General features: G+C 44.9%; 2 protein-coding genes across 2 annotated transcripts in view; both read right to left on the bottom strand.

Annotated features, from left to right (window-relative positions):
• Window positions 1–4464, bottom strand: part of LOC137537949 (uncharacterized) — a 76338-nt gene extending 71874 nt beyond the window's left edge. The window contains exon 1 of the mRNA XM_068259876.1: window positions 4335–4464. Coding sequence (XP_068115977.1) covers window positions 4335–4389 — 55 coding nt within the window. The 5' untranslated portion in view covers window positions 4390–4464. The remainder of the gene's footprint in view (window positions 1–4334) is intronic.
• Window positions 4465–34570: 30106 nt separating this feature from the next.
• LOC137538350 (uncharacterized) lies at window positions 34571–142020 on the bottom strand. The gene is made up of 12 exons (XM_068260458.1): window positions 141882–142020; window positions 113864–114214; window positions 112400–112726; window positions 103812–103919; window positions 98153–98608; window positions 93566–93931; window positions 79441–79752; window positions 72283–72588; window positions 59511–59810; window positions 54570–54887; window positions 47404–47445; window positions 34571–36198 (listed from the first exon to the last, which is right to left on the bottom strand). The coding sequence occupies exons 1-12, from the start codon at window positions 141967–141969 to the stop codon at window positions 35894–35896; spliced, it is 3279 nt and encodes a 1092-aa protein (XP_068116559.1). The 5' UTR covers window positions 141970–142020; the 3' UTR covers window positions 34571–35893.
• Window positions 142021–144179: the final 2159 nt, after the last annotated feature.

Here is a 144179-nt window from a genome sequence, read left to right as displayed (position 1 = left end):
CCTGAAACTTCTCATTTTTATGCGCAGGCGCAATAGTTGCTTTACGTGATGTAACGTTCGTTCTAACGATCAGATCGTTACACACCTTTTAAAACTAACTTTACTTAGGTCGTTCTTTCATCAATTAAAAGTTCGTTCGTCGTTCTCAACGAACGATCGTTGTCGCATGTGTGTACGTAGCATAAGTCTACAGGTCAACTCACTGCTCATACAATTCTATCGGCCTATTAACATCTCAGCATTGTGATGGATCACGTTATTCTAACTCACTGCTTTCAATTAACATCTATGTCCAATCACCATTGCGGTTCTCACACGTTATGTAACACACAGAGGGCCATACCCAAAAACATTTTCTTCTGAGTTTTCTCCAAGTAGATATTTTCAAACCTTGTCAATAAAATCCTTTTGCAATGCCCACCAAGCAAGAAATTACACTAAGGCTTTGTTCACATCTAAAACGTCAGCAATTTTTTTTTGGCAGCGCTTTTTCCCCCTCCCGGCGCTCTACGATTTTGTACAAAGCGCTTTTGCAGAGCGACTCCGTTTTTTTACTTCCTGACATTAGTCAGGAAGTAAACTCTTTCACTCTTTCTCTTTCTTGAACAAGCCAAAAAAACACAAAACGCCCTAGGTGTGAACAACAAGCCCTTAGGGAAGGTATAGGAAAAGCGCAAAACGCTCACAAATCTCTTTATCCGGCGATTGCATTTGTGCTTTTATGAATAAATACATTGTAGATATTCATTTCCAGGTGAAAGCGTTCACTTGCTAACTAATGTCAGGAAGTACAAAAACGGAATCGCTCTGCAAAAGCGCTTACAAAATCGCTTTGTACAAAATCGTAGTTCGCAGTAGAGCGCCAGGAGGGGGAAAAACGCACAAAAAATGAAAATCGCTGGCATCAGCAATTTCGTTCACATTTACATGTAAACAAAGCCAGAATGAATTTGATAAGACCTTTTTACCTACTTTTTAAATTGCTAACAATATCAGTGCTAATTGGACACTACACAAATTTGTATAACAAGTATTGTACCAAGTCAATGGCTGGATTATCTGTGTTCATTCATATAAAATAAATATTAGGACTAAAGATGTCGCCACTTGTGATAAATTTAAGTATGGGCAATTTACAATGGGAAAACACTGACTTAGGCTGCTTACACACTAAGACGTTACAGGCGCACGTTAGTGCGCCAGTAACGCTCCCCCAACGCACAGCAATGTAACACAAGTGGGCTGTTCACACAGCCCACGTTGCGTTACATGTAACGCTGCACGTTCTGCCGAAAGTGCAGCATGCTATGGCGTTAGAGCGGCTATAGCCGCGTTAGACTGTTTGCACATGCGCAGTGGGGGGTGAGAGGAGGCGGGGAGATGCTGCTACAGTAGCCGCGCACATGGCTACTTAATATTCACTGCACTGGCGGCCGCTGATTGGCCGGCGGGACCACGTGATGCGGAGTGTCTCGCTCCGCATCACGTGGTCCCGCCGGCCAATCAGCGACACTCTGGGAGACCTTATACGGATAGAGCCGCCTAACGCGGCTCACTCTACCGTCCTCTCCCGCACCACCATGCGTTGCATTAGGTGCACATTATGCGACCTTAACGTAGCACCTAACGCAACGTCTTGGTGTGCAAGTAGCCTAAAGATGGGTACACACATCAGATAGAAGTCTTTGGAAAATGAAAGATCACAGACCAATTTTACCCCCTTCCATGTAGTATGAGAGCCATACTCCACACAGTCTATTGTGTGCAGCATCTTGCAAAGAATTTTATCTGATGGGGAGTCCAGCTCAATAGAATAGACTGTGTAGTAGAGTATGGCTCTCATACTACGTGGAAGGTGGTAAAATTGGTCTAAGATCATTCATTAATTTAATTAATCTTTCAAGTGTGTACACACCATAAATCAGTTGCTGTCAGTTATAACTGAAGAGACTACTGATGTGCAGCCATTTGGTTCAGTTCTGTTCATATTATATGCTCATTCACAGATTATATTATATGCTCATTCACATTATGCGAGTTGCAGTGAGTTTTGACTCACTGCACATAGTGCGCATTTTACAAGGGAACATGAAAGTCCACAGACTTTCATTTTATCATTCACACTACAACAGTGAGTTGCTGTGCAGTGCATTTCAACTTGATGGGAATTAACCTCCTGGGCGGGATGCCTGACACTGTGTCGGGCAAGAAAAATAAGCTAAAAACGATATGCCCAACACAGTGTCGGGCATGCCGCTCAGGTTTTCTATTGAATATCTTGCCCCTGGAATAGGTTAGCAAGGTATAGGGGATCCCTGTAAATGTAGCTAGCTAAAGGTGATGTAGTATGGCTGCCCACCCACCCCCTGAACATCCCCTCCCTGCAGCGATCCCTGGCACCATTACTCACCAAGCATCTCTCCATCAATCGCATCTGCTCCAATCACAGCATCCCTGCAGCACACAGCCGTGGCCTTCTCTGTGCAGAGCATCTGACGTCATGACACCGTCTCCCGATGCTCCGCACAGAGAATACAGGTCTGTGTGTGGCGAGGATGCCGTGATCTGAGCTATTGCGATTTCTGGGAAAATTCTTGGTGAGTAATGGCGCTGGAAATCGCTGCAGGGAGGAGGGGGTTCAGAGGTTGGGGGTCCAACTATACTACATCACCTATAGCTAGCTACCTATACTGGGAGCACTTATTCCTTGCTAACCTATACTGGTGCACCTATACTTAGCTACCTATACTATATGGGGAGGGGTTCAGGGGGTGGAGAGGGGGCAACTATACCTAGCTACCTATACCTTGCTAACCTATACTCGCTACCTTTACTGGAGCACCTACACCTGACTACCTTTACTGGGGCACCTATACTTAGCTTCCTATACTGGAGCACCACCTAAACCTGGCTACCTATACTGGGGCACCTATACCTGGATACCTTTATTGAGGGAACACAACGTAATCAAGCCTGCGGCCTAGAAACACATACACTTATACTCGAGTCAGCTTATACTCACCATTTGTGTGGTGACCCCTCACCGTGTACCTCCGATAGTGACATGTTCCCTGACCATCAGTGCTGATGACGCCAGCATTGCGCCGCGTCATTAACATCGGGCGGCAAAATAATTTATTTAGTTTTTAGTATTGAATTCAATACAGTAACCTTTTGAGGGATTCAAAAGATGGATGGGCACCACACGGTGGGTAATGTATAAATGCACACACATTATATATACAAGATGGCAGACGCAACCGGGATTTCATGTTTAAATCGATCGAGAATCGGTCTGCGGTGTATGGGCATCCGACAGATCTCTCACTAATCAGATTCAATCAGAGAGAGAGATTTGTCTCTTGGTCTAAGCCCATCATTGCTAGATGTATGGCTACCTTTACATTCACATTAGTGCAGGTTGAGCAGCTGCAGCTTGAAAGTATAAAGGATCAGAGATTATCAGGAGTAATTTTGAAATTTAATTTTGATTTGATTTTGTGCTTCAAGCTTTTATTATACTCAAAATGTATACTAGACCCTTGCTTGACATATTTTGCGAAGATACAGGAAAAAAGGTTATGAAAATTAATTGATTACTATTTGCACAGAAATCCAGCAGAAACTGAATATCAGGGAGGTTAAAGGACAACTGAAACGGGAGGGATATGGAGGCTGCCATATTTATTTCCTTTTATGCAATGCCAGTTGCCTGGCAGCACTGCTGATATATTTGGCTGCAGTAGTGTCTGCATAACACCAGAAACAGGCATGTCGGTAACTTGTCAGATATGACAATGTCAGAAACACCTGATCTGCTGCATGCTTGTTCAGGGTTTATGGCTAAAAGTATTAGAGGCAGAGGATCAGCATCAGGATCAGCAGGGCTGCCAGGCAACTGGTATTGCTTGAAAGATAATAAATATGGCATCATTACAGTTGTCCTTTAAAACTCATAGAAATGCACAACTCACAAACACATTCATACTTTTTTTATTCATTCACTGAAAGCTTTTTCACAATGCACTGCTATGGAACAACTGATCAGTTAAAACACATCAGCGTACAGTGTGAAAAGGCCTATAAGCGCTCGGAGAATAAGACAGCCTCTGAACTTCATCCTGGACCTTTTTTTCTTTTTCATTAACCATTAGAAGGTGTCATTTTTGTTGTGGTTGTTGTTTTACTTGCATATTTCTTTCAACTAATATGGGACACAAAGTAATTTTCTCTTTCCACGTTCAGATTATGAAAAACAAGCTGAAGTAGAAGCAACAGGTCACACTGTTCTGTATGTTACTTTATACACTAATAATGACAGGAAGGACACTTACCAATTCCAGAGAGTGTTATGAGCAGCAGGCAGAGGATACTGGGGGGCCTCGCCATGGTGGAGTTGGGAGCCCCCGCCCTACACAGACATTTCTGCAGAGTCCTTGTTGAGGAGTAGAATTGTACTTTCACATTTGTTACTTTGACAGAAGTCCACAGTGTAACACTTCCTGGTAGCAGGGAGGGGAGGAGTGTTCACTGGCTGTACATAGCAGTGTATGATACACAACAAGGGCTACAGGCAGTGCTTTAAAAATACTGTGTATAGTGTACATATAATGAAACCCTGTTCCACATACCTGTGTTGCACCATGATATAGCTTCTTACACCAGGAATGCAATGCCTCACAATAACTCACCTTACATTAACTCTTCACTCGCACTGAAAATAGTGCACCGGCTGTGTTACATGTTAAATGCAGCAATGTTATTATTACTTATTATTATTATTATGTATATAGTGGCGAAACCTTCCGCAGAGCTTCCCAGAGTATATTGCCTTGTCACTTAGGCCTCTTTCACAATAGGACATTGCTTTTTGATGCAACGTTAAAGTTGCAATGCAAATTACAACGCAATGCCCCAACAGTCCAACGCAGCTAATAATGTGTATAACGCACAGCATGCAGCACTTTCACTTCACGTGCAGCGTTAGTCACCAACACAACGTGTGCACTGTGAATGGGGCATTGATGTTTCATTGCAGTGAGTTATTCTGCGTTAAATTTTGTTTTAACGTGCGGTCAAATCGCCCAAAAACACGAAAAGCAAACACGTCGCTTGCACCATTTTCAGGCAATTTCCCGGCGATCGCGTTTCACTGCTATAGAAGTGCTAAACGCGATCACGGAAAAATCGCCACAGTGTTCAGGGATTTTTCTGCGTGAAATCGCGGGAAAATCACTCCCGCAAAACGCCGGCAAAAAACGCTGGCGTTTTGCGCTTTTAAGTGTGAATGGGCCCCAAGATGGTATTTGATTGGTCCATTTTCAAGCTGCATATATTTGAATACAAAATGTGCATAGTCCTGCATCTACATGAAATTATTTGCATCTTATTGACCATCCCTACTGGAGAGCACTGCAGCCATTGCTGGCAACAAAACGACAATAGGGATTTACTTTTTTTGGCAGCCGTAGTTTTACTCTTCTGTAGTTCATCTACCTCAGTATGGCACAGCTGACCTTTAACACATACACTATACATAAAACAGAGGAGGAGGCTTGCAATACTTGTACACAGCAATGATTGTAAGGCCTCATTTTTATGGACTGTTGATAGGCAGTGAAATGCCTCTCAAACTCTCACAACTTCTCACTGCTGCCTGGTAACTGCTCAGTGCTGCCGGTTAACTCCTTGCTGAGCACACAGCTCAACAGTCCGTGGAAAGGAGGCCTAATGCTACACATGGGTATTAGTGGAGTTACTACATGCCAGTATTTCAAAGTCACTGGCATGGATAGTACTGGATGAGGAAGAAGCCGTACTGCCCCTCACAAATGTGTTTCCAAAGCCAGCTTCATTTAGGGTTAAAGCGGACCTGAACTCAGAACTTCCTCTCTGCTCTAAAACATACGCAACAGCATAATAACCTCTAAAGTAAAACTATTCTGTGTTACAGCTGGTACAAATCATAAAATAAATCTGCAGTTTCTACTTCCTGCTTTCATGGAAGCACACATATTGTTAAAGTGTACCCAAGGAGGGGCAGATGGGATACAGAGGACTGCTCCCTGCTGCATGAGATGCCTCTGTCCCCACGCGCCACTTTCTGCCCCCTAATAGCCCCCAAGTGCCTGAAAATGCAGCATGTCAACAATCTCCAGGGGGAGGGAGGAGGGTTATTCCATGCTAAACGCCCACTGGGGGCGTTCCTGAAGCCCTTCCCCAGCTTCCATTGGGCAGCACTGCCTCTCCACCGCCAATCTCCTGCCTTCCAGCTTCCAGCATCATGACCCTAGGGGTTGCAGAATCGCAACCAAGCCAAGCCATTGCTGGCCACAGGAGCGGCGGGGATTGCAGCTATCTGAAATTAGCTTAACTGACATGGCAGTCAGCTTACACAGGGGAGAGATGAAATTACAACTTGAGATTAGACACAGATAAGGGGGAATAAAACAGGCTAAACTCTCTAAATACTGTACATACAGGGTGCATTTCTCTATGTTTTCCCTCAGTCCTGTGCAAGAGTTCAGGTCAACTTTAAGTTGATGGTGATGCATCTCCTGACTTATATATGCCTTAATGTGGCATTTGTACATGCATATATTTACTTTGGCTCAGGGATGGTTTTCAGGGGGAGGCTTATTAACCATTGCTAACAAATTCAGCTTATAATCAATATAACATCTCATGCTGTCTTTCTGAATATATTGCCATTATCACTTTTCTTGCGAGTAACCTGAGCTCTGATGAAGCAGACTTTGACCTGAGCAGTGTTGAGGTATTTATGATTGCCAAAGGCTGATTTGCTGTAGTGACACCTTGCACACCAAAAAGGGTTTTGCAGGTCTTTTTCGTTTTTTAAAAACGCCTCCATTGACTTACATTAAAATCACAGCAATTTTGCGAAAACAAAAACAAACGACTCACAAAATGCTTTTTGGTGTGTCAGGGCCTTACTTATAGTGTATTGCAAATCTGCACTGTGTATTCCAGCCAGAATTATACAGCTGGAATACACAGTTTAATTATTCACATTTTTATTTTGGAAATGGTTATTATATTTACTATTTATGGGTCTCTTTAACTAGCATGTGTGTACACACACACACAATTTTGATTGGCTTAGTTATGATTGCCCAGATTGCATATAATCTAAAAGCTTAACTACACAATCTGTTTATCATATTCAAAATCTGTTGGCCCTCATCCTACGTGGAGGTGGTAAAATTGGCCAATCAAAATTGGATGTGTACAAAGTTTTAGCCTGCTACACACATCAGATTTTTATTGTCCGATTTTCACCACTACCATGTAGTAAGAGAGCTTGCCTACACAAACTTTTCATAGAATTCATAATCTGTTGGCCCTCATACTACAACGAGGTGGCAAAATTGGCCAGTGACAACCAACAAAGTTCTTAGCAAGCTTAACTTAATAACCTAACTAGTCTGTACCTATCATCCCCTGTGGGTATGCTGCAATAGTCAAAAAGTGTTGCACAGACACATATATATACAATTAAAACAATAACTATGCGCTGCCTCACAGTCCTCTATTGAGTAGAAAGATCCTGAGCCACACAGTCAGCAGGTTAAATCCACTCTGATCTTCACATCCAATAGTCCTCATATATAGGGGACAAAAAGACAAAGAAAGATTTTCATCGCATAGGCTGTTAATCCACTGAGATCAAACTTCCACCAAAAAATGTCCCGTGAGAAGAATCTTATCGGCTGTCACCACTTTTCCGTGCTCCACCACCCACAGGAACCGCTCTCACCTTAATTAATCGCTGGCTGCCCAGACCCACAGACAGCTAATACAGCATGTATCTCCAATCGACCAACTCGTCCTCCCCTTCTCCAATTAAACTCACAGGTGATTCTCCCAAAAAGACAATTAATAAAACATCATTGTGCAGGCTGCAAAATGGCTTTGTGGGTGGTAACCTCTTGCCTGTATATACAATCCACCGTGCCTAATTGTTAGGGGCCACCTCTCACGCACTGTGTGCCCCACACCTCCAGGGACCGTGCTCACCTTATACTCAGGCTGCCCCAATCACAGACAGCTTCCCAGCATGTGTATGCACGATCTCCCTTTAATCCTGGGGTTATCCTCTCCACAGCTTAAAGACAGCCCATGCAGCCCACTGCAACTAAGAACGCTGATATGGCATAAAATCTTGTATTAAAAATCCTTAAAAATGGTAGCGCTACTCACAAACATCAGAGGAAAGTAAGCATATCAAGATTCAAACGAAGAGGACGTCTCCTCCATGCACTGCTCCTTCCTGCCCGTCAAGCCACGCCCTACGCGTTTCGTCTAACGACTCATCAGGGGCTATGGGTCAGGATTGGCTAGCAGTGCTAAAATATCCACCCCTCATACATATTCATTCTCCAATACCAGTCCACCCCTCAGGTTTCCCCATTACACAGAATAACATTATCTAATGTATGCTGCACGAACCCTGCACGCCTCTGCGTCATTGCCCCCTTTTTGCCTAAACATTTATTTGTATAATTAGCATACCGCTCGCTCCGAATAGTAAGTTCCTCAGATCCCGCGAGATTCTCCCCAGCATGGAACGCATTAGCATCAATATGCGCCTTCTCCACGGCGCATTCCGCGTTCCAAGCCAGCATGCGCCTCCCACATTGCCTGGTCACTCCTACAGGCCAATGTCGGCGCCACACTGCTGATCCCGCGAGAGCTCAGAACTCCCCTGAGCTCAAACGGGACATCATCGGAACCTTGCATAAGCAGTAACCCTGGTAACTAATAGTAAACCAACCAAGGTCCGTGCGTGATTCCTGCACCATTCACAAACCATCTCTAAAGTAAACGTTTATTGTTACACCCTCACAGGTCACATTCCTAATCACATCTCCGACCCCCTTCTACCCATAACTTCAAACCCAATGCACCTTAACATACTACAATACTCTATCTTACACAATTAGTGAACATAGTGACCTAAAATCACCCAAATACACCCATGTACATAGGAGATTATAATACACTCATAATGATATTATGACATACCCTCTACCTCCCTCCAATTCTATTCAGCAAATACAGTGCTTACATACATGTTCCATATACACACACATCACTACTAAGGTGTGAATATAAACCCTTACCTCCGTCCATTAACATTATCACCATATCCCCCCAAATAAAAGTATGTGCCATGCAAAAGTGGTGACAATCCCCCTAACCACTAAATCTTTGTTAGGGTCAGTATACACTAACTGACATAAATTGCACCAAAACCCCTGATGCCCCTAAAAAAGTGCCAAATTATCTAATCACACTCTGCCAAGTAACCACATAACTACATATAAACTACAATATGTGAACTCAAAAAAGAATAACCCCCCCCCAAAAAAAAAAAACCTCCCCAAGATACAACCTAACAATATGTACACACTAGTAACCCATCTAGTCATCAGAAGTGAAGCAATTTATGTCCACCTCTATATTTAAACCCATAGGATGCAAGGTTTCCATTTTATAGATCCACTCTGTCTCTAGTTTGGAGATCTCCCTTGTTTTGTGACATCCACGCCATTTCATTGACAACTTCTGTAGTGCCGTGAACCTCAATAATGTGGGATCTCGGTTATGTGATAAACCAAAATGTTTGGACAGGCTGTGCCCCTCCAACCCCTTCTCTATATTTCTCACATGTTCCGACATCCTTTCCCTTAATTTTCTAGTGGTCCGCCCTATATATTGGATCCCACATGGGCACCACGCCAAATACACCACATATGTTGAATTACAAGTTATATACTCCCGGATTCTATAATCTTTACCAGTTTCAAATGACGTCACCATATTTGTCCTCCCTGATTTGGTTTTGCAACAGGCATTGCATGTGCCACATGGGAAAAATCCTACCTGCCCCAAAAGATCCCTAGTATTACTCCTGGGACCATCAACATAAGTAGGGACGACCAAGCTCTGCAGATTCTGGGCTTTTTTATATATAAACTGTGGCCTAGGTGGCAAATGATGTGCCAATATATGATCTCCCAGTAGTACATTCCAGTGTCGCTTGACAATTTTCTCCACCTGCTTGTATTGTGCATTATAATCCAGCACAAACGAGAAACCAAACTGTTTCTCTTCTCCTATCCTCTCTACTCTATCTCTCAGTATCTGTACTCTATCCATCTGTTGTACTCTTTCTAATTCTCCCACCAAAGCTTCTCTCCTATACCCTTTCTCCTCAAATCTTGTTACCAGTAACTTACTTTGTTCCAAAAAATCGCTTTCTCTCGTGCAGTTCCTTTTCATCCGAACAAACTGCCCCCTAGGTATATTCCGTAGCCACGCCTCATGGTGGCAACTATCTACTGGTATATAACCATTGCGGTCAGTTTTCTTGAAGTGTGTCTTAGTGCCAATACCCACCCCATCTCTATATAAAGTAAGATCTAGATAATCAATAGTTAGTGCATCCCATTTGACGTCCAGCTTTATCCCCAATATGTTATCATTTAAGTTATCCACATACTGTACCAATTGGTCTGCTGGCCCCTCCTATATCCACAACAAATCATCTATATAATGCCACCAATGTTGGATGGGTGCACTCTCTCCTAATTCCAACACCCCCTTCTCCCACTTACCCATGAAGATATTAGCATAACTGGGGGCAAATTTTGCCCCCATAGCACAACCCACCTTCTGTCTGTAATATTGGCCCCCATACCAAAAATAATTGTGATTTAACCACTTCCCAACTGAGGGGTTTTACCCCCTGACCACCAGAGCAATTTTCACCTTTCAGCGCTCCTTCCATTCATTCGTCTATAATTTTATCATTACTTATCGCAATGAAATGAACTATATCTTGTTTTTTTGCCACCAATTAGGCTTTCTTTAGGTGGGACATTATGCCAAGAATAATTTTATTCTAAATGTGTTTTAATGGGAAAATAGGAAAAAATGTGGGAAAAAAATTATTATTTTTCAGTTTTCGGCCTTAGTTTTTAAATAATGCATGCTACTGTAATTAAAACCCATTAAATGTATATGCCTATTTATCCCGGTTATAAAACCATTTAAATTATGTCCCTATCACAATGTTTGCCGCCAATATTTTAGTTGGAAATAAAGGTGCATTTTTTTCAGTTTTGCGTCCGTCCCTAATTACAAGCCCATAGTTTATAAAGTAACAGTGTTATACCCTCTTGACATAAATATTTAAAAAGTTCAGTCCCTAAGGTAACTATTTACGTATTTTTTTTAAATTGTAAATTTTTTTTTTTTTTTTAATTACAAAAAAAAAAAAATTGGGGAGTGTGGGAGGTAAGGAGTTTATTTTTTGTGTAAAACAAGTTTATTTGTGTGTAAAAAATGGTTAGGGTGTAGTTTTACTATTTGGCCACAAGATGGCAACATTACCAATTTGTTTCATGCGACCTGCAAGCGTCCTTCCGGACGCTTGCAGGAAGTAGAAAGAGGCTGGGACTTTGTTATTTTTTCACAATGATCGCGCTGCTCAGCCGAGCGGCAGCAGATCATTGCGGGGCTTAGATCAACGAACGGGAATGAATTTTCCCGTTCGTTGATCTATGGGCGAGCGGGCGGCGGCGTGTTTACTAGCGGCGGGCGGCGTGTTTACGAGCGGGAGCGTGGACAGCGGCGGGAGTGCGCAAAGTCCGGATTTCTCCGTCCCTGAGGGTGAAAGGATGGAAAAAGGGGCGGAGAAATCCGTACGCGCGGGGGTAAAGTGGTTAAGATTTGAAATTCAACAAACTGTGCCAAGGCACTTAATAACTAAAGTGAGGACTGGAACCCACTAGAGTGTTTTTATGAGCGTTTAGGGAACACTTTAAATCGCTCAGCTAATGTAGATGGATGTGACAAATTCCACAGCAGCGATTGCAATTAGCAAAATCGCAATCACAGGACATGCAGCATTTTGGGAGCGTTTGCGCTTCAATGTAAAGTATTGAGGCGCTGGCAAATCGCTTATGAATCACTATACAGAGCGATTTGTGTGTGATTTTAAATTAATGCAAACTGTAAATACAATTCTAATTTAAAACTACCAATCAGAGTTGAAATTGCTAATCGAAAAACCGCAATCATAATCGCTGGCAAAAAGTTTACACTTTTTAAAATAACTTCCAAATTGCTAATTCAAAACGCCAGGAATCGCGATAGCGCTTTGTGATTTGTTGTGGGTTCCAGGCCTGAGAGGTATATGGAGGCTGCTATATTTATTTCCGTTTAAACAATACCAGTTTCCTGGCAGCCCTGCTAATCTATTTGGCTGCAGTAGTGTCTGAATAACACCAGAAACAAGCATGCAACAAGTGAGGCTAGATGTATGGATAAACAGTTATTGTTTAAGAAGAAGGATAAATTGATAGATAATGAATTGAGATTACCTTAGGGTAATCATCCCAGAGTAAAAGTATCCAGGCAATCTTGTGGAAGCACTGGCATTTCCTGATGAGCAATGCCACTCTTAAAGGGTTTATTTCTAGTACTGCAAAGTGTATACGCGCTCTATCGATCCATAAAAGACTAATTAGTTACAAGTCATTTTAAGCAACAGGAGCATTAATGTTGTACATACAAAAGCACACACAAATGTGGAGATTGCAGTCAATGCCAATACATACAGCAAGAATCTTAAAGAACAACTGAAGTTATAAGCTTATGGAGGCTGCCATATTTCTTTTCTTTTAAACTATACCAGTTTCCTGCCAGCCTTGCTTATCTATTTGGTTGCAGTAGGGTCTGAATCACACCAAAAACAAGCATGCAGCTAATCTTGTCAGATCTGACAATAATGTCAGAAACATCTGATCTGCTGCATGCTTGTTCAGGGTCTATGGCTAAAAGTATTAGAAGCAGAGGATCAGCCGGACAGCCAGGCAACTGGTATTGCTTGAAATGAAAGAAATATGGCAGCCTCCACATACATCTCACTACAGTTGTCCTTTAAATTTCTATCCATAGTAGGGGGCAGAAGAATCCACTGTAAATACTTTGCAAAGTGCAATACTAAAGCTGTTGTTTATTATTCTTATGTGAATGTGGTGCCTTTTAACCTCCCTGGCGTTCTGGACGAGCTAGGCTCGTCCAGAGATGCCAGAGGTCGCCGCTCAGGCCCCGCTGGGCCGATCTGAATAATCGCCCGCCGCCGATCCGCCGCAATGCAGCCTCCCCCTCCCAGACCCCGTGCGCTGCCTGGCCAATCAGTGCCAGGCAGCGCTGAGGGGTGGATCGGGACTCCCTGTGACGTCATGACAATCGTCACCATGGCGACGGGGGAAGCCCTCCTGGAAATCCCGTTCAGAATGGGATTTCTGGACCGGTGATCGCGCTGGCGGAGATCGGAGGGGTGGGAGGGACGCCGCAGGGAGGGGGCAATCATGTAGCTAGAATCAGAACGCCAGGCAGGTTAAGTCGGGATGACGGGTAGTATTGATCACACCCATGGTTATCAATCCGGGAATTTGAAATCAGCAGTCACACGTCATTTATTTTTGACACAGCAAACATTACAGTGGCTTCTGCTTCTATGTGTTGGATAGAATACACCAGCATATTAGAGGGGGGAATATTGAGAAAAAGTTGGCATAAGCTGAAACAAGATGGATTGTTCTGCATGCTGTGCACATCCCTGGTCTCAATGACCATGTATCATATGCAGCATTTTTAAATGACTGAATTGGTTGGCTAAATCTATAGACATAAATAGATATTACCTATAATGTTTGGGGTTCACCTCCTTGTGGTTATATGTAGCATATAATAATATACATGTTTATATTTTCTGTGTGGAATCATCAGTTGATGAATGTGTGTAAATGGAGATTTGCATTGCACATGTATGCAATATACAGCAGCACACTTTGTAAACATTTATCTGTTCACTTATGGTTTCCTTTCCTATTTCACAATTTGTGACGTTGCATCTTAGGGCTGGAGCACACCAAAAACCGCTAGTGAATCCGCTAACGCTAGTGATTTTTGAAGCTGTTTTTCAGAGCGATTCTAGGCATGTTTAGAGAGGTTTTCTAAACACGCCTAGCATTTTTTGGAGCATTTTTGTGTAGCAGATTTTAAATGTTGTTACAGTAAAGCTGTAACTGAACAACTTTTGTAACAAAAACACTTGGAAAACCGCTCTGATCTAGTGTTTTTCAGAGCAGTTTGTTGGTTGGGTCTTTCTCTTCTTTGTGTATTATGGATATATGAGCTTCTAGTAGATTTTATAGTAGTAAATTGCAATCAATTTTTATGACATTTCAAAAATATGACCAATGTACCACACACGCATGTTCAATTTTGTCCCCAATCATGATAAAAATGATTGGAAAATCTGAGAAAATTGCTAGGGTGTGTATAGTAATAAATTGACAAACACACACCATACAATCTATAGAAAGATTGACGAAAAATATCTGGCATTCCAGTTCAATACAAATCAGAAAAAACGGGAAATCCGATCGGATTTTTCAGTCGAATGAAAAAAATATTGTCAGAACTGGAAGGGATTATTGTCAGAAGTTAATGGTGAGCTTCTGAGAGGAACTGATGGCAAGGTAACCATTAAATGTTCATTTGAAGTTACCTCATGTGTTTATTTTAAATATTATTACTCAGTACAGGTTCTCTTTAAGCTATAGCTGTAAGGTAGCTGAACCCCTGATGGCCAATTACTTACCCCCCACGTTGCATCTGTTGAACTCTGTGCGCAAGAGCTGAACCCCTGGTTTGACTCTTTTCTGACCCTCTGACTTGCACTGTGTCTAAGTATTTATATGTCAGTAGATTTTCTTGATATGTATTGTGCACTTATGATTTAGGCATTGTGAGCTTGTACTTAATATTTATATTTTTATTTTTGCACTGGGACAGCACTTTAGCACTGGGGCTGTTGGTTGTGGGCTGTGACTCATATCCTAGATTTCTGGGCGTGCGTTCCAGCCTTTGGCGGCAGCTACATTGTCATTGTTTGTGAATCAATTGTACATGCACAATATGTAATTCCTGTCGGGGTCATTTACTTTTATCAATTTTGTATGCACTTTATGTTATGTATTGATGGATTTTTGAGCTGCACTTTGCACTTTATATTATATGTGAACCAATTTTTGGTAATACTGTTTGCACTAAGGACATTTTTTTGGGCAGTTGATTGTCTATAAGGGCCTGTTTCCAATTAAGATATTGAATCATTACATCATGTATTACTGGGTGTTTCATCTATCAGTGATCTTGATGGGGGATTTTTATCATTTTTAATATGTTTGTGTTTTTTGGTGTTTAATAAAATTTAGTTATCTTTATGGTACAATGGATTTGTATCTGAGTTTTATTGTTGTCCTCGGTTACCCACATTGAGGGCTCTGGATCTTTATGCTGGTTGTATTTTGTACAGTCCTGCAGTGGGGAAGCTGTATTTATGATAGTGCTTTACTCTTATGTTAAAACTGGTGCCGATGACAGACTTTCCCCTCTATATACAGTTAACTTCATGAACCATTGAACTATGTGGTGTTCAGGTACACTGTATGCAAACTCTATGCGCCAACCCTTCCAAACCTTTGGTGCCGCAGAAAGATTTCAGACACCACCAGCAGCAGCATCGCTATCCTTAGTCAGAACATTTCTGATCTCTGGGGCACCTGCAGACACAACACCTGGCATTTAAGCAGATCATCCACTCATCTGAGTGACACACTGCCCTCCCTCAACTGATTTGTCTCCAGGTGTTCGGTGTGTGAGTCCTCGCTGGATAGATGCGACACCAAGCTGGCTCCAGCCAAGTGCCAATGTCTTTGCCTGGCTGTGCTGTACTCCGCAGGCATGCACAGCAGCCTTTGTTCTACTTCCCTGTGGGTGTATCTAGCAGACTATGGTCTCCCTGGGGTGCAGTCATGCCACTCTGGCCCCCAGCAGGTGTCTTCTGCTATTTCCACTGGTGCTCAAATCATCTAGTTTGCGCTGCTATAGTCACAATTTACATTGCGGTCTATGACAGCGCCCAAGTTTCCAGGTGTGCTATGCACTCAAATCAATAGGTCCATATAGTAATTTTTACCATCAAATTCACTTGACATAAAAATAAAAGACAGTAAAAACAAATCAGCCAAGACCTATGAGAAAAACAATTATGGACTTTCACGAATGTGGTTAATTCCTGGAAACAATTTTTAAATACTGGAAAGTGCCATGTTCATCTGTGCGAATAATAGTATGGAAGTAAAAACACTATGGTAGGGATTACCTACCTATGGGTATGTGTAGCCACTCTGACTCCCCCATAATCCAACAGGAATTACTATAGGACTATATAAAAATGGCCGCTGGGATACTGAAAAATCTCTTCAAATGCAAACCCCTGGTGAGGAGGAGCCAAGGGGAAGGGAGACAGACCATTAGACAGACATGATGAGTGAAGGAAGAGTGTGTGTGTGTGTTGAAATTTCTGTCGATTTCTGGAGGGCAAAAAGAATAGGTTTGTATGTCCAGCCTGTGAAGATATTTCAAAGGTGGGGGGGAGGGTTGGCATTATAACAGTAGCCACCACTGACAAGCAGCAGCCATGGATTAGCACCCATCACCCATGGGCCATCAGTCTGCCAGCAGTAACAGCAGACAGATTCCATACTGGATTCAAAATATAGATCAATCAGTGGTGGATGATGTTGAAATCTATTAAAAGTTTATCGATGCATAGTGTGTTGGAGAAATAGATAGATCTCTGATCAGATGTTAATCTGTGATGAATCTACCTATTGGGCACATCAGATGCCCATCTCTTCGGGCCTATTTCCACTGGGAGCCGTGGCCATTTCTGATTTGGCCACGACTCCTGTTCTGCTGTGTGGCTGCAGCCCTACTCGCTAGCCGTGCCATGCATGGCTAAGTGATTTGGCTGCATGCTGCAGAATGCTACAGATAGGCAGTGTTTCCCTGTGCAGCTTGCAGATGGGGAAACACTGAATCTGCAGCTGGTGGAAACGGGTCTTAGTGTATTGGCACCTCAACTCTCATTGATAGCTAATTACAAGCTATAAAACACTTGCCTGGCAGAGACAATTTTAAGAGTGATGGAATAGATAAAAAACATCAATAGTTTAAGATGGGGTTGTAACACCTAAAACGGTTATCATTCAGAGACAACAAAAACTTTAACCACTTCACCACTGAGGGGTTTTACCCCTTGAGCACCAGAGCAATTTTCACCTTTCAGCGCTCCTTCCACTCATTCGTCTATAACTTTATGATTACTTATGGCAGGCATGGGCAAACTCGTTTAAGGCAATGAAATGAACTTAATCTTGTTTATTTTGCCACCAATTAGGCTTTCTTTAGGTGGGACATTATGCCAAGAATTATTTTATTCTAAGTGTGTTTTAATGGGAAAATAGGAAAAAATTGGGGAAAAAAATCATTACTTTTCAGTTTTCGGCCATTATAGTTTTTAAATAATGCATGCTACTGTAATTAAATTCCATGACATATATTTGCCCATTTGTCCTGGTTATTACACCGTTTAAATTATGTCCCTATTACAATGTTTGGCTCCAATATTTTATTTGGAAATAAAGGTGCATTTTTTCAGTTTTGCGTCCATCCTAATTACAAGCCCATAGTTTATAAAGTAACAGTGTTATACCCTCTTGACATAAATATTTAAAGAGTTCAGTCCCTAAGGGAACTATTTATGTATTTTTTATTGTAATTTTTTTTCTTTTCATTACAAAAAAAAATAAAAAATGGGGAGTATGGGAGATAATGAGTTAATTTATAATATAAAACTATGTATTTATATATGAAAAATGTTTTTGGATGTAGTTTTACTATTTGGCCACAAGATGGCCACAGTAATTTTTTTGACTGCGTCCTGTAAGCGTAGGAAGTTCACTTACAGGAAGTGTAATGAGGCTGGGAAACTTTTTTTTTCACAATGATCGCGCAGCTTCTCACGGAAGCATGCCGATCATTGCTGCGGGGAGTTAGATCAACGAAAGGAAACAGTTTTCCTGTTCACTGATCTCCAGGTGAGCGTCCGGCGGCATGCACGAGCACGGGCACAAGCGAGCGGGAGCGCGGTCAGCGGCGGGGGTGCGTATATCTACGCCCCTGGTGGGGAAATGATGTTAAAAGGGGCGTAGATATACGCTACTTTGGTGGTGAAGTGCTTAATCACATTTTTTTTTCTTTTTTCTTTTTTATGCTAAGTACACGCAATGCAATTTCCTGTCAGATCGAACTGATAATTTCCAACATATCTGATCTGCTCCTGATCAATAACTGGATTGATTTTGTACAGCCATCTGAAAATTGATCCCTTTATCGATCGGAGCAATCAGAAATTATCGGTTCAATTCGTCGATTTGTACCTTGCATTAAACACAAATAAGGCCTGGGGCTCACTTGAGTGCTTTTGGCAATGTTTTTGGCTCGCTGACAATCGCCGGCAATTCCAAAAAGCCCTTTCCCAATGAAAATTTATTGAGGTGAACACACCAGAGGGATTGCGATTAAGCCAAATAACAATGGCGGGCCCCGCAGAATTTTTAGAGTGATTACGCTCCAATCGAAAAGGTAGGAGCACTGCGAAATGGCTTTTAAAATGCTTTTCAAAAGTAATTTTGCAGTGACTTTGTAGGCGATTGTGTTTTTTTAAAAAATAAAATTGGATATACTTACCGGGGTCTCTCGATGTCCAGCTTCAGGCTTGTAGCCCCGCCCCCTAGCACAAGAGATCACAGGTGCTTCTCTGATTGGAGATAGAGAAGCACTTATGACCTCTTGTGTTAGGGGGTGGGGCTATGTACCAGAAGCAAGCAGTAATGAGGTCCAGTAAGTATTTAAAACTTTATTCCCACCTCAGGTATTAAAAATCCCCCTGCAAATCACAAGCGCTGTACAGCGCTTCCAAACGGCCGCTAATTACACAGCAAATGTCACTGAGAATCACTGCACAAAGCACTCGTGCGGTTGCAAAGGGAATCCCAGGTCTAAGATTGTGGGATTCCATAGAAAAGGCTACAGATAACCTTTAATCTCATTAGTAAAAGCATCTCAGTGAGAAAACACCAAAGAAAAGTTAAAGTGCATCTATGAGGAAAAATAACAAACATGAAAAGATACCTGCCTCAGGAGTGGTAAGGCTCCCCCACCCTCCTTGACCTCATCATTCCAGTCCTTGCACCCTCACATAATGGACTTGTTGAATTCTCACAGCCACACTCCCATCTGTGTACAAACACGGCTGCACTGCTTACTTTATAATGACCATCGTTATCTTAGAAGGAAAAAAAAGGTGATGATTGAAAGCCAAAGAACACTGTTCCAGCATTGCCACATGTCCCAGCATTCTCCCACTCTTGTCCTTGTTCTGTGTATGAAGAGACACCTGCTGGGCATCTAGGGAATAGACGCACAAATAGTGCAGACTGCACTTGAAATTTCAAAAACACGGAAAACACTTGATGCATGGCATATAAAATCACTCCACTCCTCAATCCTACCCAGGGTTTCAGCTTCTACCATCCTCAGGGGTCTAAGTGTGGTACTACAGCAACAAAAAATATACAAGGGTCATCCAGTTTCAATTAATCAATTATTAATTTTATTCATAAAAGCACAAGCACATTACACAGTGTTGGACAATAAATAAAGGGAACATTACACAATACAAAGTGAGGTAGCTGATGATGAGCGTTGGGAGGAGTGGGTGAGCCCGGCAACCAAGTTCATGATGGTTTGCAGAGGTCAGAGTCTGGTCTCTGTAATGCAGCAGAGAGATGCCAAGCATATAAACGAGGAGTTCGGAGGTGTTGTGGTATAGGTACATGCAATTTTTGGTGATGTTCCAGACATAGAAGTGGCATGAACTGGAGATGTTCTGCATGTGGGGGGGTAAAAGAGAAGGCGGAGTCAAGTGTGACACCCAGGCAGTGGGCTTGTGAGATCTTCATGTTATTGATGGTAAAGGAAAGATCAGAGAGAGGACTGGAGGAGCAGGGTGAAAAGATAATTAGTTTAGTCTTTTCCAGATTACATTTCAAGAATCTGTCAGACACCCAGGTGAAGATAGCAAATGAGCAAGTGCAGATTTTATGCAGACGGGGGAAGGGGAGTTATCAGGTAAGTGAAGGTAGATTAGGGTGGCATTTGCGTATAGGTGGTAGTTGACAACAAATATATTATATGTACAGTACATACATACATACATACAGGGGCGTAGCATTAGTCCTTGCAAGGGATGCAGGCGCAAGGGGACCCAAGCCTGGTAGGGGGTATGGCCAGGGCCATTTTTAGCAGCAGGAGGGGAGGGGGGGGGGGCACAGCACAGAAAAGGTGGCATTGGGTACACAGGTGCAGGGAAGGGGGCACAACTCCTCTCCTCCCTCACCTCGGGCCCCCCTTTAGCACTCACGGCATTCAAAGTTTCGCAGTGGGGCCCAGTGATATATATATATATATATATATATATATATATATATATATATATATATATATATACACACACACACACACACACACACACACATATACCACAATATACATGCATTCGTAAGATCAGGAGCACACAGTGCACCACATATCCCAGAATGACCACCCTATCTGCGCAGATATATACAAAGGCAAATATTCAGGAGCACTATTACACAATATGTGTATGATGGTAAATACACAGGAGCACCGATCACACACTCTTGTAAATCAACACGTTTTCTCTTTCAAATCCATTGTGCAGGCATCAGTATTTCCTTGAAATGATCTCCTGTGTCTTGTTTAGCCAAGATAGTGATCTGCATGACCAGATTGTTATATAATGATCTAGTGAAGTCCCGATGTCAGAAGGAGCCTTATGTGTGCTGAACAATGGTCAAGTGACAGTTAGAAAAAAAAGTGTTATCTGTATGTGAGCTAAGGAACTGCACAGTTCCTAGTAAGAGTAGAGACCTCTGCTGGTGGACAGCAGAAGTCCACACAAAGGTTTACCAGTGCTGCCACCAGCAGAATACCAAAGGCACGGGTCATGACAACCATGAGCAAAGAATCATTCTGGATGAAATATAAATACATACACAATATAAATACATACACAAACATATAAGAAATAGTACAAAACACAATTTCCACTAAAGTGAACCAGAGACGAAGCACCCTCATGTATTTTACCATATACATCAGTGAGAACATTAGAGTAAACACCTGCCCTGCTTTCATCCTTCACTGCTCTGCCTGCTTCTTATCAGCCCTGATAAAATCCCTGACTGAGCATTCAGCCTGGCTTTGCTCAGGAATCATTATAGCTGAGTGTCTTCTCTGATGTATTTTCAAGCCCATACCTGCCCCCTTCTGGCTCTGTTTTCCTGTTCTGTATACTTGCAGCATCACAGAGAGCTGTTATGGGATGGGAGGAGCTGCTAATGCGAGGGTATGTTGAAAAACTTTTATATTTGTTAGTTATAAGAGGTTTTTAGAAATGGTGATTTCATTTTGCACACAGCCAACTAAATAATATGCTTTTCTGATGAACTGTGTTTTGCGTGGCGTTTTAGTAAAAAAAAACACACAAAAAAGGCACACCAGAGCGGCGAAAATATCAGGTATAGTATTTATTTGGTAAAATCTATCGGGGGATATGTTTATTATGTGTCAAAGCGTTCATCTCTGGTTTCCTTTAAAGGAGAACTGCAGCAAGAGGTATATGGAGGCTGCCATATTTATTTCCTTTTAAGCAAAACCAGTTGCCTGGCTGTCTTGCTGATCCTCTGCCTCTAATACTTTTAGCCATAGACCCTGAACAAGCATGCAGCAGATCAGGTGTTTCTGACATTTTTGTCAGATCTGACAAGATTAGCTGCATGCTTGTTTCTGGTGTGATTCACACTGCTGCAGGCAAATAGCTCAGCAGGGCTGCCAGGTAACTGGTATTGCTTAAAGGGAAATCAATATGGCAGCCTCCATATACCTCTCACTACAGTTCTCCTTTAACGAATCAGAGAGAACTCCAATGTGGTATCATATTTCCAGGTTCTGCGCATGAAGAGACACCTATGATATGAAAGTCCCCTGCCCTTATGCAATTGACTTTTCTCCTAGGTGATATTTTCACACCTTGCCATAAAAAAATACTAATAATAATTTTGATAGTGGGGGGCGGAGCGTAACATGGCCGCGTGAAGAAGCTTACCTTCAGAGCTCCCGACCACATGGCACTATTACTGGCGATACAACCCTGAAACCCCGCACATAAAACACCCTAAATGGTATGGCAGGCAGAGGTGGACGCAAAGCAACAAAAAAAACAGAAGCAACGAGCCTCAGAACCAACCTACGGGACTTCTTCTCTCCCCGGACAACAAGAAGCAATTCCTCCAAGATGGCCGCCCCGGCTTCTTCAGACAGCTCTTCCAGCACCGCAGAGGCACCCTCTACCCTAGATGACCTGTGGGCTTTCTTGAGGGGGATGCCCACCAAAATAGACATGCATCACCAGACGGAGCATATCTTGAGCTCCACGAAGACGGAGATTGCCGCTGTGAGAGCCGACATTGCGTCAGCCGCACAACGTATATCCACCCTGGAAACCGAGGTGCAGACCCTACAAACGGAGGTGAAGCAGCTGAAGGAAAAGGGCGATAAACAACAAACCCTCAACTCCTTTATGAGATCTCAGATTGAGGACCTCCAGAACAGAAATCGCCGGAATAACATCCGTGTTAGGGGACTGCCAGAAGCCACGAGGTCTGAGGACCTCCAACCTACACTCCGGGGTATTTTCAATGGCCTACTCCACAGGGCAGCGGAACACCCACTGAAGTTTGACCGTGCACATCGGGCTCTCCGCCCGCTGCCCAAGGGATCTGAACCACCGAGGGATGTCATATGTAGGGTGCATGATTTCGACATCAAAGAGGCGGTCATGACGGCAGCGCGTGAAACTGGCACTATTGATTTTGACGGGGCATCCATTTCCCTTTATCAAGACTTAGCACCATCTACCCTTGCCCAGAGGCGGGCTCTTAAGCCACTTATTTCAGCACTCCTGCAGCTGGGGGCGACCTATCGCTGGGGATTCCCCTTCTACCTACAGGCTCGAAGAGGAAACAGCTCTTACACTTTGAGGCACCCAAAGGATCTCCCTGAGTTCTTCAAAGCCTTAGACATGCAGGAGGTTAGAGTTTCAGAGTGGGACCCTGACTCTTTGGACCTTGCCAAACCTCAGCGCACGAGGCGCCAAAGAAACACACAGGAGCAGTCCTCTCAAGATGACTCACAGGAGCCAGAGACCTCCGAGTCTACTTAACTATATTGCGGTTCTAAACGCTCTCAACGGACACACGGGTACATTATTCTTTTTTTCTTCCTCCCCCCGTTTTTTCTTGATGACTCCCTCTTTCCAGGTACAGCTTTTTCTATAGTTCTCAGGGGGGAGGGGGGGGGGGTTTCCCTTTTTTCTTTCCCTCAGTGGGAGGGGTTCCCCCTTGATGCGCTCGTGCTTGCTGGATGGTATGTCATAGGAACTCATGCCCATCTTACCTATACGAGGTTAATATATAGCGACTAGATGCCCTTAGTATGCGTTCCACACTATGCAATGTATATAGATATTTGTAATAAGCTTGCTATTGCTGGTATAAATCCGACGAGTATAGGGGTATTGATTTTATGCATGCCATGTTGTGATGTGCTGTCTAGCTTGTGTGAGTGCTGCGGGGGGGCTCCTTTGCACTATGATTGACCTTGGTACATTATCACAGTGCATGTAATAACACCACATTTACTTAGGTCACCGAGGATAAAAAAGTGAAGAGAAAGGGGGTTTAGCGCGGGAGGGGATAGAGCCCTGAGTAATGTCGTATCTCGCTGTGTCAACAACAGAGTTAAAATAGTCTTGCCTAATAATTGCTACCGCAACAGAGGGGAAGACTATTTAAAAAACGGGCGGGGAAGAGGCTACGGCTTTCGTTTATAGAGCTTGCTCTCAAGATAGTGCTCAATAAGATATTGTACCGTATACCCAGGATATAGCTACAATTGTTATTAGTTCACCTTTATGTTTAGTGGAATAAGATGGCTTCACCTGAGAGCAGCCTCAGCAGGGGGGGGGGGGGGGTTGTCTGTTCATATTACATGTTCCTAAACTTGCCATGTGGCGGGAGGGGTGAGCTATTCACACACGTGGAGTGTTGGGCTTTGTCTCTCTCCTCAATCTGGACAGGTCAGTGTTAACTCTACCGCCCGGCCGGACGGAGAGCCCTATCCAGAATTGGGTGACATGGTGGAGGAGTATTTCTCTTCTCCTACCATGTAAATGGGAACTTAGATTCCTGTTTTTGTTCTTATGTTCCTGTCTTTGTCTTACTCTATCTTTCTATTTCCCTGTTCGGTTTGTGCTTATGGAGTTCGCCCAGTGGCCGATAATCTTTAGATTAAATAAGCTTGAGAATGGCATCACTTAAAGTACAGACGTTTAACGCCAGGGGTCTAAATATTCCCGAGAAAAGATCTGCACTCTTGACAGAGCTACAACGCTCCAAAATACAAGTAGCATTCATCCAAGAGACCCACTTTAAGGGGAAAGACCACCCGAAACTAGCAAATAAACATTATCCCTTGACTTTTTACAGCTCATCTTCAATCGCAAAAACGAAGGGGGTAGCGATCCTATTTTCCAAACACGTAGGCATCTCTCAGATTCAGTCCCTCGTAGACCCTGAGGGGAGATTTGCACTAGTCAAAGGCATCATTAATGACCGCTCATTCACATTTGGGACATTCTATGCTCCAAACACTAGCCAACAATCCTTTCTCAATAAGTTCCTAGAGGAACTAGATGAGTTTGCGGAAGGCAGTCTGATTCTTGGGGGTGATCTGAATGTTGCACTAGATCCGGCGCTGGACACCTCGTCCGGTAGAACCGCAGTACCATACAGGGTGATTCGCAAATGTGCGATGGCCCTTCAATCTCGTCAGCTGGTAGACATTTGGCGTATAGCACATCCCTCCGATAAGGAAAATACCTTTTTTTCGCACCCCCACAAAACGTATACACGCATTGACTATATCTTTGTCTCACATAACCTACTCCCAGCGGTTTCTGACGCTCGCATGATGGAGGGCACCATCTCTGATCACTCCCCGGTATCGGCCTCCTTTGTTATACTAGAAAAGAGAGTAGGACCCACCTGTTGGCGTCTCAATGTATCCTTATTAAACAATAGAGAGGTTTCAGCAAAGGTAGATAGGGCACTTGAACGCTATTTTGCGACAAATGTAACTGAAGATGTCTCCCCCATGACTATATGGGCAGCACACAAATGTGTGATCCGCGGAGTATTTATTCAGGAGGGAAGTAGGCTGAAAAAAGAGCGGAATGAGGCTATAGAGAAATCTCTCCAGGAGATCAGACGGTTAGAGCTTCTCCATAGGAGCTCCCTCTCTGATGTAGACCTGAGGGCTCTAACTACTGAAAGGGAAAAAATCAAATCCCTCTTATTCTTCAAAGCTCGCTATGCAGCCACACGATGCAAACAACACTATTATGAGTATGGAAATAAGTGTGGTCGTTTACTCGCTAGGGCCCTTCGGTCACAACAGACAGGAAACTATGTCCCATTCATTAATGACTCCGCATCTAGGAAACACCACAGGACTTCTTCAATAGCCAAGACATTTAGGGCATTCTATGATACACTTTATAATCTCCCCCGGGAATCCTCGGATGAGACTAGATCAATGCTAATGGATAGAATTAGAAGATACCTGGAGACCTCAGGGATGCCTAGACTCTCGGAAGCTGATATAGAGGATTTAGAAGCCCCACTTACTCTCTCAGAACTTAAAATGGCCTTGGCTCAAATGCAGACGGGAAAGGCTCCGGGACCGGACGGCTTCCCCAGGGATTACTATGCACAATATTTTGACCCTCTATACCCCCATCTCCTTAATGCCCTTAACTCAATCACGGAGAATGAATACCAGGCATCCTTTCCAGCGGACATGACAATGTCTCACATTACGGTAATTCATAAACAGGGCAAAGACCCAGCAGTATGCCCTAACTATCGCCCTATATCCCTGCTAAACCTGGACCTAAAAATATACGCTAAAATTATCGCGAATAGGCTTTCTCCCCATATGAACCAGCTAGTGCACTATGACCAAACCGGGTTCATCCCGACGCGCGAGGCACGCGACAACACCATACGCACACTGGGACGGGATGGGTTCATTGGGCACGGTCGAAGGCCTCACCTATGATGCTATTATCTACTGATGCGGAGAAGGCCTTCGATCGTGTCCATTGGGAATTCTTGAAAGGCACCCTGACACATATCGGACTAGCTCAAAAAGCGCTGACACGTATTATGGCCCTATATAGATCCCCCTGCGCTAGGGTTAAAGTTAATGGAGAGCTATCTGACCCCTTTAACATAGCCAATGGCACGCGCCAGGGATGTCCCCTGTCCCCATTTATATTTGCTCTGACAATTGAGCCACTATTACGCACTATTCGGGCTAATCCCGATATTAAGGGGCTCCAGGTAGACACAACAGAGCACAAAATAGCCGCATACGCGGACGATTTACTTTTTTATATCACCTCCCCTCACATCTCCTTGCCCAACCTACTACGAGAGTTCTCGACTTTTGGCCGTCTGTCAAATTTCAAAATCAACTATGATAAGTGCGAGGCCCTTAACATCAACTTAGACCTGACCACAAAATCTGTACTGGAATCTAACTTCCCATTTAAATGGTCACCCCGAGCTCTATCATACCTAGGTACCAAAATCCCCAGTAATTTAGCAGAGACTTTTCAATTAAACTATACCCCTCTCTTAGTTAAGGTAAAGCAAGATCTACAAAGGTGGGATCTTACTAAGTTTTCCTGGTTTGGCAGGATAAACATAATAAAAATGAATCTTCTCCCTCGCTTCTTATATATTTTTCAGACCCTTCCGATCTTAGTGCCCTCGTCCTTTTTCATAGAGACCCGCAAATGTTTCAATAAATTCATATGGAAAAGTAAACCCCCTAGGATTCGCTACGCGATCTCCACTCAACCCAAGGCAGAAGGGGGCTTGGCCATCCCTGATCTCCAGCTATATCATGCTGCAGCAGCTCTTATCCGCATAATTGACTGGAACAGGCACGCACAACACAAGCAGTGGGTTAACATGGAAAAGGTTATGACTTCACCCCACCTGACACATCTTCCATGGACATGCAATAAAAAGTCAGACACTCGAAGCATTGACCACCCACTGGTAGTAAGTTCTTTACTGACACTATGTAAGTTCCGTAAACGACCGGATATCAGCCCCTGGCCCTCCCCTTTGACTCCTTTGCTAGATAATCCAAGATTCCCCCTTGGGCTGCATGCCTCCGCATACAAACAATGGCGTGGAACCCATACGGTTAGAGCTCATCATTTAATACATAACAAGGAATGGCGAGGTGTCAACTCACTGAGATCTATTCTCCAACTACCCAAAGCAGATGAATGGTCTTTTTTACAATTTAAGCACTTTCTGCTCAGTTTGGGCAGTAGAGCCGACTTTGATCGAGCTCCTTCACCATTTGAGACCATTTGCTCTGCGGAGGGTGTTGCCACACAGAGTATCTCCCAGGTCTACTTTATGCTAGTGGCAGATACCGAAGCCACTAATGCTATCCGCCTACGGTGGGAAACCACAGTCGGTAAACCCTTCACTAATACCCAATGGCAGAAAATTGTAATCCTAAGCCATAAATCCTCTTTATCTGCACGGATCCAGGAGTCTGGATATAAATTCCTGATACAATGGTATCACACACCAGCTAGGCTCTTTAAAATGTTTCCTGGCTCTAGTGATGTATGCTGGAGATGTAGAACCCACAGTGGTACATTCCTCCATGTGTTCTGGGAGTGTCCCCAACTCTCTGAATATTGGAACTCTATTCGAGCGCATATATCTGATATTACAGGTGTAGCCTCTTCAGATGATCCGACATACTATTTGCTCCATAATACACCACGACGCCTTGGAAAATATAAAAAATCTCTGTCCAAACATCTTATCAATGCTGCCAGAATATTGATAGCACGGCATTGGAAAACGACGCAGTCTCCCTCAGTGAAGGAATGGATACAGGAGATTAAGAGTATTAAACAAATGGAGAATATCACATCGACAATACACAAACGAGACGAACAATTTAGCAGGACGTGGGCCCTCTGGTCTGAATTTGAGGAGACGGATGACTATAAGAGGTTGATGGGATGAGCTGTAGAGTATATAGAGACGATACCCCTGGTGTTGGGCGTCTGGATGGGTGAACCAAGGGGGCCCCCCCCGTCGCCTCACCCTTCGCGGGGGGGGGGGGGGGGAGGGGGGAGGCCTCTGATTTAACATCTCAATAGGCGGCCACTGGGCCCTCTCGAACTAGCACATTTAGCAATAGCTTTACTTCTGACCGAACCTTCTTTTCCTTTTCCTTTCTTGTCCTCTTTTTTCTTTTACCTATGAATGTTTCTGTCTATCTGTTTGTCCTGTGCTTACCTAAGATTGCCAACACCCTGGAGGATGCAAGGCAACTAGGATACACAGCCGGATACGTAATAAGGTCTAATACTCATATGGTGGGGGTCTCGGGTGTATGATCCCTATGGGCCCCGAGCCCTCCTACCATATCACAATTGCTACCCCTCGGCTCACTGAGGGGGGAAGGCTGGAGTACACGTGGGGGCAGCCACGTGAACAATATGTTAAATAAATGTCTTAAGAACCATCTTCCTGAGGAATGTATTGCCATTCATTACACCCTTATACCCTGATGTGATTATTAACCACCGCTGGTGACACTGGTCGTCACCAGCTGCATAATTTTTCTTGGTTCTCTCTCACTGTTTAAAATGGGATAAGGAAGGCTTTGTAAGACACTTGTCTTCTTTCTGTTTCTGTTTGTTTTATTTGTAATGTGAAAAACTTCTAAAATAAAGAATCTTTAAAAAAAAAAAATTTTGATAGTACTTTCTCACCAACTTTTGGGTACTTAGGACCGTAGGCTTACACCCCCCTAGTAACCAGGCTATTTTTTTTTTTTTTTACCAATTAGGCCACTGCAGCTTTAAGGCCTCGCTGCAGGGCCGTACAACTCAGCACAGAAGTGATTCCCCCCCCCCCCCCTTCTGCCCACCAACAGAGCTTTCTGTAGGTGGGCTCTGATCCCTCCTGGGATGTTTGTGTATTTATTTACAATTATTTATTTTAAATAAATGTACCCCTTTTTTCTTTTATTTCTCTCCGTCCGCCAGCCAGTTTCAGCAATCGGCTCTTATAGATATCAGCCTAAGACAGCTGATTGCTCTCTGTGACTCCAGATCGCAGCGCTGTACAGTGTTATTAGACAGCGATTTCGCCGTCTAACAGTCTCCTAGCGGCCGCTAGGAGACTGATGTCGGAGCTGAGCTTCATCATTCAAGCGGAGATGCATTTGCATCGGCACACGCGATCTCCAGCAAAACCCCACCCGAGGACTTTACGCCAATTGGCATTAGGCAGTTCTGGGGCTACCGCCGCATTCACGCCCATTGGCGTGACGCAATTGTTAAGTAGTTAAAGAGAAGATGACAATTATCTCCTAAGAGAAAATTAAGGAGAAAAAGTTAATAGCATATGGGCCTCAGTCTTTAAAGGAGTTATCAGCTAAAATATGAAAAATGAGCTTTACTCATTACTGGCCCTCTCCATGTTTGCTTCATATTTAGCTTTTAAAAATAAGCAATATATCAACTTAGAGGATGAAATCAAATTTAAGGCCACAAAAATAAAATGTTTACATTTTACAGAACATTTTAACAGATGTATAATACATACCGTATATACTCGTGTATAAGCCGAATTTTTTGGACCAAAAAAGTGGTCCAAAAGTGTGTGTGTGTGTGGGGGGGGGGGTCGGCTTATACACGAGGCACCATTCCAATGTCCCCTCCTTAGTATCGCCCTCTACACAATAGTGAATTCATTGTACATGTAGAAGGATCAGACCTTGGCAGAAAATCGGCACCAAATGCTGGAATGGCAGAGACTTTGGGGGGTCCTTGGCCTCACTCACTGTGCCTCCGGTAAAGACTTCAGCTATACAATAGGAAAGACAACAGACCGGGCACCAGCTGAGTTACTATGCCAATTTATTTCATCCCATCCAATGACAGACCCAGGGTCTCTGAGGAAGCAAGCATTGTAAGCTTGCGAAACGGCTGTTAGGCCTGCTGCCTGACTTTTTCTCTGTATCTGTCATTGGATGGGATGAAATAAATTGGCATAGTAACTCAGCTGGTGCCCGGCCTGTTGTCTTTCCTATTGTACAATAATGAATTCATAGGGCACATATATAGCCATGAGGGTTTTCCCTGCCCCCCTCCAGAGCGGAGTAGTACTTTAATTACAGCTGTGTCCCCCGAGTGCCTCCCCTGCATATGCATGGTGGTTTAGCCGCACGGACAGTGTTGGCTGTGTCTCCCCCTTCCCCCGCCAGAGCGGAGCGGCATATAAATATCAGCAGTGGGCTGATTTGATTGCCGCTCTCGCTGTGTGCAGATATAAGCAGTGGTGCGGGCTTCCTCCACTCACTTCCTAAGTCCGTCCGTGCTGCGGGAATTCCTCTATAGCTGTTCTGATGCCGGCTCATCTCTATGGCGCCATCTAGTGACGCTTCTGTCAGAGATGAGCCGGCAACAGAACAGCTATAGAGGAATCCCCGCAGCACGGACGGACTTAGGAAGTAAGTGGAGGAAGCCCGCACCGCTGCTTATATCTCTGCACACAGCGAGAGCGGCAATCAAATCAGCACAGAGCTGATATTTACATGCCACTCCGCTCTGGCGGGGGTGGAGGGAGAGAGAGCCGACACATGTCCGTGCGGCTAAACCACCATGCATATGCAGGGGAGGCACTCGGGGGACACAGCTGTAATTATAGTACTACTCCGCTCTGGAGGGGGGCAGAGGAAACCCTCATGGCTATATATGTGCTGTATAAATTCATTATTGTGTAGAGGGGGATACTCTGGTTAGCACGCACGTTTTATTTACATACCGCTCTGCTTTGGAGTGGGGACGGGACAGCTGTGGCTGCATAAGTGCCCTATACAGTCATCATTGTGTAGAGGGAGATACTCTGGCTAAAATGCACGTTTTATTTACATACTGCTCTGCCCTGGAGAGGGGATGGGGACACAGTCATGGCCACATATCCTCCTAAACCACGCCACATTTGCTGGATTGGGTTCTTGTTGTGTAGTGTATGGCAAATGGAACAATGGTCTTAGACCTCTGCATTGCCTCCCCCGGCTTATACACGAGTCAGTCATTTTTCCCAAGTTTTTCACGTAAAAGTTGGGGGCACGACTTATACACGGGTCAGCTTATGCACGAGTATATACGGTAATTACAAATATACAGAACGCTTTCTCTACTCCAGTTTGTCCTGTGTACTTTGATTACTTATTTTAGTTCTTACTTCATTCAGGAACATCCAAATTTGACTGTGTAATTCAGACTTGTACCAACATTTTTCTGTGTTTAAGGCTCCCTGCACAGTGCATGCAATTCCAATTTTTAATCGTTTTTTACATCCGATTCCGATTTTTAACCGTTACTGCATGCTGCGGTTTTTCCTCTGTTTTTCTGTTGATTGCATTCAGGGAAAATCGGAATAGCAAAAAGGAATCGGAATCTCAAAATGGATTTGCAGAGTGTAGGGAGCCTAAGCCAATGAACCTCTGTATAAAATATCAAGCAATCAAAATCACTGCCGATTTCCTCGCAAAGTGGTTTGAAAAGTATTGCGTTCAAAACACTTTATTTCAGAGAAAAAGAGAATGTCCGCACTCTCTGACGGGTGGCATCCAAACGCTTTTATTGAGCAACCCAAGACAGAAGTAAAAGGCTGACATGTTTCAGACAACAATGTCCTTACTCTGTCAAAATACTTAATTTCACATAATTGTCAATTTGCACCATTGAACTGAAAATGTCATTTAGTTTTGTAAGTATGTTTTTCACAGTCGAGCTTTCCCTGTAAATAAGACACTGGCTACTAGAACAAGAAGGGTGGGCAACGGTCTTAATTCCTCTCCAGAAATTGGACCCTGCATTGCCTTGCACTATCAGCACAAATGTCAATGCCCTTTTTCCAGTCCAGGACATAAGTAGAGAAGAAACTGTCAACTTTTTCAAAGATATCAGCTCCTGCAGCTGTGGCTTGCAGATCAACACAGATCAAAATGTCATCTAACATTTCTCCGTTGTAAATGTAGTGAAGAAAAACTAATAGCACTGCTAAGCCAATGACATCATTGCTCTCATCCAACTGCAAGGCTAAATAATATAAATATTATTGATTCATAAAGCAACCAACATATTTAGTGACACTGTAAATTTCTGGATACTTTAACCACTTGCCGACCAGGGGTGATTTGCTTGATCTGTGCTGCGTGGGCTCTCCAGCCCGCAGCACAGATCAGTATTATGCCAGGGCGATCAGACTTCCCCCCTTTTTTCCCCACTAGGGGGATGTCCTGCCGGGGGGGTCTGATCGCCGCCGGCCATCTGCGTTTTGTGGGGGGGGGGCGCTCCTCAAAGCCCCCCTCCGCAGCCATTTCCGCCCTCTGCCTCCTTACCTCCCTCCCTCTCTCCGTAATGCGCAGGGCGGAGTTCCGTCCTGCGCATTGAAGGATAGGCTTCCGCCTATCAGATGCCGGCGATCCCCGGCCAATCAGAGGCCGGGGATCGCCGATCTGCCCTACGGCGCTGCTGCGCAGCAGCGCCGTATGATGTAAACAGCGGGGATTTCTTCCCCGCGTGTTTACATTTTGCCGGCGAGCTGCGATCGGCGGCTCTCCGGCTGTTCACGGAGACACCCTCCGTGAACTGAAATGGAAAGGCCGCTCGATCGAGCGGCCGTTTCCATGGTAACCTGCAGACGACCAGTTTACGCCGATCGGCGTTAGCTGGTCGTCAAGAGGTTAAGCCAGGCAATGAGCTTATTTACAATGTCATCCGCACAAAGTGTGATTCTTTTTTGATGGTGTTCTTGGGACTTTTTTTAATTTTTGTTGCTTCTTTTGAGCCAAATATGGTTTCACATACAGTATATCCACAGTATGAGGTTTTATTATGTTATGACTTTGAGGGAAGTCTCTATTAATGTTTTGCTTCCATATAGAAACATGCATCTCATTGCTGTTGTCTTTTTTTATGCAACGTTCCTCTACACCCTCCAAAAAAGAAAGGTCTGTCTGTTATCTTTGGATGATTTTTTTCATACTGTCCTTTCAGCATGCTGGTTTCATAGAGTTCTTACTAAAATCTCGCACCCACTTTCCAATCGATTTTTTGAGCGATGAGTGATCCATTCAGTAATCTTGCAACATTGGTACAGGGGTGCGGTTGTGTGAACAACATTGGTGAACAATATTGGTGACGTGCAGCGATCCCCGACAATTCTGCGCAAAGCACCACGATCACTTGACTTCTATTTTGAGCCCGTCTTGTGCACCCGCCCGCAGGAGGATGGATCAGGGAATGTCGCTGGGATCAATCTTCCTGGATTGTCAGGTGAGTATTGAGCTTTAGTTTTTGTTCACATAGTAAGCATACTGGAATTTGATTAACTCACCACCACAATAATACAACCCATATTTCAAATATTGATCATGATTTTTTTTTTTTTTTACCAACTTCTGCAGAAGACTGAGATGTGGAGGACATTGCTGACAGATTAGCTTCACAGTATGACTTGGCCTCATTTTGCTGACAGTTTTGCTCTGACATCTCTCACTTGTTTCGGAGGAATCACTTTTCGATTTCTGTCCCCTTATTACAAATGTATCCACAATATCCAAAATAATGAGGATAACAAAATCTCACAGTACAAAATCCATAGGATTTATATAGTGCGTTTAACCTTTGCTAACTGTCGATGTTAAACAAGATTGACCATTTTTCTGTCACGCCTATGTCAACTGTTTTGCCTAATACGGTTTCAATATGAAACTGATATGAAAATGCATATGCATTTTACTCATCTCTTTATACTGTTTTAAAGTGTTTAAACAGAAAATAACCTCTTAAAGAGACTCTGAAGTCTCATAAAAATCATGTTTTTGTATTAAAATTCTCTTTAACATGATTGCCCTAACTAAAACGCCACATCTCTGCGGCTGAACTCTAACTTAATCCCCCCTAACTCCCCCCCGCAAAATCTACGACTTTCTTGGTCGTGGATTTTGCTACCCCGGGAGGCAGAGCTTTCAGCCGCAGCTCTGCCTCCATGCGCATCTATCAGCGCGTATCTCCGCCTCTTCCCCGCCTCTCTCAGTGAAAGAAGACTGAGAGGGGTGGGCGGAGGCGGAGATCCGCATTGATAGGCGTGTGTAGAGGCAGAGCTGCAGCTGAAAGCTCTGCCTCTCACGGAAGCGCTTCCCGCAATGTGCCCCGGGGAGTTTGGGGGGATTTAGTTAGAGTACAGCTGCGGGGATGCGGCGTTTTAGTTAGGGCTATCATGTTAAAGAGATTTTTAGTATAAAACAGGATTTTTATGAGGCTTCAGAGTCTCTTTAATGATTTAGATCTATGGGTCTCAGCAAGAAAAAAAAATGAAAAACCACTTAGCATATGCACCACTAACACTCCTCCTTTTCCTTAAATGGTTACATAAGTCTAAATAAAAATCAGTTTAAACTTATCTGGGGCTTCTTTCAGCCCCCTGGAGTCATCCTGTGCCCATGACGTCTGTCCGAGTCCCTCCAGCAAGCAGCAATGAGCCCCACAAAGCTGTTCAGTTTCAGCCGTGCACACCCTGATCGCGGTTCTGCTGCCGGGAGCACCCCTGCGCAGAACACTCCCGGTCGAGGGGGGCACAATGAGTAAGCGTGTGGTTGGCAAGCTTTGCAGGGGTCACCAATTCTTGCCAGAGGGACTCGGATGCACGTCATGGTCACAGGATGACTCCAGGGAACAGCAAAAAAACCCCAGGTAAATTAAAATGATTTTTATTTAGACTTTTGATTTCCTTTTTAACTATACACTGCATTATTTAAACATTAAACGTAAGTGCTCCTTCTCACACAGCCAGCAAGGGTCTGCAAATGGCGCTGGATGGAAGAGCCTCTACACTCCGCTCTTGCCTTCCGGTGGCCTGCCCCTCTGTTATTGCCCACAGCCCACAGGAAAATGGTGGTCGGAGCCCTGCATTGGAGACACGGGCCAGATTTATCAAGAGTATCTGAGACAAAATATTGGTAGGTTTTCAGAAATCCATGCAGAACTGTCTCAGACATCTTAAGAAATCATTAGATAGTGCAGATTCCTTCTGTACTGATAGCAGCAGTCTCTGAGGAGGAATTCAGCAGGTGGGAGGAGCACCACACAAATCATGTATAGCCTGCACTCTGCAATCATGTCTAGCCTGCAGTTCTACATCTGTAGAACTGCTATCAAGCACTTCTTAATCTGCGCCAGTTTAGGGATGGATTTGCATTTTTCTTAACTGTAGTGCAGCTCTAGAAATTCATGCTAAATTGCCACTATTACCTAGGATTAGGATTTAAGAAGGTTCTTATTATCATGCAGAACTGTTCTCCCTGCTAGTTAGAACAGATTAAGAAGAAAAAACTGTCAGTAATGCAATGATAAATCTCCCCCACAGACTCTAGTGCTTGGCTTCAGAAGCCATTTTTCCATAGCCCTACAGCGCCTCACATAGTCTGCCTTCAAAGCCTATAAATTGTGGCTTAACTGCTGTGGACACAACTTCTTCGCCCCTTCCACCATTTTGTCTGCGGCCCCTGGGGGACTAACTCCAGGTTGAGAACCACTGCTCAACTCAGGTCACATCTCCACCAATCGAAGGTTATAATTTTCCTCTTTAGTCTGATAGTTATAAATCACTTCTAATCTGACTGTACAGTCTGTGTCAGACTCCTCTGCTGTGAAGGTGATGGTTGATGTACAGCCAGAGCCATCCTGCTGATTGTCTATTTCTGCATCAATAGGGAAGATTCCTTTATACCAGGAGAACTCCGCATGTTCTGTTTCACATCCATCAATATGGCCGACAAGTGTGATCTCATCGCCCACACGGGGGCGCTTTGTCAGGCACTCTATTTTACTTATTGCAAATTTAATTTCCGGTGCTGTGGGATTAAGAGTGAGAAAGACAATGTCATTATTTATTACAAAGAATATCCGATATCTGATATCATATGATCATGCTTGTGGAAAAAAAAAACATAGCTGAACTGGGAGGTAGACATGCTAGGAAGGCTTGTACAGTCTATCAGGATAGGAGTAGATGACAGGTGAGATAAAAAAAATTCTGCATACTCCACTTGCAACTCTTGGGGGAAAGAGTCGAAGGCTGCACGGCAATGAATTTGGGCAATACAGTAAAGGACACAATAGATGGTAATATGGCAGTGGGCACTATAATGGGAGCAATGTAGCATATGCCACTGTAATAGGGGACGACCAACAATCAGTATATTGCAAGGCAATAAGTGGCATTATAACTAAGGGCACTATAATAGGGATAAATAGAATGAAAGGCAATTTGAACTAGGGCAATGTAAAGGGAAGGCATAAAGTATGGGCAATATAATGGAGGACACTTATTAGGGTTCTGTAAACACCTCAGCAAACTGTCACTCCCTAAAGGTACATACACAAGTCTGATTTTTCCAAACATCACAGTACTAGCGATCAATGTCCGCTGGCAGCAACCATCCTCAGATACTTGTGTCTTCAGACATGTATACACCTTTAAATAGAAAACATCACAGAAGACATATCATAGTGCAGGATGTATATACTTTGCTATTCCACCCATGTGCTCCCACAACCGCACACTAATCATCGGGCAGTGTAAGCAATCACTTCCACCAGGGACTAGGGGTCACACCCCCCTTAAATTCCCCGCTCACCAGATAGTCTCTTTATAGCTTGTATATCACTCAACGTTGCTCTTTCTGTTGGCCCACCTCATAAGACAGAAAGGCTAACCATGTGTAAAACCATTTATTAAAAGACCCTTGTCTAAAATATATATGCGTACATCAAACACATCTTGATAATAAGCTCATCAATAATCACCGTGCCTCCAGAAGCGTTCCGGCCTCGGCTGCCTGTAAGCTCCTTCCTCCTTCAGCGCGTCTCTCTAAGCTCCGCAGTACCAGTTTCGTCATCAGGAGCTAGGGAGCATACGCTGAAACTTGTATTATATAGCTAGAAAAAAAATGTTAAGTCCAGCAGCCCCTCCCATTCCGCCCACCCATTGGTCCAATTTCCTTCCCATCTATCTCTATAGTCCAGCCCGGAAGACTTCCTATGGTTTACAATTATATATTACAATACAGTTACAGAACATTTAATTTCACCAAATATGAGGACAATTCTATAAGGAATTGTACCTAGTCTCTCAGCGCAAATGCAAGTCCGCTGCGACTGGTGGAAGTGCGCACCCACCGAGCAGTGTTCTAGACCGTGCAGGCGCCAAATCCTATCGGCATCTTACCATGCAGTTTCTACTAGCCCCGGCATGTTTGTTTATTCTATGCGCCAATAACGGCGCACCCCATTGTTAAAAACGTAAGTTATCCCGCCCCCCTTCAACGCAAATATACTGACAGATCTTATGAAAAAATTACACCCACTGTTAGATGGGCCTCTTATACTAATGGGCGATTTTAATGCAATCCTTGACTCAACACTAGACAGACTTAAAGGGGGGGGTAGAACCTCGCCTGCCTTTCTCGGGTGGAAAGAGGCATACGCCCTGCATGACATATGGAGATGGAAGTTCCCCAATACAAAGATGTTCTCTTGCTTCTCTGACACTCATCGGACAATGTCTAGAATAGATCTATGCTTTGGCTCAGTGAACTTATTACCCCTAGTAGAATCTGTTGAATACCTATCCCACGGAATCTCTGATCATGCCCCACTGGTATGCCAACTGCAATTTCGGGGAGGTAACGCGTCAGCTTTGTGGCGCATGAGTCCATGCTGGCTGGAGGATGAAACGGTCCTCGGGCAATGTCAGAAAGAAATGTCAGAATATTGGTCCATTAATGAGGGTGCTGTGGGGCGACACACATGCTGGGACGCCGGGGAAGCAGTTGCAAGGGGCTCATTTAGAGCAGCTATTTCCGTTATTAGGCAAAACGAGATAGCCTCACAAAAAGACCTTGAGAAAGATGCTACTGAGGCGCAAGCCCAACTACTTTTAACTCCTTCGGACGAACAGTATGCCATATGGCAAGCGGCACGCCGTAAACTAGAGCTTAAAATCCTGGAAAGGACTAAAAGGAAAGATATTATTCAATCCCAGAGATTTTTTGAATTCGGCAATAAATGCAGTAAGCTACTCACCTTCCTGCTAAATTCCTCTGACGGCTCCTCCGCGATCCCGCATGTTGTGTCGCCTTCCGGTATCATATGTCACACCTCATCTGAGATAGCATCCGCCTTTACAGAATTCTACTCTGAGCTATATGCCACCAAAATAGGCCCCGTGAATGAGGGAATCATGGATTTCCTCAAGGACCTGAATCTGCCGGTACTGTCACCTGAAGCGGTTGCTGAATTAGATGCTCCTATTACTTCAATTGAAATAATTAATGCAATAGACAATTTTAAACGCAACAAAACCCCAGGCCCCGATGGGATCCCCATAGAGTGGTACATAAAAAATAAATCACTGATAGTCCCCCACCTGATGACCCTTTTTAATCATATATTTGAAACAAAAACGCTCCCTGATTCTATGTACGAAGCCCTTATAATCCTCATACCGAAACCAAATAAAGATTCCTCCGCTTGTGACTCATATCGGCCCATATCTCTCATTAATACAGACGCCAAGATACTCACGAAAATCCTAGCTACCAGACTAAATGACCACATCATATCCATAATACACCCTGATCAAACAGGCTTCATTCCTGGACGTTCCACCAGGCTTAATGTCCGTAGGTTATTTCTAAATCTACATTATCCACATAAAAACGTTGGCTCCAGAATTATACTATCCCTAGATGCGAACAAAGCATTTGACTCGATTGAATGGCCTTACGTAGCGACAGTTTTGAAATACTTTGGCTTTGGGGAATCTTTCCAACGCTGGTTCCAAATACTATATGACAAGCCCAGGGCAAAACTTAGGGTTAATTCCACAATCTCATCCATGTTTACAATATCCAGGGGAACGCGTCAGGGGTGCCCACTTTCACCCCTGCTGTTCGCCATAGCAATCGAACCTCTGGCTCAGGCCATCCGATTAGACCCAAAAATACAGGGGCTTAAAATAAATAACATAGAAGAGCGTATATCACTATACGCAGATGACATGCTGATTTTTCTGGCAGATCCGGGTCCTTCATTAACAAGAGTACTGGAAATCTATGACACTTTCCATAATATCGGGACTATCCATAAATTGGTCCAAATCGGTCCTCATGCCTTTGGATTCCTTTGACCATCAAATCATAACAAAGCAATCCAAACTGCAAATTGTGGACAATTTTAAATATTTAGGAGTAAAGATAACTAAACCAACAACATCCTTTATAGACAGCAATCTTCTCCCAACCATTGAAGCAACAGAATTAAAATTAAAAAAGTGGATGACCCTTCCCCTCAATGTTTGTGGCAGAGTGTGCATAATAAAAATGATAATTGCTCCTAAGTTGTTATATATATTACAGATGTCCCCAGATTGGATCCCTCACTCTTTTTTTAAACGTATTGATTCAATATTAATTTCATTTATCTGGTCGGGTTCAATACCACGTATTGCGCTCTCTACACTCCAACTCCCTACAAGCTCCGGTGGCCTAGCTGTCCCACACTTCTATAAATACTTCTTGGCCTCACAAATAATACCTATACGAGGCTGGCTAAGCGGAGATAGGCAGGACTCCAGCTTGGCAACAGAAGCTGATATCGCTGGATCTTACGAGTCTCTATGCGGAGCCATATATAGATATAGAGTATCCAATCCCCCAGAAAATACCAAAATCACTCATACCACCATTAATATTTATAAAAGAACTCGGAAACTACTTGGGGAACCAATACAATATGTATCCCAAAATTCACCGTTATGGGGGAACCCAAACCTCTCAGAATTACAATCCATTCCGGACGCACACTTCTGGCACATGCATGGGGTGAAATATCTGTCCCAACTCTTTGAAATTGGCACATTAAAAGACTTTCAGAAACTAAGATCTGAATTTAACCTACCAAGGCACGCCTTATTCAGATACTTCCAGCTGAGACACGCCATTAGAGCTCAATTAGGGACTTTTGATGTCTCACTGACCCCCTCTCAGCTGGAGACGCAACTATTGAACCAGGACAAATCCAAACAGATAACCACTATGTACACTTTCCTAATGATGCAAGGTAACGGCCCAAAAACACAAAAAATCTGGCAAAAATGGCAGCAGATTGACCCATCTCTGTCTAAAGAAAATTGGGACGAATTAACAGAAACTTTTCCTAAAACTGTAATAGCAGCCAATGACAGGCTTATTCATGTTAAATGGTTCCACCAAGCCTATCTGTCACCAGCCAGATTAGCTAAAATGGGCCCCACACATGACGGAAGATGCTTTAAGTGTAAGGCCTTAAACGCAGATTTTATACATTGTGTATGGTCGTGCCCTTCGGTACAGAGGTTCTGGAAGTCAGTGACCCATTTTATAAGAGATAAGCTGTCTTTACCAGTTGCACTGGATCTTAAAATGTGCATGTTGGGGGTGGTGGACAAATTGGCATGCTCTAAAAACCAAATACTCCTGATTAGAATTTTACTTTTTTACGCCAGAAAGGTGATTATACTGGGATGGAAACGTCCTTCTCCTCCATTAATTATAGAATGGAAGAAAATAATTAACCAAGTACTGCCATTATTTAAATTAACTTACCAAGCACGAAACCAATTTAAGAAATTTGACAAAATCTGGAAAAAATGGATCGATGCCACGGACACCACGGTCCCCAACCTGGACATCACTGTATCTGTTCAAGATTGCCATTAAATAGAAATAAGTTCTGTGAGTAATGTATCAAAACTTATATAACAGACTGCCCGGACCACCTATTGCTATGTATATACTTGTCATCTACTCTGTAACACTCAATGGTTCCTACATCAACTTATTATCTATGTATACTGGCTTATGGCCACTACTTGGAAGGCTGCTGATGTTTTCTGTTTTTTTTTTTTTTTTTTTTTTTTTTTTGTTTGTTTTGTCTTTGTTTTGTCTCTAATGTCGTATTGTTATGTTTTGTTTAACTTTATGCGTAAAACTCAATAAAAATTCTCTTTAAAAAAAAAAAACGTAAGTTAACTACTCCATTTTTTCCCAGCAATATTCCCCAGATTTCTCCCGGACATCCTGATAGCGCACACTATACTGACAAGCTATGCTAATATGGTCTTGCGCATCTCATATAAATCATTGTGAATGCATAGACTTGCATTCTAGTGCCAAGTGATAAGCTTATACTCACCCACACACATAAATCTCATGTTAAATACTGCTAATATATATATATATCTACCTTTACAGGACATAGGTTATACAATCTAGTTCCTTTACTCTATATATAAATCTACATTACACTGTCAAGGATTGCCCGTTTTATTCCAAGTAATTCTAATTATTCCAAGTGCTAATAGATCAAAACCTACATTAACCAATATTGTACACTAAATAACATCAACATAGTGAAAAGTGATATAACACTGATGCAGTAAAAAACATATATTAATATAATATAAACCTTGTGCTATAAGATTATCTCATGCTTAAACCATGATTTTTGTGCAGTAAGCTACACATGTGAACTAATGTTATAAATTTCTCAGCGTGCAATCCCCCTTAACTTGATTCATACTTCCATATTACTACCTTATGCAAAATAGATCATATTGTGTACTGATCTATACCACCTAGTGATCAAAGTGAAGATTACATCCTAATCTAATTGAATATATAAACTAATGTACTCTGCCACCATCTAGTGACTGTATAAAGAATTGCATACATCATGTATAAAGTAAATTGCCTAACACACCTATTGGTGATTTTATTACTCGTACAGGCTTTAATCGTTTGTCAAAAAGCAATTTGTCTATATCAATATTCATACCTTCTGGTTCTAATGTTTTCAATATATAGATCCATTTAGTTTCTTTTTTTACGGATTTCACGCAATTAGTGGCAGCCTCTCCAGTTAGGTTCTAGCTTTTCTATTCCACATAATTGCATGTCCTTTGGGTCACATCTATGTTTTTCTTTAAAGTGTCGGGAGACACTGTGATTGTCATACCCTTTGCTGATTTTATACACATTTTCTCCTGTACTCTCTTTTAGTGAGTGTGTAGCCCTGCCCACGTATTGATACCCACATGTACATCTTCACTTTGATCACTAGGTGGTATAGATCAGTACACAATATGATCTATTTTGCATAAGGTAGTAATATGGAAGTATGAATCAAGTTAAGGGGGATTGCACGCTGAGAAATTTATAACATTAGTTCACATGTGTAGCTTACTGCACAAAAATCATGGTTTAAGCATGAGATAATCTTATAGCACAAGGTTTATATTATATTATTATATGTTATTCACTGCATCAGTGTTATATCACTTTTCACTATGTTGATGTTATTTAGTGCACAATATTGGTTAATGTAGGTTTTGATCTATTAGCACTTGGAATAATTAGAAATTATAAATATGGCAGGCAATTAATGTATGTGAAAACGGGCAATCCTTGACAGTATAATGCAGATTTATATATAGAGTAAGGCAGAGGTGCCCACACTTTTTCAGCTTGTGAGCTACTTTAAAAAATTAGCAAGTCAAAATGATCTATCTATGTACAATTTTAGGAGCACATTTGTATATACAGAATGGAAACTGTAGTGGGGTCGAGATCTACCATGAAGTCCTTCGCGATCTACCGGTAGATCGCAATCTACCTAATGGGCACCCCTGGAGTAAGAGAACTGGATTGTATAACCTATGTCCTGTAAAGGTAGAAATATATGGTAGAAGTAATTAACATGAGATTTATGTGTGTGAGTGAGTATAAGCTTATCACTTGGCACTAGAATGCAAGTCTATGCATTCACAATGATTTATATGCGATGCGCAAGACCATATTAGCATAGCTTGTCAGTATAGTGTGCGCTATCAGGAATGTCCGGGAGAAATCTGGGGAATATTGCTGGGAATAAATGGAGTAGTTAACTTACAACGTTTTTAACAATGGGGTGTGCCGTTATTGGCGCATAGACTAAACATGTTGTGCTAGTAGAAACTGCACGGTAAGATGCCGATAGGCTTTGGCGCCTGCGCGGTCTAGAACACTGCTCGGTGGGTGCGCACTTCCGCCGGTCGCGGCGGACTTGCATTTGTGCTGAGAGACTAGGTACAATTCCTTATAGAATTGTCCTCATATTTGGTGAAATAAATGTTCTGTAACTGTATTTTAATATATAATTGTAAACCAAAGGAAGTCTTCCGGGCTGGACTTAACATTTTTTCCAGGTATATAATACAAGTTACAGCGCATGGTCCCTAGCCCCTGATGAGTCAGCGTTGATGACAAAACCGGTAGGGTGGAGCTTAGAGAGACGCGCTGAAGGAGGAAGGAGCTTACAGGCAGCCGAGGCCGGAACGCTTCTGGAGGCACAGTGATTATTGATGGGCTTATTATCAAGATGTGTTTGATGTACGCATATATATTTTAGACAAGGGTCTTTTAATAAATGGTTTAACACATGGTTAGCCTTTCTGTCTTATGAGGTGGGCCAACAGAAAGAGCAACGTTGAGGGTGCGTTTCCACTAACATTCGCATGCGTTCCCCGCATGCAAATTCGCATAACCAATAAAAATGAATGAGCCTGTGTCCACTTGTCAGGAAAACGGAGCGTTTTCTTGTGCAGGAAAAATCTGCTCAGCAGAGCCATCCGAATTCGGACACCGCACACACGCATGCGATTCGCATACAATGTATTTAATAGGGAATTCGCATGGTGTTTTTTCATGCGAATTTTCATGCGAATTCGCATACGATTTTGCATGAAATCAATGAAAAAGCACACAGGCACTGACATGGTTAAATTCACACACACCGTCATCCATGCAAAATCGTATGCGAATTCGCAGGAAAATTTGCATACAACCGCATGCGATTTCGCTCCTGCATGCGAATTCGTCCGCGGAGAATCCGCGGCGATTTCCCACCGCACTAGTGGAAATGCACCCTGAGTGATATACAAGCTATAAAGAGACTATCTGGTGAGCAGGGAATTTAAGGGGGGTGTGACTCCTACTCCCTGGTGGAAGTTTCTTCAGGGCTCCCTGGTGGAAGTGATTGCTTACACTGCCTGATGATTAGTGTGCGGTTGTGGGAGCACATGGGTGGAATAGCAAAGTATATACATCCTGCACTATGATATGTCTTCTGTGACAAGTATCTGAGGATGGTTGCTGCCAGCCGACATTGAGCGCTAGTACTGTGACTTTTACTGATAAGTGACCTGAGGTGGTTGTTTTTACTGTGGCACTCCACCAACTTTTATATAGTTTCTGATTAGGTATACTGGTGTAAACTTAAGCGCGGTCTTATATCTCGTTTTACTTTTGATTTTTCCAAACAACCGGTCGTCTAGACTGGTCGTTTGGACATCAATTCAGACGTGTGTACAAACGATCGTTCCACTGATCAGACTGGTTTTAAAGGATCCGCATGGCGGATCGGTCAAAACCAGTCTTATCAGCTGAACGATCCTTTGTACACACGTCTGACTTGACGTCCAAACGAACGGTCTGTACCTTAAAACCATGACAGTTTCTTGACTACAACCCCTACCCTCTTCTGACCCCATTCAACAAGGCGTTCCTAAATACCGTTGGTCAATACCGAAATGGGAAACCAGGTTGGCAATCTTGGATGAGGACAACAACTGATGAAGAAGAGTTGGGGAAGTAGGGCCCCATATAGGACTGGTTTGAGGGCCATAAAGGATCTCAGATACTGCACATCACTAGTGGGGCCCAAAAATGCTCTGCAGGTTGCGAGCTTTAGGACTAATTAGTGTATTCATATACAGTAGTGCTTGAAAGTTTGTGAACCCTTGAAAACGTTCTATATTTTTATATGAATGTGACCCTAAAATATCCGATTTTCAAACAAATCCTAAAAAATTGATAAAGAAAACCTAATTAAACAAATTAAACAAGCGCCTTTAGAAAGACATGATAGAAATGATTCTATCAAAAATGATAGAAAACATGTTTCAAGGGTTCTAATACCTGGACCTCCCTCCTCCCTCCACCCTTTCTACCCTTCTACCTATTCCCTCGTCTCATCTGCCAGGGAATTCCAGTATTTCAAAAGCCAGCTTACATACCGTGGCTGGGGATTGAACCCAGGTCTCAGTGTATGGTAGGTAACTAACATATCCATTATACCACCAACAATTCTAGCTGAAGCTAGCCTAGCATGTACCATTTATGCTTCAAAAGAAAAATTAGACAAGACAAATAACATTTATATCACACTTTTCTCCTGGCGGACTCAAAGCGCCAGAGCTGCAGCCACTAGGGCACGCTCTATAGGCAGTAGCAGTGTTAGGAAGACTTGCCTAAGGTCTCAAACTGAATAGGTGCTGGCTTACTGAACAGACAGAGCCGAGTTTCGTACCCTGGTCTCCTGTGTCAGAGGCAGAGCCCTTAACCATTACACCATCCAGCCACTGCTTAAGGATATGTAGCCAGGCATGGCCTTGCCTTTCGTGTTCAACAGTTGTCAAGAGAAAAATTAGACAAGACAAATAACATTTATATCGTGCTTTTCTCCTGGAGGACTCAAAGCGCCAGAGCTGCAGCCACTAGGGCACGCTCTATAGGCAGTAGCAGTGTTAGGAAGATTTGCCTAAGGTCTCCTACTGAATAGGTGCTGGCTTACTGAACAGACAGAGCTGAGATTTGAACTCTGGTCTCCTGTGTCAGAGGCAGAGCCCTTAACCATTACACCATCCAGTCACTGCTTACGGATATGTAGCCAGGCACGGCCTTGCCTTTTGTGTTCAACAGCTGTCCAAAGAGAACTCCAGATAGCCAGGTAGATTCATCTCTCTCTCGCTCTCTCTCTCTGGATGACACTTATATTTGCAAAACGCTTATATTTGCAAAAATCTCTCCACATCCTTTTCATTGTATGTTCTAACACTGTCAATCAACTGGAATAGGGTCTGAAAAAAAGATTACTGGATGAAAGCTGACTGTTTTTCTTTTAAATTAGTCACTAAACTAGAGCTTGTATTTTACAGACAGGAAGTTCTGAATCAGGATAATTATTCTTAATAAAACATTCCTGTCTGTAAAATACAAGTTCTAGTCTCTAGCAATAAAATACAAGCTCTAGTCTCCAGCAATTTCTCTCCCTCCCTCCTCTTCCCTTGCTTGTAGTCTTGAGACACAGGATGGGGACTGGAATGATTTGTCTGTAATCTGTCTACACAGGAGCAGCTTGGCAGCAAGTAGGGATTAAAGCATGCCTGCAAACTAGCCAAGTACATCTGCAGGTAACTTTTCTTCAATAATAGTGCCGTAATTTGGACAATCTGCTCTGCTCAAAAGCCTCTGAGTTCTGTTTGTGATGTTTACATTTAGTTCCTATTATTGCTGAACTAGTTGGCTTTAATTTTATCACCTGAGTTAGGCAAAAAATATCTAAAACTCACCAAACATCGATTTTGATCACCCAAATGGGCCCCACCAGCCAGCCACCGTGCCCCCCTTTGTGCACCCCTAAAAATTTGAAGCTGCAGCCGCCACTGGCCAATATCTATAAAAATACCCACTAACAATGCGCTATGAAAGACGGCCCCACATAGGGGTTTTCATTTCATTGCCGTCCATTACAGAAGAGTCTGGGTGGCATTCTGTATCTGCGTGTAACAAACAGATCACTGTGGTCTTATTGCCTGTGGAATATTCTCTGTAATGTTTTGTTACAACTGATATTTTAAACGAGAATACATGTTACATGCCAGGTGTCACCATTAGAGATGTTGGGTGAGATGCTAATCATTTGGCTCATATGCACATTTGATGCAAATTGTGAGCAGTTTGGAAATGGGACAAACAAATGCCCTTCCTGACGATTTTGATTGGCCGAGTTCCAAGCTTCATACAAGATGCTTTACATTTGCATGCCAGCTGTAATCATTATCATCTCATTAACCGTCTCCAGTCACTGCCATCATCTGACAACAACACAAAAGTTGTACCAGGTCTAAGTTTACTTACTGGAATGTGAAGGTGATGAACCATCGCCGCTATCAGGCCGACCTGTTGAACAAGAGATATCATCATTTATCATCAGACCACAGACAGCGCCATACATGGACAAATATATGAGACATATGACATGATATATAATTATGGTACATGCTGCATTTACTGTATACTGTATGTCAAATTAAAGAGAAACCAAGTCAAAGCTTGGGTTCAGAAACACATATTTAGAGGAAAGCCTCTGGATCCTAATGAGGCTTCCCTTGTTGTCTTCCAGTCCCCCGTTTCCGCTTGCGAACCCGCTAGCTGTTTGGGGCAGCATTCCAGCTGCGCCGACACAGCACAGAGCCACTAGTGCATGAACGGCTCCAGATTGCTGCGCAGGCGCAGTAGAGCTGTGCTTGTGCTTGAAGAGGAGCCCTACCTAGATTAATGACAAGCACTTCTTAGTTATCTTTAGAGGGTCCGCGCACTGCAGTGAGGGAACCAGAGGACAGCGCGAGGGCAGCCTCAATAGGATCCAGAGGCTTCTCTCCTCTTAGGTAAATATGTGATTTTGTACCCCACCTTCGGCTCAGGTATACTTTAAAGTTAATAATAAAACATATAATTAGAAGACAGACCATTCTGTTATTTGAAGAGTGACTTCGGAACTGCTGACCTTTGTACGCAGAGCAGTAGAGCCTAAATGGTAACTTTTTTTTTTCTGCAGCTTTCAATCCCATTTTACAATTGTGACTAAATGGCTTGAAGCTCAGCTGAATGAACTAAGGCAGGGGTGTAAAACTCAAATACAAAGTGGGCCAAATTTGTACACTGGGACCTAGTCGTGGGCCAAACTCAATGTCTACTGGCCACCTTCATCCCTTATGAAGTTCCCTGGTGTCTAATGGCACCTCTCCAATCCCTATACAGTTCCCTGGTGTCTAGTGGTCCTCCCTCCCCTATACAGTTCCCTGGTGTCTAGAGGCCCCCACCCTCCCATATACAGTTCCTTAGAGTTTTCCCCCTACCTTCCCTTGTGTTCTAGGGCTTCACCTCCAATATAGCTTCCCTGGTGGTCCAGAGTGGGCCAAACATAACGCAAATGTGGGCAACCACTTGAGGGCCAAATTTAATGGCTCTGAGGGCCAGATTTGGCCCGCGGGCCGGAGTTTGACAAGTATGTACTAAGGCCTGGGACCCATTGGCCTGCGACGGTTTGTTAAGTGCCCACGATTTTGGGAATCATGAAAGTCTGCAATTCCTGGAGCGATTGAAATTTGGCTCAGCAGACATTGATGCGATCGCTCCAGGTTTGCTCTCAAAATGCTCTATGCAGCGATTTGTGATGGCTCCACGATTGCAATGCTGCAGGTGGAACCACTCCCATCGTGCTCCACTGTTGCAGAGAAAAAAGTGACGTGGGTAAATAGCTTTAGACCCTAATATTTTTGTTTGCAGCTCTTTCGGCTAATTTAGCTTTATGCTAGAATGACTGGCAACCTCACATTTACTTATGTTGGCTAGTTATTGGGGTGAGGGTGTTGATAGCGGATTTTGACTTTGTTGCGCGTCCCTACGTCAGCACTAAGGGCTGGGAGCTACTAGGGTGATTTTAGCAGCATGTTGGGTTTGCCGGCGTATCCCAAAACCGCTGCCAATGAAAGTGAGTGGGGCTGAACCCATTAGTGTGATTAGGGGTAATCACAATTGCAGGACATGTAGCATTTTCAATACAAAGTATATGAGCACTGCAAAGATCGCTTTGGGGGGGCCGAGCGATTACATTTTTAATAAACATTATTATACTTTCCAGGTCTCTGTATTTCCTGCTTCTGTTTGTTGCCCCACCCAAAGAGAAGCAACTATGACCTCTTCCTTTAGGGGACGGGGCTACAGACTTTTTTTTTTCTACAAAAAAACCCCACACGAATTGCTGATCAGAAGTGCTGTCCAGTTTACATTTTTTTATGCTTCCAAGCATCAGGTAATCGCGAGTGCAATCACCCTAGAAATGGCTGCACACAGCGCTGTGGCAATTTTAAAGCACTGCAGCAATTCCTAGTAGGTTCCAGGCCTTCTTCAGGGTTATCCACTCTGAAGAATGAGATTTGTGCCCGTTCAGCACATAAAACCAAAACAATACCAATAAAGAAGGAGGAAGCCTTGACGATTATGGTGAGTTGGCTTAACCACTTGCCGAGCGCCCATAGCGAGATGGCGGCGGCAAAGTGGCATGCCCAGGACCACGAAACACCAATTGGCGACGGGTCCTGGGACTCTCTCTGGCCGGGGATCCGGCTGGCAATAGGCCCCGCCCACCCGCCAGCCGTTCGAAAGCGCCGGCGGGTTGTTAACCCCTCGATCGCCGCAATGGAAGCGTATAATACGCTTTGTAATGTATACAAAGCTTATTATATAGGCTGCCTCCTGCCCTGGTGGTCCCAGTGATCGAGGGACCACCAGAGCAGGCTGCAGCCCTCCCTTTCTGCACCCAAGCACACTGAACTGCCCCCCTTATCACCCACAGCACCCCTCCTGCCCACTCCCCAGACACCTGTTTGCACCCAATCACCTCCCCCAAATCACCCATCAATCACTCCCTGTCACTATCTGTCAATGCTATTTTTTAGATTAGGTCCTAAACAGCCCCTCTGGGTGCTCCTGATCACCCCCCAACACCCTCAGATCCACCCCAGACCCCCCCCCCCCCCCGTGTACTGTATACATCTATTCTCCCCTGTAATCACCCCCTGATTACCTGTCAATCATCCCCTGTCACTGCCACCCATCAGCTCAGACCCTAACCTGCCCCTTGTGGGCACATGATCACCCGCCCACACCCTCAGATTGCCCACAGACCCACCCTCAGATCACCTCCGAAAGTGCATTGTTTACATCTGCTCTCCCCTCTAATCACCCAGTGATCACCCATCAAACACCCCGTCACCACCTGTCACTGCTACCCATCAGATCAGACCCTAATCTGCCCCTTGCGGGCACCCAATCACCCGCCCACACCCTCAGATAGCCCCCCAGACCCCCTCTGATCAACTCGCCAGTGCATTGCTTGCATATATTCTCCTCTGTAATCACCAACTGCTCACCTATCAATCACCCAGTCACCCCCTGTCACCACCTATCACTGCTACCCATCAGATTAGACCCTAATCTGCCCCTTGCGGGCACCCAATCACCCGCGCATACCCTCAGATAGCCCCCCAGACCCTCTCTGATCAACTCGCCGATGCATTGCTTGCATATATTCTCCCCTGTAATCACCTACTGATCACCTATCAATCACCCCGTCACTACTACCCATCAGATCAGACCCTCATCTGCCCCTTGCGGGCACCCAATCAACCTGCCCACACCCTCAGATAGCCCCCCATACCCCTCTGATCACCTCCCCAGTGCATTATTTACTGTTCTCCCCTCTAATCACCCACTGATCACCCATCAATAACCCCCTGTCACTGCTACCCCCTCTGATCAACTCGCCAGTGCATTGCTTGCATATATTCTCCTCTGTAATCACCAACTGCTCACCTATCAATCACCCAGTCACCCCCTGTCACCACCTATCACTGCTACCCATCATATCAGACCCTCATCTGCCCCTTGCGGGCACCCAATGACCCGCCCACACCCTCAGATCGCCCTCAGACCCCCCTGATCACCTCCCCAGTGCACTGCTTGCATCTATTCCCCCCTCTATTCAAACCCTGAGACACCCATCAATCACCTCCTGTCACCCCCTAGCACACCTACCCATCAAATCAGGCCCTAATTTGCCCCGTGTGGGCTCCTGATCACTTAGCCAAACCCTCAGATCCCCCTTCCGTTCACCTCCCCAGTGCATTGATTGCATCTATTCTCCCCTCTAATCACCCACTGAGACACCCATCAATCACCTCCTGTCACCACCTGTCACCCCCTAGCACTCCTATCCATCAGATCATGCCCTAATCTGCTCCCCTGCGGGCTTCTGATCACCCGGCCAAACCTTCACCCGCCCCACCGCAGTGACAGAATTTTTTTTTTCTGATCACTGCTGGTACGACTTAATTGTGGCTGAGACCAACCGTTATGCCACACAATACGCAACCGCCAATCCAAGAAGCTACTATGCCCACCCTTTTCCGTGGAAGCCACTCAAGTTTCCGAACGTAACTTTTTTTGGGGGGCCTTCTCCTTAACATGGGTCTAGTCAAAAAGAATGTATTGCAGTTTTATTGGTCTATGCACCCAATAAATCACATGCCCATGTTCTCTGCTGCCATGTCCAGGTCACGATTTGAGAACATCCTGCGCTTCCTGCACGTCAGTGCCAATACAACCTGTCATCTAAGAGGCCACCCTGCTTATGACTGGTTCCACAAAATTTGGCCCCTCATAGACCACCTGTCATCATAATTTGCAGATGCTTATACCCTTGAACAGTCATTTTGAGGCATTTGGTTTCTAGACTACTCCTCATGGTTTTGGGCCCTTAAAGTGCCAGGGCTGTATAGGAACCCCACAAGTGACCCCATTTTAGAAAGAAGACTCCCCAAGGTATTCCGGTGTATGAGTTCATAGAAGATTTTATTTTTGTCAAAAGTTAGCGGAAATTGATTTTTATTTTTATTTTATTTTTTTTTCACAAAGTGTCATTTTCCACTAACTTGTGACAAAAAATTAAATCTATCAACTCACCATACACCGAACGGAATACCTTGCGGTGTCTTCTTTCTAAAATGGGGTCATTTGTGGGGTTCCTATACTGCCCTGGCATTTTTGGGGCCCTAAACCGTGAGGAGTAGTCTTGAAACTAAAGGTCTCAAAATGACCTGTGAAATCATAAAGGTACTCGTTGGATTTTGGGCCCCTTAGCACAGGTATGGTGCAAAAAAGTGCCACACGTGGTATCGCTGTACTCAGGAGAAGTAGTATAATGTGTTTTGGGGTGTATTTTTACACATACCCATGCTGGGTGGGAGAAATATCTCTGTAAATGGACAATTGTGTGTAAAAAAAAATCAAAAAAAAATCTCATTTACAGAGATATATTTCTCCTACCCAGCATGGGTATGTGTAAAAATACATCCCAAAACACATTATACTATTTCTCCTGAGTACGGCGATACCACGTGTGACACTTTTTTGCAGCTTAGGTGCGCTAAGGGGCCCAAAGTCCTATGAGCACCTTTAGGCTTTACAGGGGTGCTTACAATTTAGCACCCGCCAAAATGCCAGGACAGTAAACACACCCCACAAATTACCTCATTTTGGAAAGTAGACATCCCAAAGTATTCAGAGAGGGGCATGGTGAGTCCGTGGGAGATTTCATTTTTTTTTTGTCACAAGTTAGCAGAAATGGAAACTTTTTTTTATTTATTTATTTTTTTAGTCACAAAGTGTCATTTTACGGTAACTTGTGACAAAAAAAAAAAAATCTTCTATGAACTCATCATGCCTCTTAGTGAATACTTTGAGATGTCTGCTTTCCAAAATGGGGTCATTTGGTGGGTTTTTATACTATACTGGAATGTTAGCACCTCATGAAACCTGACAGGTGCTCAGAAAAGTCAGAGATGCTTCAAAATGGGAAAATTCACTTCTTGCACCATAGTTTGTAAATGCTATAACTTTTACCCAAACCAATAAATATACACTTATTGGATTTTTTTTTAATTAAAGACATGTAGCACAATAAATTTGGACAAAAATGTATACAGAAATTTTACTTTATTTAAAAATGTCAGCACAGAAAGTAAAAAAAAAAATCATTTTTTTTGCCAAAATTCATGTCTTTTTTGATGAATATAATAAAAACTGAAAATCACAGCAGCAATCAAATATCACCAAAGGAAAGCTGTATTAGGGACAAGAAAAGGAGGTAAAATTCATTTAGATGGTAGGTTGTATGACCGAGCAATAATCCATTAAAGCTGCAGTGGTCTGAATGAAAAAAAAGTGTCTGGTCCTTAAGGGGTTTTATGACTGCGGTCCTTAAGTGGTTAATTTAAGAACGCTGCAGCATTTTTGCTAGTGCCAAGATCCTCCCTTTTGCTTGGCAGTTTTTATTGCTGTGGTTAAGGGCCCGTTCAGATCAGAAATGCGGATGGCCATGCGTGCGGAACGCGTGCGGACCGCAACGCGTACGAACGCATGGCCATCCGCGTTTGTGTGCGTTGCTGATCCCATCACTGAAAAGTGAATGGGACAGCCACGCGTTTTTGCAAAATCTGCGTGCAGCATGCGTTCCCGGACCGCACAGGTCCGGAACGCATGCAGTGTGAACATCAGACATTGCACTCTATGCAATGTCTGATGTCGTGCATTTTGGCCACCTGCACGCGTTTCCAAAACGCGGCTGGAAACGCGTGCAGTGTGAACGGGCCCTAAGTGTTCCTGCAAGTGCAAGATTTGCAGGAACAAGGAAGTGTAAGGGTTAATATTGATTTTCATTTGATTTAACTATATTCCTTTACAACTCTCTTTCTCCTATTTAATTCAGATTTAACCCTGGGCCAGGTCTTACACATGCTGCAGTGTTTTGCCACTTCATTAGGTCCCTTGTTTTTTAATATATTTGTTTTAAGTGATATAACAATTTTGTATGCAATGAAGTGGACCTTGTTGACCTCTTTCATATTGAATCAGTTAAGCAGATGATTCTATCTGAACAACACAGGACAGGGGGTGCACATCTCCCCTTTAGGTCAGGTGGTGCAGGCAACCAGCGAAGAAGGGAGAGAAGACTTGGGACACTGACAGAAGCGTACATAACACTTTTTTGAGGGCGGGGCTGGGGGAGGCTTCAGGCTCTGGATGCAAAAACAACACAAGAAAATTAGTGTGATTTGTGTAGTGCAGCAGGAAGTAGACATGAATTATAATTCTTCCGGAGCACTTTACATAGTTTTGTCACAAACAGTAGGGCTTACAAACTAATCCTTACCATAGTCCTATGTCCAAGGAAGTCTAGGGATAACACTAGGTAGAAGCCAATAAACTTGTCTGTGTGTTTTTGGGATGTGGGAGGAAACCAGAGTGCCCAAGGAAACCCACGCAGACACAGGGGGAACATACAAACTCCTTGCAAATAGAGCCCTGGGAGGTACTCGAACGAGCGACCCAGTGCTGCAAGGTGAGAGTGTTATCCACTACAGCTGAGGCAAACGTGGAATCACAATGCAGAGAGAGCTCACCTGTGAGACCCAGGATATAATGTTTCTCCCGGATGGTCCTGGAGGCGGAGTGGGTGACCTCACACCGGATGGACACTTTATCATCTTTCTGATTAGGAGCATATGTCAGGGTGCTGGTCAGAGTATATAGATTGTCCTCTTCAATCCGTGGATCTGTTGTTGTCACAGCAGTGGAATGAAACTGGCTGAATCCTTTATACCATTTTACTTGTATGTCTCTGGGTGAGAATCCCGATACTGTGACCTGGAATGAGGCTTCCTGTTTCACTATCACCATCACTGGACGCACTATAATGTCCGATAATGTGGGCGACTTCTCTGTAAAAGAAAACACAATTGAACACCTATGACTATCTAGTTTGGGAAGAAATGTAGAACTTACTGAGAAGTAAGCTAGAAAATAGCTCCCTAATGCTCCCTTAGTGGTTCAGCTCTCACGCGCTTTGAGCCTGACATATATTAACATTTATAATAAAATTAAGGGTAAGTTATTTGTTAAATAGCACCTAAAGCAACATACACATCCCAGATTTTGTAATTCATTAACCACTTAATGACAAGCTGACTTATAAAAATGTCCTGCTACAGCCTCTTAACCACCTTAGCGGTATGGACGAGCTCAGCTCGTCCATTACCGCCAGAGGGTGCCGCTCAGGCCCTGCTGGGCCGCTTTTGATCAAATAAAGAGCAGCACACGCAGCCGGCACTTTGCCAGCCGCGTGTGCTGCCCGATCGCCGCCGCTCTGCGGCGATCCGCCGCGAGCAGCGGCGAAAGAGGGCCCCCCAGCCGCCTGAGCCCTGCGCAGCTGGAACAAACAGTTCCGGCCAGCGCTAAGGGCTGGATCGGAGGCGGCTGACGTCAGGACGTCAGCTGACGTCCATGACGTCACTCCGCTCATCGCCAAGACTGCTCATTGCGGCCTTCCGTGTTACTTTTGGCCGCCGGAGGCGATCAGAAGAACGCCTCCGGAGCGCCATCTAGTGGGCTTTCATGCAGCCAACTTTCAGTTGGCTGCATGAAATAGTTTTTTTTTTATTTAAAAAAAACCCTCATGCAGCTGCCCTGGCGATCTTAATAGAACGCCAGGGTGGTTAATGGCTCCAGGACGTTTTTATAAGTCAGACAGCGCTGCTGCCGCTGTGCGCGTTCCTGCGCGTGCACGTAAAAATAGTGGAAAAAAACACCACCAAAGAAAAAATACACCAATATTTCCAAATACTATATTGTCACCATACTTTGTACTAGGGACATAATTAAAATCTTGTGATAACCAGGACAAATAGGCAGATAAAATGTGTGGGTCTTATGTATGGTAGCATTGTTTATATTAAAACTATAGGGGATGAAATTGAAGAAAGTGTATTTTTTTCATAGTTTTTTCATTTAAAATGCATGGAAAATGAAGTAATTACTGAAAACAAATATCAACCCCAAAATGCAGAATTGGTGGTGAAAAAAAACAAGATATAGATCATTTCATTGTGATTAGTAGTGATTAAGCTATTGGCAAATGAAAGGGATGAGCACGGAAAGGTGAAAATCGCTCTTGCCCGTTAGGGTAAAAACCCCTTTGGGGTGAAGTGGTTAAAGGCGTGGGCAAAAATCTAGTATGTGTACAATTAATTGTATAATTGTGTGTGTATAATTGTCCCCTGCCTACTTGTAGAAAGCGGCGCTTATTGTAGAAAGCGGCGCTTATTGCTCCTGTGGTATACATTGCAGGTAGAGTCTCCCATAATCCACTGCTGTGTTACAGTCCGTGTAAAGGCCAAAGTGTCTCCTCTGCCTTCTGTAATTCTTTCTAGCTATAGACTAAATCTGCTGGACAGCTTAAGATATTGGTCTAAGGGGCCTAAGGACCAGAGACGTGGAGGAAGGGGGGGGTGTAATCTGGTTGTGCCCTGGCTACGTGTGGAAGAAGATGCTGGGGGCGACCTGATTTAGGATTATTAAAGGAAAGGGGGCCTAAGGACAGGGGATGCAACGGAGAAGGCCTAGTGGGAGGGGGTGGGGGATTTGTATCACTTAACAGTCCTATGCTCTAGAAGAGTTTGCCGTATCCTAGACTAATCAAAAAGTAGGTAACCCCCCTGATCAGGCTGTCTTATAGTGCCTGGGTGCTGGCCAGGACACTCCAGGCTTGGTCAGCCTGTCTCTGGGCGCCCCCTGGCCACACCCCCTTTTGCTCAGCTGTGCTACTGCTCTTGGGTTACTTTCTATCCGTAGACTTAGCTGGAGAATCCACTATTGTAGTCTCTGCAGTGGGGCTGTCTCCAGCTTGAGGTCTCTTCCTCCCTATTCAACAGAATGGGCTGCTCAGCAAATAGCTGAATAGCATCTGTTCAATGTTTGCTCCTAATCTGTCACCCCAAACGATCAAGGATGATTGTTTCCAGTGACAAGGCAACTGTAATCAACTTTACAATCTAACATGCAGAAGCTTAACCTGCCAGGAGAAATTCACGTGGCCCCAACTTCTTACCCTTCCTTCTTCTTGAACAGGGCCCCTTCCAAATCAGGTACTCATGTGACCACACTAGCTTTGGGTGGCAGGGTTATGATGGCCATACTTGTTATACACCCTCTATCAGACGTGCACAGGGGTGTTAACATACAGGATGCCGCATTATAGCTTTAGTTAGGAGACCGATTTACATGTAGTTACTCCTGTTATCGTCAGCAGCAACACAGAGAGGCTAGATGGTGGAAGTACAAAGGGAGAGCAGCTGCCCCTAGTAATGGCAGACAGAGGAACATGTAGTAGGGGACACCCTATGACACAAGATAGTTTTAATGGCATTTTGGGGAATAAAATCTCTATTTATACTCAAGTATGTAAGATAGATGTATTAGCTCAGGTGCCTTGGACCCAGAGAGAGTCTATTGGTCCGGTTTATGCTAGCCTTCAACAAATCTTACTAAAAAATGTAGGTGGCCATCAAGGGTGGACCCAAAGTCATTGTTTGTCTAGAGCACCATTTCACCTTAATCTGACTCTAGACACACAGGGGGACTGAAGGTGGCACAGGGGGACAGAAGGAGGCACAAGAGGACAGAAGAGGCACTGGGGACTGGGGGAGGCACAAGAGGACAGTGGAGGCTCTGGGCATTGGGGGAGGCACATGGGGACAGAAGGAGGCACAAACACCTGTGGGGGCATGGCTTCATTTGGGAGGCATGGCTTAGTTTTGAGGGGTGGAGCTTAGTTTGTGGGCAGGCCTTAATCAGGGGCATGACACCCCACAGGACCAATGGCACTCCAGGCAGTGGCCCGGAATGCCTATGCCTAAAAATGCCCCTGGACTTCCGTATAATGTATGTGCAACCTAATAAATGTAAACAGAACACAGATCATTCTTTAGCCAGGTGGAAGCTACTGACGCTACGGTAGATTGCTCAGGTACAAACAAACTTCTCCTGTGCCTGCTTTGTACTCGTTCACCTACAGCTGTGAGAGGGACCAGTCATCTAAACACCTCCAAAGTGTTACACTTTATTAGGCTCCTTCCTTTTTCTTTGGCGCTCCTTTCCTACCCCTTTTTAATGATTATGTGATTTTGTGCTGTGTGCCTAAGCACGTATATTTTGCCCGCTTACCCTCAACTTTCTGCAGTTTACAAGCAATTCTGCAATACTTAAATGTGGCACACTGTACATGACCACTGACAACATGCTTACTGTGCATTGTTCATTCAGCTTTTTAGCGATACTGTGGGTGCTTACCAGAATTAGCCGGGTGGAGCACCCAGCTAAAAGAGCCTGGGGAGAACACTGGTATGTAATCACATCCACAACAGGAATCCCTAAGGATGTTGACGCTAATTAGCTGATTAGATTGTTACCCTTTTGGTATGAACAAGGTACAGACCCACTCCCTGGAATCTCTGTAGGGAGGTTTAAAGCCCCCATTTTCCAGGTCGAGAGGGAATGTATAGTGTGGATATTACTATAAAGACCATTCTAGAGTAATGCTGGGAATACACGTTTCGTTTTTGTCTTCGTTTTAGCCTTCGTTTCGATTGTGCCTTTTGTCCTTTTCGATCCCGAAATAATCGATCGTACGGTTAATATCACCACCCACGGTTTCGGTTTTTTTTCTGATTCTGATGGTTTCGTTTTTCCAATGATCGAAGGTTGCAAAGAAACGAAACGTAGTACAGGGACGGACGGCATAAACGAATATATAATCGTTCTGAACAGCCATCAAGCCTACCAATGGTTCGATTAGATGGATAAAGAGAGATAATATCAAACATGTTCGATCACTAGTCGTTCGTTTTTGGGGTCTATTAATCGAAACTATAATGAGATTATGACTATTTTCACATACGTTTTCAACACTCGATTCGTTTACCAAACGAATCGAAGGCTAAAACGAAGGCAAAAACGAAACGTGTATTCCCAGCATAACAAAGGAAAAAAGGAGAGAGATCAAACATCCCATTACCAGACAATCTGAATATACTTATGAAGAGCAGACCCAATTGATATTAGAACAACTTTCACATCCACTATTAAAAATGCTCTATGGTTTTATCTAAAGAGTTAACAACTATAAGATATATATATTCTCATTCATTTGTCATGTGATTTAATAAAATCTAATATATTACTGTTGATCTAGACCAATGATACAGCATAACATAATATGTATCTACTTCCTGTTTTCGTTATGATTAATTTAAAGTGTTTATTATGATTATGTCAAGTTTATATTTTGACTGTACTATTTCTTTGAAAACTCAATAAAAAACTATTGAAACCGGTATGTAATCACATAAACTGCACATAAGACTTATGTGAAAAAAAAAAAACCTTTACGTCATATTATATTTGCTTTTTTCTGTTGTTATACTTGATGTTCTGCTCTGCATGATTCAATTATTTCTACTTCCAACTATATGCTTTATATAGATTTGATGTAAATCAAGAAATTGTACCTGGAAGTTTTATGCTAAAATTTCTTGTAAAAGGCTGCTCAATGTCCTTGTGATATACATTGCAGGTATAGAATCTCCCATAATCCTCCGCTGTAAGTTTTACAGTCAGTTTACAGAGCAGCAGGTCTCCTGTCTCACTCTCTTTCTCCTGTCCTCTCACTACCGGTCTCCCATTAGATGTCCAGGTGACTTTTTTGATGTCTTCAGGTTTACAGCCTGTTACATTACAGCACAAAGTCAGAGGACTTCCATAATCCCCTTTTCCAGGGTCACTGGTGATTTCACCAAGTTCCGGGAAGCCTAGGGAGAAATTAAAAAAACAAAAATATTAGAAAAGTTTAGGAAAATCTATTAAAATGTAACTAAAAGGAATTGTCTGCTATTACAAAAAAGATACTTGCCTTCAGGTAGAAAGCTCACTATATGATCACACATTAGGATTGTCTGATGTCCTACCTCTATTAAGGGGCAACTATGAAATTTGCATGGGCAGAAAGTACACAAATTGTTTGAACTACAACCAATCAAAAATGATGTTCATATTGAAGCAGAAGCCTAACCTGCTAAGTCTAAGTAGTCTTGAACATGAACATCCTAATTGCAAGTGTAAATGATCTACAGGAAAACGTAATCAAAATAATGTCCTCTCATACCAATTATGCACTTCTGTAAAGGTTATAGACAAACCATTCAGCCAGCAGAGTGCAGAAAGGAGGGTTGTGTGTAACCTTTGAAGCCTGAGCAAATATCCGATACTTCAACTTGTACAGTATGTGTGAAAGGGGGAGGGTTGATATACAAGATTTCTCACGTGAATCCCACCTCACAGCACCTCCGTCACTCTCCAAACTTTGAACTCTTTAAACGATTCCTCAAAACTCCCTCTTTCCAGCAAGCATATGCTCTAACTTAGGCCACTCCCACTTTGAACTTAACCTACAAGCACACTGCATCTGGGTATGAATATTGTATTCTACCCTACTTCCCCCCAACCCCTTTATATTGTAAGCTTGCAATGGCAGGGCTCTCTCACATGTCTGTGTTTTGTAATTTGTAATACATTTTATTCATCATGTTACTTTTGTCACTCTAATTACCAATTCTGTATCTTGTACCAATTCTGTATTTTGTCTCTTGGTGTACACCAATGGCTTTATTCATTTGGCTTTCAATATGTACCCCATGTTTGTTTCCTACTTTGTACAGTGCCACGGAATCAGTTTGAGGTTTATAAACCAATATTAATAATTGGCATTAAGGGCCCCAAAGTGTGCCACAGTCCTTCACACCATTATACCACCACCGACAGCCTGGACTGTTGACACTAGGCAGGATGGATCTACACTTTCATGTTATTGACTTCAAATTCTAGCCATACCATCTGAATTTCACAGCTGAAATTGAGGCTCAAAAGACCAGGAAATGTTTTTCCAATCTTGCGTCCTCCAATTTTGGGTTTAAGCATATTGTAGCCCCAGTTTCCTGTTAACTTACAGGAGTGGCACCAGGAGTCGTCATCTACTGCTGTAGCACATCAGCTTTAAGTTCAATGTTTGTGTGATCAGAAATGGTATTCTGTATACCTTGGTCATAAAAAGTTGTTATTTGAGCCACTGTTGCTATTCGATGGTCTCAAACCTGTTTTCTAATTATGCTCTGACATCAATAAGGCATTTTTGTCTGTGTGTCTTTTTGTGTGTAAAAATTAGTGTGCATCAGCAATTCCTTTAAAATTCTTAGACCAACCCTTCAGGTAATAATAATCATACTGCATTTAAGTAACTTAAATCTCCTTTCTTCCCCATTCTGATGTTCAGCTTCGAATTCAACAACTTGTGTTCACTGCGTCTAAGTGCCTAAATGAATTGAGTTGCTGCCATGTGATTGGTTTATTAGCTATTTGTGTTATCAAGACATTGAACATGTGTATATATTTAACCACTTCAGTCCGCTGGTGTTTTTACATTAAAGTGGATCAGAGAAACTTTTACTCATTGCATAATTGTGTTCCTTTCATATAGTTTATAGGGCATTCCTCAAGCCAAATACTTTTGTTGTTTTGTTTTTATACTTTAATTCCCTATAAACTAAACAAGCCTTGCCCACAGCTTCTCCAGAGAGCCTTGGCACTCTAAGCCTTAGGAGCAAGGGCTTATGGGAGCTCAGTCTGGGCAGAAGGAGGATGTTACTAGCCAGAGATTTCAGAGGCAGAGGTGAAGTTTGCACAGGCTGAGGGCTGGAGATGCTATCAGCTTGCCTGTGTGTAATGTGACAACAGAACATGGCTGCCCTCATTGTATCACAGGAATACATAATCATAAGCGGTTGAAGCTGTTTGCAGCTGGATTTGCTGTGTAAACTATCTAAACTTTAGATAAGATACAGAGACAAGTTACTTGTTATAGTTAGTTTTTCATATAGGATCCGATTTAAGGACGGAAGCAATTTTCCCTGTCAGTGCTCCTCCCGTTCATTCGCCAATAATTGTATCACAACTTATCACAACAAAATTATGTATATCTTGTTTTTTTGGCCACAAATTAAGCTTTTTGGGTGGTACATTTTGTGAAGAATTATTTTATTCTAGTGCATTTTAATGGGAATAATAAGAAAACATTGAAATAATTCATTATTTCTAAGATTTCGGCCATTATAGTTTTAAAATAAAACATAAACCCACACATTTAATTTGCCCATTTGTCCTGGTTATTGCAACTTTTAAAATATTTCCATAGTACAATGTATGGCGACAATGTTTTATTTGGAAATAAAGGTACATTTTTTCAGTTTTGCGTCCATCACTGATTACAAGCCCATATAGGCAAAAAATAACAGTAGTATACCCTCACAACATACATATTAAAATAAGTTCAGTCCCTAAAGTAACTTGTCATGTATTTTTTTTTTTGCATGTGTTTGTGCATTGCAGCTATGGGGTAGGGGTTCAATAGGGTTTTAATACATATTAAATGTATTTATTTTTTATCTGTAATATTACTTTTTGGCCACTAGATGGTAGTTACCAGGAAGTGTATGATTTTTTTCCCTTGCGGTTTTATGAATCAACATGCCTCGTGATTCGAGGCATGTTGATTCATTCACAGGGGCTCGGCTGGCTCAGGGAAACACTCATTCCCCTTTTCCAACTGATACCCTGTAATAGCTGCCAGGGACGAGCATGCACCCACGGAGAACGAGCGCACATCCACCGCAACACCGTCCAGATTGACAGAAGTGGTTAAATACGATTGTTACTACAGTGACCAACCACAAACAGATGGGTCACATTCTCCGGGGTATGCCTACCATAAGTAAGTTTTTGCCCTCCTTCATAAGGCAGCACTTATTTTTCTGCAGACTAACTTCATCACTACATGGCCCCAGTGCAATGTTCCATCACCTAAGGCTCTAGTCATGCTCTCTTTGCACATGGTTCCTTAAGTGGGCACTGCTGCACTGGACACAACCAATCATACAATCATCAGCTCGGGATCATTCTACTGTATTGTGTGCACACCATTCGTTGCACTACCCTTTACATCATCATGCCTCCCCATGTGAATACACCAGTCTACTTCAGAGTTCTCAGAAAGATGGATGCACACTGAGGCACTCTACTTTAAGGACACCTCAAGGGAAAGGGATGTGTAGGCTGCCATATTTATATCTTTTTAAACAATGCCAGTTGCCTAGCATCCAGGGTTGTGGAGTCGGAGCAAAAATCACCCGACTCCTCAGTTTAGGAAAACCACCGACTCCAGTTACCTAAAATTGCTCCGACTCCAACTCCTCAGTCTAATTTTTACAAAGGCTATAGATTTGGGTAAAAAAATCATTCGACTCCGACGCCTCAGTTTATTGATGACACCAAATCAGACTCAGGTACTCAAAATTGCCCCAATTCAGACTCCTTGACTCCACAGCCCTGCTAGCATCCTGCAGATCTTTCATGCATCAGTAGTGTCCAAATCACCCACCTGAAACAAGCATGCAGCAAATTTAGCCAAACTTCAAACATCTGATCTGCATGCTTGCTCAGGGGTCTATGGCTAAATGTATTAGAGGCAGAGGCTCAGCAGGACATCCGGGCAATATGCGTTGTTTAAAAGTAAATAAATATTAGCATCCATATCCCTCTCACTTCACTTGTCCTTTAACCACTTGAGGACCCACCCTTTACCCCCCTTAAGGACCAGCGCTGTTTTAGCTGATCTGTGCTGGGTGGGCTCTGCAGCCCCCAGCACAGATCAGGGTGCAGGCAGAGCGACCAGATCGCCCCCCTTTTTTCCCCACTAGGGGGATGATGTGCTGGGGGGGTCTGATCGCTCCTGCCTGCCGGGTGTTGCGGGGGGGGGGGGGCACCTCAAAGCCCCCCTCCGCGGCGAAATCCCCCCCCTCCCTCTCCTACCTGGCCCCCCCTGGTGAACCGGGCTGCACAGGACGCTATCCGTCCTGTGCAGCCAGTGACAGGCTGTCCCCTGTCACATGGCGACGATCCCCGGCTGCTGATTGGCCGGGGATCGCCGATCTGCCTTACGGCGCTGCTGCGCAGCAGCGCCGTACAATGTAAACAAAGCGGATTATTACCGCTTGTGTTTACATTTAGCCTGCGAGCCGCCATCGGCGGCCCGCAGGCTATCCACGGAGCCCCCTGCTGTGAATTGACAGGAAGCAGCCGCTCGCGCGAGCGGCTGCTTCCTGATTAATCAGCCTGCAGCTGGTCCTGCAGCTGCCACTTTGCCGACGCACGGTATAAGCGTGCGGTCGGCAAGTGGTTAAGTCATTGCAGCTACAATGGTAGGACTGTGTCCTTGTGTTTAATATGAGACAGATGATTTTTATCTGCTTAAAAAGCTAGGGCATACTGGATCTATTTTGGAGCACTGACATATTTACCGTATTTTCCGCTGTATAAGACGCACTTTTTCTCCCCTCAAAATGGGGAGAAAAAGTCCCTGCGTCTTATACGCCAAATGCAGGGAATCCCCGACTTACGAACACCCGCCGATACGAACCGCCGCTATGTCGGGGATTCCCTGCATTCGCTGAGTTGTGTGGTCTGCTCCCCTTGCAATTCGATAGGTGCATAGGTGTATGTATATATCCCTGGCTCACCCCGTGTGGCCGCTTCCCCTCACGGACTCACTCCCCTGTCAGCTTTCCTCCCGGCATATGTTGCTACATTCCCCGCATGTGTGGGCTCCCCTCCCCGCTTGAATGTGCGCTTCCCTCTGGGATCAGTATAGCAGTAGCAGTCTTACTTTACCAGCGGCTCCCGGGATCGCAGACCTGGTCGCCTGTCTCGCCGCTCCTCTAGCGATGGCTTCTGCAATACGCGTCATCAATACAGTCATCACTAGAGGAGCGGCGAGACAGGCGACCAGGTCTGCGATCCCGGGAGCCGCTGGTAAAGTAAGACTGCTACTGCTATACTGATCCCGGGGGCAGCGCACACTCAAGCGGGGAGCCCACACATGCGGGGAATGTAGCAACATATGCCGGGAGGAAAGCGGACACGGACAGGGGAGTGAGTCCGTGAGGGGAAGCGGCCACACGGGGTGAGCCAGGGATATATACATACACCTATGCACCTATCGAATTGCAAGGGGAGCAGACCACACAGCTAGCGGGGAAACCTATAGACACATGGGGGGCACCTAAGGGCACATGGGGACCACACTGGGGACTCCAGAGGACACATGGGGGACACCTGAGGGCACACCTATAGACACATGGGGGGCACCTAAGGGCACATGGGGACCACACTGGGGACTCCAGAGGACACATGGGGACACCTGAGGGCACACCTATAGACACATGGGGGGCACCTAAGGGCACATGGGGACCACACTGGGGACACCAGAGGACACATGGGGGACACCTGAGGGCACATGGGGACCACACAGAGGACACCTGAGGCCACATAGGGGACACCTGAGGCCACATAGGGGACACCTGAGGCCACATAGGGGACACCTGAGGCCACATGGGGGAACACCTGAAGCCACATGGGGACACCTGAGGGCACATGGGGACCACACTGGGGACTCCTGAGGGCACATGCAGGACACCTAAGGGCACATGGGGACCACACAGGGGACTCTTGAGGACACATGGGGGACACCTGGGAGCACCTGAGGGCACTTGGAGGTCATTAATTGAAGGAGAATATCTACAAGACGCTCCTGAATATAGGCGCACCAGGTTTAGTATTTTTTTTTTCTTCCATGGTTTTTGCCCTCTAAACCTAGGTGCGTCTTATATTCCGGAGCGTCTTATACGGGGAAAAATACGGTAGTTCTGTTAAAAGAAGACATTCATCCATCAAGTTCAACTAGAAAATATGGTATAACACACTAGCCTGCATCCCTCACATACCATGACTCTGTATATACTTAATAATCTAGTTGTTCAGAGGGCCTTACGGTCTAACCTAACAAATTAGATTTTTATTATGGTTTGATATTTATGTTTACAAGATGTGTTCTTAAATCTATATGCTATGGATAAGATTGTAGATGTTTAGTTATACTGTATGTACAACTGCTGATGTGATCTACTGCTTGACACTACTGGCGTCATGTTTTTACAATATTATATTCTGGTGATTTGCCACGGGATGTCCAAGCTCAATTTTATGTAGGTATGCGTACCTTACCTATTGGTTGATTGGCTTACTGGGCATTCAGTATATAGGTGTATCAGTAGTGGGTGGGGGTCATACGGTCTTGAAAAAGCCCACATCGCAAGGCGAAACAATCGTCAACTGTCCTCCGCACCTCTTTCTATACTGCATGTGTTGATAAGTATTCAAATTTATCTTATGCGGTTATCGCTTTTATGAAGAATGGGTTAAAGGTTTGGAAGTTTTATACAAGTTATACAGAGTGTTGCTCCTGGATTCCTTTTCTACTTGAAAGCATGTATTGACTTATCTCTTCATCCTGATGTCGCACTGCAATTGTGTATGGTTACCAGGCATAAGTAACTGGTGTGCACTCACTTTTTCTTTGGTGGTATATCAATTTGATGTAGGACATGCAAGATATACAGTGCTGCCCATAATTATTCATACCCCTGGCAAATTTTGACTTAAAGTTACTTTTATTCAACCAGCAAGTAATTTTTTGACGGGAAATGACATGGGAGTCTGCCAAAAGATAATAAGACGATGTAAAAGAGGCATTATTGTGCAAAAAAAAAAGGAAAACACTTCTCAGCTTTTATTTACATTTGAGCAAAAAGTGTCCAGTCCAAAATTATTTATACCCTTATCAATAATCAATAGAAAAGCCTTTATTGGCTACTACAGCAATCAAATGCTTCTTATAATTGCAGACCAGCTTTTTGCATGTCTCCACAGGTATTTTTGCCCATTCATCTCTACCAATGAGCTCCAAACCTTTCAGGTTGGAGGGTCTTCTTGCCATCACCCTGATCTTTAGCTCCCTCCACAGATTCTCAATTGGATTCAAGTTAGGACTGCTAGGTCCATACTAGACACAGTTGCAGGACGGACACTGCAGTCCGGATCAGGGGAAGATTAGGGGAAGTACCACCGTACTGCAAACTGATGAAAGTGCATCAGTTTTGCATCAGTTTCCGTTAAGTTTTTCCCAGACAGAAAACGTCTCTATCATTAGGAAGGAGTGGGAGGATTTTTTGGGGCCAATCATAAAGCTCAGGCTATCCGTTTTCACATCAGTTTTTTGCCTGTGGAGCTGGAGATGCCTTTTCTCATTGCTTTTCACTACCCCTGCGTGTATCCGTGGTCCTGATCCGTTGCGTGAAAATGCAGCAGATCCGGACCTTCCGTTCAGGTTTTGAAAACTGGTCCCCGCAAACGCAGACTGATCCGTTTTTTACTTGGGTGAGGCCGGCTGCTATTTTGAACATTAGTATCCGGGACTCCGTTTTTCATCAGGTTTGAAAAACGCAGCCATGGATACGTTTCTGGACCTAGTGTGGACCAGCTCTAAGTAAAACCTTAATGTTGTTGTCTGCTAACCATTTATTCACTACTTTTGCTGTATGTTTTGGGTCATTGTCATGCTGAAATGTCCACTGGTGCCCAAGGCCAAATTTCTCTGTAGACTGCCTAATGTCATCGAGAATCCTCATGTATTCCTTTTTTTTCATGGTGCCCTTTACTGTGATTAGGTTCCCTGGTCCATTGGCTGAAAAACACCCTCAAAGCATTAGGTTCCCACCACCATGTTTGACAGTGGGGATGGTGTTCTTTGGGTTGAAGGCTTCTCCTTTTTTACGCCAAATGAAGGAAACATCATTGTGACCAAACATTTAAATTTTTGTTTTATCTGACCACAACACGGAAGACCAGAAGTTGTCTTCTTTGTCCAGATGAGCATTTGCAAAGTCCAAGCAAACTTTTGTGTGCCTTATCCCGAGAAGTGGCATCCTCCTTGGTCTGCATCCGTGGAACCCAGTAGTATGCAGTGTCCATTGCATTGTCTGCCTTGAGACATTACCAAAAGCAGAGCACAGATTCACCAGGATGGCCTTGGTGGTGATCCTTGGATTCTGTTTCACCTATCTAGCTATCCTCCGGGCAAGCACAGTGCAACTTTTGGCTTTCGACCACATCCTCTGGGATTTCCTATGTTCTATGTTGTATGTTGTATAACCTGTTATGCCGGTCATTCTTGTATCATTGTACTGTATATATTTATTGCCCAGCGATGCGTAAGATGTTGGCGCTTTATACATACAATAAATAATAATCCTTCAGTATTGTAAATTTTACCTACACAAGTAGTAGATTAGTTTTTTTTCCACCCCTCATATCCTCCACAGTGAGACAACCGTCATAACCCAGTGTGGATGAACTTGTGACCCACACGACTGATGTGTTTGTGAAAGGGTACTTATAAGTACTTTGAACACTTGTTTGGTATCTTACTACACTATGTGAGGCTCTGGGTCTCTCTTCCCTTATGGATACATATAGTATTAACAGTGTTCATTTTTTATTTGTCTAAATTCAGTGAATAAAGAGACTAGTGCTATTTGTATGCAAATGAACAACAAGTGGAATACAGAGTGGCTTTTGCTGGGAGCTGAATGAACCAGGTTTTACATCACACCGAAATGGCTACTATGCAAACTTCAAAGACCAGATTTAACCCCTTAACCTGAAGCGATCTTAGGAAAAAAAAAAAAAAAAAGTTGGATACCTATTTAGATGAGAAATTTAGACTACAATACAGCCTTAGATAGAGCCTATAGAGTCCTTCCTAGTCCTTGCTATGTCCCCTTGTTCCATCTCTATTTCCCATTCAAATTTGGCACCTTCAAGACTCTTCAAAAGGCTTCAGAAGCAGTCACGTCCCCAAGTGCTTCTGATGATGGGTGTCTCAGTACTGCGTGTGTGTGAGCACAGACTCGCGCACACAGTACAGAGCTGCTCATCTTCGGAAGTACTCAGGGACAAGAGTACTTCTAAAGTCTTCCAAAACAGTTCAGAAGAGCTGCTAGGCCTGCAAGTTGAATTGCTTCAATGGGAAACTGCAGTGGAATCTGGGGACATAAAGAGGGTGAGTATCCAACGGTTTTCTTTAAAGAGTACCGCCAGTAAAAAAAGACAGATCCCAATGATGAAGGATTTGGGGGGGGGGGGGGGGGGAGGGGGTCTTAGGCTTAAAGGAGTACTATCAAACTTTACCAATTTCTGTCTGTAGCATAAATCAAAATTGCAACAGCAGTCTGTGCGAAAACAGCATATCTTTCTGCTGTGCAGTGTAGCTTTTTTTTTTTTTTTTTAATTTACCTTATAGACGGCATCTGACACACTGACAGCGACGGGGAATGGGGCAGCTCATTACATGAGAGGGGATTTCTTTTTTACAGTGCGGCAGTGCATTATCCTACTTTCATGTTCCCCCACATAAGAGCGCACTATACAGCGAGTGACCCGCCGAAGCCTGCTATGAGGAGCGAGAGACAACTGCTCTCGCTCCTATTCTGCCCAGCCAATCCGCCCCAGAGGGAGACTTCCGTGTGTCGGGCTGCCTATGCTACGCAACGGCAAGCATAAGCTGGAGGAGGGCGTGGCACTGCTCCTGAATGCATCAGAAGCAGGAGCCGAAGGGAAGAATCATGACGCGCCCTCCTCCAGCTTATGCTTGCCGTTGCGTAGCATAGGCAGGCCGACACACGGCAGATTGGCTGGGCAGAATAGGAGCGAGAGCGGTTGTCTCTCGCTCCTCATAGCAGGCTTCGGCGGGTCACTCGCTGTATAGTGCGCTGTAATGTGGGGGAACATGAAAGTAGGATAATGCACTGCCGCACTGTAAAAAAGGAATCCCCTCATGTAATGAGCTCCCCCATTCCCCGTCGCAGTCAGTGTGTCAGATGCCGTCTATAAGGTAAATTTAAAAAAAAAAGCTGCAATATCGAGGAGGCGGAGCGATCCTGCCTGGAGGGATGGAGTCTACATTGGTAAACAACCCTGACATCTCTCCAATTCTCAATCATTAAGACAGGCTCAGTCTTAATTACCAGATGTACTCTTTAAAAGAATACTGTGGGGGGGGGGGGGGGGGGGGGGGGGTGTCGGGGGAATTTGAGTTGAACTTACCCGGGGCTTCTAATGGTCCCCCACAGACATCCTGTGCCCGCGCAGCCGCTCACCGATGCTCCGGCCCCGCCTCCGGTTCACTTCTGAAATTTCAGACTTTGAAGTCTGAAAACCACTGCGCCTGCATTACCGTGTCCTCGCTTCCCCTGATGTCACCAGGAGCACACGGCGCAGGCACAGACCATACTGGGCCTGCGCAGTATGCTCCTGGTGCCATCAGCGGGAGTGAGGACACGCAACGCAGGCGCAGTGTTTTTCAGACTTTAAAGTTTGAAATTCCAAAAGTTAACCAGAGGCGGGGCCGGAGCATTAGGGAGTGGCTGCGCGGGCACAGTATGTCTATGGGGGGCCATTAGAAGCCCCAGGTAACTTCAACTCATTTTCCCCTGACCCCCCTACAGTGTCCCTTTAAAGGACCACTCCAGTGAAAAAAAGCAGTTCAAATCTGACAGAACTGACAGGTTTTGGACTAGTCCATCTCTTCATGGGGGATTTTCAGGGTTTTCTTTGTGTTTATAAGCATTTCCTGAACAGCAGTTGCTAAGTCAAATTGCCAAAATAGTGGGAGATACCAGCCAGCCTTCCTAACGGCAGTTAGACTTAGCAATAGAGATGTTGCGAACTGTTCGCTCTGCGAACATCTCTGGGGCTTTTACTACTTCCGGGTTGCTCTGACCCGGAGTAGTACGCCTGCGCTGCCCGGCGAAGCGCGTCCTAGATCGCGCTCCTGTTGCCGGGCACTCTCTGCGCATGAGCGTGACGTCGTTCATGACGTCACGCACATGCGCAGAAAGTGCCCGGGAACAGGAGCGTGATCTAGGATGCGCTTCGCCGGGCAGTGCAGGCGTACTACTCCGGGTCAGAGCGACCCGGAAGTAGTAAAAGCCCCATGTATCCAGAGATGTTCGCCGGCGAACGGTTTGGGAACCGTTCGCCACATCTCTACTTAGCAACTGCTGTTTAGGAAATGCTTATAAAAAACCCTAAGAATCCCCCATGAGGAGATGGACTCTTCCAAAACCTGTCGGTTCTGTCAGATTTTAACTACTTACTTTTTTTGCTGGAGTGTTCCTTTAAGCTTGCTTCAGGGGTGTTTTTTTAATTTAAAATAGCAATTTGAGACTGCACAGAGATTGTAAATACTATTGCTGCTACACATACAATAAGTCATTTTTCTGGTTTACTTTAACCTCCCTAGCGGTATGGACAGAAATGTCCGTTCAAAAAAACATGCTGTGAACGGTATAAACATGTATACACATCAATACTCTCCTGCACTGTATACTAGACCCTTGCTTGACACATTTTGGCAAGTTACAGGAAAAAAAAAGTTTTAAAAATACATTTTTTGACTGTTTGCACAGAAATCCTGGGGAAATTGAACGCTGGGGAGGTTAATGTACATTCTGTCCCAGAGCACTTCTTAAAACCATGAACATTTCCTGCCTCACGTGTTATATTTCTGTGCTGCAAATGGCTGTCGCAGGAGGGGCACAGTATCGCCAATACAAATTATTTCATGCACAAGTAGCAGGTGATTTTCAGTAGTTAAGAGGCTGATCCATTCCAGCCTTGCCTGACACATATTACTGCAAAAGTACAGGTGCACTGTAAACTGTAATCTTTTCTAACCTAAAGCAGAGAATTTAAAGGAAACATCTGTTTTTTGTTTTTTTTAAATAACAGATCTACTTACCTAGGGCTTCCTACAGCCCCCGGCAGCTTATGTGTCCCTCGCTGCAGCTTTGCTCCCAGCCAGTGGTCTGGGGTACCCTCGGTGGCAGCAGCTGACCTGGCGAGGTCGGCAGGCTCTGCACCTGTGCAGTACTTCTCCCAACTGCGTGAGCGCAATCGCAAGCGGCGCTTCGGTGCTTGCTCAGAGGCTGCCGACCTTGACAGCTTGGCTGCTGCAACGGAGGGGACCCTGGGCCACCGGCTGGAAGCAGAGTTGCGGTATGGGACAGATAGGCTGCCAGGGGCTGGAGGAAGCCCCAGGTAAGTAGATCTACTGTTTAAAAAAAAAATCCTGGATGTTTCCTTTGAGTCTAGCCATGACCTGTGCAGAGTTCACTGAAACGTATAAATAAGAAAACCTATGAAATAAATACAATTTATAGCTTCTACAGACGGGACTATTCATGCCATTAGTATTAGTGCAAAAATAAATCGGTTTACCTTTCATGGATATTTTATATTCTCTTTTAAAAGTCTTAGTATTGTGAGTGATTTCCAGGAGGATGATGGTTCCATGCTCTGCAGCCTTCAGATTCTGCTTTGTGATACCAGAGAACATCCCAGATTCCAAGTCTTGCTGGATGTTTTTGTCATCATCATTAAAGGTCAATCTGTTCAGTCCCTGATACCACTGTATACTGCACTGTCCAGGGTACATGTTCGTGAACTCACAGGATAATATTACTGGCTGCCCAATCTCAGGCTCTGCAGGGTCCATTTTTATCTTACCCAAACTAGGCTCAGAGTCTGAAACAAGAAAAACAGATATTGTATACAGCAGTAGAGTAGGGGAAAGTATCTATCAGTATTGAGGAATGTGTTGTTGACCAAAGGAGTTCAGAGACTTTCTAAGGAAACATGAAAAAACAGACAACAGGAGCTTCTTATGGTGTAGTATGTCCAGTACAGATTAGGTAAGTATCATAATACAAATGAATATTCACTATGATGGGTTGCAAAACTTGCAACCACAGTATGAATGCCAGTGAGGTAAACCCCATCCCAGGCTCTTTGGTTATCAGGAAGGAGGGGCGCGCTCCAGAAACAACTGTTCAGAAACAAAGATAAAGAAAAAGAAATACCCCCAAAACAGAGCTGGGGGTGGGGGGGGGGAGAGACAATGTAAACAACTAAGAGGAATAAGGCGCCCCAAAAATGTATGAGGATATAAAATATAATAAAAAGGCTTACGTCTACAGATGAAGGGACAACACCAATTCAAAACACAAAATGTATTAATGTTCAGACACTAAAAACTATAATGCGTTTCACGAAGACAGCTTCATCAGATAAAATACAAACAGTCTCTGTAAACTGCAGATCCCAAACTCGAAGCGCCTAAAAAACGTATATATACATTTTTTTTGCCTGGTAATTTAGCAGAATGTAGTGCTCTGTTTAGCGAAGGCTTCGTACACAAACTAGATGGTTCTCAGCTGAGGTGGCCAGTGAAAGCCATCACTGCCAAAAATCCAGACTGCCGGACCAGGCCGAGGCCAATATTCTCCTCCTTACCCCTCCTGCTTTGTTGTACCCCCCTCCCCGCATAGCAACAGAATATATTGCTAGTCTACAAGCTAGCAAAGAGTCTGTACAGCACTCGGGCCCAAACAGTCATCTGAGGGATTAAGTCCCGATCTCTGCAGACAACAGTCCCCACATGTGCACAAGGCTTTGAGGTGCATAAAAAATGCATCATTTCTGTTGCCCACAAGGATCGAGACGCAATTGCCTGAGCTACAGTTGGGATTGAGTTCTGTACAGACACATTGCTAACCATAAGGCTAGTGAAATGTTCTGTTACTATGGAGGAGGGCGAAGGTACAAGGTGTAGCACACAATGGAGCAAGAGATGTAAGTAGGGAGAACAATGGACGCAGCTGACGAGATAATACGGGCAGTCTGGTTTTCATGTATATCTTTAAGATGTATTCAGAGGGGCAGAGGAAGTGGAGATCCTTCCGTTTTTGCGGACATCAGGATGAGGTGAGCTGCTGCTTCCGCTGGTCTGCACTCTGCATGGGGGAGCAGTAAGTCCTCGACATCACCATGGGTCGGCGGTTTATTCTGACAAGTGTCTCTCTAAATTTGGACCATAAGATGCTTTGACTTTTCTCCTTGCTTTTGTGGGAAAAAAGGTGTGCCTTATGGTCCAAAAATACAGTATTTGTTTTTTCTTATTTTTGGAGGGTTGGGGTTGATGGACAGACGTTTTTTCACAACCAAACTAACTATATGTACTGTGGAGATTTGCAAGCGTGTCACTAAGACAAATCCACTGTAGGGCTGAGGCTACAGTTCATATTATGTCCAATGCCATGCATTTTGATGGGCCAGGCAACAGACTGATCATGGACTGCAATGATTTTTTTTTTTTATGAGCCACTTTTGTCCATGATGAGAAATGCATTTTTACTGGACAGAAATTTAATCGGTGTGGCCACCCCAAACCTAATTTCTACCATTATTCCCTCATGCAGCCTAGTATTGCTGGCCTGGAACAACAAAGTTCCAAACATAGAACTCCGCCAACCACACAATACCAGCCCACATGGTCAATGGCAGAGTGGATCTGCAACTCTGGGGCAGAACTCTTTCCCACCTCTTGCAAAGATCCTTTGTCCACCTCAAAGACAAAGGGGTTCATACTCACGGCATGCTCCATTCTTGTCGGGATAGTCCTCAGGGGAGAAGGGTGCACTTATGCTAAAATCTGTAAGCCCTCTTTAATAAGAGACCCTTGTCTCTTATTAAAGAGGGATTACAGATTGACTAATTCTAACCCTTGCTTGGCCCCAAACTTGATCAAGTTATTGTCCAAATATGGAGCTACTATGGCTGATCATTCCAGTCCCCAAAAAGCCAAGAATTTCAACAACTACAGGCCTGTTGCTCTAACTCCCACTGTCTTGAAGACCTTTGAAAGACCGATTCTCATGCACATGAAACACACCGATGCCCTCTTAGACCCACTCCAATTTGCATACAGGGCAAACAGATCCATAGAAGATGCCATTAACATCAGTCTGGGTGTATTACGGAACATTTTGACAGACCCAACACCTACACCAGGATCCTCTTTCTGGACTTCAGTTCCGCCTTTAAAACTATTTGTCCAAACATCCTGCATGACAACCTTGTACAACTAGGCGGCGACTTCACTCTATGCATGTAGATCAAGGTCTTCCTCACCAACAGAACACAACTAGTTATGCTTGGCAGCTGCACTTCCCTATAAAGAGCCATCAAGACAGCAAGGGTGTGTACTATCCCCGATCCTGTTCTCCCTGTACACAAATAGCTGTGCCTCATCTGTCTACTCTGTCAAGGTTATCAAATTCAAAGATGACCCTACCAACCACGGACTCCACGGTGAAACTGGAGAGAACGTGTACCGCAAAGAGATCAATCGCATCTGCAAATGGTGCAAAAGACGACAGATCAAAACCTGTTGATCTGATAGTGGGCTTCAGAAGGCGCCCTGCCTCACTCAACCCAGTCTCCATCAAAAGGAACAGAAGTCTCCAGAGTATCAAGTGTTCGCCTCCTCCCAGGCACCACCATTACCAATGATGTGAGATGGGGGGAGCACACCACCAAGACCCAGAAAAAGGCCCAGCAAAGTCTGTTCTTCCTGCAACAACTGAGGAAGCTTGGATTGGCCATGGAGCGGTTGACCAGCTTCTACACAACCATTATTGAATCTATCCTCTGCTCCTCCATCATTGTCTGGTATGTAAAAGCAACCGCAAGTGACAGGCACAAACTTTAAACAGTAATCAATGCTGCAGAGAGGATCATCGGGTCACCCCTGACGTCGATGGTCTTCCTCCACACATCTAGACTGAGGACCAGGGCCAACAAGATAACAGAATATAACGTAAAACCCCTCCCACCATGATACTCGCTACGTCAACATTCTCCCCCAAGACCACAAGGGACAGGAACACCTTTTTCCTCCCAAGCAGACCTCCTCCTGAACTCTAGCCCCCTCACCACCAAATCCCCCTAGTCTCCAAAATCCACCTCTTCAGCATCTTCTGCTTAATGTACCTAAACTGTCTAAATGTTCATTAATCAGTATCTGCTAATTTGCACTATTACTGTTGCTGTGTGCTCCACAAATAATCCCGGGTGATAACTGTCGTACTTAGCGAATAAAGCTGATTCTGATAGCAAAGGGAGTTTATTGGCACTGTGTGGAGGGCGATAGGCGAGGGCGATAGGCAAGTGTGGACTAGTGCTGGGGGGCTCACTTAGAATACTGGAGCAGAACTAATAATAGGCAAACACAGTAGATGGCCTTTAGGTATGTCCTCTTCCCAACTTGCTTGGTCAGAGATGAGGTGAAATGAGATTTAAAAAAAGCTCAAGAGAGCCACCCAGCCACTGCTTGAAGCCATTAAACCAGTGGCAGGGGTATTCCCTTTTCTAAACTAATTTGTAAGGATGGAAAATCTATAGGTTTTCAAGGCCCTCAGGATCTTCCCAAGGTGCAGGATTTTCTCTCTAGGTCATCCATTCAGCTTCCGGAATAACCCATGATCGAATCAGTGACGACATTCCCACAGAGGAAGCGATCACAAACAGCTGGGCTAAAGGAGCCAGTGCTCTGCCCAGGATGTTGGCTGACTGTTTATAGCTGGCAATAGATTTCAAGGTCAAAGTTATGTCACTGTATGAACATTTTGTGACTTATTATTTATCTAATTTGCACTTTTTGACTGTTTAGGAATCTCCTCAATTACATGTGCATTAAAGTGAACCTAAATTCCATTAAAAAAAAATTCAGTTTAACTTACCTGGGGCTTCCAGCAGCTACCCTGTGCCCACACCAGGACAAAACGATCCTCCTGGCCCCTGCAGCGACCCAGTTTCGTTTTCAGCTAATCAGCTCACTGGGCCCGCGCGGCCCTGGCCATGAGCGTCCTCGATCGACTTCCTGTGCATGCGCAGTACGAGATTTTCTCATACTGTGCAGGACACTCAGCAACGGGAGCATGATCGAGGACCTGCACAGTCAGGGACACGCAGGCGCAGTGGCCATTGACTGGCTGAGTGGCCTGAAAATAAAACTTTGTCGATGTGGTTTACGATAGGATTGGCTTGTCCTGGCATGGTCACAGGGCGTCTGCAGGGGGCCGGTAGAAGCCCCATGTGAGTTAAACTGCCTGTTTTTATTGAGTTTAGGTTCACTTTAATAGGTTATATTATTAGGTGCTTTGCAATTTGTATTACTTAATCAATATTACAATATGTTTGCTGTTGTCATTTGTTTGGCTAATTGATGGTCACGTTATAAGCAATTTTCTAAGAGGGCTTTATGGGCAACCTCAAGTATGCCTTCATTCTCCAGCTGTGGCCAAGTGTTTGAATTTGAGGGGCCCAGCTGGGGACTGGAGACATGATGGTTCGCAAGTCTTGTTCTCAAGCATGTTCTATGTGCTGGGATTCCTGCCAAGGGTCATGTAAGATTGACTATTTTATGTGGGTTCTGGGTCAGTGGCTGTTACTATGTCTGTCAAAATCTGCTCTATTAATGTGAGCGGCCTTAACAACCTGGGCAAGCAATCACATATCCTTTATAGATGTCATAAGGAAAGGTCTAAAATCGTACTGCTTCCCAGAGACCCATTTTCATATCGGGAAAGTACCAGTGCTGATTCACAACAGATATCGTATACAGTGGTATTGTATATAATGGCCTGGGCTATGATTAACCACTTCCCAACTGAGGGGTTTTACCCCTTGACCACCAGAACAATTTTCACCTTTCAGCGCTCCTTCCATTCATTCGTCTATAACTTTACCATTACTTATCGCAATGAAATGAACTATACCTTGTTTTTTTTGCCACTAATTAGGCTTTCTTTAGGTGAGACATTATGCCAAGAATTATTTTATTCTAAATGTGTTTTAATGGGAAAATAGGAAAAAATGTGGGAAAAAATGTATTATTTTTCAGTTTTCGGCCTTTATAGTTTTTAAATAATGCATGCTACTGTAATTAAAACCCATAAAATGTATTTGCCTATTTGTCCCGGTTATAAAACCGTTTAAATTATGTCCCTATCACAATGTTTGGCGCCAATATTTTAATTGGAAATAAAGGTGCATTTTTTTCAGTTTTGCGTCCATCCCTAATTACAAGCCCATAGTTTATAAAGTAACAGTGTTATACCCTCTTGACATAAATATTTAAAAAGTTCAGTCCCTAAGGTAACTATTTATGTATTTTTTTAATTGTAAATTTATTTATTTTTTAATTACAAAAAAAAAAAAAAATTGGGGAGTGTGGGAGGTAAGGAGTTAATTTTTTGTGTAACACTAATTTATTTCTATGTAAAAAATGCTTTAGGGTGTAATCTACTATTTGGCCACAAGATGGCAACAGTAACTTTTTGTTTAATAGAACCTAAGTACTAGGAGGCTGAGAAAGTTTTTTTTTTTTCACAATGATCGCACTGCTTATCGGATAAGCAGCGGATCATTGCGGGGCTTAGATCAACGAACGGGAATGGATTTTCCTGTTCATTGATCTTCAGGCGAGCGGCGGGCGACATGTTTACCGGCGAAAGTGCGCGCTAGAGCGAGCGGGAGCACGGGCAGCGGCGGGAGCGCGGAAAGTACGGATTTCTCCGTCCCTGGGGGTGAAAGGATGGAAAAAGGTACGGAGAAATTCGTACGCGTGGGGGTAAAGTGGTTAAGGACCAAACTGATCCAAAACATGTCAGCTGTGAATATCTGTGATTTTATATGGATACGTCCACAATAGTGGTTTTGTCTTTTTTTTTTTTTTTCTGCAAGGCTTCCTTTCCTATCTTGGTTTACCACTGGGTTCACTGTTTTTTGAGAAAGTATTTTCTTTATACGATTTGCCTACAGCCCAGCTTAAGATTAATGGCCAACTCTGAGGTAATCTCAATTATTAATGTTACCTAGCAGGGGTGTCCCCTCTCGCTGTTACTTTATACAGTATACTTTCCATGGAACATTTGGCTGTGGCAATTAGGAATATTCATAGTGTGCATGCAATATTGATGGGTACAAACCAATATAAGATGGTAATATCTGCGGAAGATTTGCTTCTTTATGTCACATAGCCTGTTATGTCCTTGCCAAACATGCTAGAAGTCATTAAAGAGTTTGGCCTTAGCAATTTTAAGATAAATGCCTCCAAATGTAAAGTCCTTAACCTGTCAGTCCCTGCCCATACTAGCTTGGCTCTACGGAGAGCTTTCACATCTGCTTGGAAGGAAGATAAGATCACCTATTTAGGTCTTAGATTGACTAAAAAAAAAACTTCTCTTCTTTTTAAAGAGAACTTCTTTTACCTTGTTGGAAACATTTGGGGAAGATTTGCAGAGGTTGGATAAACTGTTTCACCCTTGGACAGGGCGGATAAACATTCTTAAAATTAAGATATTCAGAAACAAATTGTTTTGGCTTAGGAAAATCTAAAGTTTGCATTTATATATAAAGACAGCAGTAAAAACAGAGCTTGTAGTGCTTTCCTAGTTTACACTAAAATGTGTTTAGATGAAATTTTACTTTCAATATCAAAGATTTGAAATTAAAAAAAAAGTTTACGATACTTACAGAGTTCTCTCAGGGTCCAGGTGATGTATCTTGGTTTTTCATTTCCCTGTTGAGCCTCACATCGGAATTTCTTTTTTAAGTCTTTTAATGTTGGGGTGTAACTGGCTTTGGAGTTGACATGATAGAGACCAGTGTTGGGTTCCTCCAGGGGATCACTGGTTACTGATGGTAATGGTAAGTCTCTATCTTCCATATACCATGTAACTGTTAGGTTTGCCGGGTAAAATGAATGTATTCTACAGTTTAAATCCAGCTTCTCCCCAACATAAACAGTTTCTTGAGTCTTCTGTATCTCATCGAGTTCAGGAAATGCTGCAATATTACTCAGCAGTTAGTGAGAGCCATAAAAGACACAACACTATATAAACTTAGATGATCAAGGATGGTTTGTACTACAAAGATGTGCTGTTGCAAAAAGTTATGTACTAAAATCCTTTATCTAATGAACGTGAAGTGCAAATAAACTGACAAACAGTTATATAGAACTAATCCTACATAGGTCTCGCTTGGAATCTCATACTTATTTTGCCTTCATGAGCTGAAAATCTAGATTTGAAAATTGTTTTCTCACTGCTGTTCTTTCTGTGGGATTTAACAGTTTTAAAAAAAAAAATAATAATAATTCAACATGAATTAATATATAAATTATTGACCATTCCCAGTGCCCTACAACCTCTTATTTTCTAAGCCGGGAAAGAGGAAGTCGTTTTTCCCATGATTGGAGCTATTGTGATTTTTAACACACAATTACTCAATGACCTAGTTTGTGAGCTTTGTGGTCTTTGACATCAATAATATGCATTGAAATTAAACAAATCTGATTGGCTGTGGCTCTACCCCCTTTTCTGGATTTGAACCCCAGTCACCCAATGACCAACTGTACCAGGTTTGAGGCTTGTGCCATTAGCAGTGCAAGAATGGCAGCAATTAAATATTCCCTTTGAAAATCAATATGTGAATTTTGTTTGGCTTTTGTAGGCTCCACCCACTTTTTTGAATATTAATCCCAGTCACCCAGTAACCAACTGTTACCATAAACAGTGTAAGAATGGCTGCAGTTTACATTTTCCCAGTGAAATGTGTTTGTCTCCACCCACTTTTTGGTTATGGGGATAAAAAGTATCCTATATGTTATTCCAGGTAATGTACTATGTGTGTGCCATTTTTGCGTGGCTGAGTAACAAACATCCAAACGTTCGCATTTATAATGTTAGTGAGATGTATAGACTTTAATCCCACTTTAATATTTATTCCATAGATGATGGTCTATTGAACTTTTTAATTGTGTTTGCAATCAGAAGTGATTGTGCTGAGATACACACACACACACACACACACACACACACACACACACACACACACACACACACACACACACACACACACACACATTATATAACTTGTAAGTAGTTATTTGGGAGATTAATTGCTGCAGATTGCTCTGCTCTGTTTCACCTCATAACACTGACTTTAATGGGTAAGGTACATATTACCTCTGAGACATTTTTATATACAAGCAAGATTTAAACTTGTGTTAAGAGACCTTTAAAAAGTGCTTAAAAAACAGGAGAAAATGTCAGAATATGATTTATTTTAGATTCTAAATCATAGAGAGAGCAAGAGAAATATCAAAGCATCTGCTCTACCTCTGCTCCATGTTGAGTTAGAGCAGGGTTACAAGAAAATGGGCACTAATGTCCACACATGCGGACATCAGTGGCCATTTTTGCTGTAGCCCTGCTCTAACCATACAGTAAATGCGGAGTGGAGGCAGAGCACAGAAGCGGAAAGGGAGGCAGAGGAGGCGCTGAAGAGATGTCAGCACTGGAACCCACCTAGCTAGTGAGTGATTCGCGGCCACCACCTGCAAATTCTACTGGCTGCACCTACACCTGACTTCCTATGCTGGGGGCATCTATGCTCGGTTACCTATACTGATGGCACCTACATACCTATACTGAGGGCACCTACATACCCGAACCCTCTCTGCCCTTGTTCGCTCTCTTTAATCCTTCAACACCCTCAATTGTGCCCCTGCTCTCCCCATCCCCCTGCACCCTCAATTAACACCCTCTATTTCCCCAGCACCATAAATAAGCCCTTAGTCAAGTGTATTCCCCCACCACCTAAATCAGCCCTAAATCAATTCCCATAATGTCTAAGTCAAATCCATAATGGCACAGTTTCTAGGGCCGACTTATACTTGACCCATCAAAAAATTCCAGCTTAAAAGGTCATATATTGGGGTTGACTTTTACATGAGGTCGACTCATATTCGAGTATACAGGATAAGAAAATATCCAAGGAACTGAGAATGCCAATCAGCAATGTTCCAACTCAATTATAGGTTCTGTTTAAACCAAACCACAGTCAGGTAGACGAAGTAAAATTTTAGCCCCAACTGCTAGAAATTGTTTGGGATCAAGGAAAAAAAACCCCAAATAACTGATGAAATACAGGACCCTCTGAAAAACGTGGTGAGCCATTTTGCTGAGCCTAAAACTAAACTTTATTTTATTTTTTTTATTTATTGAAGTATTTATATTTCCGCAGTGCTATATAGAGTATACGGTCTTGTCACTAACTGTCCCACAGAGGGGCTCACATTCTAGTCCCCACCATAGGCAAATGTGTATGTTTGTATCATAGTCTAGCGCCAAATAAGGGGGAAGCCAATTAACTTATTTGAATGTTTTTGGGATGTGGGAGGAAACCAGAGTGCCTGGAGGAAACCTATGCAGACGCGGGGAGAACACGCAAACTCCTTGCAGATGTTGACCTGGCTGGGATTTCAACCGGGGACCCAGCGCTGCAAGACGAGAGCGCTAATCACTACGCAACCATGCTGCCCACAACCATAAATGTTACATTTGGAGAGGAGTCAAAAAGACTTATGATGAAAATACACCATTCCTACTGTGAAACATGGTGGTGGATCGCTAATGTTTTGGGGATGTGTAAACTACCACAAAACACTTAAAGCGGTCATTGATATTAAAGGGGCTATACAAATTATTAACCTCCTTGGCGGTAATGACGAGCTCAGCTCGTCCATTACCGCCGGAGGGCGCCGCTCAGGCCCTGGTGGGGCGATTTCATAATTTTTTTTTTTTTTTAAAACACGCAGCTAGCACTTTGCTAGCTGCGTGTGGGGGTCAATCGCCACCGCTCACTGCCGATGCGCCGCTACCCGCCGCGTACTAGGGCCCCCCCCTGAGACCCCGTGCGCAGCCTGGCCAATCAGTGCCAGGCAGCGCTGAGGGGGTCGATGACGTCATCACGATCGTCGCCATGGCGATGGGGGAAGCCCTAAAGGAAATCCCGTTCAGAACGGGATTTCCTTACGGGCATACGCGCCGGCGGCGATCGGAGGGTACGCGCAGACGCTGCAGGGAGGCTACATGATTTAAAAAAAAAAAATTACTGCTGCGCCGCCACCCTGGCGATCTTAATAGAACGCCAGGGTGGTTAAGAACTGGGGTATGTAGACATTTGATCAGGGTCATATGGATAGTTTGTGTAGTGATTAGGATTTAAAAAGAGTAAACACAGTTGTTTGACAATAGATAAAACCACTAACACTTAGTGAAAAAGTTTTTTGTGTTATTCATATTCTATGAAAAATAGTTAAAGAAAATCTTAAAATTTAAAACACATACAAATAAGAAGTACATTTCCCCCAGAGTAAAATGAGCCATAAATGTATTTTCTCCTATTTTGCTGTCACAGTAGGTAGTAGAAATCTGTCATGTGTAGGGGTGTGTAGGGGTGTGTGTGTGTGTGTAGGGGTGTGTGTGTGGGTGTGTGTGGGTGTGCGTGTGTGGGTGTGCGTGTGTGGGTGTGCGTGTGTGTGTCGAACCCGCCTTGACCGATTTGAACAAACCTTGGTATACAGATCCCTTACTACCTGGGATGATATGTTCTGGGGGTCTCGCGGGCCCCCCTGCACACATGGGCGGAGCTACAAGCAGCCAATCAGATTTCACCCATTAAAGTCAATGGAAAAAATGGAAAAGGCTGCCATTCTCACAGTAATCAAGCCAGAGTCCCCAAACTTGGCACAGTTGGTCACTTGGTGACCGAGGTTACAAATCCAGGAAAAGTGGGCGGAGCATAAAACAGCCAATCAAATTTCAGCCATTAATTTTAAATAGGAAAATGTAAACTGCAGCCATTCTTAGACTGTTAATCGCAGGGTTCTCAAACTTGCCACAGTTGGTCACTGGGTGAATCGGATTAAGATTCAAGAAATTGGGTGGAGCCTACAACAGCCAATCAAAATTCACCTATTGATTTTCAAGGGGAATATTTAAACTGCTGCCATTCTTACACTGTTAATGGCAGAGGCTTCAAACTTGCTACAGTCGGTCATTGGGTGACTGAGGTCCAAATTCACTAAAGGGGCGGGGCCACATACAGCCAATCAGATTTCCTTGGTGAATAAACTGCTTACATTCACACATTTTTGATGCCAGGAACCTGAAAACTCACAAACTTGGTCATTGATTGACTGTGTGTCCAGGTTACAAAAAGTGGGCGGAGCAAAAACAAATTTGACTAAGAAAATATAAACTGTAGCCATTCTTACACCGTTAATGGCAGGGTTCTCAAACTTTGCACAGCTTGTCACTGGGTGAATGAGATTAAGAATATGGAAGGTAGTTGGAACCTACAAAAGCCAATAAAAATTCACCTTTCAATTTTCAAAGGGAATATTTAAGCTGCTACCATTCTTATACTGTTAATAGCAGATGCCTCAAACCTGGTACAGTTGGTCACTGGGTGATTAGGGTTCAAAATCAAAGGGGGCGGAGCCACAAACAGCCAATAAGATTTGTTTATTTTTCAAAGGGAATATACAAAGTATTGATACCAAGGACCCCAAAGCTGATAAACTTGATAGAGTGACTGTATGTCAAGGTTAGAAAAAGTGTGCGGCGCCAAGCGCCAACAACTTAATTTTTTACATGGCAGGGTTCCCAAACTTGACACAATTGGCCACTGGGTGACTGGGATTAATATTCAGAAATGTGGGTGGAGCCTAAAAACAGCCAATCAAAATTTACCTATTGATTTTCAAGGGGGAACATTTACATTGCTACCATTCTTACACTGTTAATGGCAGAGGTCTTAAACCTGATACAGTTAGTTATTGGGCGACTGGGGTCCAAATTCCCTAAAGTGGGTGGAGCCACAAACAGCCAATCAGATTTTTTAGATTGATTTCAGCCATTCTGTTATTGGCAGGGTTCTCAAACTTGACACAGTTGGCCACTGGGTGACTGGGACTAATATTCAGGAAAGTGGGTGGAGCCTACAGCAGCCAATCAAAATTCACCTATTTACATTGCTGCCATTCATACACTCTTAATGGCAGTGACCTCAAATCTGGTACAGTCAGTCACTAGGAGACTGGGGTTTAAATTCTGAAAAGGGAGTGGGCCAAAAACAGCAAATTAGATTTGTTTAATTTCAATGGTAAAATGCAACTTATTGATGCCAAAGACCACAAAGCTCATAAACTTGGTCAGTGAGTGACTGTATGTCAAGGTTAGAAATAGTGGGCAGAGCCAAAAACAACTTTTTACATGGGAAAATATAAATTGCAGCTATTCTTACACTGTTAATAGCAGGGTTCTCAAACTTGACACAGTTGGTCACTGGGGGACTAGGATTAATATACGGAAAAGTAGGTGGGGCCTACAAGAGCCAATCAAAATTCACCTATTGATTTTCAAGGGGAATATTGAAACTGCTGTCATTCTTACACTGTTAATGGCAGAGGCCTCAAACCTGCTACAGTCGGTCATCAAGTGACTGTGGTTCAAATTCACTAAAGGGGTGGAGCCACAAACATCCAATCAGATTTGCTTTTTTGGGATAAACTACTTCCATTCGCACAATTTTGATGCCAGGAACCCAAAAGCTCACAAACTTGGTCATTGAGTAGTGACTGTGTGTCAAGGTTACAAAAAGTGGGTGGAGTCAAAAACAGATTTTTCTGGAAAATTGTAAACTCCAGCCCTTCTTCACTGTTAATGGCAGGGTTCTGGAACTTTGCACAATTGGTTACTGGGTGACTGGGATTAATATTCATAAAAGTGGGTGGAGCCTAAAAAAGCCACTCAATCACCTGCTGATTTTCAAGGGGAATATTAAAATTGCTGCCATTCTTGCACTGTTAATGGCACAAGCCTCAAACCTGGTACAGTTAGTCATTGGGGTTCAAATTCAGAAAAGGGGACAAGCCACAAACAGTTTCATTTCTTGGGAAAATACAAATTATTGATGCCAAGGACCCCAAAGCTCACAAACTTGGTCATTGAGTGACTGTATGTCCAGGTTACAAAAAGTAGGCGGAGCCAAAACCAAATTTCACTGGGAAAATGTAGACTGCAGGCCTTCTTACACTGTTAATGGCATGGTTCCCAAACTTTGGATGTGAGAGGTCCAGAGCCTGGGTGTGAGAGGTCCAGGCCCACCTGCACTCCCCTCCAGGTATCACGTGTTGGCCTTGGGGCCCCGGCCAGTGAGAGGGGTCCGGGGCCCCTAGCCATCGCGTGAACCAATCGTGTGTTCCCAAACTTTGCCCAGATGGTCACTGGGTGACAGATTAATATTCAGGGAAGTGGGTGGAGCCTATAATAGCCAATCAAAATTCACCTGTTGATTTTCAAGGGGAATATTTAAATTGCTGCCATTTTTACACTGGTAATAGCAGATGCCTCAAACCTGCTACAGTTGGTCATTGGGTGACTGGGGTTCAAATGCTGGAGAAGGGCAGAGCCACAAACAGCCAATCTGATTTGTTTAATTTCTATGGGAATATATAAATTATTGATGCTAAAGACCCCAAAGCTCACAAACTTGGTCATTGAGTGTTTGTGCGTTAGGGTTAGAAGAAGTGGGCGGAACCAACACCAGTCAAATACATACCCGGACAATGCCGGGTCATCAGTGGGTGGAGACAAATACAAATTTCACAGGGAAAATGTAAACTGCGGCCATTCTTACACTGTTAATGGGAGGGTTCCTAATCTTTGCACAGTTGGTCACTCAGTGAATGGGATTAATATTCAGAAAAATGGGTGGAGCCTACAAAAGTGTATAAAGCTTCACCTATTGCTTTTCAAGGGAATATTTAATTGCTACCATTCTTGCACTGTTACTGGCAAAGGCCTCAAACCTGGTACAGTTGGTCATTGGGTGACTGGGGTTCAAATTCAGAAAAGGGGGTGGAGCCACAAACAACCCATCAGATTTTTTCATTTCAATGCAAATTATTGATGCCAAAGACTACAAAGCTCACAAACTTGGTCATTGAGTAATTGTTAGGGTTAGAAAAAGTGGTTGAAGCCGACACCAGCCAAATACATACCCGGGCAACCCCGGGCAATTAGCTAGTTCTTTATAAAGACATTCCCTGAAAAATATTTATACAAAGATGCTGGCCAGCCTCCCTGCTTGCTGCACACTTTGTTGGCAGTTGGACAGAGCAACTGCAATTCACTAAATGCTTTTAAAAATAAAGAAAACCCTGAGAAGATGGGCTAGTCTAAAATCTGTTGCTAACGTCAGAAGGTGTTCTTCCGTCTGGTGGTTTTGCATGGTATAGTCCTATAGCAGCGGCCCAATGGGAGGAGCTTGAAGTAGCGAATGCCTGGGTGGGAGGGGTCACGGGAGATCACAGTGGCCCTCTTCATTATCCTAGCGGAGTGGAGGAGATCAAGAGGTGGAAGAGGAGACCTGATGATTCTCTCTGCTTCAGTTATGACTTGTTTGTGTCAGTTTGACTTCAGTTTGTGTTTATCGCTGGCCGTTGCGCCCTTGTACCAGACAAAGACTGAGGAGCAGAGGATGGATTCTATAGTGGCAGTATAGAAGCTGGTCAGCAGCTCCCTGGCCATGCTGAATCTCTTCAGTTGGCGCAGGAAGTACTACCACTGCTGAGATTTCTTCTGAATTTTGGTGGTGTTCTGCCGCCACTTCAAGTTGTTAGTGAGTCTTGCCAAGGAACCGCACAGATGTCAGCCTAGAGACTTCGGTACCCCCAATGAGGACAGGTGGTGGGGGGAGGGTTCCTCCTGAAGTCTACAACTAGTACAACAGTCTTAGCGGCGTTGAGTACTAGGTTATTGTCTCTGCACCAGTTGCAGATTCTCTCGAGTTCGCCGCGGTACTCATGCTCTCCATTGCTGCCAATTAGGCTGATGATGGTGGTGTCGTCTGCAAATTTGATGACTTTCACAGAGTCCGCGGATGATATGCAATTGTTGGTATAGAGGGAGAACAATAGTCGTGACAGTACACAGCCTTGTGGAGCCCCTGTATTGGTGGTTCTAACGCTGGAGTAGCAGTTGCCGAGCTTCACCTGGTGCGTTCTGTCAGGAAGTCCTTGATCCATGCTCGAAGGGTGGGATCTACTCCGACCTGCGTCAGATTGTTGAGCAGGAGGTCTGGGCAGATCGTGTTGAACGCTGAGCTAAAATCCAGGAACAGGATCCTAGCGTAGGAAGCAGGGTTGTCTAGGTGCTCAGTGATGTACGCCAGGCTCGCATTGATGGCGTCCTCCACTGATCTGTTTGCCCTATAAGCAAATTGGAGCTGGTCGAGGTGGGCGTCCGTGTACCTCTTCAGGTGGGCAAGGACCAGCCGCTCAAGGAGCTTCATAATGTTGGAAGTTAGGGCCACTGGTCGGAAGTTGTTGTGCTCAGTGCTACCATGTTTTTTGGGGACTGAAACAATTGCGGACCGCTTAAAACAGGAGGGGAATATACCGTCTGATAATGACCACTCAAATAAGGAGGTGAGCACAGGGGCTAACTGATCGGCACAGGTTCTCAAGCAGATAGACGACACTCCATCCGGGCCAGAAGACTTCCTGGGATTCAGCTTATGGAGGTGCCGGAGTACATCTAATTAATGGACAGCAACAGGAGCCAGGGCGCTGAGTTCACCTGAGGGGGGGGGGGGGGGGGGGTCACCTTAGCCGTGGCTGTTTGGTCCACGTGCTGGTTTGGTTGTTGCTCGAACCTGCAGTAGAACTCATTGAGCTCCACAGCCAGCCGAAGGCTCGGGGTCGCAGGCTGAGGTACGGGTTTGAAGTTCGTGGCTGCTCTCAGGCCCTTCCATACCTCCCGTGTATTGTTTGATTGGAGGTAGAGCCCCAGCTTTTCGTAGTAGGCCCTCTTTGCTGATCGCAGTTCTCTTTTCAGGGCATACCTGGCCTCTCTGTATTTCTCAGGGGAGCTAGACCTGTGCGCTTCCACCTTGCGTTTCCGAAGTCGGCGGAGCTTGTCGTTAAACCAAGGCTTGTTGTTGGGGAAGACCCTGAAGGTCTTGGATGGAATACACGCTTCTTCACAGAAGCTAATGTAGGAGGTGACATTCTCGGCCCATTCATCTAGGGAGGGTGCCTCCAGGGTCGTCCAGTCGGTGGTATCAAAGCAAGCTTGGAGTTCCAGTTTTGCCTCTGTTGTCCATTTTTTGATAGTTTTGACGGTGGGCTTTGAGGTCTCCAGGAGCCTCCTGTAAGTGGGGATCAGGTGAATTGTGTTACGGTCGGAGTTTCCCAGAGGGGCTCCTTGGGTGGCCTTGTATGCGTTCTTATGGACCGTGTAGCAGTGGTCCAGGGTGTTACAGTTCCTGGTAGGGCAGATTATGTGCTGCTTGTAGTGGGGCATCTCATGTCGTAGATTTTCCTTGTTAAAGTCACCCAGGATGATGAACAGAGCCTCAGGGAGGGATGTTTACCACAGCGAGATACAGTCACTGAGGGCTTGCAGTGCAGTTTTGGAGCATGCGTCGGGAGGGATGTAGATCCCAACAAAGACAAGGGAAGAGCACAACTGTATCAGAAATTCATGTGTTAAAGGAGCTATATTCTGTTTAAGTGGACATTTTATGTCTGCCTTATTTCAGTGGGTAAATGGAATTTGATTTCATGGCTTACAATCCCGCTTTCTAGCAGAGATTCAGCTGACTAAACTTGAGACTGTAGCTGAATTGTCTGAAGTATGGTGTGACTCATACATACTTTATTGTGTCTTTAAATTACTATAACTATGTGAGCAATTAAAGACTATCAGGGTTTCTATGCATGAAATTCATTACACTTCATAGTGTTAGTGTGGCCCTTACAGAGTGGAGATCGTCAGAAACACCATTAACATAAGTTGCTGATCTTTTGGGTAACCCACAAGACTTTGGAACATGGCAGAAGGTGTCAATGTGAAGAGTGTAATGACAAACGTGCCACATCGTTTGTGTGAAAGGTTGCGACTTATAATATTTAAAGGATACCCAAAGTGACATGTGACTGTAACGATTGGTGTCAGCAAGCACAGATATTCTGATTATTGGTGATCTGCAGTATCACCAATAATACAGATGCTATACCTGATTATATGGTGATCTGCAGAATCGCCAATAATGCAAGTATAGCGTGACACAATACAATCGTATGGAAGGGGGTGCTCGGTACAATAGAGTATCTCTATAGGGCACAGAGATACAAACTCCAGCAAGCTGGAACAGCAGACAACAGTAATAATATACAGCGTAAATTCAAGTCTGTAGAAATATCCACCACACCATAATTCCTCAGAGGTGTGGTTACCTCTGAATGGAAACCCCGTGTGTGAGATCCTCCAAAAAACGGAGTGGAGGAGTCTCGGCCTCTAGCAGCAAGGGTTTGCTAGTGGCGGTCGTCTCAAAGAGGCAAGACTCTGATAGAACCCTACAGTGGGAGACGTTCCACTGAAGGGAGAAAGGTCAGACAAAATCATCGGCGTTGCGGATTTTTCGTTACAGTGACATGATGAGATAGACATGTGTATGTACAGTGCCTAGCACACAGATAACTATGTTGTGTTCCTTTTTTCTTTCTCTGCCTGAAAGAGTTAAATATCAGGTATGTAAATGGCTGACTCAGTCCTGACAGGAAGTGACTACAGTGTGACCCTCACCGATAAGAAATTCCCCTTTTTACCTATTTCTTGCTCTCAGAAGCCATTTTCTGCTAGGAAAGTGTTTTGTAGTTGGAATTTCTAATCCGTGAGGGTCACACTGTAGTCACTTCCTGTCTGAATCAGGACTTAGTCAGCCACTTACATACCTGATATTTAACTCTTTCAGGCAGAGAGAGAAAGAAAAAAAGGAACACAGCATAGTTATTTGTGTGCTAGGCACTGTACATACACATGTCTAACGCATCATGTCACGTCACTTCGGGTATCCTTTAACTGGTGTGGGGTTTTGTTCTGCCATTTATTTACATAATCAACAGCATGTAAAGTTTAAAACATACTTTGGCCACATCAAGATCCCTAATGTATCAAAAAATGCACCCATCATTTTTATGGGCGCATTTTTTTATACATTAGGGACCTTGATGTGGCCAATGTATGTTTTGTATTTATGTCTAGATTTTGAAATCTCTTTGATTTCTTCAGCATGCAAAGTTTGTCTAATGTTTAAAAGTATGTGGGGCTTTGTAACCTGGAGGCAGATTCACTTAACATCAGTAAAATGTACATGTGCACACATAAAATTTATTGGAGTTAACGCAAACTGCATAATGGGCCTTGTGCAATAGTGCCACTAGCTTTATACATGTGCACTTCGCTTGTATACCGCACATTGTGCTGGGAATACACGGCTCGATTCTGAGCCATTTAGATGGCTCGATAGATAATTTCTGACATGTCCGATCTGCCGCCCGATCGTTTCGCCACTCGATTCTGCATTAAGGGCAATGGAAAAAGAGAAGAAAAACAAGCAGTAGAGAATCGCCTGCGGAATCGATCAAGCGGCAAAATTGAGCCGTGTATGTCCAGCATAAAACCAACAGCATACCGTACTTTAGACAAGCAATGTGCATGTTTCATATATAATAGGAGCTGCTCTATTAGTGGAATACCTGTTACATTTGTGTAAAAGTTTACATGTACTGTGTGCCAATGTTTAGTGAAACTGCCCCCTGGTGAGTTATGCTAGGTACACACCATACAATTTTCTGTTAAGCCCAATCTACACGATACGATTCTTTGTGCGATTCGATTACGATTATATTTACGGTCCGATTAAATCTGACATGTCCGATCGGGATTCGATTCAATTCGATTTGCCATTGCAAAACAATGGCGAATCGAATCCCAATCGGACATGTCAGATTTAATCGGATCGTAAATAGAATCGTAATCGCATCACACAAAGAATCGTATCGTGTAGATGAGGCTTTAGATTTTCTGTTAGATTTACCTGCTAAAGTTCAACATGTTGGAAATGTATCTAACCATCTATCTGCGTAGCAATTCGGCATTGTTCTACTCAGCAGGAGATAAGCAGGAGACAATGCACCAGAGATAATGACCAGTCTCTACCAGTACTTCACAGAAAATAATGTAACAGAAAATCTAATGCTGGGCATACACAGCTTCGATTCTTCCCCTCAATCGATTCCCTGCTCGATTCTGCAGGCGATTCTGTTATCTTCCACTCATTTTTCTTATTTTTTTGCATTGTCCTCAATGCAGAATAAAACGTCAATGATCGGGCAGAACGGATGTGTCGGAAATTATCTATCGAGCCATCTAAATGACTCAGAATCAAGCAGTGTATTCCCAGCATTACAGAAAAATCTAACGGAAAATTGTATGGTGTGTACTAGGCATTAGTTTTATGGCATACATACAGTGCAACCGTGTTGTCTAATCGAGTGCTTTCGCTTTATATGTGCTCTGTGCTATTGGCTGGCAACTTCTATTTTAAAGGAGGGTCCACACACAAGGTGCGTACACACACACTACAGAAGCCAACGACGGGTCTGTCGCACCCTCCCGCTGGGCAGACTTTCAGCAGACAGTAGTGCGTGTGTACGAACTGTCGGGGGACTGATAAGGCTGTTTCTGAACGATCTTTTGTTGTGTCATACATCAGATATCCATCGTATATTGACTATTGGTCCAACACCTGAGAATCCAACATGGTGTGCAACCTCATAAATGCATTCAGTTTTAAAGGGGCTTGCAGGGATAAATTTTGTGTGAAACTCTTTTTCTCCAACCACAGCCATGGGGTTGTCCCTACTGACATATGTAGTCGCCAACCAGGTGCACACTTACTTCAGATTATATAAAGTACTCTTTAGGATCTGACTAAATCAATAATAATGATAATAGTTCCTGAAAGAAAAATTGGTGTTTCACACAGCAAGTAATAAAAATTACCATTTACCGTATATTCCGGCATATAAGACGACCCCTCAACTTTTCCAGTTAAAATATAGTTTGGGATATACTCGCCATATAAAAGACTACCCCCCTCTTCCAACGTACACCAAATAAAAACTAAAAAAAATCATATACTGGTGCTATGTATTAACAGATACTGGTGCTGTACTGTATGTGGTACCCATTATATAACAGTATACAGGTGATTGACTGGATGGATTGGTCAACTCTCCCTCTCCATAAGTGGATTGGTCAGCTCTCCTTGTCTCCCTGTTTATCATAGAGGTATGGAAGAATAGATCGCGCTCTGCCCATAAAACACGTCTCTTTCACCCTTCTGGCCCACCCTTGTATTGTATCCTATAGACCTCCTTCTCTGCCCCTCAGATCTCGCACATGTGTGCCTGTGCCGCTTCACTACAGTCCTCAGCAGCGAGATCTGAGAGGCGGTAACAGGATAGGGTGGGCCAGATGGGTGGAAGAGGCGTGTTTTATGGGCACTGTGCGTCTCTTTCTTCCATATCCTGGGCGTCCCAGACCTTGCAGAGTGAGCAGTGAGCTCCCGCCAGCATATGCGGCGACCGCCGAATCTCCAGCACCCGGTAATGAATCATCAGCAGGTCGTGTATGTTCATTGCATATTAGCATCGTGTATCACCCGGCAGACACCTGGCAATTAAGACGACCCCCGACTTTTCAGAATATTTTCAAAGGTTAAAAATTAGTCTTATACGCGAGAATATACAGTAATTCTTTCAACGTCCTACCACAGTCAATGATCTAAAATATAAAGAAGAAAAATACCTTATTGCTAAACTGAGAAATAAAAGCTTAAAAAATGCTGAAATGATAAAAGCTATGAATTCAGGCAGTAGTGTTCCTGTATTACTCACCAATCAGACTCATGGTCAGCTGTTCCTCTGCTGGCTTCTGTGTTGCATAGTGGAAGGTTCTACAAATGTAGGTCAACCCATCATCTTCTTTCACTGTTGGCTTGAAGTTCAGAGCACTCAAATAGCTGTAACAGGAATTATCTTTATCTAGATCCTTTTTCAGGTGATGTGTGTAAATCTCATTGTGCTGCTGCTGGGTCTCAGGTTCCCAGGTGATGAGTTCTGTTTCCTGGCTGTTCCTGTCCCTCTTTAGCCACGTGATGGATAAAGGGTGTGGCTTAAAATTATTGATTGGACAAGTTAAAGTCACATTCTCATTATGCACTTGATGGTCGGGCGCCATAATAGCATTTAATTTTGGAGAAACTGAAAGTTAAACACAATGTAATTACATACAGGTAAAGTTCAGCTGAAATATTGACATGACATACATTGTTGCTACACAATCCCTTTTGTAATTTAATGTCATTTGAAAGGACCTTTACATTTTGGTCTGCAGCCAAATGTGATGTCTGACCCTCTAAAGAAAATAGAGTGTCACGGCTCTTTAACCCCCTCCCGACTGCCTAACACTAATCGGCGTTGAGAGGGTGTCAGCCCCAGGATCGCCTTATGCAGAAAAGCGTCAAGTCTTGGGTGGGGTTTAGCAGGAGATCGCGTGTGCCGAAGCGCGCATCTCCGCTGGAATGACGGAGCTCCGCTCCATCAGTCTCCCAGCGGAGACTGTGCACAGTTATATGGCTCTGCAGCGAGCATTTAAAGCTGCAGAGCCCTAAACTGTAAAAAATAGCCTATCACTAGGGGGGTGTAAGCCTCAAGTGGTTAAATTGTTGCATATAGTTCACTTGGAGGGATTTCTTTTTCTCCACAAAGGTGTAGATTTTTCTTTAAAAGGTTAAAACACAGTCCAGGGTTTCTCAACCAGGATTCCATGAAAACCCTTCACAGGTTCCGCTACATTTTGCCCCTACTACGGGCCAAGATAGCCACGCTTTTACCTTTTTCCTGGGACAAAGTAGCCCCACTCCACCATTGATGTGACCAGCGGATTTATTTAATCCACAGCGCGTCACCAAGCCCTTCTATTGGCTGGTTATGGTACCTGGTTTGAGGATGGCAAAAGACCAGCAGCAATTGAAACAGTGGAAAGTGACAGCGTGAGTAGATAGTTACAGGAGAAGATAAGGCAGCGGAGAAGAAGAAGATGAGGCAACAGTGGAAAAGAAGAAGAGAAGGTGCAGAAGAGAAAACAAATCAAGTGAATTGTATGTTATTCCCTCACTAAGCACCAACTGGAGAGGTAGTTTGAGGGGTCGCACAAAACCCACTGACACCAATTGGGGACAGTTGGGGGGCATTATTCACTGATTTTCTATGTGGGGTGATGGCTGCATATCATATGTGGGGGATATTTGGTGCCTATCATATGTGGGTGTCATATATGTGGCTACAATTGATACGTGGGGCTGATTGGTGCATTTTATTTGTGGGGATCAAGGCTGCATTTCATTTGTGGGCCAATAGGCTCAATTCATGTGTGCGGGTGGTTGATGAATTTTATTTGTGGGGTCAATGCTGAATTTGATATATGGGGGTAATTAGTGCATTTAATTTGTGGGGCAATTGCTGCATTTGCTATTTGACAGTGGCACTATTGTTAACCAAGAGGCATATAGTAGTAGCTAGGGAAAACTCAAAAAAAAGAAGCTTGATCTGTAGCCACGATTTTTATGCAGGGGTCCTCCTGATGCCCAAAAAACTTTGCAGATATTCCTCATACTAAAGATTGAGAAAAGCTGGTCTAGTAAGAACAGACCATTCCATGCCCAGTATTATGGATGCATACTTCTGCCAGTTACAGATGTGCCCGTAGCAGTATCACATCTAATGTCCTACTACAGTAGCACATGGTCTATATTATATATTTCAAAATATATAACTCTGTACAAGGTATATACACTCAGTTCACCCCACCTCTTGGCCAGCGCCTCACTGATGAGCATATAGACAAGGCTTAGGACTCACCCACTGACATACAGTGCCCCACGTTCACCAGTAAGTCAGAGAGACCATAAGTGGCTCTGTGCCTGCTTCTCCCACTCCCAGGCACATTTAAAGAACTTTTTTTTCACAACTTGAAGTCCTGCTGCTTTGAGTTTTGTGTCTGTAGGTGGGGTTCCAAGCTAGGTCTCAAGAAGTAACTTTTGTTGAGAAATAAGCAATCCTTTTAGTTCAGCTCTGTATGGTTTAATATTACAGGCTGCTTTCTTTATGTTTTAGTTTGTATTTTTCCTGCACATGAAAACAGTCATTACACAGTGGGGGACATTTATCAAGAGTGTCTGTGACAAAATATTGGTAGGTTTTTAGAAATCCATGCAGAATGGTCTCAGACATCTTAAGAAACAGATAAATAGTGCAGATTCCTTTTTAAACTGTTAGGAATAGGAGGCGTTTAAGGTCTCTCAGACAGTGCAGTGTGTGAGGGAAATTGCTGTTGCTGAGGTAACCAATACATCTGCTGTATGGATACTGGCAGGCTCTGACTAAGGCAAAAATCATGCTTAAAGAGACTCCGTAACAAAAATTACAACGTTTTTTCTACCATCCTACAAGTTTCTAAACCTTTTCTAATGTGTTTTGGCTTACTGCAGCACTTTGTACTATCACTTTCTCTGTAATAAATCAATGTATCTTTCCCCTGTCAGACTTGTCGGCCTGTGTTTGGAAGGCTGCCAACTCTTCCGTGCTGGTCTGTTATGCACTTCCCCCTCTATGCACACTTCAGTGTGTGAGTTATTTACATAAGCCAGCAGCTTCTCTGCTATCTTATCAGTGATAGAAGAGAGCTGGATAAAAATCCTCCTCTGTTAGGCTTTGAAAGAAGCTGGGCTGACACAGAGGAATTACAGACAGGAAGAAAGGATCAGCCTCACAGCCTGTCAGTAGTATTCAGTGCAAGAGAGCTGAAGGGGACAGAAGGTAAACACACAAGTGATCTCTTGAGATACAAAAGGAAGGGTGTATACAGCCTGCTTGTGTATGGATGTATTTTCTATGTGTGGACATGCTGTACATCAACCTACTTCCTGTTTTGGTGGCCATTTTGTTTGTTTATAAACAAACTTTTTAAAACTGTTTTTGACTACTTTTAATGCGGCGGGGAGCGGCGAAATTGTGACAGAGGGTAATAGGAGATGTCCCCTAACGCACTGGTATGTTTACTTTTGTGCGATTTTAACAATACAGATTCTCTTTAAAGTGCACTGCTGCATTATCAGTAGAACTGCTATTAAGCACTTCTTAATCTGCAGCAGTTTAGGGATGGATGTGCACTTTTCTTAACTGTAGTGCAGCTCTAGAAATCCATGCTAAACTGCTGCAATTATGTAGGATTTAAGAAGTTTCTTATTATCATGCAGAACAGTTCCTCTGTTGGTTAGAACAGTTGAAGGGAAAAAAAACTGTTGGTAATGCTTTGATAAATCTGGCCCAGAGTTCCACATAGAGACTGAGCTGGGTGTGTCCCAACCTGCTCCCTACCAATCATTTAGCATAGATACTTTAGAAATTATTTAGCCAGTGTTTGCCAAATCTTACTTCACCCCAGTGGCGTACCTATGGTGAAGCGGTAAGGGCGTGCCACCCCTGGGTCACCATGGTAAGGGTTGAAACCCAGGGTCCTGTGCAGCCACTTATGTCCTGGCGCATGCCCCTCTACTGTACCTGTGCACCCCCCAACTGAGGCAATGAATGGCAGAGTATTGCGTGGAAGCAGTGCTGCTATCTCACCTGCACACCGGAGTCCAGTAAAGTCCGACCTCCTGTAACCGGCTCTGCTCTTCCCCTGGGTATCTTAAATAATGTATTACATTCTACTACAGTATATGTCGCTGTGGTACCTCATTATGTCAGGTGTAAAAAGTCATAGCTGGTCACAAATTGAAATGCAAAGATCATTTGTAATAAGAACATTGACACATTGTAGGTTTATGGCAATTTTGTAACAAAAATGGCATCTTTTTAAGTCCATACACCAGAGAACGTTCATTGTGGTCTGACATCTCTCCCCCCCCCCCCACACACACACACACACTAATGGTAATCCTCGTGGTCCATGCAGTGTATGCGCGCTGGTGGGTCACAGTGTGAGAGGAAGCCAGCAACGATGAAGATATGACACACACACAGGTAGGAGCACACTGGCTGGAACAGTGAGGGTGCACTGCTATGGTTATACTCTGCATAAGCTGCATGGACTACCATTAGCTGGGGAGTAGTGGAGAGATGGGGATAGAGACCTTGCACTGGTTGCTAGGGTCCTGGAGGAGCAATGTTGGATTAGGAAGGGGAGACAGCTTGGGGGGAGACCCGGCATCGACTCTGCTGGGCTGCTAAGGGTTCAGTGTAAGCTTAGGAAGGCAAGATGAAGACGCACCAGGTTGAGAATATTTTTTCTCCCCCTGGTTCTCTCCCTCTAATCCTAGGTGCATCTTATGGAGCGGAAAATACAGCAACTACACTGTGTTCATCTAAATAAAAGTGTGTCAAGTGTTCATTCGGATGTAATAAAAATACTACACTCACCTCCAATAACATTGAGAACTCTCCGCACAGAGATCGGTAAGGTTTGCGCTTGGTGTGTCACATGTATTGATAATACTGCTTCATTATCCAAATCATAGCTGGGAGTTATATGGAGAGAGCACTGACAGCTGAAGGAGCCAAGTTTACTTCTACTGACAACAGAAACCACAGCCAGTAGTAAAGGCCTCTCATCCTGTCTGGCTGCTCCATTAACCAGGCTTTGCTCCTCCTCCACACCTAGAATCACATGGTCTCCATTTCTGGTCAGCCAGCCTGGAGCTGTGCTGTCTCTGGGGCTACAGGTGTAGATGGTCTCCTCCTCCTGGCCACGCCTTCTAAGACGCACAGAGACTGTGATGTTATCAGGTCTGTAGTTCATCATCTGACAGGTCAGAGTCGTCCTGCTCATGTCAGTCTGTTCATCATTCCCAGTAATGTCAGATAGAGTGGGGAGATCTAAAAGAAGCATATAATTTAATGATAGAGCAAATCAACTATATGTTGGTTATGCGTTAACAAATGTTCTCTATTTTAACATTATTTACAGTTGCAATTTAAAAATAGTTAACTATTTGAGCTTTATCTTTCTGCCTCTGTGTGCACACACAGCGCATGGCAATATTACCCTTACTAACGGCAGTAAGTACAGCAAGTTACACTATAAGCGCCACTCACAGTACTTGAGTAGTGCAACTGTTACTAAGGTTAATGCACGTTAATTATGCGTGCTACCGTAGCAACTGTTACACTACTTGAGTACCACAGGGCCCCTAATAGCGTAACTTGTGGTACTTACTGGCGTTAGTAAGGGTAATATTGCCGTGCGCTGAGTGTGCAAGGCAATATTACTGCTGTTAAGTGAATCAACTCCAATGACTTTTAGTGAAAAATACTGTACTTGTTTGGTAATTACACATCTGTGGGGATGCCAAATTTACAACTTGAAAGCACGTTTTTCTGTGAAATATGGCGTTTTAAACTAATTACAATGTATATAGTTTGCTGGTGGTCAACTTGCTGCTTACTAAGGACGTCAAAAGCGGTGTCTGACTTATTCTGAGTTCACATTCGTCAATTCCACCTTTGGATTCTTAGTGTCTTTTTAAGTAGTTCTTAGCTTCAAGCTATCCATATTAAATGTCAGAGGAAAGCATAAGCCAGAACAGTTTCATGGCGTGTGGACAGTGGCTGAGTTAACTGACATCTTGTTGCTGTGCTACATGCAGCTCTCTTTCTTCCGACACTGTTCCTCTGTGAAGGCAGAAGTGTTGGTAAGATGGAGAGCAGCCTGGAGCACAGTGGCAAAATTTGCAGGGCGCTTTGGAGTGGCAATCTCCATTGGTGGAGACCACTCCAAAGCACCCAGCAAATTTGTGCCAACTACCGAGCCAGACCCCACAAGCAGGAGGCCCGGGGGCACTAATTAAGGACTTCAAGACAGGAAGTTGGCCAAAATCTGCAGCTGAGTGCAAACTCCATGCACGCGATACAGCAATGCTTCTTCACACAGAGCCTGCAAAGCTTCTGCACCGTGAGTCTGATGCTGCAGCTGATCAAGCGAATGCCTGCCACTGACAGTCCGCAGGATGATCCAGCCTCACAGTTGTCCCACATTGGATCCAGGTTATCAGCTGATCCCAGCTGTACTGCTGATCACAGGTTAGACCACACAGGGAGCTGACTGTGTAAAGTCCGAAAGCCTTGGTCCCAATAAAAAAGGGGGTGGAGACAGCATCTTGGGACCATAAGACACACTGCCATTTCCCCCTCACTTTTGGGGGAGAAAAAGTGTCTTATTGTCCGAAAAAATACAGTACATGTAAGAGAGCTGCATGTTACTAACACAATGACAGATGGACTATAAAACAAGTAAAGCCTTGTACTCATGTCAAATAGAAGGAAACGTCCAAAGAACGAGAGATACAGTGGGATGCAAAAGTTTGGGCAACCTTGTTAATCGTCATGATTTTCCTGTATAAATCGTTGGTTATGATAAATAAATGTCAGTTAAATATATCATATAGGAGACACACACGGTAATATCTGAGAAGTGAAATGAAATTTATTGGATTTACAGAAAGTGTGCAATAATTGTTTAAATACAATTAGGCAGGTGCATAAATTTGGGCACTGTTGTCATTTTATTAATTCCAAAACCTTTAGAACTAATTATTGGAACTCAAATAGGCTTGGTAAGCTCAGTGAGCCCTGACCTACATACACAGGTGAATCGAATAATAAGAAAGAGTATTTAAGGGGGTCAATTGTAAGTTTCCCTCTTTTATTTTTTTCTGAAGAGTAGCAACATAGGGGTCTCAAAACAACTTTCAATTGACCTGAAGACAAAGATTGTTCACCATCATGATTTAGGGGAAGGATACAGAAAGCTGTCTCCGAGATTTCAGCTATCTGTTTCCACAGTTAGGAACATATTGAGGAAATGAAAGACCACAGGCTCAGTTCAAGTTAGGGCTGGAAGTGGCAGACCAAGAAAAATCTCGGATAAACAGAAGTGACGAATAGTGAGAACAGTCAGAGTCAAAGCCACAAACAAGCATCAAATACCTACAAAAGCAGATGGAGTCACTGTGCATCCTTCAAACATTCGGAGCACTTTACACAAGGAGATGCTGTATGCGAGAGTGATGCAGTGAAAGCCTTTTCTCCGCCCACAACAAAACAGAGCCGCTTGAGGTATGCTACAGCACCTTTGGAATAAGGTGCTGTGGACTGATGAAACTAAAATTGAGTTTTTTGGGCATAACAAGGGGCGTTATGCACGGAGGAAAAAGAACACAGCATTCCAAGAAAAACACCTGCTACCTACAGTAAAATATGGTGATGGTTCCATCATGCTGTGGGGCAGTGTGGCCAGTGCAGCGACTGGGAATCTTGTCAGAGTTGAGGGACGCATGGATTCCACTCAGCATCAGCAGATTCTGGAGGCCAATGTCCAGGAATCGGTGACAAAGCTGAAGCTGCACTGGGAACGCAGCGTGATCAAGCGTCCTGCTGGACGCGAAACGGCCGTCGCCGATCCATTTGCAGCCCTGAACACCCACCTCCACCCCGCACAGGTACCCACATCTTGATAAGGTGATGTCTGCTTGATGTCCTGTTGATGCACATGTGTGACTCACACAGAGCCTGCAGGTGGCCTGGAGAGGGAGCGTATAGCTTCTATCCTATCACAGCAGAACTGCACATTCCAGCCTGAGCCCGACAAAGCCGTCAGAGGAAAGAAAATTAGATTATATAACAGAGATAATGCATCCACTGTGCAACTAGGAAAGGCTGCAGTAAGACAGACTACTGTATATACTCGCATACAAGCCGAATTTTTGACCCCCAAAATGGGGGTCAAAAGTTGGGGGGTCGGCTTGTATGCGAGTCTTCCCTGGTGGTCTAGTGGTGGGTGGGTGGGTGGTGGGTGGTCCGCGCCCCGCTCCCCCCTCCCCGCTCCCCCCCCAGCCGCCGCTGCTAATACCTGTTTAGGCAGCGGCCGCTTCCTAATCCGCGTTCCTCTTCTTAAGTGTCTTCTCGGAGTATCACAGCAGCGCGCCCGGCGCTGCTGCTGTGACGATGCAGGGGGCAGGAAAGAGCGGTTCCCTTGGCAACGGCGATACAGATCGCCGCTATAGGGAGCCGCGCTCTTTCCTGCACTCTACATCGTCACAGCAGCAGCGCCGGGCGCGCTGCTGTGATACTCTGAGAAGAAACTTAAGAAGAGGAACGCGGATTAGGAAGCGGCCGCTTCCTAAACAGGTAATAGCAGCAGCGGGGGGCGGGGGGGGCGGAGCACTACCTACCTATGCTGGGCACTAAACTGGGCACTATACTGGCTAAACTGGGCACTATACTGGCTAAACTGGGCACTATACTAGCTAAACTGGGCACTATACTAGCTAAACTGGGCACTATACTGGCTAAACTGGGCACTATACTGGCTAAACTGGGCACTATACTAGCTAAACTGGGCACTATACTGGCTAAACTGGGCACTTTACTAGCTAAACTGGGCACTATACTGGCTAAACTGGGCACTTTACTAGCTAAACTGGGCACTATACTAGCTAAACTGGGCACTATACTAGCTAAACTGGGCACTATACTGGCTAAACTGGGCACTATACTGGCTAAACTGGGCACTATACTAGCTAAACTGGGCACTATACTGGCTAAACTTGGCACTATACTAACTAAACTGGGCACTATACTGGCTAAACTTGGCACTATACTAACTAAACTGGGCACTTTACTAGCCATACTGGGGCACTATACTAGCTAAACTGGGCACTATACTAGCTAAACTGAGGCACTACCTACCCATACTGGGCGCTATACTGGCTATACTGGGCACTATACTGGCAATACTGGGCACTTTACTAGCTATACTGGACACTACCTACCTATACTGGGCACTATACTAGCTATACTGGGACACACTGGGGGGCTGCACCAATCCAGCATTTCCTACCCCCGGCTTATATGGGGGTCAATCATTTTTCCCTGTTTTTTCAGGGAAAAGTTGGGGGGTCGGCTTATATGCGGGTCGGCTTATATGCGAGTATATACGGTACATTAGAACAGGTATAGGAACTTATAGGATAGAAGAAATAAGGCTGAAAATTTTGTTACAGAGTCTCTAACAATATGTCTGCTTCCATAAAAGCAGGACATAAAAACACTGGAGATATTTATTTTAGGATACTGTAACAAAGAAATGTTTTCTTTAAAGGTTATTATGCTGTTTTGTATCTTTTAGAGCAGAGATGACATTCTGAGTTCTGGTCCACTTTAACAAAATGGACAGTATGAGGTTCCCCTTTCACCCCTTGTCACTCATGCAGTTTGGTACAGCCAGAATTCAGAACTATACCAGCCCGCTTGGTCCATGTCAAGGATAAGGGGCGCATTCCTACCTTCAGTACCCAGCTTTGCCACCCTTCTCTTCCAGACCTTCTGATGTCATGGACCATGTAGGCTGGTAAAGCTTGGGGCACAGAGCCCCACACCGTCCAGGCTCCAAATTCTGGCTATACTAGCTTGCGTGAGTTTGAAAGGGTGGGGGCTACATCATTTTTTTAAATTTAGATAGTAAATAATGTTTATTTGCTAGGGATTCCTGTACAGTGCTTGTGCAGCTGTACAGTGATCTCCGGCAAAGCACTTAAATTTGGCCCAGATTTCCTGTTGGTCATTATACTTGTTAGTATACTGGCCAACAAGAAACCCTGGCTGCAAATTCACTGCAATACTGATGGGTAAAGATAATACCTGTCATTTAACAGTATATAAAAAAACAAAAAACATTTTCTCAAAAACTATAAAGCGTTTTCATAAACTTTTTTTTACTTGTTCTCACTATTCTCTTTAACATACCTAGCACATTAGGTGATAATAGGATGTATGAGGACATTACAATTAACCACAGAACTCGGTACCAATGCATCATTGACGAGAACGCAAATCTGATTCACAAGATTCTCACAGACTGGTCAGACTATTTGTGAAACTGGCAGTGATCATTTCTCTCATCCCTAGTGAGAGTAGCTCCGTAGTGATTGGTAGGTGAAGCATCCTCAGATACAAACTATTGGCCAGGAATAATTAATGACATACATTTGTAACAGCAGTGATGGGGAAATTTAGCACTTACCTTTCTTGAACCTTATCCAGTAGATCAGCACACAGGCCACCACCAATAATGTACTGATCACAGTTCCAATTACAGCTCCAGCTATTGTTCCAGTGTTATCTTTTTTCTCTGAAAAACACAATATTTCACTAATAATGTTCTTTTAAGGAATACAATGGTCATGTGCCCTTTGGTCTTATATAACACCACCATACACTAACTGCCACGGATTCTAATACCAGACATATAATCGCATGATTTTAACCACTTGAAGACCAGAGGTTTATAACCCACTAGTGAACAGACCATGTTTTACAATTCAGCACTTCACAACTTTAACGGTTTATTGCTCAGTCATACAACTTACCACCCAAATTAATTTTACCTCCTTTTCTTCTCACAAATAGAGCTTTCTTTTGGTGGTATTTGATTGCTGCTGCAATTGTTAGTTATTTTTTTATATTATTAAAAAGAAGCCTGAAATGTTTACTTTTTTTTAATCACCCTCCTCCCCCTCCCCTAAATTGGCCCTACGCTATATTACATACACTACACATACATAGACATATGTCTATTGGCAGGGATTTAATTATGAGCCCCTCCGAGGGACACTCAAGTAACAAGGCTTTCCTCTGTACAGCGCTGCGCAAGATGCCAGCGCTATATTGATGTTATTTTATATTTAAATAAAGAAACCAGCCTGCCAGGACTAATCAGCCACTGGCAGGCTGATTGTTGTGTTCCGCTGGGTTTACAGACGGAAGCTCGCGCTCGTGTAAGCTTCCGTCTAATCTCGCTCCTCGCGAGATGACGACATATGGCGCCGCTGAGGAACAAAGGAGCCACTCTGCGGCCGCCAATCTGCGTTAGGCAGTCGCAGAGAGGTTAAAGGTCAAACCTGTTTTAGTGTGAGAGACAGTTACTGATTACTACAATCCAGAGCTCCATGTATAGTTTTATTTATTTATTTATTTTATTTAAGTATTTATATAGCGCCAACATATTATGCAGCGCGCTGTACAGAGTATATATTGTCTTGTCACTAACTGTCCCTCAGAGGGGCTCACAATCTAGTTCCTACCATAGTCATATGTCTATGTATGTATCGTAGTCTAGGGCCAATTTAGGGGGAAGCCAATGAACTTATCTGTATGTTTTTGGAATGTGGGAGGAAACCGGAGTGCCCGGAGGAAACCCACGCAGACACGGGGAGAACATACAAACTCCTTGCAGATGTTGACCTTGCTGGGATTCGAACCTTGCAAGGCAAGAGCGCTAACCACTATACCACCCCATAACCATTAAAGCATCACTGAAGAGCTAACGCAGCAGCCAAAGGAGGGCCACAGGTGGGACCTCTAGTGCAGGAACCCAGATCAGGTCACAAACTTGGCTTCCACTATTGATATACCACAGTTAATAGAGGAGCCTTTTCCTTAAAAATTAAAAATCCAGTTTACAATTTTTGAAAAATACACGAAGTGCATTTGCATGAAATGAAATCAAAATGTCAAATTAAGTGTGTAATGGGTATAAGAAATAATTCCTGAAAGTCTTTCTGCTGCTCATGTACTTCAGTGTCCCTCCCTCGCCTTGTCCTTTTTAATATCAACTGGCTTATCATGTGGCTGTACATGAGCGCACTGTGCGATTTCCAAACCCATGCATGCCCAATACAAAGCAATGCTTATGCACAAAAGAAAGGAGATGTGCATATGTGCTTTCTTTCACTGGGCATGCATGGTTTGGAAGTTGAACTCGCACATGCCCAGTTCAGATGTGCTTGCTGAAAGCCCAAAGAACCCCTTCGGGATCCCGCGAACAAATAAACACATAGAATTGAGAACGGGAGGGACCTTGAAGACAACGAGAAGCAGAAAAGGTGTTCAGAAGTAAGTGCTCTGGCACACCAGGCTTTTAAAGGGACTCCGAGCAGTGCAGAAACTATGGAAAGATGCTTACCATTTTGAAGCTCTCTTTCTCCTCTTTCCAACGACACAAACTGCCGCCCTACGCCTTTTGGTTTTCGATATTTTCGTGATCGAAATTGCGTCGGCCGTGATTTCGATCGCGAAAATAGCGAAAACTAAAAGGCGTAGGGCGGCGGTTTATGTGTCATTGGAAAGAGGAAAAAGAGAGCTTCAAAATGGTAAGCATCTGTCCATAGTTTCTGCACTGCTCGGAGTCCCTTTAAACTTGGTACACATCAGGTGTGCTAAAACTGCATTATACAGAACATTATCGTAATTTAATTAACAATAATGTATATTCTGGCGTATAAGACTGGGCATATAAGACGACCCCCCCAACTTTTCCAGTTAAAATACAGAGTTTGGGATATACTCGCCGTACAAGACTACCCCTTTTCCAATGCACGCCAAATAAAAATAGAAAAAAAAAATGATATACTGTCCCGCTCCCCTCCCAGGCCCCTCCATTAAGCGCTGACTCCCACATTTGAATACCCCGCAGCGGGAGACTTTGGAAGTCTTCGGGAGCCAAGTCCCTCCGAAGACAGGTGGCTCCATACTGCGCAAGTGCATAAGAGCTCACTGCTCACACGTGCGCAGCATGGAGCAGCCCAAGTGCTCCCGAAGACCTCCGAAGCCTCTCTTGAGCAGCAGAGAGCAGAATTTGACCAAATTGGTTCAATACGGCTACCGGGGAGCCAGCGCTGCCACCACTAGCTGCCGCTAGACACTTACACTCTGCTGTCGAGTGATCTGCATGCAATCCGCGTTTTCGTATTCGGGTCAGCTTTGCGCTTTAGGCCGAATACGAGAACGCCACGCACACACACACAGTACAATCATACAGTAGCAAGGCACAATCAGGCACTGACTTTGTAATGCAAGTTACATTGCAGTCTCTTCTAGGCTATGAGCGTTAGTTTAGTACAGCAGAAGTCAAACTTATTAAATAACGATTCAATATTCCAGAAAAAGTGGAACAATGCAGAAAATATATACAAAAGATTTACAAAAACAAAGTAAAAATTACAAACTAAAAGTTACAACGATACACAAGACAATTTGCTTAAAAATAAAACGGGAATAAATGGAAATTGAACCTTTACCAGCGCAAATGTCCAACCGTGGAGGGACACGAACTTTCCGATTCGATCGGGATCATCTCTAGCGATGTGCTACCCTCAGGAGAAGATAATTTTTAGGCATCTGGCCCTGCCTTTTATAGTGTTAGATATACCTGGAGGCTGCAACTTCATTGGGAAGGGGAGGAACTAGTTTTAATTAACTTTCCAGACATTTCCCATCTCTCCATATTATATTTACACACATCAAAGACTTCCTAAGTCCAAGTTACAAGTGACAAACACATTGGTGACAGTATTTCTTAGCAGTTCAAAGGTAAGGATCTGACTGGCTATTGACTAATTAGCCATCTCTTTACCAGAGGCTAACAAATCCATTTAGTATTCCCTGCTCCTATTCAGACCAAAGGGTAGCCGATCACCTGTATAGGCTTTAAAGCAACTGTCTGATTAAGTGTTTCCTAATTAGAAGCAGACAATGGTAGCTTCCCCTGCTGGAGTCGGACAATGAATGCAGAGTTAATTTACATATACATACAGGAACTCACATGAAGCCCACTGGCAGACTGGCATACATACACCTCTGAAAGATACAGAGCAGATGAAAAATAGGTCTTCCACAAGATATAACACGGCTGCTATGTTCTGCATATTACCGTACATATCATCATCACACCACCTACTTATGCATATGCCTTAAGATGGAGTGCTGGACACCACATGTTGGCAGGCCATGCACACCATACTCTTCCTAAGTTCTTATCCCATTTTCAACCCAACGCAGCCAGTTTCAGACCTTGCACAGTCAGGTCAAAATCAGTCCCCTTTCCCCAGGAGGGATGTAGGGCTAAGGCATCCGCTTTCCACCCTCCATACTGGATGCTCCTTGTTTGCGAAAAAAATTGCTGGCTAATGAGTACCAGTAGCAGGTATCCTAATAGAAAGGAATGGCAGATGCAGTTTGTTCCAGAGGTGTAATGCTTTTCCTGAATGGACTCTGCTGCTTTGATATTAGCTTTGCATGCTTCACTTGTACCACATCTAGATTCTGTGCCTTTAATCCCAACTCCTACATCGACTGGTGACATCTCTTTGGCTTCTGATTCACTGATTTGGCTTACTACCACTCTGTGGCTATTAGAGTTGGGCCGAACGGTTCGCCTGCGAACGGTTCCATGCGAACTTCAGTGGTTCGCGTTCGCGTCCCGCAGGCGAACTTTTGCGGAAGTTCGGTTCGCCCCATAATGCACCATGAGGGTCAACTTTGACCCTCTACATCACAGTCAGCAGGCCCAGTGTAGCCAATTAGGCTACACTAGCCCCTGGAGCCACTCCCCCCTTATAAAAGGCAGGCAGCGGCGGCCATTACGGTCACTCGTGTGCCTGCGTTAGTGAGAGTAGGGCGAGCTGCTGCAGACTGTCTCTCATAGGGAAAGATTAGTTAGGCTTAGCTTGTTCCTGGCTGCATACCTGTTCTGTTCTGTGAACCCACCACTGCATACCTGTTCTGTGAACCCACCACTGCATACCTGTACTGTGAACCCACCACTGCATACCTGTACTGTGAACCCACCACTGCATACCTGTACTGTGAACCCACCACTGCATACCTGTTCTGTGAACCCACCACTGCATACCTGTTCTGTGAACCCACCACTGCATACCTGTTCTGTGAACCCACCACTGCATACCTGTTCTGTTCAGTGAACCCGCCACTGTATACCTGTTCAGTGAACCTGCCACTGCATACCTCTTCTGTGAACCCACCACTGCATACCTGTACTGTGAACCCACCACTGCATACCTGTACTGTGAACCCACCACTGCATACCTGTACTGTGAACCCACCACTGCATACCTGTTCTGTGAACCCACCACTGCATACCTGTTCTGTGAACCCACCACTGCATACCTGTTCTGTGAACCCACCACTGCATACCTGTTCAGTGAACCTGCCACTGCATACCTGTTCAGTGAACCCGCCACTGCATACCTGTTCTGTGAACCCACCACTGCATACCTGTTCTGTGAACCCACCACTGCATACCTGTTCTGTGAACCCACCACTGCATACCTGTTCTGTTCAGTGAACCCGCCACTGTATACCTGTTCAGTGAACCTGCCACTGCATACCTGTTCTGTGAACCCGCCACTGCATACCTGTTGTGTTCAGTGATCCCGCCACTGTATACCTGTTCAGTGAACCTGCCACTGCATACCTGTTCTGTGAACCCGCCACTGTATTCCTGTTCAGTGAACCCGCCACTGCATACCTGTTCTGTGAACCCGCCACTGCATACCTGTTGTGTTCAGTGATCCCGCCACTGTATACCTGTTCAGTGAACCTGCCACTGCATACCTGTTCTGTGAACCCGCCACTGTATTCCTGTTCAGTGAACCCGCCACTGCATACCTGTTCTGTGAACCCGCCACTGTATTCCTGTTCAGTGAACCCGCCACTGCCGTCACTACACAAACAGCTGTTTGCGGTGCGTTACACGGTGAGTTTGGTGTGTCAGTGTGAAGCAGTACCTTAATTACACTACCTGATTGATGTATACACATGCAAGATGTTTTAAAGCACTTTAGGCCTGTCATTTAGCATTCAATGTGATTTCTGCCCTTAAAACGCTGCTTTGCGTCACATCCAGATTTTTCCCCGGGACTTTTGGCGTGTATCCCACTCCGCCATGCCCCCCTCCAGGTGTTAGACCCCTTGAAACATCTTTTCCATCACTTTTGTGGCCAGCATAATTTTTTTTTTTTCAAAGTTCGCATCCCCATTGAAGTCTATTGCGGTTCGCGAACTTTAACGCGAACCGAACCTTCCGCGGAAGTTCGCGAACCCGGTTCGCGAACCTAAAATCGGAGGTTCGGCCCAACTCTAGTGGCTATAGGGAATTGTGCAATGCCTTGTTTCATCTGTGTTGATCAAATACGATAACACTGTATGCAGCATGTGCTAAGTCTCCAACTGTTGAGGTCTAGCCACAGCCATGACAATGCATGGCTTGGGACAATCCTTAGACGGGGGTTGAGGGGAGTGTTCGAGTGGATTTTTCTGGAAGATGCCTGTTGTGCTGAAAATTTTTGGTGACCTTCCATAGAGACTGTTCTGGAATGGAGGGGTCATCATCTAGTAGCCAATACACTCTAGAAACGTAGAAAAGATGCTCAGTGTTCCTGTTGGTACTCTACAAGCAGTGTTCCCCAACCCTGTCCTCAGGGCCCACCGACAGTGCATGTTTTGTGGCTATCCACAGAGGTAGTTAATCAGCTCTGCTGAGATACTAATCACCCCCACCTGTGCATGTTTGTGGTTTTCTGCAAAACATGTACTGTTGGTGGGCCTTGAGGACAGGGTTGGGGAACTATGCTCTACAGTAAAGGACTCATTGGCCTCTCCTGCAAGCATCTGTAGAATTGCAACTGTGACACTTTTGTGATCTTTGCAATATTGATTACAGAAGAAGACATGAATGCATCCTATTACCAAATAACAAGGTCCACCCTGTCACTGGAAAAGTTAAAACACAGAAGTAACATAATGCTCCAGATGACGGGAGCCCGATGGGGAAGCGCACGCAGCCGGACTGTGCCTGCGACAACTGGAGGACTTTCGGGGGCCAGATTCCAGGTGATCCAGGCAGCGGAGGAGAACGGTAAGAGAGGAATCAGCCTGGAGGAGGCTGGAGGAAGACCCAGGTATGCCTACTATAATCTAACGGAATTGAATCCAAGACCACAAAACCTTGCAGTGTTCTCCCCAGGCTCTTTTAGCTGGGTGCTCCACCCGGCTAGATTTGGTGACCACCCGGCTGTCATCGGCTCACCTTCTCACCTCCTCCTATGCTGTAAGCACAGTTGCCCTGCATTTTCAACTCGCCCCACCCGGCTACTTTTTCATGCCACCCGGCTACTATTTCATGCCACCCGGCTGGAAAAAAATTCTGGGGAGAACACTGCCTTGTATGTCTCACACCAATAGAATTCCCCCTATGTACACTGCAAATCATGCAGTAGTCACATCACCACTAAAATACAGATAGTTATAGCAAAAAGGTGTAATGACTCAATAGCATAGAGAAAAAAAAAAGTAAGCTGCAACTTTATTTAAATACATGTACAAAATAAGCACCAATGAATACCTTAAAACCAGTTAAAAACCAGAGTGCTCCAGAAATCTAACTACATACCACATTCTGCCTCATAACACACTCATAGGTACCGGTACAAATCACACTGGCTGGCCTCTTCAGCGGAGGAGACATTTGGATGTATATGCTATGGCAACGTGTACCATATTAAGGCGCTCCTGTGTAACAGCAGACTCACGTGACTTCTTAGAAACAGTCCATGGGCTAACCGCATCCAGCAACAACAGCAAGGAGCATATGCTGCTAGGATAAATCTGGGATCCTGTCTCCAACACTATCTTCACTGATCAGCAGAGGACTTGGCGCACTACAGTCACTTCGCTAGTGTGCACACTGATTCCAAGAGGGCCACAAGGTAAGCAGGTGGAGCACTCGTCACTGACGGGGTAATCCCCACCCACCTACGCGTTGTGCTAGCCTTATGCAAGCATCGTCAGGGTGTGCTGTATAATCCAACTGCCAAATACTTTCATTACACCACCACAGTCAGGGAATCCCTCACTTGTTCAGAAACTCAGAAGATCACTAGCTCACTTTCTGTAATAAAGCTCAAACCAAGTGCGCTATGTGGGAATGTGACCTGTGTTATCCTGGGATGAAGCAACAGCTGTTGCAATACATGTAAGGGAAGGTTGGGACAACAGTTATTCTGGACTCTTGTGGTAAGCTTTTCTAAGGACACGTATATTGCAAAGAGGATGAGCAGTACTGTTTGGCACTCTGGTGCTGGGTTTTATTGGTAGAGGCAATGCTTTATATTTTGGCAAATCTCCCTGACATTTATTTTCATGTCTCTGCACCTGGTGTTATCAGTACGGCAGCTATGGATTTATTCACAGCCTTACCCTTGTTGTATTGAAGTTAGTAGCAACATGCCTGCATGATTTATACATTCTACAGCTGTTGCCCTGCACTTTCTCTTTTTTTAATTCATTTCATTTGGGATATGTCCCTCTACAATAAAGCTGACCTTATTTTACTTACAGAATTCTGAGCTACACTATATGGATTTTTTTTCTTCTGAATGGTATTCTATTTATCTCCATGGCATTTTTTGACTTACTTTGGCTCATTCTGTGTGTACATTTCACATTAGCCTAATGGTGCCTATACTCGGTACAATGAAGATGTTCGTTTTTCACGTTTATTCGACCAAAACTATTGAATCGAATGAAAGTCAAAAAGAATAATTTTTTCAATTAAAAGAAATGATTATCCCATTCTTTTAAAATGTGATCGTACATGTTGGAGAAATCTTTATATTCGATAACAGAGAAAAAAAATAAATAAAAAAAAAATGAAAACAAATTGTACCATGTATGGGCACCATTAGATGGGATGGAGAGAAATGTGCATTATAGACAAACACAGTGGGTACAAAGTAATACAAGCTGATTTACCTGTGACTGTCAGGGTGAAGTTCCTCACAATTTTATCAACCAGAGACCTGTGGGTAACAATACAGCTGTATTTCTTCCCATCATCCTTTTTGCCAGGATTTAAAGTTAGCTGACTTGTGATATTAAATGTCCCGTCGCTGTTAATAACAGGATCAGCAGTGCAGGTCCCCTTCTCCAGGGCCATACAACTAGGAGGTTGTTCAGAGTATTGCACCCAGCGGATTAGCACAGTTACAGGATAGACACCAGTCACTTCACACATCACTGATTTCTCTGCATCAAGCTCTATTTCCACGACTGGTGGTATCGGCGTAACAGAGGGCTGAGCTGTGAAATACAAAAAAATAGAAACATTGATGGAGATTTAGCCAAAACAACTCATCCACAAAACAACAGCTTTTAACCTTTCATTAAATATTCATTGTTTTATAAAATTAAACTTTTTTTTTTCTTCTAACAAGGCCACTACCTAGGGCAGTGGTAGGGATCTGCGGCTCTTTAGCCAATTGAGAGTGGCTCTTTTGCTCACTGGGCTCCCCCAATCTCATTTTCCATGTGTGGCGCTGGCTGTCTGCTCTGTCCGCTGTGACAGTCACAGATTTCCCATGTACGCCGCACCCAGTCTTCATGACAATTGCCGTCACATCAGCGGAGATGCGACTGCCAGGAAAGCACAGTGCACGCAAGCAGGAATGAGGAGGGGGAGGGGTGGAAGGAGCAGACAGTGGACAGAGCTATGTGGATCAAGCATGAACATACCCCTGTGCTTACCCTACCACTGCTACTAATTGGAAATGTGTACACAACACTTCAGCCACACTTCTGCCCTACGTTCTGATTGAGAGGGGAAGTTAGGCCTGTTACACATAAGAAACGTGCAGGAGAACGGCTCCTGCAGGCGTTGCGGCGTGTCGTCGGGAAACTCCAGTGCGACGCTGAGTAGCGACGGTAGTAGTTAATTAACCCGAAGGGGAAACGCCGATTCCTGACGATATAATGCGCCGGGATGCGTCGTATCGCAACATATCGAAACGCAGTGTCGGGTGTGAAATGTAAAAGGAAAGTCTATGGACTTTCCTTTTACCTTGGTTAACGCAGTATAGACCTTGCGTTAAAACGCGTAAAAAGGGCTCTGGTGTGAAAGAGCCCTTAGCAGCACCTTAACCGTTTCCTCCTATAGCATAGCTGCTCCCCAGGGTCCTATAGCGAAAATTGTATTTGTGGGGAAAAGGCTGTCACATGACTGCAGCTGTTTTCGGGCTTTTCAATCCCATATTCCCAATTTACATGAATGGAGGCAAGGCAGGGGATCAGTGGTTTAATAACATTTGGCTTGTAAACAAACATTTGATATTTAACAGAAGCTCCTGCTACAATGGACTTGATCTGAATAATTTCTCATTTTCGAGTAAAATTGTCTTTAAGCATCTTTATATTAAAAAAAAGAGAAATAGTGAGACTCACCAGACACCTGTAGAAAATTTTTACCCAATCCAAATCGTGGTGTGTTGGTCACAGAACAGGTGTATTCTCCATCATCAGAGAACTGGGCATTGGGGAGGTGCAGCTCAGCGTTACCCTTCAGGATCTCCTCCACATCCATGTAACTTCCATTTCTGACTACAGTTATCTTTCCAATATTATAAATATTCACATCGTTCTTAGTGCCGTTCTCTAAAATCTTCTGCCATTCCACTCCTATTGCTTTAAGATTATTTATGTTAGTTATATTACAGGGAATGATGACATTTTCTCCTCTCAGAGCTGTTATTGGTGACACTCCCATCATGATGTTCAAAGGTTTGTCTTCTGCATCTACAAAAACATAAAAAATATGAATTGCAAAGAAAAGCTAACTGCAAACACTGCATTATTTTATCCAGTCTATTCCAAGTCATGTAGTCATAAGTGGCAAGCACCCGGAGGACAGGCATGTGTGCTAAGCTGATATGGTCCAATAGCCCTCAAGGACCCACAGAGTTGCAGCAAAGAATCAGCAGCACCACAGGAGATGTAATTTATAGCTCTTAAATGCATAAAAGAGTTGGCCCACAGCGACAGACGCTGTTTCGGAAGTATGCTCCTTCTTCAAGCTGTATAGGCTCTCTCTGAACACTGACAAACATCTCAAACATAAATACCTCTTCTACATGGTCACATGAACCAATCAAAGACATTAAAAATTTGAACAGCACTGCCAGCCAATCACAGCACACTATATAATGAAAGGACCTGATGGGAAACTTCAATGCAAAGTAGCAGCCGTTACCTGCAAGAAATTTGAAAAACATCCCAGACAAAAAGACCAATCAGTGGTAATATCAGAGGAGGACCTGATGGGAAACCATGCAGTAGCCAATGGGAAAGATGCACTAAAAACTCACCCACACAAAAGTGACATCACAGCTTCCCACATCCTAGCCCAGTCTCCCAGAGCAACCAACTGTTGCTCATAAATAAATAACACAGCCGCCCATTGCGGAAGTAAACAAAGCGTATAACGTAAAAACATACACATAAATACAATGCAACGCGTAAAACCGGTTAGCATCAAAGGGAAATCTCAACTGAGATCAACATAAAAAAAAAGGGGGAGTGTACTGCAAAGTCACGATCCACAAAAACCATCCCGTGCAGCTATGGTCGACAGTGCGGTTTAGGGTTGCAACAGTATGAAATTCCACGGTAGGATAACCGTCTAAAAAAAAAAAAAATATACCACGGTATGACAGTATTATACAATTATTTGGACCCGACCCCCCCCCCCCTTACATTAAATCATGTGCTCCCCCCACCCCACTGTGGGGTGTCCCACTCCCTCGGCATGCATATGATTAAAAACTGTAAAAAGGCTCACCCTGCTTCTGTAAAAGTCCTGGTGGCATTAGAGATAGGTGTAGCTGTGACCGCAGCATAGGTAGCCAGGGACAGGTGTAGCCAGTAATATGTGGCCGCAGCATAGGTAGCCAGGGATGGGTGTAGTCAGTAATATGTATCCACAGCATACAGTGATGTGAAAAACTATTTGCCCCCTTCCTGATTTCTTATCCTTTTGCATGTTTGTCACACAAATGTTTCTGCTCATCAAAAACCGTTAACTATTAGTCAAAGATAACATAATTGAACACAAAATGCAGTTTTAAATGATGGTTTTTATTTTTTAGTGAGAAAAAAAAAAACTCAAAATCTACATGGCCCTGTGTGAAAAAGAAATTACCCCCTAAACCTAATAACTGGTTGGGCCACCCTTAGCAGCAATAACTGCAATCAAGCGTTTGCGATAACTTGCAACGAGTCTTTTACAGCGCTCTGGAGGAATTTTGGCCCACTCATCTTTGCAGAATTGTTGTAATTCAGCTTTATTTGAGGGTTTTCTAGCATGAACCACCTTTTTTTAAGGTCATGCCACAACATCTCAATAGGATTCAGGTCAGGACTTTGACTAGGCCACTCCAAAGTCTTCATTTTGTTTTTCTTCAGCCATTCAGAGGTGGATTTGCTGGTGTGTTTTGGATCATTGTCCTGCTGCAGCACCCAAGATCGCTTCAGCTTGAGTTGACGAACAGATGGCCGGACCCATTCTCCTTCAGGATTTTTTGGTAGACAGTAGAATTCATGGTTCCATCACAGCAAGCCTTCCAGGTCCTGAAGCAGCAAAACAACCCCAGACCATCACACAACCACCACCATATTTTACTGTTGGTATGATGTTCTTTTGCTGAAATGCTGTGTTATTTCTACAACAGATGTAACGGGACACGCACCTTCCAAAAAGTTCAACTTTTGTCTCGTCGGTCCACAAGGTATTTTCCCAAAAGTCTTGGCAATCATTGAGATGTTTTTTAGCACAATTGAGACGAGCCTTAATGTTCTTTTTGCTTAGAAGTGGTTTGCGCCTTGGATATCTGCCATGCAGGCCGTTTTTGCCCAGTCTCTTTCTTATGGTGGAGTCGTGAACACTGACCTTAATTGAGGCAAGTGAGGGCTGCAGTTCTTTAGATGTTGTCCTGGGGTCTTTTGTGGCCTCTCGGATGAGTTTTCTCTGCGCTCTTGGGGTAATTTTGGTCGGCCGGCCACTCCTGGGAAGGTTCATCACTGTTCCATGTTTTTGCCATTTGTGGATAATGGCTCTCACTGTGGTTCGCTGGAGTCCCAAAGCTTTAGAAATGGCTTTATAACCTTTACCAGACTGATAGATCTCAATTACTTTTGTTCTCATTTGTTCCTGAATTTCTTTGGATCTTGGCATGATGTCTAGCTTTTGAGGTGCTTTTGGTCTACTTCTCTGTGTCAGATAGCTCCTATTTAAGTGATTTCTTGATTGAAACAGGTGTGGCAGTAATTAGGCCTGGGGGTGACTACAGAAATTGAACTCAGGTGTGATAAACCACAGTTAAGTTATTTTTTAACAAGGGGGGCAATCAGTTTTTCACACAGGGCCATGTAGATTTGGAGTTTTTTTCTCACTAAATAATAAAAATCATCATTTAAAACTGCATTTTGTGTTCAATTATGTTATCTTTGACTAATAGTTAACGGTTTTTGATGAGCAGAAACATTTAAGTGTGACAAACATGCAAAAGAATAAGAAATCAGGAAGGGGGCAAATAGTTTTTCACATCACTGTAGGTAGCCAGGGTTAGGTGTAGCCAGTAGTAGGTGGCCGGAGCATACGTAGCCAGGGATAGGTGTAGCCAGTAGAAGGTGTCCGCAGCATAGGTAGCCAGGGATAGATGTAGCCATTAGTAGGGGGCCGCAGCAGTGGCGTTCCTACCGTCAAGCGGCAGGGGCGGCCCGCACCGGGTGTCTTGATGCTTAGGGGGTGACACCGGGAGTCCTGTGTTGCCGCCCCTGCCGCTGCAGTCAGTGCACATGTTGTGCAAATTTGGGATTTTACACCCCCCCGTGGCCGTCCCCGCTGACAACCTATGTGTGTCGTCCCCCCCCCCCCCCCCCCGGGGCCTTCCCCGGTGACAGGCAGGACTCAGGAGCAGCCCAGCTTCAGACCTCCGACCAGCCGGCGACCAGTATGCGGGCGCTAGGACCCAGCGGACACCGCACTGATATGCGGAAGTGACATCACTTCCGCATATACGGCGTGGTGTTCACTGAGTTCGGTGCGCCCGCATACTGGTCGCCGGCTGATACTGAGGTCTGAAGCTGGGCTGCTCCTGCCTGTCACCGGGGAAGGCCTGTGAGGTGAGGGGGGGGGGGGTAGGTTGTCAGCGGGGACGGCCACGGGGGGTGTAAAATCCCAAATTTGCACAACGAGTGAAGGGCACCTGTCACTATCTAACCTGGGGGGGATCCCTATTACTATCTAACCTAGGGGGTCCCTGTCACTAACTGGGGGTGGCTGTCACTATCTTACCTGGGGCAGTGGGGGGTCCCTGTCACTATCTAACCTGGGGTGTCCCTGTCACTATCTAACCTGGGGGGTCCCTGTCACTATCTAACCTGGGGGGTCCCTGTCACTAACCTGGGGGTCGCTGTCACTATCTAACCTGGGGGGGTCCCTGTCACTCTCTAACCTGGGGGGGTCCCTGTCACTATCTAACCTGGGGGGGTCCCAGTCACTAACTAACCTGGGGGTCACTGTCACTATCTAACCTGGGGGTCGCTGTCACTATCTAACCTGGGGGTCGCTGTCACTATCTAACCTGGGGGTCGCTGTCACTATCTAACCTGGGGTTGCAGTCACTAACTAACCTGGGGGTCGCTGTCACTATCTAACCTGGGGGGTCCCTGTCACTATCTAACTGGGGGTCGCTGTCACTATCTAACCTGGGGGGTCGCTGTCACTATCTAACCTGGGGGGTCGCTGTCACTATCTAACCTGGGGGGTCGCTGTCACTATCTAACCTGGGGGGTCGCTGTCACTATCTAACCTGGGGGGTCACTGTCACTATCTAACCTGGGGGTCGCTGTCACTATCTAACCTGGGGGTCGCTGTCACTATCTAACCTGGGGGGGTCCCTGTCACTAACCGGGGGTTGCAGTCACTAACTAACCTGGGGGTCGCTGTCACTATCTAACCTGGGGGGTCCCTGTCACTATCTAACCGGGGGTCGCTGTCACTATCTAACCTGGGGGTCCCTGTCACTATCTAACCTGGGGGGTCCCTGTCACTATCTAACCGGGGGTCGCTGTCACTATCTAACCTGGGGGGTCCCTGTCACTATCTAACCTGGGGGGGTCCCTGTCACTATCTAACCTGGGGGGGTCGCTGTCACTATCTAACCTGGGGGTCGCTGTCACTATCTAACCTGGGGGTCGCTGTCACTATCTAACCTGGGGGATCCCTGTCACTATCTAACCTGGGGGGTCCCTGTCACTATCTAACCTGGGGGGTCCCTGTCACTATCTAACCTGGGGGTCGCTGTCACTATCTAACCTGGGGGGTCGCTGTCACTACCTAACCTGGGGTTTCCTGTCACTATCTAACCTGGGGGTCGCTGTCACTATCTAACCTGGGGGTCACTGTCACTATCTAACCTGGGGGTCACTGTCACTATCTAACCTGGGGGTCACTGTCACTATCTAACCTGGGGGTCCCTGTCACTATGTAACCTGGGGGGTCCCTGTCACTATCTAACCTGGGGGGTCCCTGTCACTATCTAACCTGGGGGGGTCGCTGTCTAACCTGGGGGGGGTCGCTGTCTAACCTGGGGGGGTCGCTGTCTAACCTGGGGGGGGGTCGCTGTCTAACCTGGGGGGTCGCTGTCGCTATCTAAACTGGGGGTCCCTGTCACTATCTAGAATTCAAATATACCAGCACTCCAGCTTTCTCAAAGAATCACGCTCTTTTATTGATATTGGTAACCACACACGCCTTGAGAAAGGGGGACCCTGCGAGGCCCCGAAACAATTGTCGGTCATTTCTGTGGATATGTTAGCTCAATAAAAGAGCGTGATTCTTTGAGAAAGCTGGAGTGCTGGTATATTTGAATTCTGGACTTATACTTTGGTGGTTTGCCTATACCACAATACCAAGCACCCTACCTAAGATGGTGTGCCCAGTCACAACTTTTCCTGTTCCTGTCACTATCTAAACTGGGGGCACCAGTCACTAGCTGAACTGGGGGGCACCAGTCACTAGCTGAACTGGGGGGCACCAGTCACTAGCTGAACTGGGGGGCACCAGTCACTAGCTGAACTGGGGGGCACCTGTCACTAGCTGAACTGGGGGGCACCTGTCACTAGCTGAACTGGGGGGCACCTGTCACTACCTAAACTGGGGGGTACCTGTCACTACCTAAACTGGGGGGTACCTGTCACTAACTGAACTGGGGGGCTCCAGTCACTAATTGAGCTGGGGGGCTCCTGTAACTACTTAAACTGGGGGGCTCCTGGCACTACCTAAACTGTGGGGCACCTCTCACTACCTAAACTATCTAGGCCAGCCAGCCCAACATAACCACCAGCCAACCAGCCCAGAATCACTGGCAAAAAGGCCACAGCATCACCACCAGTCAGGCCAGCATTTACTTCAACCAGCCAGTCCAGCCACAGCATCACCGCCAGCCCAGCCACAGCATCACCGCCAGTCAGGCCACAGCATCACTGCCAGGCCTTTCAGCTCACACATCATCGCCAATCCAGACAAAAATAGTATTGCCAGCCAGGCACAGCAGCCAGTAGAGGAGAATTCAGAAGCCAGGTGAGAGGTGTCTACCATATTAATGGGGCATTTTGCCTATTTATTTGAAATGCTGTCTATTTATGTGCCTCATGACTGCTGAATTTGTCTTGTTGGTGGCCTCATGGTTACTGGATTTGTCTTTTTGGGGGCCTCATGATTTGTTGTGGGCCTCAAGATTGCTGAATTTGTCTTGCTGGGGGCCTCATGATTGCTGAATTTGTCTTGTTGGGGGACTCATAATTTATTGGGGGCCTCATGATTGCTGAATTTGACTTGTTGGGGGCCTCAAGATTGCTGAATTTGTCTTGTTGGGGGCCTCAAGATTTGTTGGGGGCCTCAAGATTGCTGAATTTGTCTTGTTGGGGGCCTCATGATTGCTAACTGCGAGACTATAGGAAAAGCGGAATCAACCTCATATGAGACAATAGCATTGAGGCCTGGAACCCACTGAAAACCGCAAACGCAAAACGCAACCGCTAGCGTTTTGTCTGAGCGGTTTGCAAGCGGATTCATGCGCGTTTTTGGTCGTGTTTTGCAACATTGTATTTTTTTCCCCAGCGGGTGCCTAGCGTTTTGCGTTTTGCGTTTTTATCCTGATTGGTCCTGTGAATTATTTTTCATTTTGTTACAGTGTGCTGAACCGCAAAACGCTAGCAAAACCGCTCAGTTTAGGTTTTGCTGAGCGTTTCCGCTAGCGGTTCAATACTTTACATTGAAGCGCTAACGCTCCCAAAATGCTGCATGTCCTGCGTTTGCGTTTCTGAGAAACGCAAACGCTCCTGTGGAAGTTGCCCCATCCATTAACATTAGCCCAGCGTTTTGGCAAACTGCTAGCGTATCGCAGTGCTGCCAAAACGCTGCCAAAAGCGCTCCTGTGGGTTCCAGCCCTAAAGGAGTTATCCGGGCAGTTTTAATAAAATTAACCGGGGGCTTCCTCCAGCCCCAAGCTCCCAGGACCTCCCTCGCCGCATCTCTGCTCTCAGCCGTTCGCCGGAGCTCCGACCCGGTCCCCGGCGATGATGTCAGAGCGACCTGGAGGTTGCTCTGTACTGCGCCTGCGCGATCGGCGCTGTCAATCACCGCCACGTGGGCCGGAGCGGACTGCGCAGGTGGTAGTAGTTCTTAGCCTCCGGCGAACGGCTGAGAGCAGAGATGCGGCGAGGGAGGTCCTGGGAGCTTGGGGCGTTCATTTTATTAAAACTGCCCGGATAACTCCTTTAAACCTACTTTTTTTTTTTTTTTTTAGCTTTTTAAAACAGAAAATAAAACTGGGGGGGTTTTAAAAAAAAAAAAAAAAATACATTTTTCAGGAGTAGGATGGATGAAATTGTTTATCTTCAGTTTAGATTTTCCATAATGTTCATGTATGAGTTAAAATGTTTGTATTTAGTTTAAATTGCTGTTGGCACTTTGCGATAGATAAGTGACTTTTCGCCACCACTGTCCTAATCTAATGTCCCACCATTGCTAAGTTCATGTAAACTAGTCTCCACCCGTGACCACACCCACATTTTGGTATATGACCACACACATTTTTTGCGCAACGTAGCCCCAATTACGGGGGGGGCAGGGCTGTGGAGTCTGAGTCGAAGAGTCGGAGTCTGGGCAATTTTGGGCACCTGGAGTTGGAGTCGGAGTCGTTGATTTCATAAACTGAGGAGTCGGGTGATTTTGGTACAAAATCCACAGCCCTGTTAAGTATTAAGACTAAGGAGTCGGAGTTGAAGCTATTTTGGGTACCCGGAGTCGGAGTTGGAGTCGTGGTTTCATAAACTGAGGAGTCGGAAGATTTTTGTACCGACTCCACAGCCCGGGGGGGGTGACTGTGGATAACCAGCACCGGGTGCCAAATACCCTAGGTACGCCACTGGGCCGCAGCATAAGTAGCCAGGGATTGGTGTAGCCAGTAGTAGGTGGCTGCAGCATAAGTAGCCAAGGATAGGTGTAGCCAGTAGTAGGTGACCGCAGCATAGGTACTCAGGGATAGGTGTAGCCAGTAGTAGGTGGCCGCAGCATAGGTAGCCAGGGATAGGCGTGGCCAGTAGTATGTGGCCAGAACATAGGTAGCAAGGGATAGGTGTAGCCAGGATAGGTACCTGCAGCATGTTAATGTTAATGGATGGACCAAATTCCACTGGAGCAATTGCAATTACCAAATCGCAAAACATGCAGCATTTTTGGTGTTTAGCATTAGAGTTTCTGCAAAGTATATAAACGCTGGCGTAATCGCTCATGAAAACTTGCACAGAGCGATTTTTCTAGCATTTTGAAGTTACTGCACACCTTAACAAAATTAAAATTAATTGAAAGGACCAATCAGAATTAAACCGCTAATCGCTACACAACCGCTGGCAAATTGAATACACTTCTTAAAATCGCTCCTGTAAACGCTCATGAAATCGCTTGTAAACCACTCCTACAAAACGCTAGCGATTGCGATTAGCGACAGCATTTTGTAGTGGGTTCCAGGCCTAAGGATGAAAAAGACCAGAAGTTCAGTATTTCTCAAGACAAATGCATTGGAGGCTCTAGTTTTCTAGGTGCAACACCTTGATGGCCCTTCTGAACCACTATCAATGAAATACAGTGTGAAAAAAAAAAAAGAAAACCTTTGATTTACCGTGTATACTCGCACATAAGGCGACCCGTGTATAAGCCGTGACTCACAGATAAACCCCCCCCCATATAAATAACCAGATGTGCCTCCAGTATGAGGCAGCCACCCCTCTATAGCCAAATGTTCACCCAGATGTTAGGCAGCCACCTCCCCATAGCCAGATGTACACCCAGTAGACAACTTCCCGCTCCCCCACAGTGTTCTCCCCAGGATCAATCAGCCGGGCGGAGCGCCCGGGTAAGTTTAATTACCGCCCGGCTGATGAGACTGCGTGCCCCGTTGTCTCCGAGCCCCGGCTGATAAATCTGCGTGTCCTGTCATCGCGAGCCGCAAGTGTCCGTCCAGCTGTCAGATGCGCTGCTTCCCCTCTACACTCGAGATCTCGCGCTTCCCGGCGAGCTCGTGCTCTGATAGGCTGCAAATAAGAGGCGTGACATTAGCGCCAGCCGCCTTCTGCAGAGCCGTGTGCCGCGTGTATGTCTGTGAGAGCTGTGCAGGGATGTGGGTGGAGAGAGAGGCATGTGCGCAGCTCACTGACGGATGAATCCGTCTTGCTCCATATGCAGGCTATGAGATATCTGCGGCGCTGGATGGCAGAGGTGGATGGTGTGCTCCGGGTGATCAGCAGGGCTGTGCACTGTCTCGCAGCACGGAGCAGGTACTGAAGCTCGGGGAGACCTTTGGGGAACACCTGAGGATCAATGTGAGGAGCGATCTGCTGCCATGAGAGGGAGGGAGAGGGGGCCTACCTACCCACCCACTAGTCTGACCTACCTACCCACCCCACTAGCCACTAGTCTGACCTACCTACCCACCCACTAGTCTGACCTACCTACCCACCCACTAGTCTGACCTACCTACCCACCCCACTAGCCACTAGTCTGACCTACCTACCCACCCCACTAGTCTGACCTACCTACCCACCCACTAGTCTGACCTACCTACCCACCCCACTAGCCACTAGTCTGACCTACCTACCCACCCCACTAGTCTGACCTACCTACCCACCCACTAGTCTGACCTACCTACCCACCCCACTAGCCACTAGTCTGACCTACCTACCCACCCCACTAGCCACTAGTCTGACCTACCTACCCACCCCACTAGTCTGACCTACCTACCCACCCACTAGTCTGACCTACCTACCCACCCACTAGTCTGACCTACCTACCCACCCCACTAGCCACTAGTCTGACCTACCTACCCACCCACTAGTCTGACCTACCTACCCACCCCACTAGCCACTAGTCTGACCTACCTACCCACCCCACTAGTCTGACCTACCTACCCACCCCACTAGTCTGACCTACCTACCCACCCCACTAGCCACTAGTCTGACCTACCTACCCACCCACTAGTCTGACCTACCTACCCACCCCACTAGTCACTAGTCTGACCTACCTACCCACCCCACTAGCCACTAGTCTGACCTACCTACCCACCCCACTAGTCTGACCTACCTACCCACCCCACTAGTCTGACCTACCTACCCACCCACTAGTCTGACCTACCTACCCACCCCACTAGCCACTAGTCTGACCTACCTACCCACCCACTAGTCTGACCTACCTACCCACCCCACTAGCCACTAGTCTGACCTACCTACCCACCCCACTAGCCACTAGTCTGACCTACCTACCCACCCCACTAGTCTGACCTACCTACCCACCCCACTAGTCTGACCTACCTACCCACCCACTAGTCTGACCTACCTACCCACCCCACTAGCCACTAGTCTGACCTACCTACCCACCCCACTAGCCACTAGTCTGACCTACCTAACCACTCACCCACCACACTAGCCACCAGCCTGACTGACTTACCCTCCCACTCACCCCACTAGCCTGACTTACTTACCCACCCACCCCACTAGCCACCAGCGTGAACTATTACCCACCCCACTAGCCACCAGCCTGAACTACTTACCCACCCACCCCACTAGCCACCAGCCTGAACTACTTACCCACCCACCCCACTAACCACCAGCCTGAACTACTTACCCACCCACCCCACTAGCCTGAACTACTTACCCACCCACTCACCCCACTAGCCACCAGCCTGACCTACTTACCCACCCATCCCACTACTAGCCTGACCTACCTACCCACCCCACTAGCCTCCAGCCTGACCTAGTAACCCTCCCACCCCACTAGCCACCAGCCTGACCTACACCTCACTGGCCTGACCTACTTACCCACCCACCTCACTAGCCACAGCTTGACCTACTTACCCACTACATTACAGTTGGCTACGCCCATGTAATGGTTCCACCCATTTTCCAGCACATGTCATGGCCACGCCCATTTTACCCCACCCGGCTACTTTTTCATGCCACCCGGCTGAAAAAAATTTCTGGGGAGAACACTGCCCCATCATGGCACATATAGCTACTGTTGGTACCTGGAGTGAGGGAGCATTTATCAGCTGTGGTTGCTGCTGTAAGTAGAGGAGGAGAGGAGAACTGTGCTGGGGTTATGCAAATCACTAATAAGACATGTGGTAAAGGTAGTCTGGTGTGATTTGCAAGAAATCTGGCATCCTGGATGGTGGGAGAGTGCCGGTGGCAGAATGTGGTGCTGAGCAGGTTGTCTGGTATTGTCAGAGCATCCTGTGCTTGCCACGTGTCTGGAGTGGAGTGAAAACTTACCGGCAGAATGTGGTGCAGAGCGGGGTGTTGTGGTATTGTCTGGGCATCCGGTGCTGGCAGTGACGTGTTCGGAAGGTGTAACAGAGTCTGCAGAACCGCCAGAGTAATGATCCGGGATTCCCTCTTGTGTCCTAAACTCGCGGTATAAAGATGCCACTAGATGGCATCATCAATGCGAGACAGTACTGGAGGCAACAAGGAATCCCAGATCATTGCACTGGAGGCTCTGCAAGCTTTGTTACATCTTTTGAACACGTCACTGCCAGGAGCTGGGTCCCTGGTTCAATCCCAGGCAGGGCACTATCTGCACAGAATTTGTATGTTACCCCTGTGCCTGTGTGGGTTTCCTCCCAAGCACTCTGGTTTCCTCATGCATCCCAAAACATACAGATACGTTAGTTGGCTTCCCCCTAAATTGGCCCTAGACTACAATACATACACTACATGATCTATACATAGGCATACGATTATGGTAGGGATTCAATTGTGGGCCCCTCTGAGGAAAAGTTACCGGTAAGTGGCAAGACAATATACTCTGTACAGCACTGCAGAAGATGTCGGCACTATATAAATACTAAATAATACACATTACATAATATATGTTGCCTAGCAAACTTCTGGTCTGAGCTCCTAGACCACATCATCCGCCACCACACTGTGCCCTCATCCTTCTGCATCAAAGCTCTCCCCTACATGTTTCATCCCTTATAGTGACTCATCAGGGGCATGCACTGATACTAATAAAAGTAAAACCTCCTCCCCCACCTCAGCATTAACCCTCCACCTACTGGAAGGGAGCTAACCCTGGTTCACAAGTTCAAGGGAGGTCACGGTAAAATGGAATTAAAATCCCACAAGAAACATTTACCAAAATAATACAGAAACACATATACGAGGAAATACAAACGATGTTTAACCTCTTCACCTCAAAGAGTTTTTCCTCTTAAAAAAACCAGAGCAATATTCACCCGTCAGCGCTCCTTCCATTCATTCACCTATAACTTTATTACTACTTATCACAACGAAACAATCTATATTGTTTTTTTCGCCACTGATTAGGCTTTCTTTGGGGGGTACTTTTTGCTAAGAATTATTTTATTTTAACTCAGTTTTAATGGAAATAATAATAATACATTCATTATTTCCCAGTTTTTAGCCATTATAGTTTCAAAATAAAATGCTACTGTAATTAAAACCCACACATTTTATTTGCCCATTTGTATCGGTTATTGCAACGTTTAAAATTTTTCCCTAGTACAATGTATGGCGCCAATATTTTATTTGGAAATTAAGGTGCATTTTTTCAGTTTTGCGTCTATCCCTAATTACAAGCCCATAATTTATAAAGTAATTGTAGTATACAGTTTTTGTATACATATTAAAAAAGTTCAGTCCCTAAGGTAACTATGTATTTTTTTTTTTTAATTGTAATTTCTTTTAATTAAAATAAAAAAATAAAAAAATGGAAACTTTAGGGGAGTGTGGGAGGTCAGGGGTTAATAAAAAAAAAAAAAAAGGTAACTAGGGATGATTAATTGAAAAAAAGGGGGGGATGTAATATTACAATTTGGCCACAAGACGTCCCCAGTGGTGACTTCAGCTCCGTACTATTAGTACGGAAACGGAAGCACTACGTGGACGGGATGAATGGCAGAGCCGTCTGAATAGACAGCTGCAGCCATTCACAGGGGAACTTAGATCAATGAATGGGATTTGTTTTCTCATTCATTGATCTAGCAGCTGACGATCGGCGGTAATGAACGGTGGTACTGAGCGCAGGGGAGCGAGCAGAGGGGGGTGGTGGTGGATTGGGCGGCGGGAGGGAGGTAGTACCTACACCCCTGCACAGAGTTGTAGCATTTTGCAGGGGTGTAGTTACTCGTCCCGGGGGAGGTGAAATGGTTAAAATGAGCAGAGGTGTTATTTAGACTGTTTTAACCAGGGCTGTGGAGTCGGTACAAAAATCTACCGACTCCTCAGGTTAGGATTCCACCAACTTCGACTCCTCTAATTTGCATATTACAATCTTGTTGATTGAAAGTATGTAACATGAAATGCATCTCTTAACTGCCAACGCTTAGGAATTTTAAACGACAACTGAAGTGAGAGGGATATGGAGGCTGCCATATTCATTCCCTTTTAAACAATACCAGTTACCTGGATATCCGCCGGAACTTCTGCCTCTAATACTTTTAGTCATAGACTAAAACTAGTCCTTGGTAAGAGTACTTGTAGAAGGTACAGACCGGAACATAGAACATCTATCAGGCCCTAGGCAATGTAACTGTGGGAACATGTAAGAGTGATGTGCAGGTACTCTGCAGGGGAATGAGGCAATTATTCCTCTATTACATACTCTTCATGTACAATCTGAACATCTATCAGGCTCTAGGCCAGGGGTCTCAAACTCGCGGCCCGCGGGCCATTTGCAGCCCTCGATACAATATTTTGTGGCCCGTGCCGGCAAAAGCTTCCTTCTAGTTCGCTTCAGTGCTTCCACTAATCCGCCGCATCCCCACCGCTAAACGAGGGCTGCAGAGCCCCCAAATCGCCAGGGGGGCAATCCGCCGGCATTTCCTGGAAGGGGCAGAGTTTTCAGCTTCAGCTCTGCCCCTCCTGATTGATCACCGCACAGATCGCCGCCTCTCCCCACCCCTCTCTGTGAAGGAAGAGTAAGAGGGGCGGGCAGAGGCGGCGATGCGCCACGTTTGACGTCAGGAGGGGCAGAGCTGAAGCTGAAAGCTCTGCCCCTTCCAGGAAATGCCGGCGGATTGCCCCTTGGGCGATTTGGGGGCTCTGCAGCCCTCGTTGTGCGGCGGGGACACGGCGGATTACTTGTAATGGGAAATCCCTTATGCGGCCCAGCCTCATCCTGACTTTGCCTCCTGCGGCCCCCAGGTAAATTGAGTTTGAGACCCCTGCTCTAGGCAATGTAACTGTGGGTACATGTAGAGTGATGTGCAGGTACTCTGCAGGGCAATGAGGCAATTATTCCTCTATTACACATTCTTCATGTTTATCTTGCACAGTTTATTACTGATTACAAAGTCTACAGGATGCGCATACCTAATTTATTGCACTTTTGTGTCAGTGTATATAGACTGCATGATATAGATTTTTTGTGACACTATTTTTGTTCAGGCTATATGTTCTCAGACACACACACTGTCCATTTGCCTAACCTGGACAGATATTTACCTGCACAGTGTGTCAGATTACAACTTTATATTGACGCTATCTGTTCTGCACACTATTTGTTTTCATGGTCCTTGAGATTTAATCATATATGACTTGTTTGTCCTCCTTGGTTTTTCAGTTAATTGGGTGATATACACTGTCTGGTCCTATTAGCGATTTGGCAATATGGACATAATATATAGATTTACACAGACAGTATGATCCAATTAACTCATTTAGATTTTATATCTGGCACCCACTGTGCCCATATTGCCATACATTACCGATTATTATTTATATCGGGGCGATATTTTACTTGGGCAAGGTGTCAGATCTCATCTGGAGAATTTGTTAATATTGTTTACCTTGGAGGCTCTTACTATCATGTTCGTTAGTTGATATCTATGTATGCCGACCATGGGGTGGCATGATGGCTACACCTGGTTTTTAATTGTGTTCCCTCAATTAAAATGTTCAATAAAATATTGTTACTCTGAACATTGGTCCGGGTGTCCCGTTTGTAGACTACAGTCTATTTACATTTATATATAGTGGGAAGCTCTTTTCTCTGTTTTTCAATAGTTTGTATATTAGAGTCGAAAGACTCGCTTTATTTCCACTAGGTACCTCCTAGAATACCCTATAGAGGGGGTCCCCCTTTCATGCTCAGCTTTGTTTGGTTGTTTATATTCTTCAGGTACAATCTGAACCAGGTTTATTGGTGATAGACAACACCTCTGTGTTCAATGTGCACAACATTCTCAGTGGATTCCCTGCAGCTCTGTGGAGAGTGCATATGTAGAGTATAGTACTACTGTGTTACAAAGTAAACCTGAGACAGATGAAATTAAAGTTTTATACATACCTGGGGCTTCCTCCAGCCCCCTTCAGGCTAATCAGTCCCTCGCTGTCCTCTTCCGGCACCTGGATCTTCTGCTATGAGTCCAGGTACTTGAGCCAGTCTGGTGTAGTGCGCATGCACACACTCCGCCGCCGGGAGCGTACTACACCTGCGCAGCACTATTGCACAGGTGCAGAACAATGTGGCCGGCCAAGTCCCGAAGCTCACCTATTTAGTGTTGTGCCGCTGTCCCCCGCTCTGCGTTCAGTCCTGCTGTCCTCCGCTCCGTGTCCTGCTGGCTCCTGTTCTCCGTTCTTCCGCTTTTCCTTAGCTGCGAGGACCTTTGTCTGCGAGGACCCGGGGCTGCCTATATGCTGCCAGCTGCGGCTGATTTCGCTGCCGCCTTCCTTCAACTTCTCCCCGCTCCGCTCAGCGCTCTACAAGTAAGTACGCGCTGTCCCCGCTGTGTCCCTGCTGCCGTCCTTCCCCGTAGTCCTCCTCACGCCTCTCCTGCAGGGACCCGGGGCTGGCCTGTATGCTGCCGGCTGCAGCCAATTCTACCTCCACCCTCACAGCTCTCCACGCCACATTAAGGTGGACCTGAACTCTTGCACAGGGTAAAAGGAAAACACAGAAAAGCACCCTGTATGTATTTAGGGAGTTTAGCCTGTCTAATTCCCCCTCCTCTGTCACTAATCATAAGCCCCCCAGCAAAGCACCCACAGCCATGCACAGCCCCCCCAGCAAAGCACCCACAGCCATGCATAGCCCCCCAGCAAAGCACCCACAGCCATGTACAGCCCCCAAGCAAAGACCCCCCCCCCAGCAAAGCACCCACAGCCATGCAAAGTGCCCAGCAAAGCCCCCTCCCCCCCCCCCAGCAAAGCACCCACAGCCATGCAAAGTGCCCAGCAAAGCAAAGCACCCAGAATAGCCCCCCCAGCCATGCAAAGCACCCCCCAGCCATGCATCCCGACCTCATCTGTGACTAATCACCACTGTAATTTGATCTCTCCCCTGTGTCACCTGACTGCCACGGCAGAACAGCTAATTTAAAAGCACAGGATGTTAACTATATGTCTGCTCCCAAGCAAGCAGGAAGTAGACACACTGCAGATTTATTGCAGGATTTGTATTAGCTGTAACTAAGAAATGCTTTTCTTTTAAAAAAGGATTATGCTGTATCTTTCAGCCGTAACATATATAAGAGATTCCTGTGTACACATCATATATACAGTCACAATCAGATATGTATATCCGACTTTAAGAATACGGGGACTGCTTTATTGAAGCAGCACAATACATATTTATTTCCTTTTAAACAATACTAGTTACCTGGCAGCCCTGCTGAGCTATTTGGCTGCAATGGTGTTTGAATCACACCACAGTGTTCTCCCCAGAAATTCTTTCCAGCCGTGTGGCATTCAAAAGTAGCCGGGTGGGGTGAGATGAGAGAATGCAGGGCCGGTGCTTCAGTGCACAACTCTGTTCACAGCAGAGGAGGAGGTGAGCCACTGACAGCCGGGTGCTCACCAAAACTAGCCGGGTGGAGCACCCAGCTAAAAGAGCCTGGGGAGAACACTGCACCAGAAACAAGCATGCAGCTAATTTTGTTAGATCTGACAATGTCAGAAACACCTGATCTGCTGCATGCTTGTTTAGGGGCTATGGCTAAAAGTATCAAAAGGCAGAAGATCAGCAGAACAGCCAGGAAACTGGTATTGCTTGAAAAGGAAATATGGCAGCCTACATCGCCCTCTCACTTCAGTTGTCCTTTAATCATACATAATAAACAACAGCTAACAATGGGGATCTCAAGTGTAAAGCTTCAAAGTACAAGGAATGCCACCTGGCAGGGATCAGTATGTAATTCTTTGGGTGACAGCGCAGGCCACAGGCTGCACACTGGAGTCACCAATCTCTAGGCTAGCAACGTTTTTTGTTGCTTTGCAGAGGGCCAACAGGGTGGTGTAAGAGAAGCATCACAGAGTAAGAACAATGTCATCAGCCAACCTTCAGCCAAACTGATCAGCCGGGCAGCTTGCTTGCTGATGCGCTGTACACGTGCTAGATTCTAGGTAGAGGTGGTCATTCTTGGCCAAGAATGGGCATGTACTGCCTAAAACATACTAACCCCATTTAAAGGGAACCAGAGGGGAATGCTTTTTTAAAATAGAAAAAGAGTTTAAACATACTTGGGGCTTCTTCCAGCCCCATAAGCCTGGATCGCTCCCACGCCGCCTTCCTCCGCCGGTACCGGGCCCGTCACTTCCGGCGGACGCGGCCAATTGTCCGCATCACAGGGGCTCCCTCCATACCCGTACGCATGCGGCTGCGCAGTAGGAAGCCACACGCGTACATGTATGGAGGGAGCACCCTGAGATGCGGAGAATTGCCCGCATCCCCTCTAAAAGGGCATAATCATTTTCAAAGGCACAGGATGAAGTTCGCAGACTGTGGGCTTGATTCACAAAAGAATGCTAACTGTTAGCACGGCGGTTTTCGCGCAAACTTTCGTGTGTGAATTTTTGCGCGCAATGAAATGTTTTCGCGTGCAAACCTGAATTTTCACACGAAAACGTTTAATTGCGCGTGAAAATTCGTGATCGCGCACAAACACGAAAATTCACGCGAAAACGCCCGTGCTAACAGCACTCTTTTGTAAATCAAGCCCTGTGACTCCATGGTAGGGGCGAAGGTGCACACAGGGATTTGAGGATCTTACTGTTTGGACCACTTTATCCATGTCATCTGTTGAGCTGGATTTTGACAATGGACTAGCTCAGTGATCTGCAAACTTGGCTCTCCAGTTGTTAAGGAACTACAAGTCCCACAATGCATTTGCCTTTATGAATCATGACTGTGGCTGTCAGACTCCCGCAATGCATTGTGGGACTTGCCAAGTTTGCAGATCACTGGACTAGCTGATGGTTTTACCAACCTGACACTGTCAGGCAATCAAGTTAAACTGATTACTGTTCTTATCATGCTATTATTTATCAATTTATCAAGAGGCATACTTCCATTGATACACCCTGTAAATCATCATGGGTGTTAAGATTTCTCCCTGGTTGTGAACTAAGGAGGACTGTGTTTCTGCCTTGGCAAGCTTTGCTGATGAGCCACAGGTTCTGCTGAAGCACCTGCAAACTAATTGAGGGGTTACTAAGAGATACTATACAAAACTTCATAGCAGAAAATAACCTTATAACTCAACACCAGCATGGGTTTACTAATGAGAGGTCCTGTTTGACTAACATGCTCAGCTTTTATGAGGTAGTAAATGCTAATGTGGATATTGGAAATGCTGTAGATGTGATGTACTTGGACTTTGCAAAGGCCTCGAACACTGCTCCCCACAACAGTCTTGTACACAAATTGAGGATGCAAGGACTGGGGAAGAGTGCATAGATAGATAACTGGCTAATGGACAGAAAACAAAGAGTTGTGGTCAATGGATCATATTCAAACTGTTAGCAGTGGGGTCCCACAGGGGTCAGTACTGGGTCCAGTGTTCTTCAATATGTTTATTAACATAGTAGATGACATACAAAGCAATGTGGATATGTTTGCAGAGGATACAAAATTGTGCAGAATCATCAACTCTCAGGAGGAGAGCGACATATTGCAACTGAATCTGGATAGGATGGTTATATGGGCACATACATGGCAGATGAAATTCAATGTTGAAAAATGTAAAGCCATGCATTTTTGTCGTACCAATGGTCTAGCACCATACAAAATAAATGGGATACAGATGGGGACATCAAACTTGTAGAGGGGCTTAGGAGTAATAATCGACAAGTTAAATAATTGTATTCAATGCCAAGCAGCAGCAGCTAAAGCAAATAAAACTTTAGTATACATTAAAAGGGAAATAAAAACTCGGGATGCTAGCATAAGAATGCCCATGTTTAACTCTCTAGTAAGGCCACATCTGGAATATGGAATCCAGTTCTGGGCACCACATTACAGGAAAGATATTGCTGTTATAAAGCAGGTGCAGAGACGAGCAACAAAATTGATTAAAAGGATGGAAGGTCTCACAGAATGCCCCCCCCCCCCCCCCAAAGCCACTTCCTGGTCGGGAGGGTCGGTGCACATTCCGCAGGCAGGCGCTGCCCAACAACATAAGTCCTTGATCTGGAGCCCACAAGTTTTTAGGTCTTTAACAGGGTATTCTGCGCTAAGGTATCCTTTGAAACCAATAAACAGTTACTGCAAGTTTTGTTTACCTCTAAAGCAGGGGTCTCAAACTCGCGGCCCTCGATACAATATTTTGTGGCCCTCGCCGGGAAAAGCTTCCTTATAGTTCGCTTCAGTGCTCCCAAGTAATCCGCCGCATCCACAGGGGGCCGAATACTTTTGCACCCCACTGTAGATGTCGTTTTGTATTCTGGCATAGTATGGCTGACAGCTCCTCTTTAACAAACACATTATCCACAAATGAACTATAGAAAGTGTGTGTCGGAAAACGTGATGCCTTAGAACACAGAGATGTGAACAGGCTCATAGAACTCTATAGACTGTGCGTTTACTGTACATACAGCAACAACTCCACCCTAAAGTTGCTTACACATAGGATAAACCTCTTTGAAAAATGAGGGATCAATCCGCTGCATGGGCTTGGCAGGAAGATTCAAAATGATGGATAGTTCTATCGATGCAGTACACATGCAAAATGATCAGTTTATGCAAATGACTCAAGAAATGTTTCTGTAGTCGCTTTACTTCCTTTTTCTGCAAGCTTACGCTGGTCACAGCAAAACTAGACTAGTGCTAAAGACAGAGCCTGTCATGCAAGGCTCTGTCTGAGGGCTGGTGCACACCAAGGCTATCACAGCAGTTATCATGCGAGCTGCCGCGCACAAAGGTTTGCGGGCGAACATCGTTACTTTGCGTGATAAGTGAAGGCTTGCACGCGGTCCTGTGCGCAAACCTTCCCTTATCAAGCAAAGTAACGCTGTTCGCGCGCAAACCTTTGTGCGCGGCAGCTAGCCGTTATCACACTGTAGTGAATCAAGCCCCAAGAGCGCTTCTGAGTGCTTTTAAAAATGCCAGTGCTTTCAAAAGTGCTTGGCTAATGTATCTGAATGGGGTGGAGCACACCAGAGCGATGTGATTTCCTCCCAAATGCAAACGCAGGTCCTGCAGCATTTCTGAGGCGATTCAGCCTCAATGTTAACCACTTGCCGACCGCCCATAGCCAAATGGCGGCGGCAAAGTGGCACCCCCAGGACCGCCACTGCCAATTGGTGGCGGCACCTGGGGGACTGAATTGCAGGGGATCGCGCGCATCTGGCTGGCATTTGGCTCCGCCCACCCGCCGGCCAATTGGCAGCGCCGGCGGGTTGTTAACCCCCGATCTGCCGCATAGTAAGCGTATAATACGCTTTGTAATGTACACAAAGCGTATTAGACAGGCTGCCTCCTGCCCTGGTGGTCCCAGTGATCGAGGCAGCCCCCCTGGTAAGCACATACAAACACTGATCCTGCCGCGTACGAGAGATAATGGCGCGGGAGACTTGGGCGCAGGATACAGCTGGTATATGGCTGATCCTGCTGCCGCACAAGACCGGGTCGTGTTAATTACTATTCCCCCTCCAGGCCGCCATGGATAGTGGGGGGAATGAAATAATTTGTCTTCCAGCGAATTATTCTTTTAAAAGCAACTTCTGACGGCGCTGAAGTTACTTCCTGTGCCTGCTATAGCCGTAGTTCCTATTACGGCCTATAGTGGCGCCGGCTGCGCCCAAGTCTCCTGCACTGGATTCAGCGTGTTCGGATCCTGCCCCCCCCCCCCCCCGCCCACTCCCCCAGACCACTGTTTGCACCCAATCACCCCCTAATCACCCATCTATCACTCCCTGTCACTATCTGTCAACACTATTTTTTAGATTGGGTCCTAAACTGCATCCTGGGGGCTCCTGATCACACCCCACACCCTCAGATCCTCCCCAGACCCCCCCCCCCCCCCCATGTACTGTATACATCTATTCTACCCTGTAATCACCCAATGATCACCTGTCAATCACCCCGTCACCACCTGTCACCCATCAGATCAGACCCCAATCTGCCCCTTGCGGGCACCTGATCACCCGCACACGCCCTCAGAATGACAAGACAAGACAAATAACATTTATATTGCGCTTTTCTCCTTGCGGACTCAAAGCGCCAGAGCAGAGCAGCAGCCACTAGGGCGCGCTCTATTGGCAGTAGCAGTGTAAGGGAGACTTGCCAAAGGTCTCCTACTGAATTAGTGCTGGCTTACTGAACAGGCAGAGCCGAGATTCGAACCCTGGTCTCCTGTGTCAGAGGCAGAGCCCTTAACCATTACACCAGCAGCCAACTGCCCGCAGACCCCCCCCCCCCCCCCCCCGATCACCTAGCCAGTGCATTGTTTGCATCTATTCTCCCCTCTAATCACACCCTGATCACCTATCAATCACCCCGTCACCCCTTGTCACTGCTACCCATCAGATCAGACCCTAATCTGCCGCTTGCGGGCACCCAAACACCCGCCCACACCCTCAGATTGCAATCAGACCCCCCCTTATCTCCCCAGTGCATTATTTACATCTGTTCTCTCCTCTAATCACCCACTGGTCACCCATCAATCACTCCCTGTCACTGCTACCCATCAGTTCAGACCCTAATCTGCCCCTTGCTGGCACCCAAACACCCGCCCACACCCTCAGATCGCCCTCAGACCCCCCCTGATCACCTCCCCAGTGCATTAATTACATCTGTTCTCCCCTTTAATCACCCACTGATCACCCATCAATCACCCCCTGTTACTGCTACCCATCATATCAGACCCTCATCTGCCCCTTGCGGGCACCCAGTCTCCCGCCCACACCCTCAGATCGCCCTCAGACCCCCCTCCCAATGCATTGATTGCATCTATTCTTCCCTCTAATCACCCCCTGAGACACCCATCAATCACCTCCTGTCACCCCCTAGCACTCCTATCCATCAGATCAGGCCCTAATCTGCCTCCTGCGGGCTTCTGATCACCCAGCCAAATCCTCACCCGCGCCACAGCAGTGACAGAATTTTTTTTTCTGATTAATGATGGTCTCTACAACTTAATTGTGGCTGAGACCAACCGTTATGCCACACAATACGCAACCGCTAATCCAAGAAGCTACCATGTCCAGCCTTTTCGGTGGAAACCACTCCAAGTTTCCGAACGTAACAATTTTTGGGGCCTTCTCCTTAACATGGGTCTAGTCAAAAAGAATGTATTGTGGTCTTATTGGTCTAAGCACCCAATACATCACATCCCCATGTTCTCTGCTGCCACGTCCAGGTCACGATTTGAGAACATCCTGCGCTTCCTGCACTTCAGTGCCAATACAACCTGCCATCTAAGAGGCCACCCTGCTTATGACCGGTTCCACAAAATTCGGCCCCTCATAGACCACCTGTCATCAAAATTTGCAGATGCTTATATCCCTGAACATTCAGTATAGGAACCCCACAAGTGACCTCATTTTAGAAAGAAGACACCCCAAGGTATTCCGTTAGGTGTATGATGAGTTCATAGATTTTATTTTTTTGTCACAAGTTAGTGGAAAATGACACTTTGTGAGAAAAAAACAATAAAAATCAATTTTATTAGGTTTTTGTTTTTTTTCACCAAGCCTCTGCTGAGCCCCCCTTACGGCGCCGCATTACCTCCTGCCAGCCCCGCTTTCAGAAAGACGCATCCCCGTGCTCAGTCAGACCCCCGGTGGCAATTATTCAAACCAGCTAGAATCTGCGGTGAAGGCAGCTACAGATTCACTGTAACAGCACCTCCGTATACAGGAAGTGGCATCTCTGTTTACTTCCTGCATATGGAAGTACTGTTACAATGACGCTCTAGCTGACCTCACCGCTGCTCTGCGGTTTGGATTATGCCACCGGGGGTCTGATTATGAGCACAGGGATGCGACTTTCTGAAGGAGGAGTCTGGCACGAGGTAAAGTGGCCGCGGTGGAAGCGGGGGGGGGGGGGGGGGGGGTGGTTGGACTTTTGCACAAGTGGGATTTGGCTATGCAGGGAGGGGGGGGGGTATCTAGCTATACTTAAGGGGATGTCTGGCCATAAACAAGGGGATTTAGCTATACATTTGGGGGGTCTGGGTATACACTAAGGGGATATGGCAATACATTAGGGGTCTGGCTATACACAAGGGGGGAGATATGGCTATACACAAGAGGGGTGGGGGTCTGGCTATACATTAGGGGAGTCTGGTCTGGCTATATTTAAGGGGGGTTCTGGCCATAAGCTAGGGGGATCTGGCCATACACAAGGGGGTTTTCCCTACCCCCACAAAATGTAAGACCTCCCTGAAAATAAGCTCTACCACAACTTTTGAAGGAAAAAAATATTATAAAGACAGTGTCTTATTTTCGGGGAAACACGGTATAGGTTTTCCTTCCATCCTGAGCAAGAGTTCAGTTCCACTTTAATGTTTCTGAATCATTAATTCAGTTGGTTAAAGGCCACTAAACCAATATAATGCCTGGTACTCACAACAATGAGAGTTTCTGGCAGATATACTGTCAGATGGATTATTTCCAATATGTGTGATCTGATTTCCGATTGATTTTCCATAGAAGTGAATGGAAAAACGATGGGAAATCAGCTCGAACATGTTGGAAATAATTAATCTGCCAGAAAATCTCATTGTGTGTACCTATTAAAGAGAACCTGTACTGAGTAAAAATATTTAAAATAAACACACGAGGTAACTTCAAAATGAACATTACATAGTTACCTTGCCATCAGTTCCTCTCAGAAGCTCACCATTTTCTTCTGACAATAATCCCTTCCAGTTCTGACAATATTTTGTCAGATCTGAAATATATCAGTTGCTGTCAGTAAAATATCAGTTGCTGTCAGTTATAGCTGAGAGGAAAACGGATGTACCAGGTAATGTCCATGCTTCCCTATGGCTCAAGTGGGTGATGTTACAGTTTAACTGTGTGCTGACCAGAAAGCTGTTATGCGTAATGGCCATTTTCAAAATGGAGGACGGAAAATTCCCTTGATCAAAGTGAACAAATAGGACGCGGGACAGGAGAAAGACACTGAGGAGTAGACTACATGGAAGGTAAGTATGACTTGTGTATGCTTATTTTGACTTTTAATTTTCAGTTCAGGTTTTCTTTAAAGAGAGTCTGAAGCGAGAATAAATCTCGCTTCAGACCTCATAGTTAGCAGGGGCATGTGTGCCCCTGCTAAAACGCTGCTATCCCGCGGCTAAACGGGGATCCCTTCACCCCCAAATCCCCTCCGTACAGCGGGGGAGCGCTTCCGCATTGGGGCAGGGCTAACCGCCGCAGCCCTGCCTCCCGCGCGTCTGTCAGACGCGTATCTCCGCCTCTCCCTTGCCCCTCTCAGTCTTCCTTCATTGAGAGGGGCGGGGGAGAGGTGGCGATGCGCCGCTGATAGACGCGACTGGAGGCAGGGCTGCAGCCGTTAGCCCTGCCTCCAGGAAGAGAAGATTTCACGACCAACTTGCTACCAAGTCTTGCGGGGGTGGGTTTGGGGGTGAAGGGACCCCCGTTTAGCCACGGGATAGCGGCGTTTTAGCAGGGGCACACATGCCCCTGCTAACTATGAGCTCTGAAGCGAGATTTATTCTCGCTTCAGAGTCTCTTTAACCCATTCAGGTTCCGTCGTTTTCACTTGAGAAATGTTCACCTCCCATTCATTAGCCTATAACTTTATCGCTACTTATCACAATGAACTGATCTATATCTTGTTTTTTCCGCCACCAATTAGGCTTTCTTTGGGGGGTACATTTTGCTAAGAGCCACTTTACTGTAAATGCATTTTAAACAGGAAGAATAAGAAAAAAACAGAAAAAATCATTATTTCTCAGTTTTCAGCCATTATAGTTTTAAAATAATACATGCCTCCATAATTAAAACTCACGTTTTGTATTTGCCCATATGTCCCGGTTATTACACCGTTAAAATTATGTCCCTATCACAATGTATGGCGACAATATTTTATTTGGAAATAAAGGTGCATTTTTTCCGTTTTGCATCCATCACTATTAACAAGTTTAAAATAAAAAAAATATAGAAATATTTCATCTTTACATTGATATTTAAAAAGTTTAGACCCTTAGGTAAATATTTACGTTTTGTTTTTTTTATTGTAATGGTTTTTTCTTTTTATATTAAACATTTTATTTGGGTATTTTTGGGAGGGTGGGATGTAAAGTATAGTTTTATAATGTAATTGTGTGTTATGTTTAACTTTTTTTTTAATTTTAGTTGTAGTTTTACTTTTTGGCCACAAGATGGCGGCCATGAGTTTGTTTACATGACGTCACTCTAAGCGTAACTCACGCTTAGAGCGACTCATCGGGAAGGGAACGGCCAGAAAAGGCGCAGCTTCCGAGAGAAGCTGTCGCTTTTTCAGCGGGGGAGAGGAATCAGTGATCGGGCACCATAGCCCGATACATTGATTCCTTGGCTACCGAATCCGCGGCCGGGAGTGCGCGTGCACGCGCGCGATCGGCCGCGGGAGTGCGCGGTAGCGCGCATGGTTCCTGGACGTAGTTTCTACATCCAGGAACCAAAATAGGTTAAGAATAATTACAATACGTATTGTAATCAAATAGCGAACGCTAGTACCATTGGCTGTTTGACTGCATTACGTATTGCAATTGTTATTATATTGGTTGGCTTAGTGGTCTTAAACAATAATAATAAGACGTACTGCCTTAGAGGCGGACAAGCCCGTGATTGTGGTGGTACGTTATAGGGCCTACACTTACGGCTCTAGGCCCCGCATATGACACTCGCCGCGGGCCCTGCGTACTCTAAGGGCTCGTTCAAACTAGAGGCAATTTTGGCCAATTTTAAGCGCGGGCATTTTTTCAAAAAATGCTGAGACTTTGTTCACATTAGAGGCTTTTTAAAAAGATTTAAGAGCGGGCGTTTTTTCTGAAACGCAGAGAAAGCGGTTACACCATGTTGTGCTATGGTGTAGTTCAGACGAAAGTGTTCTGTGCACTGTCAGTTTTCAAAAGCGGTGCTTGAGCCATTTTAACCCTCTGGGATATACAATTACACCATCGCCCAGGAGGGGGCGCAGCACTTTTTATTTTATTTATTTTAAATCATGTAGCTAGCCTAGCGCTAGCTACATGATAACCGCTGTGCAGGGGCATCCCCCCATCCCCTCCGGTTATCAGCGCAAGCAGGAGATTCAGTGCAGAACGGGATCTCCTGCTTGGCTTCCCCCGTCGCCATGGCGATGCTCGCAATGACGTCACCGACGTCATGACGTCAGAGGGAGTCCCGATCCACCCCTCAGCGCTGCCTGGCACTGATTGGCCAGGCTGCGCGGCACGGCGGGTAGTGGCGGATCGGCGGCGAGCGGAAGTTACACGCAGCTAGCAAAGTGCTAGCTGCGTGTAACAAAAAAAGTTATGCAAATCGGCCCACCAGGGCCTGAGAAATCCTCCTGCGCGACATACCCCGAGCTCAGCTCGGGATTAATCGCCCAGGAGGTTAAGGCGTTTTTGCTATAATGGGAATATATAGGAAAAACGCAAAACACTCACAAAACCGCTTTGTGGAGCGACTGCGGTCGCGTTTTTAAGAATAAATACATTGTATTTATTCTTTTCTGGATCAAAGAGTTCACCTCCTGACTTGCGCCAGGGAGTGAATTAGCAAAACGCTCAGGAAAAACGCGTCGGAAACCGCTAACACCCCAAAAAAAATAAAAAGCCCACCCGAGCTCCGGGAAGCTGGAAAAAAAAAAACGCCTCAAAATAAGGCCACCGCGGACAGACACGCGAGCCGAACACAATGTGAACAAGGCCTGAAAGCGCTTACACCATTATTCTCTATGAGACAGTTCACATCTGAGCGGGTTGTTTGCGATCCGCTCAGAAAAGCGGTGCATGCGTTCACGTTTTTAAGAATAAATACATTGTATCTATTATTTTCCGGATCAGAGTTCACTGGTAATTGGAAAGAAAAATCGGTACTATTCCGTTAGCCGTGCGCATCCGGCAGGTGGCGCTAATTACTATTCCCCCCCCAGGCCGCCATGGATAGTAGGTTAAGATGTAACTCTGGTGGAGTTTTGTCGCCACCTAATGGATGCGCCCGGCTATCGGAAAAGAACCGAAAAATCAATCAAAAGGCCAAACGTGGACAGACACACGAACGGAGCGCGATGTGAACAAGGCCTGAGACTGTATCTGCCATATGCATCGCCGCAGTCGCGTCCTAATTTCGTGGCCAGGAGCGTTCTGCACACACGCAGCAGCGCATTGGAAGAGGTGCGTTGCGCTGGGCCACGCATCCAGTGTTAGGAGGGTGACTCCGAGCGAACCAAGCAGCGCTGGATGATGGCAGGGGACCAGGACATCTTCAGGGGATGAAAGAAGCCCCAGGTAAGTAGGTAATTGTTTTTTCTGTTCAAGTTTCCTTTAAATTTCAAGCAGTTTAGCACATAAGCTAAAGCAGACGTATCCAGTCAGGCACAGTTACATATCGGTTACTGCATACAGCCATAATATTCATTGTTACTTACCAGCTCTAAAAAGCGCTATGAAAAGCAGAGAGAGGACATAGGAAAGCCTCATCAAGGTGGGATAGGGGGCTCCTCCCTTCCCCGCCATTACTGCGGCTCTCCGGGAAGAGGAATTAGTTTCACTTTAGCTCTCTGACAGCATTCATTGCAGATAAAAAGGCACAACAGTGACACCTGCTGGTAAAAATATGTTAATGCTTACTATAGCAGCAGAGAACTATAAGTTTGTTTGAAAAATGCAGTGTAATGTACACACTGTAGCAACAACACATTCCGACTATAGGGATCTGGCACACTCTACAAGGCCTAGTATACACAGCTCTGGGTCAATCATTTTAAAAGAAAGAGGTCTGTCAGAAAAAGACTCCACACTGTAGTTGACCTTCATTGAAAACAAACTCATATAGAGAAATCAAATTCAATCATTTTTCCTGGGATCATTCATTCACACCAGTGTGTTACATTGCAGAGCTCTAATAAAAGTCATAAAGGTTGCAAATTCTAGTATCGTATTTACATTACCACCCAAAAATGTCCCTATTTTGGATGGACAGTCCCTCTTTTGGAACCCAGTCCCTCTTTCTTCCTCATTTGTCCCTCTTTCAAGACTGATGTTAAGATGTATATATAAATACATATACACACACACATATATATATATATATATATATATATATATATATATATATATATATGTATTTTTTTTCAAAAAAAAATGTATTAAATTGACTCTAAACTTTATTCTTATTTTCTAATGCTGATACTGTATGAAGGAAACGTAAAGGCGCATACACACGCCATATTTTTACAAACGATGGGACCATCAGACCCAGGGCAGGACCTGGACTTTCTGCTGCCTGAGGCAAAGATCGTAAAGGCCCCCCCCCCCCCCAATATTTCTACATAACATTACATCCCCCACACAACCGACCGTGTCCGTGAAGGAAAGCCTGAGTGACGCAGCAAAGTGAGTGACTGACTCACCAGGAATTGGGTCTCCCTCCGGGTCTGGCGGCGGCGAAGGGCGGGCATCCGCATCCAGCATGCATCCTGCACTGGCAGGGGACAGACGGCTGCGGTCTGCGGCGGGCATGCTCCATCTCAGATCTGAGGGATCTCGCGCTGGGCCAGTGAGCGGCGGCCAGTGGCAGCCAGCCAGCCTCATCATCATCATCGTCACGGTCACGTCGGCGGCGCTCGCTGCTCAGTGACTGATCGTGACAATCAGCCGCAGCCAGGGCAGCAGAGCAGGCGGCAGCCGCCGCCATCAAATCAGCAGGCTTAGGCACTAGGCAGCGTCACCAGCGTGCAGCCTTTGAGGAGACAGGAGAGGCTGCAGAGCTCGGAGTCGTCGGACTCGGAGGCCGGCGGCAACAGTGCAGTTTCTAGGCTAAAATGCACCCAGGGCAAGGGTGTAAAAATTGCGCCCCCCCGGTATAGGTAGCCAGCTATAGGTCCCCCCCGAGTATAGGTGGCCAGGCATGGGTGAGCCAGTAAAGTTGCCTCCAGTATAGGTTAGCCAGGTAGTTGCCTCCAGTATAGGTAGCCAGTATAGTTGCCCCCAGTATGTTAGATAGGCAGGCACCCCCCCCCCCCCCCCGGTATAAGTTAGATAAGTAGGTGCCCCCAGTACAGGTTAGCTAGGTAGGTGCCTCCAATATAGGTAGCCAGTATAGTTGCCCCCAGCATAGGTTAGATAGGTAGGTACCCCCAGTATAGGTTAGTTAGGTAGGTGCCCCCAGTATAGGTAGCCAGTATAGTTGCCACCTGTATAGGCTAGCTAGGTAGGTAGGTGCCCCCAATACAGGTTAGATAAGTGCCCCCAGAATAGGTTAGATAGGTAGCTTCCCCCCAGTATAGGTTAGATTAGGTGGCTGCCCTTCAGTATAGGTTAGATTAGGTAGGTGCCCCCAAGTACAGGTTAGATTAGGTAGGTGCCCCCAGTATAGATTAGATAGGTAGCTGCCCCCAGCATAGGTTAGACAGGTAGCTGCCCCCCAGCATAGGTTAGATAGGTAGCTGCCTCCAAGTATAGGTTAGATAGGTAGCTGCCCCCCAGTATAGGTTAGATAGGTAGCTGCCCCCCAGTACAGGTTAGATTAGGTAGGTGCCCCCCAGTATAGGATAGATAGGTAGCTGCCCCCAGTACAGGTTAGATTAGGTAGGTGCCCCCCAGTATAGGATAGATAGGTAGCTGCCCCCAGTACAGGTTAGATTAGGTAGGTGCCCCCCAGTATAGGATAGATAGGTAGCTGCCCCCAGTACAGGTTAGATTAGGTAGGTGCCCCCCAGTATAGA

This window comes from Hyperolius riggenbachi, chromosome 11 (assembly GCF_040937935.1).
Source record: "Hyperolius riggenbachi isolate aHypRig1 chromosome 11, aHypRig1.pri, whole genome shotgun sequence".
In the NCBI taxonomy this organism is placed as follows: domain Eukaryota; kingdom Metazoa; phylum Chordata; class Amphibia; order Anura; family Hyperoliidae; genus Hyperolius; species Hyperolius riggenbachi.
The sequence above is the reverse complement of the archived record's forward strand: the minus strand, read 5'-3'. Positions and strand labels throughout refer to the sequence as shown.

Coding starts and splice junctions, on each gene's coding strand:
- LOC137538350 (XM_068260458.1), bottom strand. CDS start 141,969: ATGGCGGGGAAGGGAGGAGCCCCCTATCCCACCTTGATGAGGCTTTCC. Junction 93,932..98,152: donor AGTTCTCAATGTTATTGGAG/GTGAGTGTAGTA, acceptor TTTAACTTTCAG/TTTCTCCAAAATTAAATGCT. Junction 47,446..54,569: donor TTATATCCTGGGTCTCACAG/GTGAGCTCTCTC, acceptor CTTGTTCAACAG/GTCGGCCTGATAGCGGCGAT.